The sequence below is a fragment of the Culex pipiens genome, chromosome 2, assembly GCF_016801865.2.
Source record: "Culex pipiens pallens isolate TS chromosome 2, TS_CPP_V2, whole genome shotgun sequence".
Taxonomy (NCBI): Eukaryota; Metazoa; Arthropoda; class Insecta; order Diptera; family Culicidae; genus Culex; species Culex pipiens.
In genome coordinates this window covers 215349064-215492543 of record NC_068938.1, presented here as the reverse complement: position 1 = coordinate 215492543, position 143480 = coordinate 215349064, and the positions used below count along the sequence as shown (strand labels likewise).

Below are 143480 nucleotides of genomic sequence, written 5' to 3'. Positions count from 1 at the left end.
AGACGAATGCTACAGGTTCACGAAAGGTGCAGAGTGTACACTTATCGCCAGCTATTAATCAAAACATTTTTTTATTATTAATGCCCCTGCAAACCGGCCCTCCATCACATCACGGCAGCAACCGATCACGACGATGTTGATGCCGAGATGATAGCAAAACAACCCACACGTAACTATGACAACGCGGGAAAAATGGCCTACTAGGTATGTTTACTAATCGAATGAAGCGAGACAGAGAGGGCGCCCCAGAATGAGGGTAATTCAGGCAAATTTCAGCCCACATTAGTACACATTTCTGACAGGGCAAAACTGTCAGCGAGTGAATTACTGTGATTTGCTAATGATTCTTGCGATGTTTGACAACCACAGCATTGACCACATTTGTCAGATGACTTTGACGGATGACAAGTTGAGTGCATTATGACTGTGCAACTTTCCATGAAGCGAAAATATTTTAAAAATTTAAAAATCAACCAAATACACTCAACCCCCGGTGGTTGGTCACTTTTTCGTTTGACACTTTTTTAGTTTGAACCCCGTTGGTTGGTCAAAGTCAAACTAAAAAGTGACGAACTGTCACTTTTTACACGGCACTCACGCACACTATCAAAACAAACGTTTGGTAGTGTGTGTGAACTCCGTGTGAAAGGGGTGTCAAACTAAAAAGTGACCCCGTTCGTTTGACAGCAGTTGGTGTCAAACCATCAGGGTTTCAGTGTACTCATTTAGAATAAAATCACCTGATCATACCCAATCCCATCTGCGCAATGGGCTTCCCGCATAGTCATGAACTATATAACTACTTTATGACAAATAGTTACTCAACTATTTATCAAATGGTCTCTACTATTCATTAAATTGTAACCCAACTATATATGTACGATATATCAAACCATCAATTCCATTCCCAAAATAGTTTTGGTCGATTTTACTATATGAGAAATTAGTTGTTAGGCAGAAAACTATATGAGGTTTTCATACATATGTAAATATTTTTATAAACTTGGATTTTACGTCAAATAGTCATTGCCCAAAAAATTGACTATTCCCTATATAGTTTCTGAAAAACTACTTTACCGACATTACTTTGCCGACACTTTAAAAAAGACCGCAAAAATGAACCCTACAATTGTTGTGATAACTACTTCGGATATAATCAAATTTGATTTTTAAGTTCTATCGATAGTTGGTGAATGTTTACCGCCATTATATGTGATGTTATTTACGTTGCTGCCGAACTGCTGCCGCCTTATCCGATTGATCTATATCTGTTGGTGGTTTTTCAGTGGTTTTGGTGACATGTTGTGTTAGAAGGGAGCAAGCTCGGGGGCAAGTATTTTTCGATAAGTCCAAGTAGTCCAAACAATTGACTAATTTTATAGTGAACAGTAATAGTCTACCATGTAGTACACATATTTTTGGTGTATGGTAAGAACAGCATGCCTACTTTTTCTGGAATAGTGAAAGTCAATTTCATGAGCCCTCGTAACATTTTTCTTCTTTTGGGGAGTTTTCTGATAATCTGAGGAGAAGTGGGGGTGTTGAAGGTTCTCTATCATCCAGAGGAATCGACTGTGATCAATTTACTTGATAAAAGTTGAAATTTTTGTACCAATCGTTTAACATATAGTTGGATTATATAACAAACTGTAATTGTACTCCATACTGTTGAAATATTGTTTGAACTATTTGGACTTATAGAAATTTTTAATTCAAAATAGTATGGTGTATAGTAATTTTACTTCATGTAAGTTGACAAATTATTTGGATTATACAAACTTATCGAAAAAAATGTGGCCGCCATCAATTGTGTTCTACTATAGCATTTATAGTAGGTTTTTAGTTCTTACAGGTTCTGACTATAAAAATCTAAAATCTGTGGAATTTTGCTATATTGTTCTCAATAAAGTTGATAAATTGTTTGAACTATTTGGACTTGTACATTTTTTCGTTGAGTCACGTTGCCCGAATAAAATTATATGATGATTTGTATTGTCAAAACCATGAAGTTACAATAGATATTATAATATTTATGGTAAGTTTATGGTTGATTTTTTTTAACTTCATTGGAATGACGATAAAGTTATCGTAGATTTCATGGTTACAGCAAATTTCATGGTTTTGTTATTGGAAATGTTATAAATTGAAACAATAAAACTACTGTACATTTCATGAATACAGCAAATATTATGGTTTTGTTATTGGAAATCTCATAACGCATTTTTTTCCAATTTTTTGTTACGGTAAGTTTCATTGTAATGTTATAGTTGCATAGTGTGAACTAAAATATTAAAATATAAAAATATAAAAATATAAAAAAATAAAAATATAAAAATATAAAAATATAAAAATATAAAAATATAAAAATATAAAAAGATAAAAAGATAAAAATATAAAAATATAAAAATATAAAAATATAAAAATATAAAATATAAAAATATAAAAATATTAAAATATAAAATATTAAAATATTAAAATATTAAAATATTAAAATATTAAAATATTAAAAAATTAAAATATTAAAATAAACATTTAAACATTTAAACATTTAAACATTTAAACATTTAAACATTTAAACATTTAAACATTTAAACATTTAAACATTTAAACATTTTAAACATTTAAACATTTAAACATTTAAACATTTAAACATTTAAACATTGAAACATTTAAACATTTAAACATTTAAACATTTAAACATTTAAACATTTAAACATTTAAACATTTAAACATTTAAACATTTAAACATTTAAACATTTAAACATGTAAACATGTAAACATTTAAACATTTAAACATTTAAACATTTAAACATTTAAACATTTAAACATTTAAACATTTAAACATTTAAACATTTAAACATTTAAACATTTAAACATTTAAACATTTAAACATTTAAACATATAAACATTTAAACATTTAAACATTTAAACATTTGAACGTATTAACATTTAAATATTTTATCATTTGAACATTAAATAGTTAACATTTTGAAATTTCAATATTTGATTTAAATAAAAAAAATAAAAAGGAATAAATAAATAAACGAAGGAACCCAACATAAGGCTGATACGCAGATGGGAAGGAACGCAAAACTCCATACAAAAAAACGCCCAAGAAACGGTCAAGGAAAGGGTCACGAAAAGATTTTTCTTAAGCGGTACGCAGCTGAAAAGTAACAGAAACGGAAAGATTGCGTTTGACGTTTCTTCGCGCGGTGCTTGTTTGTAATATGTTTTGATGAAAAAATCAAAGAATTGTAATTATTCTTTTTGAATGCGACTGATAATTACAAACGTTTTAATAATTTTGTATTGGAGATAATAATATTTAAAATTCCCGCCGAATCTCAAAAAGCAGAATATTGAAACTAAAAGGACAGATTTAGTTTTTCGGTCGAAATGGAGTAAAAAAAGAAGTTGTCTTTATAGATGTCGACCATCGTGTCACCAACAATTTATTGCTAGTACCAACCAGCTACCTCTGGATTATGAGTCCCCTGCACTGTCCGATTTATCCACACTCGCGGGACCAAAATGAAGTAAATCAGAGTGAAATTAAACTTGACAATAATCATACAAATATCTAGGGGAACAGCATCTAATTCCCGCGTGCCTATAATGTTGGCAGGTCAGAACTTTGATATTTATTTAAGGCAAATTAAAAGTGATTTCAACTGAAATCGAGTGTTAAATAGCTCAATAAGAAGTGAGCAAGCAAGTTTCTCTCCAAAGTTTCGCAAAATTAGTTGTTTTAATAGTGAAAATCAGCAAATTGGATGGAGTTAGGAGCAAGTGCTTAACCTGCCAAACATACGAGAATTTCCCCTATGTTCTTACTGAAAATACAATAATAATCTGAAATTTTGAAATCCAACCAAACAACAAATTCAAAAATGTGAAAAAAACAAACATTTCAGAAATTTCAAATAAATTTTTTTTTGAATAATAAAGAAAATTTCAACAAAAATCTGAAATTTGGAAAATCAAAATTACAAATATGCAGAATTGAATAATAATTTTAATTTTTAACGTTTTTATAAATTCCATAGATCAAAAATGTTAAAATTCGAAACGAATGTACAAGTCGAAATTCCAAAAGTTTTAAAAATCGGAAATATAGAAATTCGTAAATACAAATTTACGAAAACCTCGAAATTATAACAATCAAAAACTCTATTTCTTCCAAAATTAAAAAATCTTGAATTAAATTTTAAGAATAAAGAAATTTAAAAAATTTAAGAATTTAAGAATTTAAGAATTTAAGAATTTAAGAATTTAAGAATTTAAGAATTTAAGAATTTAAGAATTTAAGAATTTAAGAATTTAAGAATTTAAGAATTTAAGAATTTAAGAATTTAAGAATTTAAGAATTTAAGAATTTAAGAATTTAAGAATTTAAGAATTTAAGAATTTAAGAATTTAAGAATTTAAGAATTTAAGAATTTAAGAATTTAAGAATTTAAGAATTTAAGAATTTAAGAATTTAAGAATTTAAGAATTTAAGAATTTAAGAATTTAAGAATTTAAGAATTTAAGAATTTAAGAATTTAAGAATTTAAGAATTTAAGAATTTAAGAATTTAAGAATTTAAGAATTTAAGAATTTAAGAATTTAAGAATTTAAGAATTTAAGAATTTAAGAATTTAAGAATTTAAGAATTTAAGAATTTAAGAATTTAAGAATTTAAGAATTTAAGAATTTAAGAATTTAAGAATTTAAGAATTTAAGAATTTAAGAATTTAAGAATTTAAGAATTTAAGAATTTAAGAATTTAAGAATTTAAGAATTTAAGAATTTAAGAATTTAAGAATTTAAGAATTTAAGAATTTAAGAATTTAAGAATTTAAGAATTTAAGAATTTAAGAATTTAAGAATTTAGAATTTAAGAATTTAAGAATTTAAGAATTTAAGAATTTAAGAATTTAAGAATTTAAGAATTTAAGAATTTAAGAATTTAAGAATTTAAGAATTTAAGAATTTAAGAATTTAAGAATTTAAGAATTTAAGAATTTAAGAATTTAAGAATTTAAGAATTTAAGAATTTAAGAATTTAAGAATTTAAGAATTTAAGAATTTAAGAATTTAAGAATTTAAGAATTTAAGAATTTAAGAATTTAAGAATTTAAGAATTTAAGAATTTAAGAATTTAAGAATTTAAGAATTTAAGAATTTAAGAATTTAAGAATTTAAGAATTTAAGAATTTAAGAATTTAAGAATTTAAGAATTTAAGAATTTAAGAATTTAAGAATTTAAGAATTTAAGAATTTAAGAATTTAAGAATTTAAGAATTTAAGAATTTAAGAATTTAAGAATTTAAGAATTTAAGAATTTAAGAATTTAAGAATTTAAGAATTTAAGAATTTAAGAATTTAAGAATTTAAGAATTTAAGAATTTAAGAATTTAAGAATTTAAGAATTTAAGAATTTAAGAATTTAAGAATTTAAGAATTTAAGAATTTAAGAATTTAAGAATTTAAGAATTTAAGAATTTAAGAATTTAAGAATTTAAGAATTTAAGAATTTAAGAATTTAAGAATTTAAGAATTTAAGAATTTAAGAATTTAAGAATTTAAGAATTTAAGAATTTAAGAATTTAAGAATTTAAGAATTTAAGAATTTAAGAATTTAAGAATTTAAGAATTTAAGAATTTAAGAATTTAAGAATTTAAGAATTTAAGAATTTAAGAATTTAAGAATTTAAGAATTTAAGAATTTAAGAATTTAAGATTTAAGAATTTAAGAATTTAAGAATTTAAGAATTTAAGAATTTAAGAATTTAAGAATTTAAGAATTTAAGAATTTAAGAATTTAAGAATTTAAGAATTTAAGAATTTAAGAATTTAAGAATTTAAGAATTTAAGAATTTAAGAATTTAAGAATTTAAGAATTTAAGAATTTAAGAATTTAAGAATTTAAGAATTTAAGAATTTAAGAATTTAAGAATTTAAGAATTTAAGAATTTAAGAATTTAAGAATTTAAGAATTTAAGAATTTAAGAATTTAAGAATTTAAGAATTTAAGAATTTAAGAATTTAAGAATTTAAGAATTTAAGAATTTAAGAATTTAAGAATTTAAGAATTTAAGAATTTAAGAATTTAAGAATTTAAGAATTTAAGAATTTAAGAATTTAAGAATTTAAGAATTTAAGAATTTAAGAATTTAAGAATTTAAGAATTTAAGAATTTAAGAATTTAAGAATTTAAGAATTTAAGAATTTAAGAATTTAAGAATTTAAGAATTTAAGAATTTAAGAATTTAAGAATTTAAGAATTTAAGAATTTAAGAATTTAAGAATTTAAGAATTTAAGAATTTAAGAATTTAAGAATTTAAGAATTTAAGAATTTAAGAATTTAAGAATTTAAGAATTTAAGAATTTAAGAATTTAAGAATTTAAGAATTTAAGAATTTAAGAATTTAAGAATTTAAGAATTTAAGAATTTAAGAATTTAAGAATTTAAGAATTTAAGAATTTAAGAATTTAAGAATTTAAGAATTTAAGAATTTAAGAATTTAAGAATTTAAGAATTTAAGAATTTAAGAATTTAAGAATTTAAGAATTTAAGAATTTAAGAATTTAAGAATTTAAGAATTTAAGAATTTAAGAATTTAAGAATTTAAGAATTTAAGAATTTAAGAATTTAAGAATTTAAGAATTTAAGAATTTAAGAATTTAAGAATTTAAGAATTTAAGAATTTAAGAATTTAAGAATTTAAGAATTTAAGAATTTAAGAATTTAAGAATTTAAGAATTTAAGAATTTAAGAATTTAAGAATTTAAGAATTTAAGAATTTAAGAATTTAAGAATTTAAGAATTTAAGAATTTAAGAATTTAAGAATTTAAGAATTTAAGAATTTAAGAATTTAAGAATTTAAGAATTTAAGAATTTAAGAATTTAAGAATTTAAGAATTTAAGAATTTAAGAATTTAAGAATTTAAGAATTTAAGAATTTAAGAATTTAAGAATTTAAGAATTTAAGAATTTAAGAATTTAAGAATTTAAGAATTTAAGAATTTAAGAATTTAAGAATTTAAGAATTTAAGAATTTAAGAATTTAAGAATTTAAGAATTTAAGAATTTAAGAATTTAAGAATTTAAGAATTTAAGAATTTAAGAATTTAAGAATTTAAGAATTTAAGAATTTAAGAATTTAAGAATTTAAGAATTTAAGAATTTAAGAATTTAAGAATTTAAGAATTTAAGAATTTAAGAATTTAAGAATTTAAGAATTTAAGAATTTAAGAATTTAAGAATTTAAGAATTTAAGAATTTAAGAATTTAAGAATTTAAGAATTTAAGAATTTAAGAATTTAAGAATTTAAGAATTTAAGAATTTAAGAATTTAAGAATTTAAGAATTTAAGAATTTAAGAATTTAAGAATTTAAGAATTTAAGAATTTAAGAATTTAAGAATTTAAGAATTTAAGAATTTAAGAATTTAAGAATTTAAGAATTTAAGAATTTAAGAATTTAAGAATTTAAGAATTTAAGAATTTAAGAATTTAAGAATTTAAGAATTTAAGAATTTAAGAATTTAAGAATTTAAGAATTTAAGAATTTAAGAATTTAAGAATTTAAGAATTTAAGAATTTAAGAATTTAAGAATTTAAGAATTTAAGAATTTAAGAATTTAAGAATTTAAGAATTTAAGAATTTAAGAATTTAAGAATTTAAGAATTTAAGAATTTAAGAATTTAAGAATTTAAGAATTTAAGAATTTAAGAATTTAAGAATTTAAGAATTTAAGAATTTAAGAATTTAAGAATTTAAGAATTTAAGAATTTAAGAATTTAAGAATTTAAGAATTTAAGAATTTAAGAATTTAAGAATTTAAGAATTTAAGAATTTAAGAATTTAAGAATTTAAGAATTTAAGAATTTAAGAATTTAAGAATTTAAGAATTTAAGAATTTAAGAATTTAAGAATTTAAGAATTTAAGAATTTAAGAATTTAAGAATTTAAGAATTTAAGAATTTAAGAATTTAAGAATTTAAGAATTTAAGAATTTAAGAATTTAAGAATTTAAGAATTTAAGAATTTAAGAATTTAAGAATTTAAGAATTTAAGAATTTAAGAATTTAAGAATTTAAGAATTTAAGAATTTAAGAATTTAAGAATTTAAGAATTTAAGAATTTAAGAATTTAAGAATTTAAGAATTTAAGAATTTAAGAATTTAAGAATTTAAGAATTTAAGAATTTAAGAATTTAAGAATTTAAGAATTTAAGAATTTAAGAATTTAAGAATTTAAGAATTTAAGAATTTAAGAATTTAAGAATTTAAGAATTTAAGAATTTAAGAATTTAAGAATTTAAGAATTTAAGAATTTAAGAATTTAAGAATTTAAGAATTTAAGAATTTAAGAATTTAAGAATTTAAGAATTTAAGAATTTAAGAATTTAAGAATTTAAGAATTTAAGAATTTAAGAATTTAAGAATTTAAGAATTTAAGAATTTAAGAATTTAAGAATTTTAGAATTTAAGAATTTAAGAATTTAAGAATTTAAGAATTTAAGAATTTAAGAATTTAAGAATTTAAGAATTTAAGAATTTAAGAATTTAAGAATTTAAGAATTTAAGAATTTAAGAATTTAAGAATTTAAGAATTTAAGAATTTAAGAATTTAAGAATTTAAGAATTTAAGAATTTAAGAATTTAAGAATTTAAGAATTTAAGAATTTAAGAATTTAAGAATTTAAGAATTTAAGAATTTAAGAATTTAAGAATTTAAGAATTTAAGAATTTAAGAATTTAAGAATTTAAGAATTTAAGAATTTAAGAATTTAAGAATTTAAGAATTTAAGAATTTAAGAATTTAAGAATTTAAGAATTTAAGAATTTAAGAATTTAAGAATTTAAGAATTTAAGAATTTAAGAATTTAAGAATTTAAGAATTTAAGAATTTAAGAATTTAAGAATTTAAGAATTTAAGAATTTAAGAATTTAAGAATTTAAGAATTTAAGAATTTAAGAATTTAAGAATTTAAGAATTTAAGAATTTAAGAATTTAAGAATTTAAGAATTTAAGAATTTAAGAATTTAAGAATTTAAGAATTTAAGAATTTAAGAATTTAAGAATTTAAGAATTTAAGAATTTAAGAATTTAAGAATTTAAGAATTTAAGAATTTAAGAATTTAAGAATTTAAGAATTTAAGAATTTAAGAATTTAAGAATTTAAGAATTTAAGAATTTAAGAATTTAAGAATTTAAGAATTTAAGAATTTAAGAATTTAAGAATTTAAGAATTTAAGAATTTAAGAATTTAAGAATTTAAGAATTTAAGAATTTAAGAATTTAAGAATTTAAGAATTTAAGAATTTAAGAATTTAAGAATTTAAGAATTTAAGAATTTAAGAATTTAAGAATTTAAGAATTTAAGAATTTAAGAATTTAAGAATTTAAGAATTTAAGAATTTAAGAATTTAAGAATTTAAGAATTTAAGAATTTAAGAATTTAAGAATTTAAGAATTTAAGAATTTAAGAATTTAAGAATTTAAGAATTTAAGAATTTAAGAATTTAAGAATTTAAGAATTTAAGAATTTAAGAATTTAAGAATTTAAGAATTTAAGAATTTAAGAATTTAAGAATTTAAGAATTTAAGAATTTAAGAATTTAAGAATTTAAGAATTTAAGAATTTAAGAATTTAAGAATTTAAGAATTTAAGAATTTAAGAATTTAAGAATTTAAGAATTTAAGAATTTAAGAATTTAAGAATTTAAGAATTTAAGAATTTAAGAATTTAAGAATTTAAGGATTTAAAAATTTAAGAATTTAAGAATTTAAGGATTTAAAAATTGATTTCTTAACTTCCTAAACTCCTAATTTCCTAGTTTCCTAATTTCCTAACTTCCTAATTTCTTGATTTCCTAATTTCCTAACTTCTTAATTTCCTAACTTCTTAATTTCCTAACTTCCTAACTTCTTAATTTCCTAATTTCCTAGTTTCCTGATATCCTAATTTCCCAATTTCCTAACTTCCTAACTTCCACACTTCCTAATATTCTAATTTCTTAACTTCCTAATTTCCAAATTTCCTAACTTCCTAACTTCCTAACTTCCTAATTTCCTAATTTCCTAACTTCCTAATTTCCTAACATATTATTTTCCTAATTTCACGATTTTCTAATTTCTGAATTTCCTATTTTCCTTATTTCATAATTTCCTAATTTCCTAGCTTCCTATTTTCCTAACATATTAATTTCATAATTTCTTAACTTCCTAAACTCCTAATTTTCTAGTTTCCTAATTTCCTAATTTCCTAACTTCCTAATTTCCTAACTTCCTAACTTCCTATTTTCCTAACTTCCCAATTTCCTAGTTACCTAATATCCTAATTTAATTTCCTAACTTCCTAACTTCCTAATTTCCTAGCTTCCTAATTTTAAAAATATCCTTATTTCCTAATTTCCAAATTTCCTAATTTCGTGATTTCCTAACTTCCTAATTTCCTGATTTCCTCATTTCCTAATTTCCTAACTTCCTAACATCCTAATTTCCTTACATATTAATTTTCTTATTTCTTAATTTTCTTGTTTCATAATTTCCTAATTTTCTTATTCTCTGTATTTTACTTATTTGCTAATATCATAATTTCCAAATTTCCTAATTCCCTTGTTTCCTAATTTCCTAATTTTTTAATTTCCTTATTTCATAATTACATATTTTTTTTCATTTCAGTTTTTCTTGTTTTAGAATTTAAGAATTTCTAAATTTGCTTTTATTTATTGATTTCTTAATTTTGTTTATAATTGTTGTTAACAGTTTTTGAATAAACATTTTTAATCTATTTAATTTTAAGTTTTGAATATTTTTAATCTTTTTATTTTTTCCTCGAAAGAACCTCAAGCGCGCACACCGTCAATCGCGCTCATACCGAACTGTCAACTTTTCTTGGGGGGGTCACGAAAAGAACACGCAACATTTCTTGACCGCGTTCCTTCCGATCAGCATACCGTACTATAACACTGAACCTGTGCAGCCGACGCTATTGCAACGGACGCACCATTACACTGAATCTGTGCAACGCTCATGAAACAAACGCACCATGGTTGAGCTGTCAGTTTTTTTCCACTCGCGCGTGTTTGATCGTGTCCGTGTCGGTGTTGGCGGTGTTGGCTGTATCCTCGTGATTTGGCAACTTTTGGCGTTAGTCAAGGTGTCTAACGAGCAGCCGAAGGCAATTGGACAGATTCGCTGAGGGCGGAATCGGGTCCGCTCCGCAAGGCGAAAAGTTTTAAGCATCTTTGTGTGAGTATTGGGAGGATTGTGAAATTTGGCGGAAGGGCGGAATCCTTCCCCGCAGCAGCAGCACACGTTTAACTTGGCCTTCAGGGGCAGCTGACGTTGAAAAACCTGCAATGTTTTTCTATTTCCAGAGTGAAGCTGTTTGTTTGCGGAAAAATCTAACTTGAAGGAGGAATACGACTGGAACTCGTCTAGTTCGCGCGAGGACGGCCAACATGGAAAGCTGGCGCCGATCTCGGCCGGATGACGAACCAAGTACGACCGACTGGCGCAGTGGTTCCGGAACTGGCGGTGGGGCAACGAACTGTCGACGAGTCTGTCCGGGTCTAGCTTGCGGGACAAGTGGTCCAGGTCAACGAGTTGGCGCGAAGAGGAGAGTGTCATAGGCGATGGGCATGGAGGGCGGCCACTGCATTCGTCGTCAGCGGGCGGTGGCTACAATCCTCGGATGTCGGCTCTGAGTGGCGGAGATCTCAACACGAGTGAAGGACCGGAAGGTGGCCTACGGCGTCACTGGGACGCCGATGATCAACTGCCGGAGTGGGCCACGGAGAACCCGTCGGATTACGGAGGTAGCTTCGACGCGAGTGGACCATTCCATGACTCGGACAACGGCATTGACGGGCGGCTGGAGGACGATGGCGGGATGGAGAATCACGTGGATCATCGCTATCACCATCAACGCAAGGAAGGTGTGTTCGGTGGCAGTTCACGAAGAAGCGCCCCATCGTCCAAGGAAGGTAGTGCCGCGAAGGAAGACTTGCCCAACCATGCTGCGTTGTCGGCGAAAGCCTCGGAAGAGGTGGACCCCGGCAGCAGAAAGAAGTCTGAACCGGTACGGAACGCTACGGCGGATGAAAAGCCTCCAAAATCCAGCGAATCGGAATCCCGGCGTCCGAGATGGCGTTCCCGGCGTCCCGCAACTGCTGCAACTATTCCCGGTCGCCGACAGGATCCCGTGGTTTCTTCAAAAACATCTTGAGCTGAAAAGTGGGACGAGTTGGCAAGGTTGCGAACCCGTTCCCGGTGTTGAATGACCAGATCCAATGAGTGACCGATCCGGAAGAGCGACGAGGAGTGCTTTTGTAAAAACGTGAGTATTGGGAGGGTGGTTATTTTTTTGCTTGGAAACTTTTACATCGCAGCAACACTCAATTTTCATTGTGGATCATTGCGATATAAATCTGATTAGATTTTTACTCGATGTTGTTTTTAGGCGTATTTCCACCGTGGATTATGGGGAGCTGCTCGTTAGCGCTCAAGGTCAACCTTCGAAAGCAGCAGCAGATCCGGCACCAGCTGTGCTGAAATTAGGAAATGAGGAAATAAGGAAAATAGGAAATCAGCAAATTAAGAATTTTAGAATTTTAGAATTTTGGAATTTTAGAATTTTAGAATTTTAGAATTTCAGAATTTTAGAATTTTAAAAATTTACAATTTTAGAATTTTAGAATTTTAGACTTTCTGAATTTTAGAATTTTAGAATATAGGAATTTAAGAATTCAGGAATTAGGGAATTTAGGAATTTTTGAATTCAGGAATTTAGGAATATAGAAATTTAGGAATTTCAGATTTTATGAATTTAGGAATTGAGGAATTTATGAAATTTTGGAATTTAGGATTTTGGAATTTAGGAATTTAGAAATTTGGGATTTTGGGAATTGAGTCATTTAGGAATTTGGGAAATTAGGAATTTAGGAATTTGGAAATTTAGAAGTTTTGAAGTTTTGAAGTTTTGAAGTTTAGAAGTTTTGAAGTTTAGAAGTTAAGAAGTTAAGAAGTTAAGAAGTTTAAAAGTTTAGAAGTTTAGAAGTTTAGAAATTCAGAAGTTTAGAAGTTTAGAAATTTAGAATTCGGGAATTGAAGAATTTTTGAATTCAGGAATTTATGAAATAAGGAATTTTAGAATTTAGGATTTCAGGAATTTAGGGATTTAGGAATTTAGAAATTTGGGAATTTAGGAATTTAGGAATTTGTGAATTTGGGAAGTGGGAGTGGGGTCTCGTGGCGCAGGGGTAGCGGCTTCGGCTGCCGATCCCGATGATGCTATGAGACGCGGGTTCGATTCCCGCCTTATCCACTGAGCTTCTATCGGATGGTGAAGTAAAACGTCGGTCCCGGTTTCTCCTGTCTCGTCAGAGGCGCTGGAGCAGAAATCCCACGTTAGAGGAAGGCCATGCCCCGGGGGGCGTAGTGCCAATAGTTTGGTTTTTTTTTTAGAATTTGGGAATTTAGGAATTTGGGAATCTAGGAATTTAAGAAATTAGGAATTTAGAAATTTAGAAACTTAGAAATTCAGAAATTTAAAAATTTAGAAATTTAGAAATTTGGAAAATTAGGAATTTAGGAATTTAGAAATTTAGAAATTTAGAAATTTAGAAATTTAGAAATTTAGAAATTTAGAAATTTAGAAATTTAGAAATTTAGAAATTTAGAAATTTAGAAGTTTTGAAGTTTTGAAGTTTTGAAGTTTTGAAGTTTTGAAGTTTTGAAGTTTTGAAGTTTAGAAGTTAAGAAGTTAAGAAGTTTAAAAGTTTAAAAGTTTAGAAGTTTAGAAATTCAGAAGTTTAGAAGTTTAGAAATTTAGAAATTATGAAATTTTGAAATTTTGAAATTATGAAATTTTAAAATTTTAGAATTTTGAAATTATGAAATTATGAAATTATGAAATTTAGAATTAAGAATTTGGGAATTAAGGAATTAAGAAGTTTTGAAATTTAAAAATTGAAGAATTAAAGAATTTCAAAATTTAAGAATTTCAGAATTTAAGAAAGCTAATTTGATAGAAATTTAACCGAATCCTTAACATGCCAAACATATGTAAATTTTCCCTATGTCTAATTTAGTGTTTTTCTCTTCTACAGGGGCTTATTTCACTAAGGATTGTGCTTCTCGATTACGCGAATGTCTATCCCAATTACGAAGCAGTTGATCCGGCACCGGCGACGGATATTCCGAATAATTTCAAACAGTGCGGATTGAAGCGGAATAACAAAAGAAAACGACATAGAAAGAAAGTGAAGTGAAGTGAAGTGAAATAAAAATTCAAAAAACGATAAAAATACACTAAAACTTACTGTTTTACCATTAATTTCAATGTATAAATATATGTTTTACAGTACAATTTAGTGGAGAGAAAAAAAATAAATAACATAAAAATACAATAAAACTTACTGTAGTTATTATTCATTTCATTGTCCGATTATAGTTTTTACAATATCATTTAGTAAGGAAAAATCCATGAAGAACTGTGAATTTACTGTGCAAACCATAGTAATGGTTACTGTATTTATTATAGATGCATGATGTTTTCTATGGTTAGGGTCAATTTTTTGACGGAAAAGGCATCAATGAAAATACGGTAAAATGTATAGTTTTTGGTTTTTTTTTGTATGGAGAAAAGTCGAAATTTTTATGGTGACTGTGCCTAACAATACCCCTTTTTTATAGTAAATTCCCGAAATAGGATATATTCTATGGTGAAAAAACATAAAGGCTACTGTAGAATCATGGTAAAAATAACCATAGAATTTATCGTGTGATAACCATAAAATCTACTGTAGGTTTATAGTAAATCTTTATGCGGGTGTCTAAACAATCCGAACTGTTTAGTGTAAGGTTATTGTACCCCAAATAGTTCAAAAATAGTTAGAATCATTAGATTTACTTCAATAAAAACGTCATCATTTGACGATCAGTTTCGTTATGGTTTTGTATAGTGCCGTAACTATATGATAATGGTTAAGTATGTGGTAACTACATCTCTTTTAGTAGTAATATAGTTTGGACTATTCCCCCGATGGTTTTTGATTATGCGGGTTAACTTCAAAGAGGGCCGCGCCGCTACCACATCAGTTGCACAATTTGCACCAACCTAAAACAATTGTACGCAAGGTTGTAAACGTCCAAAAACCCAATCTAGCAATGCTTTGTTAGCTTTCAAAAAGCAAAAAATCGGAAGAATCGAATATTCCAAGTGTTACTTTACGAGGACATGCTAAACGATCGTCCTCCCTCAAACAGAGAAAGGGAGAAACCTTTTTCCTGGAACCTAATCCTGGCCTTTCAATTTCCTGTCTTATGCACCAGCACCAAGCACCAGGATTAGCTACGCTCTCCTCGTCGTCCACAGCGAGCGAGATCCTTCCAGGTCGAGCGTGACCTTTTGCTTCTTTGTCCTTTGGCCTCTTTAAATTCTACCTGCCCCGGGAGGGGATCCACAATTCCTGGAAGGACACCAATTTCCAGGTTGAAAACGTACGCGCAGAAAAGAAATTGGGCTCTTCTGGTGAATTTTGAAATTTTCTGTGTTGTGTGGAAGAACGAATCATAACAAAAAAATGGAAAACGAATTGTAGGTCGAAAAAGAAACGAAACAACTCATTCTCTTGCCCTCACTGTGATGTTATTTTTGTTTATTGGGTCATTTTACGTGGAAATTGATAGTTTCGGTCTAATTTGATCAGCGTAAGGATTCTCTGAAGGGAGAGCGCTTCCCGATCTTTATCGTGTCAGTGTGTCATGAGTGGTGAAGGTGATTGATTACATTGCTTATTATGTTCATTGTAGTGTTGTTCAACCAAATTCGGTTAGAAAACATCTTCTGTTTAAAAAATCTAAGTATAGTTTTTGAATTTTTCAATATTATGACTACTAAGTGATTGAGAATGTATCGCAATGGATTTTTTTTTAGATTTTTTAGGAGGAAAGCTTGCATTTCTGCGTGTTATGAACTTTGAAAAAATTAAAGAATAATTTAAATTAACTAAAAACATACAAAAATGTTAGTACACAGAAAAAAAAAATGATGGTAATATTCATCAGGAAATGGTGACAGATTTTGTGGCAAAATAAATGATTAATTTTACCCCAGAAAATGATGAATTTTCATCAGTTTTTGATGAATATTCATCAGATTCACATTTTTACCCATTTTTTATGTAATATTACTCAAAAAAAGGTAATATTCAACCTACCAAATTTTCAACATTCCAAAACTCAACTTTTTTTTTCTGTGTAGAAGACAAACCTTTAAAAAAATTAAAACCTCAATCCTAGGCTTATCAAGGAACTGTTTCTAATCCCTTTTTTTATTTTCAAGCAACATTTCGGAATTTAAAATCAACTTTGGCCCCATGCATGTAAAAAAATGTCAAAGAAGAAACCAGCAGTCCGATCAACAAAGTAAAAAAAAGGAGGAAATTTTCGCTATTCAAAAATATGTTTTGTAAGGGTTCTTTTCTGTCATGATCATGATATAAATAAAATGCGTTTATCTTAAAATTGTGTTCTATATTATATTATTAAATGGTATTCTTTATGCACTATATTAATCTCTAGCGCAAAATTTGCCTTTTTGTCCGATAAAAGAGTTAAAAATTTTAAATTAAAAAATGTTTTTTTTTTTAATTCAAGGCCTTTGCAAATATTTTTTGAAGTTTATGTCCCTCGACTCTGGCCAAAGTCAAGGGGGCAAAAAATAAAATAAAATTGTATAAAGATTGAAATAACGAGCCATGGTTTCAGTCTGTGGCGTCCAATTTTCCCGGGTTTTGAATTTCCCGAAAAACGGGAAAAATATTTTTAGAATCCCGGGAATTCCCGGGAAGTTTATTAAAACAGTCATAAAATCCATGTTTTCATAATATTTGTTATGTTTTCCAAGCTTAAAATCATAGAATTAGCTCAATTATATTAATTGGTGAAAATCTACACTTAAATAGCTTAAAAAAAATGGATTTTTGTTGCTCTTTGTTGTCCTTTGGATTTTAAATGAACTACATTTTTTTAATCCAATGTGATTCAAATTTAATACATAAGTCGTGTCTAAAAAACAAGAAGTGACAACAAATAAAATGATACAAGTCAATTTGAAATTTTAAATACTTTTTGAATTTCATGTTCTATATAAAACATATTTTACTAATTATTTATAAGTTACATGAAATTTTAGAACAATAAATTTGGAAATCGGTGAACTAATTGTTTTGTTCTGTTACTGTTTTAACCGAAGTCATTCAAAACATTTTGCAAAAAATTGGCTTACATTTGTCCTGATTTGGCCCAGATTCCGGCGATTGATGAAAAATAATTTATAGAATTAAATATAATTCCCAGGCTTTTAAAATATATAAAATTAAATTGAAAATATTTAAAGCGCTAGGCATTTTGCGAATCTGTAAACTAAAATTTTAACAATTTTCCCTTAGAAAGCTAAATATTGTCGCTTGTGTGCAGTCTTGTCTCACGTCTACCGTAAAAAAAATAAGACGTGTCACCAGATAGCACACAAGCGACGATATGCCGAATAAAAATCTAGCGTTTTTTTAAATGTCCTATCGAGAAATTAAAAGTGAGAGTGTATGCGTGCAACATGGAGTTAAACTTTTCGAAGTGCCATGGGAACCTTCACAGCAACTGCACAGAAAGTTTAACTCCATGTTGCACACACTCTCACTTTTAATTTCTCGATAAGCTATTGTGTTTCATATGTTTATAGGACCTATTCAGAAAAAAAATCTGGAAATTTGAATGCATTAAAATTCTTAACGATTACTATGCATTCAACTTGTCATCTACTTTCTAAAACCAAATCTGAAATTCCAGACCAAAATGTGTTTTTTTTTTTACATTTCGGGAATTCCCGGGACAAATCGTAAAAATTCCCGGAATGGACGCACTAGTTTCAACATTTCAATGACAAAACACCTTTGTCATGCTTAAAATGCTTAAAACACCTGCTCAGTTGTTTTGCCATCGTTAGTTTCCAAAATATCTAAGTTTGACGAAAATATTTTGTTCTGCGAAAAAAAAAGTTTTTGCGGTGCTGTACATCGAAAAATCATAAAAATCCAAAATATTTTTTCGCAAGCCCAAAACATGCTATATTTGATTATCAATGCAGAAAAAATCATATTAGACAGTTTTCAGTTGATAAGACTTCTATTTTCATAAAAAAATATTAAGTTTTTTGAAGAAATTTTTTTGCGGCCTCCTGATTTTTTGGAACAATTTTGAAAAGGAGGGGAGGGCGACATAAACTATGAAAAATATTTGCAACGGCTTAGTACAAAATCAAAAAAAAAACGAGATTTTATTCAGTGGAACATTTTTTTCTGATTTTTTTTCTACAACGATCGGCAACGACATCAAAGCGTACACTTCTGTATTTGTCTAATCTAATCTAATCTAATCTAACACAAACGCAGCCAGTCCGATGAAAGCATGCTGGAAAGTCTTGTGATTAGATTACGCCCCAAGCACTTTTCTTGTCATTATTAATAATTGCAGTACATCCGAGAACACCCGAAAATGTATTGCAAAAATTAAAGCGGCCAGCCCTACTACGTTGTGTTTACCGCAGAGAGGATTCTGAGAACGGATCACATTTCACAGAATCTACAGGGGAGGAAGGATGCGTGGACATACCGTACCAAACGCTCCAGTTTACAGTTTCATATGTGTTTTGTATAATGTGTTAAGTGTAAAATATAGTGTGGTTATATAATCAATTAAATATAATAATGCAATATAATGATCATTTAATAAAATCCCTTCACCTATATATAATAACCATGCACCCAAGCACACAAACAGCGACACAAAAGAAATGAAAATGAGCATGCAAAAACAAGACAGCGCGTCCCCGTGGTCAGCGCACTAATCCAAAGCGTACACTTCTGTATTTGTATACAGATATTCGAATATTTACACTCCCATTTTGTATGACCAGTTCGCAAAATTTTATAGAGCCTAATTTAATTAAAATCAAAATATAAAAATAATAGTCAAACAAACCAAATAAATTTTTTACAATGCTCAATTTAAAAAAAAAACTATTAATTGCATCAAAATTTATACAAATTATATTTATATAATAGTAATGTGCTATCTTATGCTAACTAGATAGAAAAACCAACAAGCTTAGTACAAGAGAGCACAGTGGCATTGATATGTTGTTGTCAAATAAAAGTTTAATAATATTATTTAGCTAACAAAAATGATCAAGTTTTAATAAAAACTTGTTTGTTTTCATCCCCTATCTCTGATATTTTGAGAATTAAAATAACGGTAGAAAGAAACTTAAAAAAATATTTAATGTGATATTTTTAAATTGTATTGTATTTGAAATTACCACCCATCATGATGAGGCAGTACGAAACATTTTCTGAACACATGTTATTGCCAATAGATGCAACTATTGCCGCCGTTGCCGCCACCGTTGTTGTCTGTTCTGTTTGCATGCATGCCAATCACTGTGTGCCGTGTTTGGCAAACAAAAACACACACGCACACACAACTTGCAGGTTACGATTTTAATCTATTGTATAATCGTATATATTTTTCCACAAACTCATTGAAGGAAAATAGAAGCTATCAGGAAAAACAACTCCGCGCACACACACACTCTCTCACACACACAGAAAACATTGATCGTGTAATCAACAGCCCCAGTAACTTAGTCGAATGTGGCTTAAGCCCATCGCCGCAAGTCTGGCTCAGTTTGACTTATTGAGAAAAGTGCAGTTGCATTTTTTCTTTCGCGCGCATGTTGCTTGCATGTGGTGCATCGAAGGCGGCGGTGACTTCAACGACTCCGTGTGGCTCTGCTCCACTGTGTGTAAAGCTAAACCAGCTCAGCTCAACGTGGTTGTTTTTGCTGTTGCTTCTCTTTCCTACTTCTGCTTCTTCTTCTTCGTATTTTCATCATATCATTATATGCGAATAAACCGTGGCGGGCTTTGCACACTGCACACTGTGTGTGGATTGATCGAACTGGGTTTGATGCAGCACAGTGGGCTTAGTCACTGGAAAAATAGTCAAAAATTATGTTCATGCAAATGTTTTCTGAATTTTTGACAGAATTCAAAGTTGAAATGTTTTTTCAATTAAACAATTTCTAAATTCAAGAGATTCAAAAAGTTTCAGGAAATCATAATTTTTCCACTATGCCCCCTGAGTTGTATACCCGTAAACAACTCCGTTCAGTGGGGTATTATACCTTCCACCCGAGCCCGCAATTACCTTTTTCTGTGTGAAATTGAAAGGGAAAAACGAGCTGCTGTTGGCTGGCTCTTTTCCTGATCCATCATCAACCAACAAACCAACATAGTTGAGGGGCTTAGGAGAGACACTGCACTTCTTCCTAGTTTCTGCATCACCAGCCAAGCCAGCGCAGCAGAGTGGAGTAGAGCAGGGAAGTAACACGGTTACTCACTCCACAAGCAGCAGCCTCGCAAGATCTGCATGCTTTTCCTACACCCCCTGCCCCCTGTCTTCTTCCTAACATTCGATACTCTAGTGAAAATGAAAGTGAAGCAGCTCAGCTGACTCTTGAGCCCAAGCGAGGAAAAGCGAGACGCATCGAGGAAAAACACGACGAACTTGAGGAGCAGAGCTTTGACGAAAACAAGATCCGACTGTGTTTGGTGGACGCTACTTGAAGGCTTTGGATTGGTTGGTGGTTTTCCTTGGGAGGGTTGTTGGTTTGCAAAATGATGACGACGACGAGTACACGATCGTACTCGCCGTACCACGTGATTCATGTCATCGTGATCATAACTGTAATTTTATGTTCTATTACGACATGCAATGATGGCGGGGACACGCAAGGATTAGGTTAATCATTTATTTTTAACACTTCCCGTTTTAAATTTTATCACAATTTATGTTGATTTTGTTGAATTTTTGTTTCAAAAACTAAAATTATTTTATGACAGTCACTTTATAGAGAGCTGACCTTGAAAAAAAAAACACTGTGCTGATGAAGTAACATGAAAATAAAATTAAGTTGAAGAAATTAGAGCAATTCTCGAAATTGTTTTTTTTCGAGACTATTTTTTTTATTTTGTTTTATTTGAATGAAACTTTGTCCATGCATTCCCTATGCCGAAAGAAGCAATTTTGTATCTAATTTTCATCGTCAGTTTTCGATAAAATTGTACACAGAAAAAAAATTATGGTAATAGATGGTGACAGATTTTGTGTAAAAAAAAAGATTAATTTTACCCCAGAAAATGATAAATTTTCATCAGTTTTTGACATTTCTTATGTAATATTACTCAAAAAAGAGGTAATACTCAACCTACCAAATTTTCAACATTCCAAAATTCAACTTTTTTTTTCTGTGTAGCATATCGACACGATTCCCTTAAACAAGTAACACTGATGACTTGTTTTACCACAATTAAAAAAAGAACTTTTTTTTGGTTTCAAGTACCGTAAACCGGGGTGACTTTGATTGGCTTTCGATTTGTTTTTAGAATATTTTCCAACAGGTAAGGTTTTTCTCAAGATTATTATTTTTAAAACATGTACTCTGCCCCTGATCGCATAAATGTCCCATATGCATTTTCATCGATTTTGAGTTATTGATGCAGTTTGGTTCGAAATTGTGTGCTCTTTCAAAAGAGCCTATAACATCCAGTACTTTGTTCTAGAAATCAGGAGGAAGTCAAGTTTTTTCTCGAAAACTTAACACGTAGCCTTATGTGTGGGACAAACTTCAAATGCGTTTTTCTCAGCTTGCTGTTTTTGCATATGGGACATTTATGCGAACATGGGCAGTCTGGGGTAGGCCACACAAAGTCCATGCACTATTTCGGAAAAAACGTTTTTTCAATAATGTTTAGAAAAATAGTTACGTTAAAAATTCTTAGTTTTAAATCCGGGGTGAGTCATAGTTTTTCTTGTTAAAATCATATTTAAAATGTTCAAACTTTATTTTTACGTTAAATGTACCATCACTAAAGTAGCTGATATAGTTTAAAAAAAAATAATGTTTATATTTAGTTAATTAAGTGTATAAGCTTTTTAGCAAAATACATATAAATTTCAGGTAAAATTGTTAAAAAGTCGGAATTTTGCCTGAAATTTGTTAAAACTAGTTTTGTTTGTAAAATTATCGATTTATATTGCATTTTATACAGAATTCAAAGCACGAATCACAAGTTTTCACATTTTACATGAAATTTGTTCAACTGAAATTGCCTTTTAATTTGGAGATTTTTTTTTAAACTGTGTTTCAAAAACACATATTATTTATTATTTACAAACATTTTTAACCTTCTCCTAGTGGAAAATTGTCCAAAGAATCCGAAAATGCATTCCGTTTTCCGATTAAAAATCATGTTCATTGAGCAAATCATGACACTTTTAAAACAGTAAAATAATGACTTTCATCAACATTTTCTTAACTATAGTTAACTAACTTTTTAAACTTGTCAAAATTTTATGAAAAATTCTTCTTGAGGTACTTTGAACACTTCTCTACCACGGTCAGTATGTTTCTAAACCATTCCTTACGTATTTTAATTGTACTCTTCATTTTGCGGAAAAATCGCAAACCTATCAAAGTCACCCCAGCTATCAAAGTCACCCCATTTTACGGTATATATTTTTGAAATTTTGCATTTACAAAACATTATAATAGTTTTTTCTCATAATGAGTCTCGATTTCATAAGAGCGGTCTCAAATTGAAAATGAGATTTCTAATCTAATCTAATCTAATCAGACCCTAGCGCAGCCAATCTTTCGAAGGGATCCTGGAGAATGCCTTAGGTTAGATGACGCCTAGCACTCTTCTTGTCATTTATTAACATTTGTAGTGCGCCATTGCATTAGAATGCATTGAAACATCACAAGCGTTAAACCGGCCAGGCCTACTGCGTAAAGCCGTATCGCAGAGATGACTCGTAATTGGGTTGAGTTTGAGCACGGAGTGTTCGAACAACAACACAATTCTGAATCGACAGGGGAGGAAGAAGCGTGGGGACACACCACCATACGCTCCGAGATTTGGTTGTATTCGTTGGGAGCACCATGCTAAGAAGGTTTGGTACTCCGGGACCCTCTGGGATGGGACATTGTATTTCCACGAATGCCTTGGACACAACCTATTCTTGACTGCCCTAATATTTCTGTGAAAATATCTTGATAATATCTTGAAAACAATCTATTCTAGATTGTCGTCATAATTTTGTGAGTTTTTTTATTCTTTCAAACATGATCAGTTCATTAAAAAAAGTGTGAAATATTTTGGAACCTTATATTAATTAAAAAAAAATCTGCCAATTCTTGTCATAATATTTTTGTAAATTTTTCCATTTTTTTTCACCCAAAAAAAAGTTCGAATTCTAAAATATTTTCAAGTTTTTTTTTATTTTATATAAAAAAAAACTATTCTTGACTGTCGAAATGCTTTAATGAATTTTTCCATTCTTTCGAATATGAGTTCTTTTTAAAAATACGTCTTTTTAAAGTCACTAAAATATTCCAACCATTTTTTTTATAAAAACTTCCAAATATTAACTTATAATAAAATAATGATTGGAATTTTAAGTGACTTTTCTAATCTTTCAAGTATAAACAGTTACGAGAAATGAAAAAGTCTTGCTTCTTAGTTGCACGTTTTCTATCTTTTTTAAAGCTATCCTTCATGGTCACATTAGATTCTTATAAAAATCTGACTTCAAAAATATATCTGTATTTATAAATTATTTCGATCGCATTTATTTATATTTCAACAGAAAAATAAGATTCTAAAAATTTGGGCCAAAAAACCAAGTTTTAAGCCAAACAGAAGCAATTTTATTTTGTATTTTTAACAGTCATATGGAATTGCTATATTTTTTAATTTCATAGTTCTGAATCTGTTAAACCCAAAACCATTGAAAAAATTGCAAAACGACATAAAGCTTAACAAATCTCTCTCATCATGACTTTCATCATACATTAGCAAGCTAAGACTGACTTTACAGAATGATTCTGCAATTCCAATTAGTTTTGTGAAAATGATAAGTGGACCGCAATAGTCTAGACTCAAACCACCACAAACAAATTCCTGTTAATGTTATTAATCATGATGACTTTGATGAAATTTAGTTGACTTGATTTTAGCTTAGTCAACAACAGAGAATTTAAAATATTGTTGTTTGTTCCCAAAAACAACAATTATATATTTTAAATAAATATCACCACAAAAAGATTGTTGGCCAACAGATCATCGTCTTAAAAAAACTTAAATAAAAAGGCTGGTAGCTTAACCCGCATTAGTTACGGGGCAGCAGCAGCGTTCATTGTACTTTTTTTTTCTTCTGACCACATGTGCACGGCGGCGATGGATAATTGCAATTTGTTTGCTGGCTGCTGGAAATTTCACAACAAACCGCGTAACTCTGTCAATCACGGACGACGACGCGAATCTGCCATGGATCCAGCAGCTGCCTCAACTTGAGAGACTTCTTAGGCTGTTTGGACGCTGTGTGGTTGTCCACACTGACTGCGGTGCAAGTACCTATGCAACGCGCGTAACGAATTTGCTGGCAACACTGGTTGGCAGTTTTGTGTGACTAAATCTCCAAAAATTAAGTAATAATTACGTAAAAATTAGATTTTGGAACATCTCTATCGAATCAAACAAGTCATGTTTTATGAAGGGTCAGTACCCCATTAAAAAACTTATTGGAGCCTCAATAACAAATAACATGCTTAAGCTGTGATTCATCCCCCGCAATTACTTTTCATTTCGTTCTCCGGTGTAATTGTGGTGCCTTTACTTAACATTACGGAGAGGGCACCTTCGGCATCAACCACCACGACGAATGACGATGGGTAATTTTTTCACTTCTCTCCAAATACAAAAAATAAGCAACACGCTGGACCATTTCGTTCTCCGCAAGTTTCTTTTGCGCTTAATCATCACCATGAAATTGACTTATTGCAAAGAACCCAACCGACGACGAGAGACGAGAGCCAAAGGTGACTCCCCGCATCAGTGGCCATCAATCTCTTGAGCGTATTTTATTCGTCAGTCAGATCAGAACGAAATCTTGAATAAAGACTCTCTTCTACTGCTTGGTAACGGTTAACTGAAGTGTGCCCGGGCCTGACTGGAAAACCTGACTTCTAGAACCCTCCCCACACCATTAGCGATATCAATAAAAATGCATCATCGAGGTCTTTTTCACTCTCGACTTTAGTTCGGAAACGTTAACCAAATGAAAGGGACCTCTTTGAGACCCATTCATAATAAAATAATAAAAATAAAAAAAAAGACAAAAAAGACAAAAAGACAAAAAAGACAAAAAAGACAAAAAAGACAAAAAAGACAAAAAAGACAAAAAAGACAAAAAAGACAAAAAAGAAAAAAGACAAAAAAAACAAAAAAGACAAAAAAGACAAAAAAGACAAAAAAGACAAAAAAGACAAAAAAGACAAAAAAGACAAAAAAGACAAAAAGACAAAAAAGACAAAAAAGACAAAAAAGACAAAAAGACAAAAAGACAAAAAAGACAAAAAAGACAAAAAAGACAAAAAAGAAAAAAGACAAAAAAAACAAAAAAGACAAAAAAGACAAAAAAGACAAAAAAGACAAAAAAGACAAAAAAGACAAAAAAGACAAAAAAGACAAAAAAGACAAAAAAGACAAAAAAGACAAAAAAGACAAAAAAAGACAAAAAAGACAAAAAAGACAAAAAAGACAAAAAAGACAAAAAAGACAAAAAAGACAAAAAAGACAAAAAAGACAAAAAAGACAAAAAAGACAAAAAAGACAAAAAAGACAAAAAAGACAAAAAAGACAAAAAGACAAAAAAGACAAAAAAGACAAAAAAGACAAAAAAGACAAAAAAGACAAAAAAGAAAAAAAAAGACAAAAAAGACTAAAAAGACAAAAAAGACAAAAAAGACAAAAAAGACAAAAAAGACAAAAAAGACAAAAAAGACAAAAAAGACAAAAAAGACAAAAAAGACAAAAAAGACAAAAAAGACAAAAAAGACAAAAAAGACAAAAAAGACAAAAAAGACAAAAAAGACAAAAAAGACAAAAAAGACAAAAAAGACAAAAAAAGACAAAAAAGTCTTAAAAAGACAAAAAAGACAAAAAAGACTTAAAATACTTAAAATACTTAAAATACTTAAAATACTAAAAAGACTTAAAATACTTAAAAGACTTAAAAGACTTAAAAGACTTAAAAGACTAAAAAGACTTAAAAGACAAAAAAGACAAAAAAAGACAAAAAAGACAAAAAAGACAAAAAAGACAAAAAAGACAAAAAAGACAAAAAAGACAAAAAAGACAAAAAAGACAAAAAAGACAGAAAAGACAAAAAAGACAAAAAAGTCTTAAAAAGACAAAAAAGACTTAAAATACTTAAAATACTTAAAATACTAAAAAGACGAAAAAGACTTAAAAGACTTAAAAGACTTAAAAGACTTAAAAGACTTAAAAGACTTAAAAGACTTAAAAGACTAAAATGACTAAAAAGACTAAAAAGACTAACAAGACTAAAAAGACAAAAATACATTGTTTAACGATAACGATAATTTATCGTTATCGCTATTGATAATTCTATCGGACGATAACTCATTTTTAAAAAAATTCTTAAATTGGCTTAATCCATGAATATCATGTTAAATTTTCAATGAATTTGCTTAGAATATATTTTTTGATAATGTAGTAAGTTTCAAAGCATAAATACAAAAAAAATCACAAAATACCGTATTTTTTTAAAGTACTCAAATTTTCAAAAAATTGCAATATAGGTATCATACGAAGCGCAATTTTACCTGCATTTTCACTGTTGTATAGTTTCTGAATGAAATACTAAAATTTTCACAAAATACCGTATTTTCTCGAAAATACTCAAATTTCTTTAATTCGCAATCTGAGTATCAAACGATTTGGAATTTGCATGCATTTTCACTGTTTTAGAGTTTTTTGAATGAAATACTAAAATTTTCACAAAATACCGTATTTTCTCGAAAATACTCAAATTTCTATAATTCGCAATATGGGTATCAAACGATTCGAAATTTTGCATGCATTTTCACTGTTTTAGAGTTTTTTGAATGAAATACTAAAATTTTCACAAAATACCGTATTTTCTCGAAAATACTCAAATTTTTATAATTCGCAATATGGGTGTCAAACGATTCGAAATTTTGCATGCATTCGCTGTTTTAGAGTTTAGAGTATTTATACTTTGAAACTTACAATATTATCATAAAAAAGTATTGTTTAATAGGAAGCTTGAAAGTTCAACAAAATTTGGTTGGATTTAGTCAATTTTACAAATATATTACATATAAGTTAATGCCGTTATCGCCGATAGAATTATCGGAATAACGATAACGATAGATTGTCGTTATCGTTATCGAACCTCGATAATTTTATCGTTAACAACCTTGAAAAATACAACAAAAAAAACTAAAAATAAAAATTAAATGCGAAAAATATAGGGTCGCTCAGAGTTCAATTCAACACACCTAGCACACTCCCGACATCCCAGCCCAAGCCGAGTTATTCCAGTAGTGCAAAGTGCCAGTAGAATTCCGTTGGAAGTTGTAGGTTGTGCCTGGGCTGGCCAGGTTGATCAGCCACGTATAGGGCTCTCTCGTGATCTGTATCATGGAATCGTAAAAAGCACGCGCCTAGATCACGACGATGCACAACACAACAGCAGTTGAAAACAACGAAAGGGAATTCCACAGCCGGCCAGCCCAGAGTCAGAACCGTTTTGCTGAAAGTGAAACAAAACAGCTTCATGTTGCGTCAATTGTGGACGATCGGACGAAAGGGAACATAAACCTGATGGGAAGGGGAGGGGGGAACACCTTGGGGGAGAACCGTTATTACGATCAGACGGGGGAGACCTTCGTTTGGACATTGGGCTGGCTGGGAGTAGAAGAAGCTGGAATAGAGGAATAGGAAGCACACAAAGCGGAGCAACGGGATCGGGAGTTTTCGTTTTCGATAGGGAATAGAATCCGTTAGTTTGGATGCGGTGGGCACGTGGTTGAAAATTTCGCTTTTCGTTGGTTTGTTTTGGTTTATTTTGTGCTTGAATGACCTGGGCGCGTGGGTACAGTTAAAGCATGTTTATTTTTTTCTTAATTTGAACTGCAATATTTGGAAACAATTAAGTTTCCTCTTTTATAGTCAATCCAGGAAACCTAACATTGACCCTATTGAAGTACATAAAAGTGTAATAATTGTAGGTTACCAGGGTGCCCACTCAAATCCCATTTTCAAATTCCCGACTTTTTCCGACTTTTTCCAGACTTTTCTAGAAAGCTCAAATAATAGGCAACTCTCTATAAGAAAAGCATTCAACTATTGTCAATTTTTGTAAACACAGAAACTGAACAACAAATAAAAAAATACTTTCAAAATGGAAATTCATATTTATGATTATGAGTAGAAACCAAAAAAAAAATAAGTCCTCGAAAAATAAAACGAAAGTTCAACAATACTTAAAACTTTCAAAATGAAATAGAATCATATCTTATATTTTTATTTAAGTTTTTCATTAATTTTACCTCTTGTTGATAAAAAAATTAGTAGAGATCATTTGATTCATAATAAAAAATGAAAATCTGTGTCAACTGCATCCAATATTTATTATGATTTTGAATGTCTTAAACAGCTTTTCCATACTCAAATATATTGAAATTGTGAAAAGATCCTCAAATTTAAAGTAAGTTACAAAAGCAGAATTGAGTGAATTTAATTTGAAAATTGTACAAAATATTACAAAATTATTCAAGAATTAACATTAATTTTCCGACTTTTTGACAAAAAATCAAAAATTCCCGACTTTTTCCCGATTTTTGGCGGATTTTGGCGAATTCCCGACTTTTCCCGATTTCCCGACTTTAGTGACCACCCTGTAGATGTAATTTCATTATAGAGCAATATTCAAAAATAAAGATTTTATTCATGCAATTCTCTGTCATGTAACGATCAAACAACTAAGTGCTATTATGACACCGTCACCAGGAAAATTGCATTGTTCTCAATTAAGCTAGCATAACTTCAACGGTAATCCTCTCCGGAATTTCGCAGACTTGCACCACTTTACAAACGCTCATTCATGTCTCCGCGGTCGACTTAAGCCCGCCGTCGTCGTCGCATTGTTCAAATGTAACGCATTTGATTTCAATTTTCTTCTTTTTTTGCATAACTCGCTCACAACGCAATGGGCGGCTTGGCTTGGCGCTCTCTGAAAACCCACTTCAGCCCAAAACCCGTGACGTTAATTACGAGCAGCAACTATGAAATACGATAATCGGAAGCCGCATAAATTTCGCAAGACCGGGGCAAGGAAATCTGCTTGCTGCTGCTTTTTTCTCGTTTTCAGCAACCAGTCAGCGTCAGTCGTCGTCATGACAAATGTCTGGCACGTCGACATAACACACTCACAACCGGCGCTCCCCACAAAACCACCCCCAACAATAATGCTCCATTGTAACAACAATATGCAGCAGCCACAACATGATTTTTTCTTTCTTTCTCGAAACCCCAAAACCAGTCTTGCTGCAACTCGGAGTTTGTGTCTCCCTTTCTTCATTATGTGCACTGCAAAATGTCAATTTTAGGGTATTTTTCAAAATTATTTGAATTTTAAACCCCTGAAGATTTCCTTGCTTGTCACCAAAACATTCGTGAATATTTTTTAAAACAATTTCTGGTCCAATAATTGACAAATCACCTTAATAAGGGGCAGCAGCAAAGAGAAAAAAAAACTTAACATTTGCAAATTTTTCCTCTCCCCAGAGTCGCCCAAGACTGATTTCCCCCTTGGATTGATGTTGAATAACACCCTCTCTAGAGAGACTGGAACAGAGCGCGCAGTGCAACTCTGTATAGTTGCAGTGAATGTGTTCGAGTAAAAATCGAAGCAGCAAAAACTTCCCATTAAGAAAAAAAAAGAGAGCGAATGTGCTCCAATCCCAAAAGTATGGTCCCAAAACGACTGCGGCGACGACTTTCGGATTACGACGACGACGTCGGGCTTAAAAGTCAAATTTTTGCTTCATTCATAACCCTAGAGATCCATCGTAGATCATCAGCTACATCACCGTCAACATCAACAGCATCCAGCAGCAGCTTGTGAATGTTGTTTGTGGTAATTCACCATCTCCTCTCGCTTCTAATACATCACTAATGTTGCAGACTATTAGGGTGAGTGGGCTAATTTTGGCTTGTTTTAGTCCAAGGATCTTTGAGATCCAAAATCACTTACTTCACCCTAGATCAAGGGGAAGCACAACAACCGCGGTGCTCATATCAAGCCGAAGAAATCTTAATGACTGAATGGCTCTGGCTTGTGGCGCTGCCTGGTGAGTAAATAGTAAAAATATACATGGTAAACTAGTTTTGCGGCATTTAATCCAAATGAAGCAAGCTGCTGGCTGCTGTTGCAACAAGGAACCACGGAAGATCACTCAAGCAAATGAGATTACTTCGGTGATACAGAGAGAGATAGCGATGTCGTAATGGAAAAATGCAACCGCATATTGATTAGCAAGGTCGGATTTGGCGATGAAGGGAAATTGGCAAAACATTACATTTATCTAAATTTCGAATAAACTGAAACGAAACTATTTGACTACGAGTTATTAGGATTCTATACACTAACAAGAATTAAAATACAGTCGTGATCGTTATTAAATATCGCACGCGATTATTTAGCTTAATTAAGTTAAAGACGCCATTTTCTTTGACATTCTGGATCTACAAAACTTGATTTCAAATTTTAATCCCAGATTCTTAAATTTCAAAATACTCAGAATCCTAGATTCCTAAATTCCTGAATTCCCGAACACCAGATTCCTAAATTTCTCTTATTCCCGAATTTCCGAATTCACAGGTTACAAATTTCCAAATTCCTAAAATCCCAAATTACCAAATTCCAAAAATCTTAGATCCTTACATTCTTACATTCCCAAATTCCTAAAATCCCTTATTCCCAGATTCCAAAAACCCAAATTCCTAAATTCTCAAATGATCTATTCCCAAATTCCTCACTTCTCAAAATTTCTGATTACCAAATTCCCTGATTCTCAGATTCCAAAATTCCTGAAATCCACAAATTTTCAAATTCCCATATTCTCAAATTTTCTAAATTTTCGAAATCTCAGATTCCTAAATTCCAAAACTCCTAAATTACAAATTCCCAGATTCCAAGATTCCCGAATTCTAAGATTCCAAAAATCCCATGTTCTCAGGGCATAGCATAGCGTAGCATGACGGGTCTGTACCGTGATGTAGGGGGTGCCACAATGGTCAATTCAATATTCTTAGACAATTTTATTATTGCCCGGTACAAACAAAAAAATCTGATAACATAAATTGCCACACTGTGCTCCAAGGCTACGTCCATACAGTTCCGTTGGGATTTGGGAGGTTATTCTTAAAACCCCAAATTGCCGGATTCTCAAAATCTAGGGGTTGGACAGAGTCGATGGTTTTATTATTCGTTAATCTATTGACGGCGGTTTTGATATTTTTGTCAATAGATCGACGAATAGTTGAGCTAGCGTTCCCACCGTATATTATCAATCTCGGTTAAATTTGACATCTTATAAACATCATCACAACATCATTTTCAAAAAAGTTTGCGCAAAACGGAGTTTATCACGGTTCATATCCAGAATCGACGATTCCTTCGTATGACCCTTCTGCCTGAGCCGCCCGACTAGGAAAAACGGGGACGGGGACTTGGACCATCCGGAACGGTGTGGTGCCCAAGGACGTTCACGGCAATGTCCACGGAAGCCAAAACCCACTTTCTTGCTAGCTAGCTTTCAGATGATTTGTGTCCGTTTGTTCCTCTGAAGGAGGCCATCATTTGCCTTTGGAGCACAAGGTGTTTTTTCAGCATCTCAGGACTTTTGCTGTGGCTTCTGCGGAACCGTCTACAGCACGGCGGTTGCACAGAACAACACATTAAAAGGCTCACAATCTGTAGAAGGCCATCCCTCCTAAGTCAACAATCGAGAAGAATACCATCAAGAAGATCGTTGGAGAAAACAAAAACCCGGGGAGTTCATCCATCACGACTTCCTGCGTGACTACGGCGGACGAGTTGAGGCCCTTCATCGTGAGCGTTCTTGATAGGGTGTCCAGGGCCTGCTACAGGACGAAACGAAACCCTCCTCTCCCTTTTTCGGTGGTTTATCAATAAAAAGCGGAAACACAACTATATTTCCAACAAAAAACCGCAAATTAAAGAATTATACAAAAAAATTAAAACAAAGAGTTTGAGTTCTTCGTTGGCATGTATCCCGCGAACCGTTTGTAGGTCTGGTTGAAAAAGTGCAGCAACTGGGACGAAACGATTTAGCACCTCCGCGTTCCGCTTAGAACTTCCGCAACCACCGTACAAGTGCCGAAACAATGTAAATCGTGTTGTTGGTTCCCGGAATCTTCCGACCGCCGCCGCCGGATTGAATCTGGTAATGGCGATCGTACCGGATGCGCTTGAACGAGCAAAGCTCGCCGAGGTTGTTTAGAACCGGAAAAGAATCTGAGGGAGGAAGTCGATTGGATTTTTTGATGTTAAACCATCCAGCTTACTAACCTCCTCAATCGCTTCAGTTTAACCCTTCCTCGCTCCTGTCCCGCTTCTTGAACAACATTCGATCGGACCGGACCGAAATCTGCACGTCCAACTTCCACTGGCATCCGCTCACTCGAACCCGCTCAAACATGTCCATCAGCTCGACTCCGCATCCGCATCCGGCAGTTGGTTGATCTGGTTCACCGTAACGAGACTATGTCCTATGATTTCGAACCGATTTGGGGTGAAAGCAGGTCGTCACTTTCCATGTAGAACAGCGCCGAAACGGCGCCCAGGCCACTTTTTCATGGGTTCCGTTTGGTTTTCTGGAACGACGTCAGGACTGTAACCGAAACCGGTGAAATTTGTTTTGTTTTGATTTGAATATGACATTTCAACTCACCAAGGTTCCTAAAGGCATGGTGGGATTTCGTTAATATATTAACGAAATGTCGATATACTGACCAATTATTTTAATGCGTTAATAGTGTATTGACCGATCTGTCCGACCCCTAGCTCAAAATAAAAATTTCCTTAACACTCAAACGCTCGGGTAGTAATTTAACCTCCATTTTTTTTTTCTTTCTTAAAAATCTCATAACTTTTGATAGAATTGACCAATTTGGATGCTTCCGGTTGCAAAAGATCCAGATTTGTCTATATTTTCAACTGTCAGATAGGGGACAAATATGGTCCACTTTTACCGGAGATATTCCGGATTCCGTTGGGGTACCTCGGCCCTGCTATATGGGTCTTTGGTCAATATAACAAAATCTATATCACAGAAAAATGCCGGAAATGATGCAAAACTTCAAGATATCATTCTAATACATCATCCTGCAAAAATAATTGACATGGTCAAGACCTTTGGGCACCGGAACAGGTTCCAACCGGAAACGGTTCACTGAGCTGATGTCGATTGGTGCCCAACTGGAACCGGCTCCGGTGCCCCGTAGGTCTTGACCATGTCAATTTTTTTGCAGGAATGTATTAGAATGATATCTTGATGTTTTGCATCATTTCCGGCATTGTTCTGTGAAATAGGTTTTGTTATATTGACCAAAGACCCATATAGCAGGGCCGAGGTACCCAAACGGAATCCAGAATATCTCCGGTAAAAGGGGACCATATTTGTCCCCCATCTGACAGTTGAAAATATAGACAAATCTGGATCTTTTACAACCTGAAGCATCCAAATTGGCCAATTCTATCAAAAGTTATGAGATTTTTAAGAAAAAAAATAGGGGTTAAATGACTACCCGAGCATTTGAGTGTTAATTCCCAAATTCTTAAATTCCTAACTCACACATATACACTCAAAGATATGTATGTTGAAATGTTTTATGTATTTTTTGCTTAAGGGGTTACATACATGTAAATCGGCAAAAATGTCAGAGGTTGATTGAGCACACATTTGAACTTTTTTTTAAATCTGTTTTCAGGGCATTAAAATATACATTTTCATCTACTAACAAAACAAATTTGAAGCCATTTGGTTGTACCGTTGCCGAGATATAGCTATTTGAAGTTAGCAGTTTCAAAAAACGGGTGCCACGATATCTCAACACTGCTCTGACCAAATCAGCTCAAAATTTTGGTGAAGACTCGTCAAACTATTCCCGTGTGCATAACGAAGGCCGATTTTCAAAAAGTTTATTTTAAAATAGGTAAAAACACTTTAATGTTTTCATATTAAAAAATCGTCAGTATTTTATTTTTGTATTTTAAAAAAAGCAACATTTAAAAATAGGGCTTCGTCATGCACACAGGATATGTCTTGAGAGTCTACAACTCAAATTTCAGCCAATTTGGTCCATCCCATCTCGAGATATCGTGGCACCCGTAAATCAACTCGGTGTTTAGAGAAAAACGCTCTCAAAGTTTGACAGTCCGCTTTGCGCATGGCAAAATTTTGATCTTAAATCGTCTCTTACTCAGTTTAATCACGTAATATCTCAGCTTAATAAACATTTCATAGTATGGACATTATTTAAATTAAGATAAACATATTTTTTTCTGAAAGTTTTGGCTTAAAAATAATTTTTAGAATTTTTTTCTGGATAGTTTTCGATACTTTCCAAATGTTTGTTTGGTTAATTGACAAGGACGCTGCAAATATTTTTTAAAGTTTATGTCGATTCTTAAATTTTGTCTTGTATTTTTTTCTTTTAAAATGTTGAATCAAACCAGTGCCAAGTGCAAAAATCTTTTCACAGAGCAAAACTATCGTACAGTTTCCACCGAGTGACCCCTTCACATCATTAAAAACCTTAAAAGCTCATAATTACAGACTCGCACGAACCTCGTCGTGTTGATTCGAAAAGTGTTTTGATGATGTTTTTCCTCCATGTGGCGTCCCATTGATTGCCATAAAACTGTCCTCATGAAAGCGATAAAAACAAGCTGCTTATGTATAAAAAGCCATTAAAACTCGCTTAGGCTCGGTCGATAACAACAAAACAAAATTGGTCGCATTGAACTCGACACCAAAAAGTGACAAAACAAAAACAAGACTAAAAGTCCACTTTGCTTTCGAGCATCGGCTTAGCTAGGCAAAATAGTAGGTACAGCACAGTTCGAGGTTCGACCGGCCCTGCCTAGTTTTATGACCCTTTTTTCAAGTCGCTGGTTGATACACTTATTTTGTTTGTCCCGCTATAAGTCAAAAACATCGGCAATAATATAATTATTATCGGTTATAGACAACGGCCAAGAAGACAAGAAAAAAAAAACAATAAAAAACATAAACTGTCGATGTCAGACAGTTGACTTGTTGAATGTCAACCACTTTGAACTCGATATGAGTGTAAAACAAAACACAAGCTTCAGGTGGATGTATATAAATATGAAAACTATACAAAATTACAGTTATGTTAAAGCTGCAGCTGCAGCAGCAGTGGCAGCAGAAAAAAACCAATGGACATGATGACGATGGACGAGGTGACCGCGCGCAAGCCAAAAGTGGCGTGTCGAAATTGAGAAAGATTGAGAGGGTGGGATCGATGGGGTGGGGTGAACTTTGAAACTACAATTTGTAAGGATGAAAAACTTCCTTTTTTGACAAATTTACTATGCAAGACTAACATTTCAAAAGGGCCAAACATTCAATATTACGCCCTTTTGAAATGAAAGATCGGAAAATTTAACGATTGTTTCATTTTTTAACAATGAAAATCGGACCATTAGTTGCTGAGACATCGGCATAAGAAAATGGAGGGTTGTTTGGGTTGAACCTAGAAGACTATAATTTCCCTTTTTATTTGACACTGAATTATTGCTATCGATCGCACTATTGCGACTTGTCAAACTGGCTTAGGAAATTTTAATTTTCTCAAAAAATGATCAAAACGAGCCGATGTTGCTCATCTGTCAATCGCAATTTTAAACTGCGAATGTCCAGTTTGGTGGAAACTGCAACTGGAAATGTAAATAAACAACTGCTGGTTGCCTAGTTTTTCGAATTCTTGTTGTCAAAAGTGCGAGAGAAAAGTGCGGGCCAAATCCAAGTTACAGTGCAAGGATCAATAACTCGGCGGCAAAATGTTTGACCATACTTCTCCATGGCTCAAAAGTTGCGGGTTTTGGTCCCCTAAAACATTGATCAGAAAATTTCTTCACAAGTTACAGTTGTATGGGTGAATCAATGACACAAAATGGCTTCTTTGGTCATAGGGAAGGCTCCCACAAAGTTTGAGCCAAATCAAAAAAAATACAAATATGAGAATTGCTCTTTAATTTGATTTAATAGAAAATGTCATGTTGATAATGAAATACCTAAAAATATGATGATGATTATTTGGTTCACAAATTTTGTTGCCAAATAAAGTGTTACAATTGCTTTCTGAATCTTTAACACAATATTTACTAGGTTTTTTTTAATGTTTACACGTTCAATGAAATCCGTCTCCGTTAAAAATCTTATTTATTAGCGTGAAAATTCACCCGAGCATGGGTAAATAACAAGGGAAATGCAAAATAATACCATTCAATGGTATCAATACCAAGTTTTGGTTTTCGAGAGCCCTTGAAAAAATGTCTAAAGTGTAAATTAATACCAATCATTGATATTATACCAAAATGTCGAATTTTGACATACTGTTTCTTACTTACATACTTAAAAACGCAAATCTACTCCAAATTAAAGCCAACTATTTTATTTTGGTCTCAAAAAGTCATTTAATGATCTTTATAAATTAGGGAATACCATACATTGGTATTATAAAGATATTTTAAATAAAAATATTATAAAATAATGGTGATTCAATAAAAAATCTATTTGAAATGATGTTTAACATTCTTAAAAGTATGCCGATACATTTGAAAATGATTAGAAAAACAATAGGTTAAACGTGAAAAATTTAAAATTTTAGAATGGATTTTACTTAACATTGTTTGCGTTTTTCGTCAAAATCGATAAACTCAAAAAAATAATGTCAATCTTTGAAAATTTGATAAAATAACTCTTTCAATACCAAAATGTTGGTATGCATTCCTATTCAGCTGGAATCATGCATCCTCGAATATCCCACGAAAAATGCCACGCTGCCTGGGCTATAGCCTTTCTCGTTCTGGTTTAGTTTGTTTCTCTTTCTTTGAATTTCCTGATATTTTTGCCTGCAGCTAAAACATGTTGATGCAGCAGCAGCTCGTTTTCAACAAGCGTTGATAGCTCAGTTGGTAAACGGGTAGCTAAAATGGTGTCTGCACCTTACCTGTCATGAGTTCGATTCCAGTATTCCTCTAGTTTTCTTTACCTGATATTTTTTGGCTCTCCAAAGCAAGACTTCGTTTTCCTGCCTGTTCGAAGGATTTAAATATAGCATCAAAATTCTACCCATTTCTCATTGAATTGTAATCCTATAGAGAATTTTCATTGTTTTTTGTCCAATGAGATTTTTATTTACCCGTAAAGTTGTTTTTTGTCTGGTATTCATTTGCCCTTGGAATGGCACGTTTTGGTATTGCTTTAGTCTTCCCCATACAGTTTTTTGGTATGATTTCATGTTATTATACCATCTATTACTGGGCAACCAAGGGCACATTTTGGTATTTGTTATTATGCCAAGTAATACCAAAATATGGTATTCCCGTGTTATTTAACCCTGCTCGGGTAAGCCTACTAATGTCAGGGTGGTCACCAAATTTCGATTTAAAAATTCCTGTTTTTTTCGGTTTTAATTTTTTTTGCCTGCATATTTTTGTTACAGGTATTTTAATATTTTCAATTCGCAGGTTAGCTTTCTCAACACTAGCTGTTAACGAATCCGTTTTCCATCGGTTTTCAATCAAAACCCCTAAATTCCATAAAGCCTACAATAAATTGAAGCTCAATCAAATTTTGTTTTGGCCATGTTCATATTAAATAATTGAACTTCAAAGTTAAAATTTGGGTGGGGGCCTTCCATAAATCACGTGGACAGAGAAGTTTAAAAAAAAATACAATGTTTACAGCATTATTTCAAATACTTTTCAATATTTGTGCCCCTTCTTTAAGAAGAAAAGTTCGTAAAAAAATAAGAAGGGCAAATCTCCAAAAAACAATTTTTTTAATTTTAAAATTTGCTAAACTTTTGTGAGCGCCTTTCCTTTGACCAAAAAACCATTTATCATCACAGTTTTGGCAGCTGACTAAATTAAAAATAAAAAGAAATGATTTTTAGAAGAAATCTGGAAAAAATATGAAAAAGACTACAATCAATGTTTTCATGTTGAATGCACCCAAAAATGGTTGTTTTTTTTGTATAAAAAGGGTGCAAAATTTGCCAGTTGAATTTATGATTAAGGATATCCAATTCTAGAAATACAGTTTTTCGAAAATATCTGCATTATTTCAACAAATCAAATTTTACATAAAATACTTTTGACTAGCTTTAGATAAGAACAATTTACTGATGTTTTCTGATTTTTTTGAAATTGAAATCATAATCTAGTTTTTGATAAAAATTGATGGTCAAGACCAAAATACAATTTTATTCTAAATTATAATCTTACGAAAATCATTTTAAAACTGCGTGTTGTATGGGGCCATCCATAAACCACGTGGACACCTTAGGAGGGGGGGGGGGGGAGGGGGAGTAAAATGGCGTCATCGAACTGGAATTGGGTCCTAAAATGAAGCTTAGATTGCTGATGTTATTGTTTACAGCGATAAAGCTTATTTTTCTGAGTACAATGACCCTTTGTACGACCAAAAAGAGTTTAAAATGGATTTTTAAATCAATTTTGAAAAATTAACTCGCGGTCCTTCTTGACAGAAAAGCTCCTACTTGACAGCTCATTCCAAGGGGACCATAGTTAATCCATCGAAAAAATGTTGTCTTGTCAATTTTTTTTTTGATCAGAAATGGTTTTTAATTGTGATTTTTACCGTTGTACATAGAAATTGACATAGGGCTTTTGTACCCAATTTAGCCAGAAAAATTAAAATTTAAATAACAAGCCAGAATTTCAACATTTCAATGAAAAAAGAAATGGAAAATGCCATCTAGTAGTACATTCGGTTTGCAATGACAAGTTAAAAACAAGTTTTAGAGAAAAAAAAATTCTGAAAAAAAACTCCGCTTAAACTCTTAATATATTTTAAAATTAACTCAAACATGTTAAAAATGACTATAAATGCAGGGGAATTCATTTAACATAGTTTTTAGCTGATTACACTTAATATTTCATAAAAAATTTGAGGTATTTCGCAAAAAAAAATATTTCGCCTCTCTATTTTTCTTATGGTTTTTGAGACAAAAACTTTAAACAATATTCTTAATATTTGCAAATCAGATTTTAAGACAATTCCCACTTAACTTTTTTTTTGTTTTTTTGATAATAGAGGACAAAATGTTAATGGAAAAAAAATGTAATTTTCACATAAATGTACTGGAATCTATAATAAACATTTTAAATCAACTCCATTTAAAAATAAAAAAAATCAAATTAAATAAAGCTTTTTTGTAATTGTTCCTTTGCACTTCTTGTAACAACCTCATTACGACTTTACCCCACACCACCCCCAACGCAGTTAGCAGTCAAATGAGCTTCGAAAAAAAAAACTTAAAAACAAGTTGCAGCGCCGAAAGTCGATGATAAATCATGGTCACCGATCGCCCGCCGCCGACTCCACGTGGTGCATTCAAATGTATGATAGCGGTAACACACGGGAGCGGGGAGTGTGTTGCCTTGTCCAGCGGGGGACCCCAAAACTAAAGCGAGAGAGAGAGAGGAACAACCGAAACAAGAACTGGCCAACCTGCAGCAGTAGGTTATAGCGGGCCGTAGATATGGTCATAACTGGAAAGGAGACGAAGAAGAAGAAGAAGTGCAAGCCGTCTGGCCCCGGCCAAATGAGTTACGTAACAGACCTGTCCGATCGCTGTCCAATGTTGGTCATCTGATGTAGATGAGAGTGTGTGCGTGTGTGTGAGTTGGTCCGACCAACGGTATAATCCCTCTCGAGTTTTGGGCCCCCAGGTCTCGGATTCATCCCACCAAGGCGAGCTTTAAACGGGCACGAAATATTGACAACGTTCCACCCTCCCTATTGCGGAACACGACGACGCGATCGTTTAGCAGATAAGATCCATCTTCCGCAAATTCGATAACAGCTGTGCAACGCGCAACCAAAAATTAAGTAATTATACACGGTCAATCACGGCAAAAGGGTCGTGACAACCGAGGGAACCGCCCAGCCGTCACGACGACGACGACCTGACGTTGTGCGGGTAGGACGAAAGTGACGTTGGCCAATATCTCAACTGCAGCGATCGCAAGCGATCGACGACTAGTTGTTGCTTACTTAGCAATTATTTTACGATTTGTTTGCGCGGAAAGCACCTTCCTCTCACCCTGTTGTTGGGAAGATGCTGTAACAAGGTGACTCATCGATAGGTACTTAAGTTTTAAAGGTTCTGATAAATACAAATTAACTGAAACGTGCGCTTATTTTTATTTGTGGTTGTGCATTTTTTTTCCAATTCTCAAAAATGATCACTCTTGTGCCTGATATTCAAAACTCCGTTAGTCTAATATTCGCATTGCCCGACCTGGTCGCCTGACCTGTCTTTTCGTCGTTTGTCACGATCGAGTTGAACTGGATGAAGATGATCAGGTAGGTGATCAACGCTGCAAAGAACTAAACCATAAAAAGTCAATTAATTCTGATTCAGTAATCAGTAAAGAACAAGTGACCTACCGAGGACAGCATGTTGTAGTTGATGTTGAAGAATCCGAGCGCGGAGAACTTGACGCTCGAGATCAGGTTGGGGAACCAAACCGACGACTGGACGCTTTGGCCGTAACGCATCGACAGCTTGGACAGGTAGGAGAGCAGCTTCTTGGACTCGTTGCCGACCTGTTCGCAGATGTACGGGATGGAAAGGATCGCGACCAGGTTACCGACGATGATCACCAGCGATAGTACGAACGAGTACACCGAGAAGCCTTGGCCGGGGATGCCGATAAAGACGTGGAGATAGCAGTAGTACACCTGGATCGTGGTGACGCAGAACAGAGCGAGGTAGCCAAACAGGAAGAGAAGTCCGTTGTAGGATTCAAGCCGGGTTGCCAGATCGATCGTACGGGACACGATCATCAGGATGCGGTTGTTGATGCTGGAATCCTCCACGCCGTTCATCATGACCACCGAGGTCAGCTTGAACTTGCTACGACCAACCTCGTCAAACAGCGGGAACTTCTGGTACTGCTCGATCAACATGTTCACATGTTGAATCCTGATCTTAACCCATCGGATCATCGTGAACGCGTTCATGAACGCCAACGAGTACAGCGCGAACGGGAGCAGATGAAAGAACCACAACCACAGGGGCGTCTCCTTGGACATGATCAACATGACGTAACCATCGAAACTAGCCGTAATAATCAAGAACAACAAATGCACCACGTAACACCGCATGAAGCTACTCTTGTGCTGCCAGTGAGGCAACTTCACGTTGAAGTAGCTCAACTCGTCATCAATCACGCAGAAATCGACCAACATCTCGTTCAACTCGTCACACTTAAACATCGGAACGACCAGCGTCGCCGTCAGCGCCACCACGTTCGTAATGAACTGGATGTGGTTCGCGATCCCCGTGATCATGGCCGTGTTGTACTGCAGAAAGAACGACCCGACGAGGGCGGCCCAGGTGACGACCAGGACGAACGCGACCAGCACCACCAGCCCGCGGCTCGTGACGAACTTGGACTGGCCCTTGACGGCCGTAACCTGCACCGTGCTGAGGCCAAACTGGCGGAAACACTTCAGGACCAGGACGAACAGGTCGCTGAAGTCCTCCGGCTGGGATGGGGGCGGACGGTTCACCAACTGGATCGTGCGCTTGCTGAACCACTTGTGCATTTTGGTGAACTCTGAACTGTAATTGGGGCTGATGGTGGGAAAGAAGTCCCTTTTATAGCTTGCCAGGTTGAGAAATTTGTTTTACGCAGTTGGTAGAACTTTGGAAAGAACTTTTTCTAGTTTCTTTCGGAAAGTTTTTCGTTTTAGTTTCGTCATGATAATGACCTTTTCTCTCCTTTTATTACTGACGTCAGTTTTTCTTCTTCTAAAATATCAGTAAAGCGTTTAGTTCAGTTTCGGTCAAGACTACCGACAACATTGGCGAAAATACCAACTCAATCAGAAATTTGCACATTGTGGCAAAATTTTTCACCGAACTTCCTGGAAATGGCCAGGCAGTTGACGCGTTGAAAAATTTAATACCTCTCCAAGTCGAGTCAGCCTATAGGTCGCAACTCGCTTAGGAGGTTATTCTAAACCTAAGTTCTATTGCCAAGCAGTAGCAGCGGCAGATGTATGATTTATGGGACGATTGTGTCCGACTGCTGTTTGCTGCTGCTCACTGTTGACTACTAGTGGTTCTTTGTCTCCAACTCGTTGCGTTGACAACGTGGACACACTTTGGCCGGTTGAGAACCCAGCTCCGGGTTCACGAGCGGGATTGAATATGCAAATTTTGTCCAAATGGCTGTGGCGGGGTGGGGGATTCATTCTCACATCAACAACAGCCCATCAACAAAGCAAGCGTTGAGAAAATATCAGAAAAAAAGACAGATGAAAGGGACGACAAGAACACACCAGACGTCCGTCGTCGAGGGGGACATTAGAACGGGTGTTTGGTTGATTGCCATACTTAAAAGGAGGGGGGCCATAAAATAAATTCTAACGAGGTTTACAGATTGTCACTTCGGCGGTGTGATCAGCTGGAGATTAGTCAAGTTGATTAGCTGCGTAATAATCATCTAAAATTAGCAACAAGCGTGTTATGTTCAAACTGATAAAGAAAAATCTGTATTTTCCAAAGCATTGCAATTTGAGATGTACATCAGAAAACATTTAAACTCATGTTATTCCAGCAAACAACAAACACAGCCAACCACCTTTAAAAAAAACAATCAACACACAAATCTCAAATAACCGACCGACCGATCGAAGCAAGCGAAAACCAGCAAGACAGGTTTTAGCTCTCAAACGTCAAACAAACACGCCTGGTTGGGAGAAACGACGTTAGAACGTTTTCACAATCGATCGATTCTGCTGAACCCGGACGTTCGACGTTGTCGTTCTTACAGTGTTGGTGGAGAACCTTACCCATCCTCTGAAGGAGGGGGTAGGAGGATTATCGAAACGAACGAGTGTTTGCCCCAAGAAACGAGATGTGGGGAGAGTAAACAGGAAGTTTGAAGAATAAAACCATTTGGCATGGTTTGCTTGTTTTTTCTCTGTTGACGTGTTAACCACGTGGGTCGTTAAAAATATGTGACAAAATGGGAGTTTTTCTACACTTCAAAACCCTTATAGGGCATTTTCAAATGTTACGGCTGATACTAACATTTTGAAAATATTTCTATTCGAGAGACCAAAAAATGTATAAATGTTCATTTTATAAAAATGATAAGTGGTTAAATGTTTTGAAATTTACTCATATTAATTTTTTTTTCCTGTTTGGTGTTTCTCTCAGAGGCAATCGTAAGACCAAATTATGAGGCTTTCATGTAAATTTAATTTATGGAAAATTTTTCAATTTCTTTGAAAACAACAATCTTATAGAAGGTCAAGCTTGGTCATGGCTTCAATAGGTTGAACAAAAGTCACTTTTTTACAAAATAAGGATATAATTTGAAAACGACGTTTTTAAATAGTCATGATTTGGGTACATTTTTTTCATAAAATCGCGATAACTCGTGATGGTTACAAGCAAACCTCATCTTATATTCATTTTGATGTAATTGTTTACTCTACAACTTTGTTAAATATTGTTAAACTGTGAATAACCCTGCAATGTGTTCCTAAATAAAAAATGACCCATCTGAGTTATTGCAGATTTGAAAAGAACATTAAATTTACCATAAAATGAAAGTGGGATATGTTTGTCACAAATTGTCAGTCAAATATAAATTTTTACCTTTACATTTTTCTAAAAGATATTTTTTGAAGCAATATTTGATATCGAAAACTAATTTACAATGTTTATGATAAAATGCATACTTTCCAAGTTAAAGGCATTTAAATCCCAATTTGTGGTACAAATTGGAATATTTTTTGATATATTTTTTAAATTGTGTCCATCTTTGTCCATTTCTGATTTTTTTTTTTGAGCATCTGAGAAAATTCATTATAGTTTTCGATTTTAAAATTTTAAAATCGGACAATAAGAATTGAGAAAATTTTCCGATTTTTAAAAAAATAAAATCAGAATTTTAAAATCTAGCCTAATGTTTGAAATATCCTTCAATATGGATATTTCAACATTTTCAAGTATAAGTTTAATTTTGAAATCATAAAAAAATTCAGACCGATCGGAAAAAATTACAAATTTTTCGTTTTTAATTTGAAAAATCGGCTTGAAAAAATGGTTGCTGAAATCTTTGAACACTTTGAAAAACAAGTATTTATCAGTTTTTATTAAATGCTGTATCTCAGCAACTACCGATTTGAGAATCTGATTTTGAAAGTCCAGAAACGAAAATTATAGAGAATATTCTTAGATATTCGAAAACAATATTTATTTTTTCAGAAATGTACAATTTACAATTTTGGACACTTTTTTTAAATTTTAAATTTAAAAATAATGCATTTTATAAAAAAAATAAAGTTTTTTTCAAATTCAAATTGAAAATTGCTTTTAAAAATATTTTTGCAATTCCGTCGTGAAACTACTTACTTTTCCTGTCATTCTTGAACGACGAAATAGCCTACTTTTCTGTACCAAAAATAACAGAATCGAATAGCAACACTTTTCAAAATAAATGCTGAAAAGTTCTACTTTTCAGCACTGAAATGGGTGCTGAAAAGTTGAACTTTTCAGCACTTGTTTCGAAAAGTAACACTTTTCAACATTTTTTTGATTTAAACGATTTATTGACATAATACATGAAAATTTGACTTAAAATTTCACTCAGTGGGTGTTTTTCGGAATTGCAAAAAATGTTGTATGGAACTCGTTGCAAAACTTGATTTTTTCAGCACTCGTCGTATTTATCCAACTCAGTGAACCTCGTTGGATAAATGTACGACTCGTGCTGAAAAAATCCTCTTTTTGCAACTTGTTGCATAAACTACTATTTTGGACATTTTTAAAAGCAGCTGCAAAAAGAAGATTTTTTTCAGCACGAGTCGTACTTGGTAAACCTCGTTGCATAAATACGACGAGTTTTGCAACGAGTTGCTTACAACATTTTTTGCAATTCTGAAAAACGCTTTTAATAGTAGTTTATGCAACAAGTTGCAAAAAGAAGATTTTTTCAGCACGAGTTGTACATTTATCCAACGAGGTTTACCGAGCAGCACGAGTTGTACATTTATCCAACGAGGTTTACCGAGTTGGATAAATACGACGAGTGCTGAAAAAATCAAGTTTTGCAACGAGTTGCTTACAACATTTTTTGCAATTCCGAAAAACGCTTTTTGAATGGAATTTTATGTCAAACATTCATGTGTTTAGTAAATTCATCGTTCAAAACAAAACAATATTGAAAAATGTTACTTTTCGATACTAGTGCTGAAAAGTTCAACTTTTCAGCACCCATTTCAGTGCTGAAAAGTAGAACTTTTCAGCACTGTTATTGAAAGGTATTAATTTTCCATTCTGTTATTTTTGGTAGGGAAAAGTAGGCCGTTTCGTTTCTCCAGAAGGGCAGGAAAAGTTGACAGTTTCACAGTGGAATTGCAAAATAGTAGTTTATGCAACAAGTTGCAAAAAGAGGATTTTTTCAGCACGAGTCGTACATTTATCCAACGAGGTTCACCGAGTTGGATAAATACGAAGAGTGCTGAAAAAATCAAGTTTTGCAACGAGTTCCATACAACATTTTTTGCAATTCCGAAAAACACCCATTGAGTGAAATTTTAAGTCAAATTTTCATGTATTTGTCAATAAATCGTTTAAATCAAAACAATGTTGAAAAGTGTTACTTTTCGAAACAAGTGCTGAAAAGTTCAACTTTTCAGCACCCATTTCAGTGCTGAAAAGTAGAACTTTTCAGCATTTATTTTGAAAAGTGTTGCTATTCGATTCTGTTATTTTTGGTACAGAAAAGTAGGCTATTTCGTCGTTCAAGAATGACAGGAAAAGTAAGTAGTTTCACGACGGAATTGCAAAAAGTTAGTTTTTGACACTTTTGAAAATCGTATATTTTTCAGAAAATCATAAGATAAGAGGGACAAAAAAAAATAAAATGTGGAAAATATAATTTAGTTCATTAGTTTAAAAAAATCTAAGCTTTGACGAAAAATATATTTCCTTGCCTTTTGTCCAAAATTATCATAAGTGCGAAATTTGTTATTAAAATTCCGGATGAGTTTTGATAGCCCATGTTGAAGGTATAACAAATGCAATACTTTTTGCTTGCCATTATTAAAAAAATATGCAGGAAACCTCAAAATATCTTTTTTTTAATTTTGGATAAATATATTATAGGCAGATTTGATTTTTCCATCAACCCGTTTGACAGACATTTGAACCATTATTTGCTGAACCGACTTCTGCGAAAAACTCATCATTTTTGCTTATTCAAGTACATTTTTCGTAACAGCTCCCTCGCTCCCAGACTCGACGAAATTTGATAAGAAGTGTTTATATTCCTGCGAGTTTTGGTCGACCCAAGCTGGTACACAGACCGTTTCAGATTGTATGGTGCTGACTCTTTTTACAATCAAAACGGACTTTGTATGCGGCGCGAGTTTCAACTTCACGAACGAAGAAGTGTAAACACTGCAATCAGCAGTTTTTTTTCTCTCTCTTTTTTTTTGATAGTGCGCTAATCAGCAAAAGTGAATGAGTTTCTGAATGACGACGTTGTTCTCTATTATTTCCAGAAATTGAAAGTTTGCGTTTTGTAGTTTTACTCTTGTTGTATTCGAAGCATTGTTTGCAATAATATATAGTAATAATAACAATTAGGTGATAGTTTTGTATAGACTTAGGTGGAGATTTCATGCAACATTTTGTTTTGTGTGCTTTAGGACGTGTGTAAGACAGAGATAGAGCGAGCGATTTTCGAGTGGTCGATACATAGTAACAGGTAGTTTAATCGCCCACTCAACACAGTGTTAGTTCTATCTATCGCGGGGTGGGATTAAAGCCCAATCTTCTTATCAATCTAACAACCAACCAATTTATGAGAGAGCACAATTACGATGACCACACTTACCTTACATTTCTCTAATCAACAGGAAGCTCTTTTGAAGAGGGCGAGGAGGGTTTAACCCATCGTCTAGTACGGAATCTACTTGGTCCCGTCCTTATCAACGGCGCTGCTGCCACTGTAATATCCGTTGATGTTGATCACGTCGATAAATTCGTGAATTTCCTTCTGGTAGCCGTAGTCGTACATTTTGTTCCCCAGATAGATCGTGTACTTGATCAGCTTCTCAAAGTCGTTTTCGTCCTGCAGGATCTGATCGTAGCGCGGGTGCACGTACGGGGCGTTCGCGAGGGCCTTGTCCGCCGGACGCCACGGCTTGGACTTGAGATGCTTGTAGAAGCGGAGCACGACCTGTGAGAAAGCAAAAAAAAATAGCTTTTACTTATTTCATACGAGCAAACTAACGTTCAGCGTGATTTTTTAAATATTATATTTATGATAATTCATACCGAAATCCAGTATGCGATTTTAAAGGTACATTCACACCCTTTTTGCTAGCAATTTTGTATCTATTTAAATTTGAAGGTCGAAACCCTGAACTTAAAATACAATTATCGTAGTTTATGAAAAGATAGGATGCGTAACATGATTTTTGAATGATCCCTGTAAACTTTAACAAAGTAGGCGGATACGTTCTAGCTCATGCGTGACATAATTTATACTGCTGATGTGATCTGGTTTATGACCATCCACAAACCACGTGGACAATTGTCCATACAAACCTCCTCTCCCCTCGTGGACAATTGTCCTTACAACTTTTTTTTGTATGGAGCGTGGACAATCGCTACACATTTTTCTAGGTAAAATTACACTTTTGTTTACCTAAAAGATGTGCCAAAATACAAAAATACAAATACACAAAAATACAAAAAAATAGCTCAAAAAAAATGATTTATACCCCATTATCTTATTCCCTGGCTGTTCCAGAACTTCTTACCCAAAAAACAAAACAATATAAAATTATAAAAAAGTGAATATCAACCATAAAAATATCCTATTCTTGACAATTTTGGATAAACCAGAAACTTCCATAAAAATAGAAACTTCCAAAATTTTTAATCAAACAGAAAATTTAAACAGCAGGCCTCAATAACAATAATTGAAAGCAGTATAATACATAAAATTTCAATGCTCGTTTTAAAATCTAGCAAACATCAAATTTAAAAAAAATATATAAAAATTTAAATAATAAGCCATAGTCTTAACATTTAACTGCAAAAAGTGTTTTAAAATGTATTTTACACTAGTTCAGTTGTTTTGCAATCATTAGTCTTAAAAAAAATGTAAGATTTGACGAAAACAAAAATTACAAAAATAAATAAATTTGCGATACTAAAGATCGAAAATTTTCAGAAATTCAAAAATTATTAAATCAATCAAAACATGCTTAAAAATGATTCTAAACGCAAGGGAATGCATTTAAAATTGATTTCAGCTGATTGCACTTAAATTTTCACTGAAATTTTGATGTTTTTGCCCCCTGATTTTACGAGGCAATTTTGAAGTTGGGGCGGGGGGAGGGGAGGGGTGGTAGCGACAAAAACTTTAAACCAGCCTAACTTGTTTTCAAAAAGAGAAAATTAATAGAAATAATCTTAAAACATTTTTAAAACAGCCGAAATAAAAAAAATCAATTAATTTATCAAATTAACAATTTAATTTTTTTTCATATTTATAAATTTCTAATTATTTTTAATTTAAAACGAAAAACTTTTGGATTTTGTTTGATAGTTATGTTTTTCTGATCAATGAAAATCAAGCAACATTCACTTTTTTACCCACTCTCATATAAATTTTTTTTTGATTGTCTTAAACAGTCGTTTCATTATCAAATAGTTTAAAATAGTGAAAGAAGCCTTTAAATGTAAAAATGTGCAAGACGAAATTAGTGCGTTTTTTTTTTATTTTCAGGATATTACAAAATGATTCAAGAGCTATAAAATATTTTTCTAACAAGTATACTAGAAATTCTCGACAATTTGATAAAAAAACGGATTTATTGTTTCATTGACTTCCGAACATTTCCCGACTTTTTACGATTTTCCGACATGAGGCGAGGATGATCGTGATGGACACTGTTTGAAAACAGAGCAATTTTGTGTGGAATCTTTTTTTGAATATCCCTGATTTTTTCATTATTTTTCCTATCATTTTTTTTTGATTTAATTTTCTTTATAGCTTAAGAAAATTGGCACCATTTGTCTACTAAAACCTATCAAAAAACGAAAAACAAACGAAGTTAGTAAAGTTTGACAAAACTACGATACAAATACAACTCAGCATATCCTCACCAGTTTTGTATAAATAAGCACAAAGAAATTTTCGGTGATGATTTCATCGATCAATCGATCGATGATGTTGGCTCCAATTAGCTTAAGATAAGTGTTAATTTTCTGTCGGTTCTAATTTGATCAACTTATGGTAGTAAGTATTGCACTGAAGGAAACGATATTCCAGGATCTAAGAAATATTCAAGATTTACACACCTTAGCGACTTTTAGAAAAATAGTACGGTCAAATTGGGTCAACCGTGTCAAATACTGCTAAAATTTAAAAACAAAAACGTTGGTAGAAACAAAAAGTCAAAAACAATATCTTTAACAGTCTGGACCCGAAGCCTGATTTTTCTGTTACATTTTTATTGGAATTCCATATAAACTGTAACGGGAACTGCAGGCACTGGGTCCTGACAGTTCATGAAGAATCAATTGTTATTCTAGATTGATTTGCTATTGGAAAAAAATCCAATTTGAATTTTAAAAGAAAACAAACGGAGAGGTGGGAATCAACCTTCATACAATCTGTAGTACGCATACTGGATTTCAGCATGATTTTTTTTTTAATTTCAATACGCACTTTATGGTGAACAGTAGTATGAGCAATTGGGAACACAAGCAAATTATCTCCACTCACCTTAAAAATCTCCTCCATATTGTTGTAAAACTCCACGCTGCGCTTGTTCAACAAGCACAGAAACAGTATCCGCTTGATGTAGTTCGTGTGCTTCCGGTACAAATCCTCCATCGACTCTGCGCTCTCTAAATCCTTCCGGAACGCGTCCCACGACGCCAGCAACGCACTGCTCGTGATGTAATTCTTGAGCGCGTTCACCAGGTGCGACAACTTGTGACAAATCAGCTGCACCCGGCTGTACTGGGGCGATCCGAGGATCCTCTTGCCGTACTGCTTGTGGCACTCCTTCAACAGCTGAAAGGACTTGCCCAGGACGAAGCTGACGCGGCGCACTTTGACCAGATATTTGAACACGTTCGTGTACTGCTCGATCGTTTCCGGGTTCAGGATTAGGTTTAGGGGCCATTCTACGCGATAGCTCAGGTTCAGCATGCTTACGACGTTCGGGTGGTAGAGGTCGAACCGTTCCGGGATTTGTTCCACGTTGAAGGAGAGGCGATCAGCGTTCTTGTCCGCGCCGGCGGCGCTGGAGCAGAGCGCCGAGTCGAGGATCGTGTGCAGGGTTTGGTAGTTTAGAAGTTCATCTGGAGATTGAACCTCTTCTAGTAGCATGAAGACATTGTCACAGACGTAACAGGAGAACTCGCCGTCCATCAACAGGAAGTAGTTCCTCAAGCTTTCAAAGTGTCCAAGAATGTCCAGATCGTTCAAGCACATCTTCATGATCTCACTGTTGACGATCTCCATGTGAGCCTTCAACGGAATAACCAACGAACTCTGCAGAAACCTCGTCACGGTCAGCACGTCAACGCTGCGCAACTCACCATCAAGCTCTCGAAGTTCCGAAATACTGCCACTCAACTCCACCCCTCCACCTCCTCCTGCCAACTCACACAGATTCAGATCCCGCTTCTTCATCGCCGCCAAAAACTCCCGATAGATTTCATCCTCCAGCTGATCCTCGTCCGATTCCAGCTCCAGCACCGAACAACTCTTCCTCACCCCCACCGACGGAAACTCAAAACCCTCCTTGGCATTCTTGCCGGCCGAATTCAACCCACTGTCCGGCGTCTCCTGCGCCAACAGTGCCGTATCCGGAACCCCAAACCGACTCTCGTTGAACTTGTCCTGGGCGGCCACCGTGTCCAACCGCAGCTTGCCGCCCTCGATCGGATTCGCGTTAATGTCCTGCGGGACGTCGTTGAGCGCAATTATCGGCAGCTGGATGTCCTCGCTCACCGTGTCACTGTCCACCGACATCGGAGTGTCCGCCGTGAAGTTCTGCGCCCCCGTCACGATGTTGTACTCGCACTCGAGAATTCGACGACGATTCCGGGCGCGGTCCGAGTCCAGGTTGAGGAACATTTCCGGCTTTTTGGAACCTGGAAAAAACATCAGTTCAAAATTTTTGAATGAATTACAACCTTTCTGTTTTTTTTTAATTTTTAATATAGGTATTTTTTCTTAATTTTATAGTAAAGCTTAATTTTTAAATTTTTATATTCTAAATCAAAATTATTTTTTTTATTTTTTATGAATTTTCAATTTTTTTTTTATTTTCTAAATTTTCCTAATTATCTTAATTTAATTTTCTTAATTTATTTTAGTTAACTATTTTTTCTATTTTTAATAATATTTTTCGATTTTTTTTGTCTAATTATTTTTATTTTTAAAATTCAGTTTTTTTTAATTTTTTTATTTCAAAAATTTCATAATTTTCTCAATTTTCTTAACTTTTTTAATTCTCTAAATTTTCTTAATTTTCTAAATTTTCTAAATTTTCTAAATTTTCTAAATTTTCTAAATTTTCTAAATTTTCTAAATTTTCTAAATTTTCTAAATTTTCTAAATTTTCTAAATTTTCTAAATTTTCTAAATTTTCTTAATTTTCTAAATTTTCTAAATTTTCTAAATTTTCTAAATTTTCTAAATTTTCTAAATTTTCTAAATTTTCTAAATTTTCTAAATTTTCTAAATTTTCTAAATTTTCAAAATTTTCAAAATTTTCAAAATTTTCAAAATTTTAATTTATTTTAGTAAACTATTTTTTCTATTTTTATTAATATTTTTCTATTTTTTTTAATTGTCTAATTATTTTTATTTTCAAAATTCAGTTTTTTTAATTTTTTTTATTTCAAAAATTTCATAATTTTCTCAATTTTCTTAACTTTTTTAATTCTCTAAATTTTCTTAATTTTCTAAATTTTCTAAATTTTCTAAATTTTCTAAATTTTCTAAATTTTTTAAATTTTCTAAATTTTCTAAATTTTCTAAATTTTCTAAATTTTCTAAATTTTCAAAATTTTCAAAATTTTCTAAATTTTCTAAATTTTCTAAATTTTCTAAATTTTCTAAATTTTCTAAATTTTCTAAATTTTCTAAATTTTCTAAATTTTCTAAATTTTCTAAATTTTCTAAATTTTCTAAATTTTCAAAATTTTCAAAATTTTCAAAATTTTCAAAATTTTCAAAATTTTCAAAATTTTCTAAATTTTCTAAATTTTCTAAATTTTCTAAATTTTCTAAATTTTCTAAATTTTCTAAATTTTCTAAATTTTCTAAATTTTCTAAATTTTCTAAATTTTCTAAATTTTCTAAATTTTCTAAATTTTCTAAATTTTCTAAATTTTCTAAATTTTCTAAATTTTCTAAATTTTCTAAATTTTCTAAATTTTCTAAATTTTCTAAATTTTCTAAATTTTCTAAATTTTCTAAATTTTCTAAATTTTCTAAATTTTCTAAATTTTCTAAATTTTCTAAATTTTCTAAATTTTCTAAATTTTCTAAATTTTCTAAATTTTCTAAATTTTCTAAATTTTCTAAATTTTCTAAATTTTCTAAATTTTCTAAGTTTTCTAAATTTCCTAATTTTTTTTAAATTTTCTAAATTTTCTTAATTTTCTTAATTTTCTTAATTTTCTTAATTTTCTTAATTTTCTTAATTTTCTTAATTTTCTTAATTTTCTTAATTTTCTTAATTTTCTTAATTTTCTTAATTTTCTTAATTTTCTTAATTTTCTTAATTTTCTTAATTTTCTTAATTTTCTTAATTTTCTTAATTTTCTTAATTTTCTTAATTTTCTTAATTTTCTTAATTTTCTTAATTTTCTTAATTTTCTTAATTTTCTTAATTTTCTTAATTTTCTTAATTTTCTTAATTTTCTTAATTTTCTTAATTTTCTTAATTTTCTTAATTTTCTTAATTTTCTTAATTTTCTTAATTTTCTTAATTTTCTTAATTTTCTTAATTTTTTAAATTTTCTTAATTTTCTTAATTTTCTTAATTTTCTTAATTTTCTTAATTTTCTTAATTTTCTTAATTTTCTTAATTTTCTTAATTTTCTTAAATTTCTTAATTTTCTTAATTTTCTTAATTTTCTTAATTTTCTTAATTTTCTTAATTTTCTTAATTTTCTTAATTTTCTTAATTTTCTTAATTTTCTTAATTTTCTTAATTTTCTTAATTTTCTTAATTTTCTTAATTTTCTTAATTTTCTTAATTTTCTTAATTTTCTTAATTTTCTTAATTTTCTTAATTTTCTTAATTTTCTTAATTTTCTTAATTTTCTTAATTTTCTTAATTTTATAACTTTCTAAAATTTAACTTTTTCCAGATTAATTTTTTTTAACGTCTAGAAACATATTTTTTCAGCATTTTGTAATTTTTGAATATTTTAAGTGTTCAACATTATCTATAATTTCGGAATTTTCAAGATTTCTCGATTTATTTTAAAAAGATTTTAAACTTTTAAAGTTTTCTACATCTTCTAAATCTTTTTTATTTTCATGTTTTTTTTAATTTTTTTTAAACAATAAATTTTCTTTGTTTAATTTCCAAATATTCTTTTACTTTTTATTTTTTTCACATTTTTTTTTAATTTTTTCCATCATTGATTTTTTTAATTTTAACAACTTTCTAATTCCTAGTTTTTGTATATTCTGCAAGTTTTCTTTATTTTTTAACTTACAAAATCCTTAATTTTGTGAATTATTAAAATTCGGTAAAATTTTTAATTTCTAAAATCTAACTGTTACGAGCTTAATTTTTTAATTAAGTTCATTTTTTTAATTTTTGAGATTTAGTAAATTTATAAATTTGTTTATTTTCAATTTTTCAAAATTCTTGTTTTTGTTTGTTGAATTAAAAATTTAACTTACAATCATTAAAATTTTTATGTTAAAATTTTGTAAATTTTGGTAGTTTTGTAAATTTTATAAATTGTGTAAATTTTGTAAGTTTTGTAAATTTTGTAAGGTTTATAAATTTTGCATGTTTTGTAATTTGTTTAATTTTGATACCTTAAAAAATATGATTTTGATAATTTTATTAATTTTTGTAATTTCGATAATTTTGATAATTTTAATAATTTTTGTAATTTCGATAATTTTGATATTTTTGATAATTTTGATAATTTAGTAAAATTTGATAAATTTGATAATTTTGATTTTTATTTTATAAATATTGTTGATTATCTTGATTTTTTTTTTATGTTTGCACTAATTGAAATGCTAACGACAATTTTTTTCAATTTTTTTGGTTTTATAATTTTCTGTATTATTTTTTTCTAATTCCTGTTTTTTATTTTCTAAATTTTTAATTTAAATTTGAAAACTTTTAGATGATTTGTAATTTTAAATGTTTATTTTAAAGTTACAAAATAAAGTCTTACCTTTTTTACCATGATCATGATCATCCACGATCACGTTGTACTCCTGGCTCATTATCTTCATCCGGTTCCGCTCCAAGTCGGTCAGCTCCTTCGGCTCTCCATCCAGCCCCGCAGTCAGCTCTTCCTCCTCCTTCCCCCTGCTCGTATAATCACTGATCAAGATCCGCTGCCGGTTCCGGAGTCTTTCGTCATCCGCCGACGCCGTCGTCTGATTACTGTTCACATCCACAACCTTCGCCGCCACCACCTTCGTGTCCTGCCCGATCCCGTCAATGTTGCACTCGTGCGACATGGCCTTCAACTTGTTCCGCTGGGCCTCCGTAAGCTGGCGAATTCCGGCCGAAGCCGTTTCCATGATCGCTTCCACGTTGGCATTCGCGTGATCTTCCTCGCCGTAGTAATCCCCTGTGTTCGATCCAAGCATGCGTTGCTTGTTTCGCTCAATGTCAGTTACGACTTCTGCTTGGTTTGAGTTTGCAACGTCGGTTGGAGTCTCGACGATTGTCTTTTCCGCTTCGTCGTCGCTGGAAGCTGCCAGCGCGTCCTGCTTTTGGGGACTCTTTTCGGCGTCCTCGTAGATTGACGCCCCCTCATCTTCCGTGGCACTTCCAACGCACGACTCAAAGTCGTTCTCGCTGCTGTCGCCGCCATCACCCCTCAGCTGAACCTTCAACCGGTCCACCTCGGCTTCCGCTTTCACCTTCCTCTCGTCCATCATCCGGTTCAGCTCCCGATAACTTTCAACCGTCTTTTCCCGCTCCAAATTCTCCGCCATCATCCGCCGGTTCTCAAAGACCAACCCCTCATGCCGATACTTCTCCTCCAACTCCAGTTCCGCCCTCTTCGCCGCCTGCTTGCCCTCCCGGATCTCAATCAACTGATCGCGCAATTCCTCCGCCTGACGTTCCCTCTTGCGGCGCAGTTCAGCGGCCTCCACGTCCTGATCCTGGCGCCACTGGTCCATGCTGCGGCGAAAGTTTTCCTCCACCAGCCGGAAGAACTCCTGCCGTTCGCGTTCCTTCTGCTCGTACAGGGCCCGCACCGATACGGACGCGCCGCAAATGTCCCGTGCCCGGGCCACGTACTGCAGCCAGCGGAGCTTGAGCGCGTTGATCGAGCGGTACGACAGGCACACTTCCAGTTTGGGGAATTTCAGCGTGAAGATGGGGTGCTGGAAGGAGAGACGAAAACATTATTTTTGTTATATGAAAATTGTTAGTTTAGAATGTCCCTGGGCTTTGTCATAATGAGTGTCATAGGTTTGATGCTTGTTTGGCAAAGAGTATGATTTGATTCGATGTGGAATTAAAATCGAAGTGTTCAGTATATTGCTGAAGCTTCCATTTTTACACATGGACACCACTTCATGCTGCGAGAACCCACTTTGGCGCAGTCTCAGGGCTTAATCGATGGCCGGTAAGCTGTCATCGAGACAAGGAGGTTCTCCGATAGTGGAAATATCACATTAGTACAATGAACATATGTGATTTTTCCCTATCTTAATGTGGGTGTCAGGTTAGGATGCGGGTTTTTTAAAAAATAGTTTTTGTAGAATTTAGGATTTTAACTATAAATATCAACTTTTTATACTTTGCCTTTAGTTATTTAGGGACAAAATTAGTAACAGTGAATTTAGTAATTCTATCAGAATCGGTGATTTTCATTCAAGTAGCATAAAAACCATTCTGATTTGTCAAAATTTCCATAGAGTCTCGATCAATCAATAGTGAAAAGATATCGGACTAAATTCGTTGATCTGTTGAACTAACGGTTGTCGGATTATGATTGTATCGACCATTGTTGCGAATCGAGGATCTACTGGAATTCTGACGATCAAATGGTCGTCTCTTTTTCAATTCGCGACTTGTAAAATATGAACTGTTATTAATTTTTTTTTGTTTTTTTTCAAAAGAAGCTAGACAGGTTTTAAAAGAAACGTTTTTTTTGCTATTAATTAAAATGTCGGGGATATGAGATAAGAGTAGCTTTCGGATAGGTTGTTTTAAATCTTGTATTCAATTCAAGTTAGGTAGTTATCCGCAAATGAATATTTGGACTTATATGAATAATTGAACATTTTGGACTTATAAATAACACACAACTGTGCATTTATTCTAGAGTCAGATCCATACAGCGTCAGTGTTTATTTGGTCGAAGTGTAGGGGCAGGGGGGGCAGAATGGCCCGCCTAAGTAAAATGCGCCAAAAACCATAGAAAAACATGAAAACTTATGAATTCAGTGTAGACTAAACTAAACTAAACTTTTGATTTTTCCAAATGCTTTTTTAAATTTTTCTACATCATCTTAATCGCTCTAAATTTTATTAAATGTTCAAATCATGTTTTTTTTAAGAAATTTAATTTGAAATAATCCTTAAATTTCGAAACATGCAAAAATGTCTAATTTATTTATCTTAATTTACTGAAATTTTTAATAAGCGGGCGGGAAAGAAAAGGATATAAGCTGAAAAAAATTATTAAATAAAATCAAAAATAAAGAAATCAAACAAATAAAAAATATTTGAAAAAAAATATATATTTCAAGAAAAAAAAATTAAACTAATTCAGAAAATTACAATAAAATTTTATTTTTTTTAAATTTTGTAAATTTTGAATGTTTAAAATAAAGAAAAATAAAAAATAGGCAAAAAAAAACTAATTGAAATAAAAACATTGGAATATTGGAAGTTTAAAAACGAAGAAACTTTGTATTTTTCTCCGTTTTTTTTTTATTTTCAATTTTTAACATTTTTCACTTTTCTACATTATGTTAATCTTTCTATTTTTTTTAATGTTCTAATGATGTTTTTTTAAAAAGAAATTTAAAATTTTATTTGAAAAAAATATCTTAAAATTTCGAAACATGTTAAAAATCAAATTTAGATTATCTTTGTGTACTAAAATTATAAATAGGTGGGCTGAAAAAAAAAGTTTAAAAACGCAAAACAATTTTTAAATAATAGCATAACATTTTGAATACTAACATAACATATAACAAATAAGGAAAAAACAAATAACAAGATTTTTAAAAATATTTAAAAATAATTATACATTTCAAAACAATGTAAAAATTCAAACAAATTTAGAAATTGAAATAAAATTAAAACAATGATTAAGTTTTGTAAATTTTTAATATTTAAAATTGAGAAAAATAAACAAGAAAATATAAATTAATAATTAAAAAAATAAGTTCTTAAGAATTATGAAATTCTTAAGAACTTATTTTTTTATTCTAAACTTTTAAACAATGTTTAAACTTTTCTACATAACCTTAATCTCTGTAATTTTTTAAAATGATTAAATGTTGTTTTTTAAAAAGAAATTCAAATTTGTATTTTTTTTTTATTCTTAGGATTTAAGAAAATAAAATAAAGCTCAATTTTTTTATCAAAAATTTAAAAACTTTAAAAAAATTTATTAGAAAACATTTTTTTTGCTTTTTTTAATTTTTGTTAAAATTTTCAAAACTTAAAAAATACAGTTTTTTTCATAACATTCAAAAAAAATTAGGCATAAGACACTTGCCAAACTTGCAAAAAAAAACAAAATAATCTTTTTGATGTTTATATTATTTTTAATTTTCATAAACATTCTCAATTTCCAAAAACTATTTAATATTTTCTACATTTTCTACAACTTTCTTAATATTCAAATGTCGTTCTTTTTGTTGAGGTGTGGGTCTCGTGGCGCAGGGGTAGCGGCTTCGGCTGCCGATCCCGATGATGCTATGAGACGCGGGTTCGATTCCCGCCTTATCCACTGAGCTTCTATCGGATGGTGAAGTAAAACGTCGGTCCCGGTTTCTCCTGTCTCGTCAGAGGCGCTGGAGCAGAAATCCCACGTTAGAGGAAGGCCATGCCCCGGGGGGCGTAGTGCCAATAGTTTCGTTTTTTTTCTTTTTGTTGAAGTTCGAAATTTTATTTTTTTGTTTTTTTTATTTGCACTTTTCACTACTCACTACTAACATTTTCTGAAATATTCCAAATCAAGGTACGTTCTTTTATAATGTAACACAATGGGTTAGTTTCGTTTTTCAAAATTTTCACAAAATCTTCTGAAATAGAAAAAAATAAGCGCAATGAATATTTTCAATCTTGTCTGGCTTTTCCAAAGATTTTTCAGAATTAGAAAGCTAGTACACTCCAAATAAAGCAAGTCTACAAAAGTCCCGGAAACGAGAATTTTGAAAAAAAAAATTTACTTGGAATACCGTAAATTCCCGAAACAGGAAGTTTGACACTCTAATTCTAAATAATGCCAAATCATCCAAAAAACTTTAAATTTCAATTTCACTTCAGTTTTTACTCACCGTCGGTCGGAACGCCTTCAGCAGCATCGTGTACTTCCCACACAGCAGAATGTCCTCCTCGTACCCCTTCAAAAACCCGGGAACCGCCTGTCTCCGAATCAGGAACGCCTTGTCGAAAAAGTGCTTTGTCTTGGGCCGATAATGGTTCACAAAGTAGATGAACAACTCCCCGCTGGGATCGTGCAGCTGTCCGGCAAAGAGCCACTGCTGGAAGAGCAGGAAGTACGCGTGGCAGCAGTGCTTCAGGATGTGCAGCAGGAAGGTTGAGACGTCCGTGTCGGTGATGTGGATGAGCTCCTTGTAGAGGTGATCCAGGAAGACGGAGCCGATCGGGAAGTCGTAGTCGGTTTCGTCTGAAAATTTTGACATTTTTTGAGTTGGGGGTTTGAAGTGAGTATTTTGGAATTTCTTACGTCTCGGATGAATTCCGCAGAATTTGGCCAGCGCCAGGATCTGCTTCTTGAGTGGTTCCACCTTGCGCTGCAGCTGCAGCAGCGAGCGTCCGGAGTAGCTGTGGACCACAATCCGGAAGCAGCTGAGGATGCGTTCGACGCAGTCGCAAAACGCCTTGAACACGAAGCCCTCCAAGATCATGGCGTGATTGTACGGGTTCTTCTTGGTCATCTTCTGGAGCCGCTTGAAGCAGGTTCCCAGCTCGAGGCACTGGTCCACGAGGGCGCCCATCGTCCGGGGGGACACTCCGTCGACGGTGAAGTTGGCATTCATGAGAAAGCGATTCGAGTCGTCGTAGTGGAAGCACCGGGAACTGATTCCTGTCAGAAGTAGCTTGACGTCCTCGAGGAAGTCGTCGTTCCGGACCAGTCGAATGTCGAGCAGGTCGACGCGAGATCGGCGGGAAGATTTCAGCGTTTCCAGCTGAAGCGTTGAGTTGCATTCCGACGCGAACGGACACTGCACCGGGACGAACCGGTTTCCGAGATTCTCCCAATTAAAATTGAAGATCTGGTCGCGTGGTTTGGCCAAGGCCACTTCCTGCTGTCCGGAGTTGTCCCCGGGAATGATCTCGAAACTGGTCAGCAGCTGCTCGTCCTCATCCACGGCGCCGCCCTTCATCATATTGTACCGGAACGGACCCTGATAGCTGACCAGCTCGGCCATCGGATCACTAAAGTAGGTGCTCTCCACCACCGGAAGCGTCTTGTTGACCTTTCTCGGACCATCCGTAATAGCCAACATGCTGGAAAGGCTCTCCGAAAAGACATTCGCCGATGACTTCGGACAGTACGGATTCCCAGCCTGCATTTTCCCATACTGGTTCAACTTCCTAGCATCCGGCTGAAAATCCTCCGGCCGGAACACCGGATACGGTCCCAACTGCGCCGACGGCATCAAATCCCCCACCAGAAACTCCCCCTCCTTCAAATCGCTCCCGTCCGGAATCGAATTCCTCAACAGCAGCAAAAACTGCAAAACTTCCCTCTCCTTCCCCTCCAAACCCCCACCCCGCTCCAACCCCACCTCATCCAACAACCTCCGGAACCGGTCACACCGTCTCCGCTGAAACTGGTACCGCGCCTTCATCTCCATCTCAAACAGCTGGCAGTGCAGCATCTCCAGCGGTTCCTCCTCAATCAACCGTGCCGCCACTCCGCCATCCGCCCTCCCCGGAGCGAACCACTTCCCCAGCAGTATCCCAAATGCCACCGATTTGGCCCGCTTCGCGGCACGATCCGGAACATCGCGGCCAATTGCGTGCACCAACGCACCCACCAGCTCGTAAACACTCGCCTGCTCCGAGGACATTCCGACGCAACGAACGTCGCGGGGCTATCGATTTTTCACCCGCACTGAAAGTTGTCACAAAAATGTTGTTGTTTTTATTTACATTTTTCACTCGGCGCACTGAAAACACACGACGTTCAAGTTCGAGGTCTGATTGTATTGTGGGTGGGAAAAGCAGGCGATGGAATCTGCGCGCAGAGCAACGGAAAACTCGCGAGAAGTGTTTGAAAAGTGCTCAATGTGTTGTTTGAGTGGAATTGAAGCGCGGATTCGATCGTTTACAAAGTGACGCTTCAAAACAAAGCTGCCGCGGATGACAGTGATGACAGTCGGAGGAGTCTGCATAAAATAGAAGAAAATCTGCAAAGAAAAGCAACGGAAAATAATTAGAACAACATTTTGAAAGGGCGTATTCGAGGTAAATACGATAGACTATACGAGCTAAAAGTTAGTACGGAACAGTTAAGGCACGAAAAACTCCATAATAAAAAACCACACACGATAAAACGCTCAAGAAACTTCTAAGAATGGGTAAATAAAATAAATTAAATTAAAATTGGGTCCTTAAATGAAGCTAGAATTTTTGATATTATTGTTCACAACGATAAAGGTTATTTTAGCTATAGTCTCAACAGTTGAATGAATAAAGTGTTTTAATATACATTTTAGTCTAGTTTAATTGTTGCAATGCAAAGTTTTCAAAAATGTAAAATTTGGCGGGTAGCATAGCATAGCATAGCATTGGTGTCTACCCGTAGCTGCTACTTCGTTATTGACCAGGACCCCCAAACATTGCTCCGTGGACCACAGATGAAAAGTAGGAACCAATCATCACCCCTTCGCAATTTTCAAAGGTCCCTATCATGCTGATCAATACCGACGCCGGCCACGACCAGAGGTAAGACACGGGGAAGAGGATGGGAATGTTAGTCCGATACTTGAGTGATGGGACCGCCAAATCGACTGCGTCTCCGACAAAGTATCACATGAGTTTTGAGGGGTTAGTAAGATGGGTATGAGGTCAGGATTCACTGTGGTAGGTGATGCGACCATAAGCAATTTGTTTATCGGTTGAAATTTTAAAAATCTTAGGCAGCCGGCTGCGGAAAGATAGCTATCTAGGGATTTAAATATAGTATTAATTCAACCGCGATTCACTGTGGTAGGTGATGCGACCATAAGCAATTTGTTTATCGGTTGAAATTTTAAAAATCTTAGGCAGCCGGCTGCGGAAAGATAGCTATCTAGGGATTTAAATATAGTATTAATTCGACCGCGATTCTCCAGAAATTCTCCGTCGGCGTGCCTTCCGATCAACGGTGATGTAGGAAGGGCTTCATTTATTGAAATGATTTTCTATCATAAGCCTTAAAAAATATTCGACGGCGTGCCTTCCAATCATCAATGATATAGAAAGGGCTTAATCCAGCAATACGACTTGCTAGTCTCAAAAAAATAGGTACGTTTTTATAGAAAACTATAAATAGAGAACAACACAAAAAAAACTCATCGGCCAACGAACGCGAGTGAAAAAAAAACAATGAAAAAAAAGAAGGTAAAAAAACAGAACTGCGCGTCCCGAAAAGCACCACACTACTGATGCCATTATTTAATTATAATAGCCAATCACCCCATGCACTCGAACAGCGACACAAAAGAGACGGAAAATAACACGAATAAAAACAGGACTGCGCGTCCACACAGGCACCGCACTACTCAAATGTAAAATTTGGCGGGTGCAAAAAAATTTGAAAAAAAAAATCAAAAATTATTTTAAAAAAAAACGAAAAAATGCTTAAAATGATTTCAGCTGATTGCACTTGAATTTCCCATTTAAATTTGAAAGTTATTGAAAACATTAAATTTTTAAAAATCCTGAAAATTTTAATTTTTAAGAGAAATTAAAATTTTGAAAAAACACTAAAAATCTTTGCATTCTTAACATAGAATTTTAGCTAAAAATTCTAAAAATTCTAAAATTTCACAAATTCTAAAAATTCTAAAAATCTGTATTTGTAAATTCAAAAATATTGAAAATTAAAAAAAAAAAAATTTTTCCAAAATTCTAAAAAAAAATTAATAAAATTTAAATTCTTTAAATCAAAAATTCCTAAAATTCTCTAAATTTTTAAAATTATGAAAATAAAATTTTAAAAAGTCTTAATCTTTAAAAAAATTAAAAAAACATCGAAAAAATATCAGTTTCATAAAATTCATAAAATTCATAAAATTCATAAAATTCATAAAATTCATAAAATTCATAAAATTCATAAAATTCATAAAATTCATAAAATTCATAAAATTCATAAAATTCATAAAATTCATAAAATTCATAAAATTCATAAAATTCATAAAATTCATAAAATTCATAAAATTCATAAAATTCATAAAATTCATAAAATTCATAAAATTCATAAAATTCATAAAATTCATAAAATTCTTAAAATTCATAAAATTCATAAAATTCATAAAATTCATAAAATTAATAAAATTCATAAAATTAATAAAATTAATAAAATAATAAAATTCATAAAATTCATAAAATTCATAAAATTCATAAAATTCATAAAATTCATAAAATTCATAAAATTCATAAAATTCATAAAATTCATAAAATTCATAAAATTCATAAAATTCATAAAATTCATAAAATTCATAAAATTCATAAAATTCATAAAATTCATAAAATTCATAAAATTCATAAAATTTATTCATAAAATTCATAAATTCATAAATTCATAAAATTCATAAAATTCATAAAATTGATAAAATTTATAAAATTGATAAAATTGATAAAATTGATAAAATTGATAAAAAAAATTTTTTTGTTGTTTATTTAACTGGCCTTTGCAAGCATAGATTGGCCAAGCGTTACTAATATCGCAATTCAAAAAATAATAATAATACAATTTCATTTATTGACTGGCGTAGTCCTCCGTCAAACGGCTGGCTTCCCCAGTCTTCTTTTCGGCGTTGTTTGTGGAAGAATTTGTTGATCTCGTTGTCCAGGGTCATTGCATTGTTCGTTCTCGAAATTCGGTGTCGGTGCGGTGTTGGTGTCGTCATCCAAGCAGCTTCTTTTTTCCACTGATTGGTTGACTTCTTCACCAGATAATTGCCGTTTTGCTTTGCCTTTCTTCCCAACAGTAGTAAATCCGTCATTGCCATTGTTCTCAGTGAGTAGAGCAACGACTTGGGATTCAACAACTGTTGGTTGGACTGGAGGCGAAACAATCGGCGCAGGGGGAGTAGATTTTTTCGGTTTTTGTTGTTGCTTTGCTGCTGCTGAGCAGCTCTTCGACACGTGGCGTTTTTCGCCACAGCGGCGACACGTGACAACTTGATGTGTGTGCGTTGCTAATGTGCTAAGTTCGCACACATTGATGTAGGATGGCACGGGCTTGGACAGCTTCATCTTCAGCACACGCACACCATTCGGCACGCCGGCGAAAAAGTTCCGCCAAACCTCGTCCCTGATTGTGAGTACATCACCGTACTCACGCATGGCTTCAGTAATTTGGGCGTTTGGTAGGTCTAGCGGTAGATCGTGGATCCGAACGTCGACGGTGTTGTCGTCGACGTAGACCGGAATCTTGATGGTCGGGTTGGCTTTAAAGGCGTACTTGCAGTGGTTGTCTGCTGCTATCTTGGTGGCGGCGGCTGGGTCCGCCATCTCGATGAGCACGCAATGGCGGATGTTGTGCAGCTGGATGCTTTTCAGGTCCGAGGCAGCAATTCCTAGACCTTTCTCGACAAACCGCTGCACGACGTCCAGTTTGGGGCGTTCCGGGAGGACGCTGAAGTCGACGACTAGAAGGTTTTTGCGGGCAGCACTCATTTTGCAGAGTCTGCCACAACGCGAGTATAGTTTAGCGTACAAAAGCACAGCAGAGAAACACGTCTGGTGTACACAAGAAGTAATTGTCAACTGAAATTGAAAAAATTAATAAAATTGATAAAATTGATAAAATTGATAAAATTCATAAAATTCATAAAATTCATAAAATTCATAAAATTCATAAAATTGATAAAATTCATAAAATTGATAAAATTCATAAAATTAATAAAATTTCATAAAATTCAAAAAATTCAAAAAAAATATAAAATTTATTAAAATCATAAAATTCATAAAATTTATAAAATTCATAAAATTGATAAAATTGATAAAATTGATAAAATTGATAAAATTGATAAAATTCATAAAATTCATAAAATTCATAAAATTGATAAAATTGATAAAATTGATAAAATTGATAAAATTCATAAAATTCATAAAATTCATAAAATTCATAAAATTCATACATATCATAAAATTCATAAAATTCATAAAATTCATAAAATTCATAAAATTCATAAAATTCATAAAATTCAATAAATTGATAAAATTGATAAAATTGATAAAATTGATAAAATTCATAAAATTCATAAAATTCATAAAATTTATGCAATTCATAACATTGATAAAACTGATAAAATTGATAAAATTGATAAAAATGATAAAATTGATAAAATTTATTTATAAAATTGATAAAATTCATAAAATTCAAAAAAATCATAAAATTCATAAAATTCATCAAATTAATAAAATTGATAATATTGATAAAATTGATAAAATTGATAACATTGATAACATTGATAAAATTGATAAAATTGATAAAATTGATAAAACTGATAAAATTGATAAAAAAATACAAAAATACAAAATAAAATAGATTTACAGATTTTTTGCCTAGATCCAAAATTTGTACCCATTCGTTCTTCCCCTCGTTCGACAACACTGCCAGACCATATGATTTGCATCACACCAAAACAAACAACCCCCCGTCGCTGCCCCACCTTGCAAATGTCACCGGGCCGGGCGCTCCCACCTCACTGCTCGTTCCAAACTACGTCCCTGCCGTGCCATCTGTCAGTGGTGAGAAAATTTGGAAAATTGCAAAACGCGAACTGGTGCGTGGAAAAAGTGAAATTTAGCCCGGAAAAGTGCACCGATTCCGGACCAAAGCGGGTGCAAACGGTGCCCGGAGTGGCCGCGCACCTCGGCAGCGTATTTTCCAGCCGGGGCGCGATGGATTCGGGACGGAAAGTGGTTTTTTCCAGTTTGTAAATTGCGGCCATTGCGTGAAACAGGGCGAGGGAAAAGAAGAAGAGTTTCTCTTTTTCTGCGGGGGGTTGTGGGAAGAAGAAGAACCGGGGTGGTGGGGTGGGTTTTTTTGGGAGGAGGAAGAAGACGACAACAACAAAAACAAATATCGTGGTTTGTTTTGAACGGAGCAGGCGGCGTCGACGACGAGGAGGTGGTTTTAGTCTTTGTTTTGATTTCGAGTCGTCGCGACGATGAGCTTCGGAACGAGCGGAAGTGGGGCGGATTTGCACTTTAGGGCGCTGCCTTTCTTGGATAAGAAATGGATCAAGGCGGATGTGAGTGCGGCGCTGCGGAGTCCGGAGGATTTGGCCAACCTGTGGAATCACCTGGTGCAGGATGAGGAAGTGGTCACGGCCCGGTTGCAGACTTCGGTCAACGCGGCCGGGGATGTGGCGTACGCCAGGCCGGACGGGAAGTACTACTGCGGGGTGCAATCGCTGAGTTGTTCCTGCTGTAAGGGCGTGTGCAGCGCGAGTGCAAGCTGTTCCTGTTCGGCGTGCCAGATTCTGGAAGCGGAGGAAGGACCGGCCAAGAAGACGCCGCCCGGCGGCCAGTTGCAAACCAGTCAGAACCAGAACCAGTGCGAGACGCCGGGCGGTTGTTCGGGGACGATTCTGGACTCGTGGCTGTGGAGTCCCATTCCAAGTAGGTTCTCTTGAGCAAATATTGAAAGATTCTTCTCTAACAAAGAAAATTCTTTAATTTTTAGCAATCGACGAGAAGCGAATCTGCAGCCGGAAGTTGATTGCGGAGCAGCGAGAAATCTGCCTCCAAGCGGCCGCAAACTGTCTGTCGGCCACCCGCACCAAACAACTTCTCTACGTCTACCGGAGATATTTCGTGGCTCTGCAACGGTGCAAACCGGACGAGAAGGCAATCGCGACCGCGGGGGATGAGAAGGCCGCCTCGGAGCAGATGGTAGCCAGTGAGATGGCGGTGGATCCGGCCAAGTTGAGTGTGAGTAAAAGTTCTTTGTTATGGTTTTTGGGTTGGGCTTGGATTTGGAATGAAGAGCGCACGACGCGAAGGTCAACGGCCGTCGCGCTTGTTGAAGAATGCAAACACACGTGGATTTGGCGTTGGTGGCGTGTCGCGAATGGTTTCTATAACATGGTGTCGAATTTATTTGACTTTAAAAACTACCCTACAATATTCAATTTCTTATCGAAAAAATCGTTCTTGACGAAGTATTCAATCAATTTAATAATTGTCAATCAATTTAATAATTGTGTGCTCTTTAGATGTTCATTATAATGCTGTTTTTGTAATTGATGGGATATAGTATGATTATTTCGTAAATCTTCAAGAAATTCCGCGAAAACCGGCAATAGACTTCATCTGTATCAGGGTGGCAACTCAAGTCGGAAAATTGAGAAAGATGCGAAAAAAATCGTGAAGTCCGCAAAAAAATCTGGAATTTGTGATAATGTATCAAAAAGTCGGGAAAGTCGGGAATCCTAAGCGCACTTGTAATATTTTGTACAATTTTCAATTCAATTTTATTCAATTCGTTTTATGCAAATGATATAAAAATTAGGGTTCATTTAACTATTTTAATCTGTTTTTGAATAAAAGGCTGTTATTTTTCGGTTAAGCTAAAAGAACTTAAAATAATATCGCCTGCTTGATTAAAAAAAACTAATTCTTGGTACTTTGCGTTTACATCTGGGTCATTCCTTCCCAAGCGACCACGCGTCCAACATCGACCTTCGCCAAATCTGCTCATATTTGGCATGGGGGTTGTTTTTGCCCCAAAAACAAAGAATCCAAAGTTTGGTGACATTTGGTCCCCCCCCGCGCCCGTGGTACCCCCCTCTTTTTCTGAGATTTTTGAAAAACCTCATTTTCAAAATGCATTTTGCTAAGAGAAAAGTTTACAAAAAGTGAACTTTTGGGTATGCATATTTGAAGATTTTTTGACGTAGAATCAAATTGCGTACTCAAAATTTACGTACAGTGTTGCCAGATATGAAAATTTTGCGCTTTAAGTTTTAAAAGGCATTTTTAACCTTTTGGACGAGCACTTACGGGAAAACTGACAATTGCATTCGATTGCTGAGAGTTTTTTACATTAAATGCAATCAAAACCTCAGGGTAAAATGAATATTTCTTGAGATATCACATTTTTAAGTTGGAAAGCTCTGTATTGCACAGCAAATGTTTTACTTAACCATCAATTTTCAACAGTACATTGCGTGAGAGCATAGTAGGCCTTGAAATTTGAATATTCTTTTTTTGATTTTTTTTAACGGAAGCAAGTGAATGTCCCAAAATTGAATTTATGTATGTATGTATTGTATGTATGTATGTATTTGTGTATGTATGTATTGTATGTATGCATTTGAACCCCCGTCTTGGCAGGACTTGGCGTGGTTCACGGATATAAGAAAATGACAAAATGTTTAATTTCGAGCGCTTCAACAGGAATTTTCTAGTTTTATGGCCCCAGAAGCTAGCCTGAAAATATGAGCATATTTGGTTAGGGTTGGTGGGTCCAATTATTACCTGAAGGATTTTTGGAGTTTTTTCTGGCAAAATTTAAAAACATGCTCAAAAAATTAACCTATATATTTTCGGGATCAATTCCTAGCGCTTTGCGATGTTCTACAAAGTTGTTCCCCGGATCAAAATCTTTGAGAATTTTGACAATAAGAAAATTTGATAGCGTTTTGGGAAACTTTGTCGAAGAAGATGTTAAAAGTGAAAATTCCCCATAGTAAATTAATTAAAGTTCCATTCTAACTTCAGGTCAAAACTGGACCCACTAAACATTAACCAAATGGGCTCATATTATCAGGCTAGCTTCTGGGGCCATAAAACTAGAAAATTCCTGTTGAAGCGCTCGAAATTAAACATTTTGTCATTTTCTTATATCCGTGAACCACGCCAAGTCCTGCCAAGACGGGGGTTCAAATGCATACATACAATACATACATACACAAATACATACATACATACAATACATACATACATAAATTCAATTTTGGGACATTCACTTGCTTCCGTTAAGAAATTGAAAAAAAGAATATTCAAATTTCAAGGCCTACTATGCTCTCACGCAATGTACTGTTGAAAATTGATGGTTAAGTAAAAAATTTGGGGGGGGGGGGGGGGGGGGGGGCTTGTCGATAAAGCAGAAGTACCTCGCGCTCGGCTAGCCAGCGTAGAAATGGGTCACCGAAGCTCGGCAGAGCTAACACCTTCCAAATGCCTATGCGAGTTATTTGCATGTATAAGAATGTAGATCTAAAAATACATGGAAACAACTGAATTTGTAAGAAGCGGCCGCGTGGTCCCGTTTGGTTGGTTGCACACACACACACAAGTCAAACCAATCCTGGATGTCTATGGCACATTTTGAAGTGCTTCAAAAAACCTTTGAAATGCATCTTAGTGAGTTGGAATTGATGAAGTTTTACGGAAATGCGAGCAATTTTAAGGTTTTTTTATGTTTTTTGGACCTCAAACTTCAAAGCCCGTTTTACCCCACTTCCCTTTGTCGTAGAGGGCTCATATTTGGCATTCATCTCATGTATGGACAAACAAACGCTGAAAGTTTCATCCAAATCGGAGCACCTCGATACGACCTGTTACACATTGGTGAAAACTCGCACTTAAAATTTTGAAATGGATTTTTTTCTTTCGAATTTTCAATGGAAATGGAATTGAATCTAAAACACAGCTTTATATTTATTTTGCTGCGTTGTACTAGTTTTGGAAATTAGCTAGGTTATTAAAAGCAAAATAAAATGTTGTGTAATTCATCTGTAATTCTCGTTGAAGAATATAAAAAGAAATGTTCACATTCGATTTCAACCAATTGAATTCATTTTTTTTTTTGTAAAAAGGCAACATTTTGAATCACAAATGGATACCATTAACTTAAAAAAACAAAATGCATTTTTATGTTTGATATTTTTTGATGTTTAAAAAAAGATTGATTAAAATTAAATCCTTATTTGTAGTTTTAGCAAAATCAAGAATATTAAAAAATAAAAATTTATACAATATTTTTGTTCGACTGGAGATGTCAGGAAAAAGCCATGGATTTTTTATTGGGATTTGATTCGACACCATGTAGAATGAAAACGGCAAGCGATGTGATAAAACGATTGACCTCTCTTTTCTCTCTCTCCCACAGAAAAACTCCAGCTTCGACCGCGACCCTCGCGCCTCCGCCACCACCACCACAACCCCTCTGAAGGACTGCGACAAGGCCACGTTCGGGTTGGCCCGCGTCGGAACCCGTGCCGCGCTCAATTTTTCCTTCGCGTTCCTGCGCCGTGCCTGGCGCTCCGGCGAAGATGTGGAACTGTGCTCGGAGCTGCTTTCGGAAGCGCTGGAAGCGCTGCAAACCCTGCCGGAAGCGTCCCTCTTCGACACGTCCCAGATGTCGTCGCTGTGGATCGAGGTGGTGGAGAAGTCGATTAAATTCCTGCGACAAGTGGTGCTGGGGGACGTAATGGGGGGGAGGTGTTTGGTGCCGAAGGCGGATCGTCACATTGCGTTGAATTTGCTGCTGGAGTTGGGCGCGCAGAAGGGCACGCTCGGCGGCTCACTGGAGGGCATTTCGTTGCTGTTGACGCTGCACGAGAAGGACCAGGAAGAGCAGGATGATAACAGGAGTCCGCCGTTTGGGAGTTCGGGGGCGCCGTTGGTGCCGCTGTTGAAGCGGTACGAGCAGATTGATAGCTTCGCGGCGTCGGCGACGGATTCGTTTCATTTTGGACCGACGGAGTCGTTTTTGCGGTTTTTGACGCTGCCCGAGTCGGAGACGGCGACGGTGGATTTGAAGCAGGCGGCGGTCATCATCATTAGTCATTTGGATCGGCTGGCGAAGCCGCACCTGCCGGCGGGGAACTACTCGGCGAAGGTGAACGCCAAGACGAACTCGGCGCAGAAGATCTTTACGCTGGGGTGGAGTTCGTGCTCGCCGGAAATGTACGGATTTACGTCGGAGGCGAGCAACGCGTCCGCGCAGCTGTTGGCGGGGTCCGTTCCGAGGTATTCAACGGCAACGATCGAACTTCCTCCAAGTCTGCAAGTGCGTCAGGTGGCCTGCACCGAGAACAGCATCTACATCGTAACGACGAGCGGTCAGCTCTACTCGATTCACTCGAGCTGCGCGGAAACCGTCGCTCCAAAGTTGGTCGAGGGATTGGAGGGAGTGAGCGTGATCCAGATTGCGGCGCACTGCGAGGGACGGCACGCGATGGCGTTGAGTTCCGCGGGGGAAGTGTACTCGTGGGGTGCTGGGGAAGGAGGTCGGCTTGGGCATGGCGATACCGCGTCGAAGGAAGTGCCCACGAAGATTGTGTTGGAGAAGCAAGTTACGGCGATCTACGCCGGGGCGAGTTACAGTGCGGCGGTTAGTAGTGTTGGGGAGTTGTTTACGTGGGGTCGTGGAACTTACGGGAGGCTGGGTCATGGCAACTCGGACGACAAGTTCGTCCCGACGCAGGTGCAAGCGCTGAAGGCGTACAAAGTTGTGGACGTGGCTCTTGGCAGTGGCGATGCCCACTCGATGGCCGTTACGGATGGTGGACTGTTGTTTGCTTGGGGAGATGGTGATTTTGGAAAGTTGGGAAATGGATCGTGCAATGGATCTCCGCTCCCGGTGCAAATTGAAGGAGTTTCGAGTGTCGCTAGGATTTACTCCGGATCGCAGTTTAGTGTGGCGCTTAGTTACGACGGAACGTTGTACAGCTGGGGAAAGGGTCACGGAGGACGGTTGGGACACGGCAATTCGGAACATTCGAACGTCCCCAAGTTGGTGCACGCGCTCGAGGGGAAGAAGATCGTCGACGTGGCCGTTGGATCGGCGCACTGTTTGGCGTTGACCAGCTCTGGCGAGCTGTACGGTTGGGGAAGAAACGACTACCAGCAAATCTGCCCGTCCGGGGTCTCGAGAGACCCGATCATCACAACTCCACTACTAACAACCCCGCCAACGCTTCGAATCTCCGGAATGACCTGCGGAGCGGCCCAAAGTATCGTCTGGTGCGCGTCGTCAACGCTCGGCGTTGCGTCCAAAATCCCGTTCGTCGTAGATCTCAGCGAGCACACGTTCCGCCAGCTGGACCAACTGCTCTGCATGGTCTGCCCGGGAACCGGCCCCGGAGACATTCGACACCCGCCCAGTCAAGAAGCCGAGTGCATCGCCGTAGCTTCGCTGAATCTCCTGCGTCTGCAGCTTCACGCCATGATCGTCAACAATGTCCCAGCGAGGGCCGTCGGCCTCGTCGAAGGTTCCCGCCTCCTAGCAAGTCTCAAATCCCGCATCCTAACCCTAGCCGGAGGTCCGGTAGTCCTTAAAACCATGCAGGAAGCCGCCCAGTGGACACTCCAAGTCGGGTGGTCCATCCTCCTGCCAACCGCGTCGGAACGTGCCCAAACACTAACCTCGTTACTCCCGGTTGGCCACGACGCGGCCGCAAACGCCACTAGTAGCAACTCCAGCTCGGGTCACCGTTTCATGACCGACCTGCTCGTCGGTTCCCTAATGGCCGAAGGCGGACTCCAAACCGCCCTGAACCAGGCCATCAACGCTCAACGCTCGCAAGACTGCGGTTCCGGTTCCGGATCGACCCATCTGTCCCTGCTGCATCTGCTCAAGCAGCTACTTCGCAACAATTCCAGCCTGACTCAGGCCCGCCTCGGCCAGCTCATGCTCGGCCCGTATCTCAAGACTGAGGAAGCATTCAGCTCTCCGGAACCACCCTCGCCTAGTCTCGATCTCCTGCACAAGTTCCAGCGGCTCCTCCTCTCCTACATCTACCAGTCCAAAACCGATCTCGATCTCAGCGGAGCCGAAGCCCTGCTCGACACCTACATCCAACAGGTCGTCACGGCCTGCGTCACAACCCTCAACAAAGCCCACGAAACCATCCTCCAGGGCAAAGAAGGCGTCGCCGAAATACTCGAGTCCGACATCTCCGACGCCCTCCTCTACGAACTCCTCATCGGTCTGGTGCTCATCCAAAAGGAAAAATCCCTCTTCCTCTCCTCCTTCGACTGGAACAAACACTTCATCCCCCTTCTCCACTCCCTGGACAACTTCAACCGCCTCACCCACGAAGGCGAAGTGCACGACTCGGACGACATGGGCTGGCCCGGCATCATCTGCCGCGGCACCGCCAAATCACCCCCCGTCCAAGAGGAAACCCTCCTCATCCGTCGCTCCGACATCGAGAACCACTGCGCCGACGGCGGCAACTGGGTCATCATCAACGGCAACGTGTACGACGTCGCCGACTACCAGCCCGAATCCCCAGCCACCCAGGAAATCCTCCAACCAACCCGCGACATCTCCCTCGAAATCAGCAACCCCCAACACCGCACCGCGTTCGAGTTCATCACCTCGTTCCTCCGCGTCGGCCGCTTCGCCATCAACGAAATCTGCGACAAAGACAACGCTCCGCGCCAGCTGACCACCCTCACCCACTTCCACTCGGAGTGCATGCTCGCGTACCTGCTCGGCCTGCGCTCCAACATCCTCCAGTCCGCATCCCCCCTCCAACCAGCGGAGCTCCAGTGCAAGAACCTCCTCAACTCAACCATCCTCAGCGGAGGACTGCAAGTCCTCCAACCGAGCAACCCGTTCGACGAGGAAAAGGGCGAAGCCCGCAGCAGCGGATCAACCGCCGGAAGCACCCCAACGGACGCATCCAGCCAGATCCCAATCGCGGACGTCCCGCAGATGGCCAACTGGCCATCGGTGCTAATCTCCCACCGCGTTGAGAGCATGCTCGCCCAACTGGGTGAGGGTAAGCTGACCGATCCGTTGGTGGCGTCGTGGATTGCGATCTGTGAGCGGTTCTGCAAGGAGAATCACCTCATTTGGCACCAGGAGTTTCCGCCGGAGCATCCGGTGATGGAGCTGGAGCGGTTGCTGATGGCGGTGCTGATTAGGCATCAGAATTTGGGACCGTTGGCGCTGGCGGTTGTGGATCGGGGTGAGTTTGGTTTTTTTAAGTTTACCGGAGATAGTCTTCTAAAATTATGGGGCCAGCGCGATTTTTCATTTTCGTAAAAATACATCAGAAATTTATGTAGATCATCAATATATTAAAATAAATTAAATCATATTCATGTTATGCGGTGTTTCTTGCCTAAACAAGCTTAACTATTCAATCCTATTTGAAATTTTATAAAATAAACATTTAAAAATGACGAAAGATAGCCAATATTCTTAATTAAGAAATTCAAAAGATAAAAAAATATTTAAAATATAAGATCAAAATAATGTTTCTTCTCACTTTTCCTATTTTTTTAAATTTAATTCAACTCTTTGATATTTTTTCAAAAATTAATTTTTTTTTTCCAGAATTTTGTGTTTTTTTTATTTTGGGTTTGTTTTTTCGATTTTTAAGTTGTTAAGCATTTTTAATAATTTTTTTCACTTTTCAATGTTTCCAATATTTAGACTTTTGGAATTATTTGAATATTTTTTTAATAATTTTTGTTTTTTTTTATTTTAATTTTTTTAATTCTTTGTTTTTTTTAATGTTTTTAATTTGTTTTAATTATATTGAATTTGTAATGATTTTAATTTTATTTTTTAAGAAGTTTAAGTTTATTTTTCTTTTTGTTTAACGATTTAACCTTTTTAAACTTATTATTTTTTTTCAGATATTTAATTTTTGTTTTTATTTACTTCTAAAAGATTTCCGAATTTTTGTAATTTTGATTTTTTTATGTTTTAAAATTTTTATATTTTTTTAAAATGCTGAAATGAATTTTTCAAATGTTTTATTTTTTTTTATTTTTAAATACTATTTGGATTTTTCAGATTCTTTTAATTATTTAGAAAAAATGTGTTTAAAATTGTCGGATTTTTGAAAAAAAATGTTAGCCTTAATTTTTTTTAATTTTTGTTTTACTTTTCTTATGATTTAATTTTTATCAATTTTTTTAATTCTTGCTTTTTTTTAACTTTTTTATGTTTATTTTTTTAAGATTTTGAATTTTTTTGAACTTGGGGTTAGTTTTTATTTTTTACGATTTCTTTATATTTTTTAAATTGTTTTTATTTTATTTGAAATTCTCAAGATTTTTGAACGTTGCAAATTTTGTTTTTTTATTTAAAAAGATTTTTGAATTTTTGTAACTCAGGGTATTTTTCATGTTTTAATCTTTTTATGTTTTTTTTAAATGCTGAAATGATTTTTTCAACGTTTTATTTTTTTAATTTTGAGAATTATCTTGATTTTTCAAATTTTATTTATTCTTAATATTTTTTTAATGTTTAAAATTTTCGGATTTGAAAATAAATTAATTTAATTTTTTTAATTCTACTTTTTTATGATTTAATTTTTTGAACTTTTCAATATTTCTATTTCCTCAGCTTAATTTTTTTTAATTTTCAGATATTTTTAGATTTTTCGATGATTTTTTCATAATTTGTGATGTTTTTTTAATGTCTGCTTTACCATTATTTTATTTTAACTATTAACTTTTTTTTAAAGATTTTTCTTAATTTTTTTCTGATTTTTGAAAATATTTTAAGGCCAATGCATTTTATTTACAAAGTTTTTGTTCTTCGGCTCCAGCCGTGAAATTTTGACGAAATTTCATGATTTTTTTGTCTTTAATTTTTTTGAGCCGATTTTAAAGCAGGGGGGGGGGGTTCCCTTTCTTAAATTTTTATGCTTTGAATATTTAGTATTGTTTAATTTAATTTATATTATTAATATTTGTTTTCTTTTGTCAATTTTAGAATTTTTTTTACTAATTTAGAAATTATTTTCAAAAAAAAAAATTATGAAAATTGCAATGATATTTTTCTTATAACTTTTAAATTTTCATTTTTAAGTTTTTTTTTTCAATAGGTGGTGAACAAGTAATCTACTTAATTGAATATTATCAACTATTAATTTTTTAAAGTCTTTTTAATTATTTAAATTCCATTTTTAAATTTGTTGTTTTTTTATTAATTTTTTTAACATTTTTAATTTTTTTATTTTTGAATATTTATATTTGTTTGGTATTATTTTTTTTATTTTTTTGTTGTTTGTTTTTATCTTATAGATATTAAGATTTCTTTTATTTTTTTATTTCTTTGATTAAAATTATCTAATATTTTTTGAATAAAAATATTGAGGTTTTGCAACGCGACTGTGTTTTACATGTAGCTGTGCTGCTAATGAACCCATAGTACTACTTTTTGAAGTTAACATTTTTTATATTTTTTGCTTTCTTGAATTGCTTAAAATTCTTAGGATTTTTTTAATTTTTGTTGAGTGTTTTTAAATATCAATAGAACGTTAAAAAATATTTTTGTCTTTTATCAAATTTTGGATTTCGGACCCCAGAGTCGATTTATTGTAATTGAGGATTACGTAATTCTGCATTACTTTATTGCATTTTTGTAACTCTGAATTACAAAAAATAGAGGTTTAGATTTGAATTTTAACAAAAATAGACAATTCCAAAATTATAAAACTCGAAAATGATTAAATTATGTTTTGAATCTCTGAAGTTTTCAATTTCTCCTTTTTTGATTTTTTTAAAGTTTTGTTTGGCTAGCCATTCTGTGCATTGTCTCCAAATTTGGTTGAAGTTGGTTGCCGGATTCCCGAGTTACAATCAAAAATAGAGACAGTAGTTGGGCGACAAAACTTTCTCTGCCAAAATTCTTTTTGACCAGTTGTCGCACTTGCAGGGCGTGATCGCAACTACTTTCTTATGTATAATAACACTATTGTATGGGGTTTTATGACAAGATAACGAATAATTGAAATAAAATAATTTGAATTTCCTCTTCTCTTCCCGCCCAGAACTCTCCGGCAACTGCTCGAAACCGCCGCCGCCGATCGTCACCATCATCAAGCAGGTCCACCAGACCAAGTGGAGCATCGTGAAGATGCGCCAACAGCTGAACCGCAGCTACAAGGAGGTGTGCGCCCCGATGATCGACAAGTGCCGCTTCCTGCTGTACGAAATCCGTCCGGCGATCAGTCTGGAGCAGCACGGCCTTGGGAATCTACACATTCTGCACAAGCTGCCGAGGTTTAAAGCGCTGGTGCGGCGCATCATTACGGAGATGCGGGCGGCCAAGAAGCAGCTGCTGACGTGCGCCAAACCAGAGGATATACTGAACGTGACGATTCAGAGCCAGTTTACGTCGTCGGTGACGAAGATCCAGTCGCAGGAGAATCTCAGCTGTAAGAATCAGTCGACGGAGAATCTAGTCAACGAGAGTCTGATCAAGGTGGCGAGTTTGGAGAGTTTGAACGCCGGGGGGAGGGATCGATCGGCGTCGCCGGTGATTTTGGCCGCGGTTCAGAAGGTCAACACGGCGTCGGATGAGAATCTGCTGAATGTGGGATGTGTGAATGAGGTTGGGGTTGGTGGTGGGGATGGCGATGGAGGTGGGGACAAGAAGATTCCGATTACGAGCGATGAGATCAAGACGCCGACGAACGAGCTGATTGACTACAACAACTCCAAGATGAAGAATCCGGACGGTGGGGATGAGTTTATCAATAATGTGATTGCGAGCTTGAGTGAAAAGTGCTTGATCGAGTCGTATCCGGCGGAGTTCAAAAACGGCGTCAGTCAGCAGATTGTGGACTTTATTCTGTACGACCTGTGCGACGTTGAAACGTTGAGAAGGGCGTTGTACTGCCAGATTCAGCGCTACCAGATTCGCAAGCAAGGTCTTGAAATGCTCTACGAACTCCTAAAGATCCCAGGACTCTTTGACGCCGCCCAGTACAACCTCTTCAACGGCTATCTCGGACTCCACGCGTCCAAATCCGACACCACCCAAAACTCCGAGCACATTCTCGAGAATCTCAACATGATCACGGCGTTCCAAAAGGCGGACATTCTGATCGCCCAATCGAAGATCATCGAGTGGACCGTCGCCGAGCTGCAAAAGTACGTCAACCAGGAGAAGATCAACGGTCGCCACCGGAACCACGGCGAAAAGGACAACTCCAACCTGGGCACGTACGTGTTTCTGAAAAAGCTTCCACGGGCGAGATTCCTACTCAGCATTTTTGGAATTCTCTCGCGAACGTACGAAGCCAACGAGTTGAGTCTGCTGATCAACTCGGGAATTCTGGGCACGATCATGGGCTTGCTGCGGCAAACCGGGGCGGATCTTCCAAACACCAAAAACAACACGGACATTTCCGTGATTTACGAGGACGTGGTGACGAATGTAGGTTGAGAATTGTTTATCAGAGCGAAATCTAAGCAGTTATGTTTTTAATTTGTAGCTCAAATCATCGAAGGAAGGACTGCCCGGGCCAGAGTTGGCCAAGTTGATGAAGATCGGGACGAGGATCGCGCGCGGAGCGGATTGGAAGTGGGGCGAACAGGACGGACCAGGAGGAGAGGGACGAATCATCAGTGAGATTGGAGAAGACGGGTAAGTTGCGGAAGATGTTGACGAGTTGCTGGAAATCCTCGAATATTGTCTCAAATGAATGTGTGCGTGAAGGTATGTGTGTGAAGGTCGAAATACATAGCGTCGAATGGACAAAAGGTCGAAAATAGCGTTATATTATGACTAAATTCAACATTTGTCAGATGAAACTACAACAGCATTTTTTTACAGAATTAAAAATAAAAAAAACATGATTTTCGAAATTTAGAGTTAATTGAGGTGATTATCCTCCTTGTCGAAACTTGTCAACGGGACAAGTCGTAATTTGTCGATAGTAGATTGAGATCATTCGATCGTAACTTCTCGATCTACCATCGACAAATTATGACTGACGATCGAGAAAATCTTAATATTTATTCGATGTTTGTTTTTTTTGAGAGATCGCAAAATCCATTGATAAAAAAATATTTGAATAAAAATAAAAATTAAAAAAATCAGCAAATTCTCAAAATTTAAAAAAAAATTAAGGAAACATTAAAAATAAACTGAAAATTCCAGATTTTTTTTTTAAAATTACAAAATATATTTGAGAAAATTAAAGTTTCAATTTCAGTTTTAGTTATTTTATAAATAATATTTTTAAAGTGCTTTAAAATTTGAAAACATTTTAATAAGTTCATTAATTTTAAAAAATTTAACATTTAAAAAAATTTGAGCATTTAAAATTTTTTAAACATTTTCTAAATTTCAAACATTCTAAAAAGTGTAAACATTTTAAAAATTTCAAACATTTTAGAAGCTAAACATTTTAAAAAATTAAAGCATTTTAAATTTTGTAGTTTAAAAAAAAAAATTTAAATGCTTTAAACTTTTCAAACACTTCAAAAATTTCATTCGCTTTAAGAAATTGAAACACTATAAAAATGTAAGCATTTTTAATTTTTTAAACATTTTAAAAATTTCAAACATTTAAAAATTTTAACATATCAGAAAATTAAAACATTTCAAATTTTTCAAACATTTTTAAAACTTTTAACATTTTAAAAATGTCAAACATTTCAAAAAAAATTAAATATTTTAAAAAATCAAACGTTTAATTTCAAACAATTTAAAAAATTTAAACATTTTAAAAATTTCAAAATTACTTTTCAAAAAAATCAAACATTTCAAAAATTTAAACATTTTAAAAATATCAAACATTTTAAAAATATCAAACATTTCAAAAATTTCAAACATTTTAAAAAATTCAAACTTTTGAAAAATTTTAAACATTTTAAGAAAATAAACAATTTCAAAATTTTAAAAACTTCAAACATTATCAAAAAATTTCAAACATTTAAAAAAACCTAACATTTTTAAAAATTCAAACATTAAAAAAATAATCATTTTAAAAATTTCAAACATTTTAATAATTTCAAACATTTTAATAATTATAAACATTTTAATAATTTCAAACATTTTAATAATTTCAAACATTTAAAAAATTCAAACAGGTATTTAAAAAAAACAAGCATTTTAAAAATTTCAAACATTTTAATAATTTCAAACATTTAAAAAAATCAAATAGGTATTTAAAAAAAATCTAGCATTTTAAAAATTTCGAACATTTTAAAAAAATTAAACCTTTTAAACATATCAAACATTTTGAAAAAATCAATCATTTTTAAAAATTCAAAACATTTTAAGAAGTTTAACATTTTAAAAATTTTAACATTTCAAAAATTTAATAATTTTCAAGTGTTTGAAATTTTTCAAATGTTTAAAATTTTTAAAATGTTTAATTTTTTCAAAAATGTTCAATTTTTGTTTTGTTTTTTTTTAAATGTTCGAAATTTTTAACATGTTCGAAGTTTATCAAATGTTTTAAATGTTTGAAATTTTTTAAATGCTTGAATTTTTTAAATGTTTAATTTTTTTTAAACGTTTCAAAAACGTTTCGTTGAACCGTTTAAAAACATCGAAACATTTAAAAAATTCAAGCATTTAAAAAATTCAAACATTTCAAAAATTTAAAACATTTGAAAAACTTTGAACATGTTAAAAATTTCGAACATTTTAAAAAAAACAAACACTTAAAAAAATTAAACATTAAAAAAAAATTAAACATTTAATTTTTTTTAACATTTTAAAAATTTCAAGCATTTGAAAGCTTCCAACATTTTTTAAATTTCAAACATTTACAAAAATTCTAACATTTTTAAACTTAAAAACATTTAATTTTTTTTAAACATTTCAAAAATTTAAAACATTTTAAAAACTTCAAACATTTTAACACTTTCAAAATTTTAAAATTTCAAGCTCTTTAAATTTTTTAAAAATTTCTAAAATATATTTTTTTTTCAAATTCTTACTTTTGATCTTTTGTCCACTTCCGACTTTTTGACTTTGGACCTTTTGTCCTTTTGACCTCTTTCGACGTTTTGTCACACTTAGTCTGAAAATTTGTAAATTATCAGTGCAAGTGATTACACTAACCGAACTTTACTTCAAGCTCTGCACGTACGATCCTTCCGAGAACGTCCCCTTCAAGATGGTTCTTAAAGGCTATAACCACGCTCCCATCTCCCATCTTTTTCCAGCTGGGTCCGCGTCGAATGGGACAACGGCTCCACCAACTCGTACCGCATGGGCAAGGAGGGCCAGTACGACCTGCGACTCGCGGACAGTGCCCTCAAGGCACTCTCGCCGGACAAGGACAGCGAAAAGGAAGACTTTATCGACCAACATCTGTACAACGAGTCCCATCCGACGAAGCTGCTGCGCAATGTCTGCATCAAAACTCTGCAGATGTTGTTCGCCTCGGTAGGGATGCACGCCGAGAAGATGCAGCAAAACTCGCTGCGAAGCGTGGCTTCGATGTTCCGGGCGATTCTGACTAACCGGATAACGTATTACAACTTTGCGCTGGAGCAGTGGACCACGCTAGGGTTTTTGAGAGCGATTTCCTCGTCGAAAGCGCTGTCGATGCATTTGACGTCGCCGGTTTGGATCGAGCTGGCGTTTGAGATATTGAACTCGCCGATCACGTGCAAGAAGGATGTCTACAAGAAGTTGCACTGTTTGCGGTTGCTGCAGTCTACGCTGGTCAATTGGACCGGCGAGGAGTCGCATCGGGTCGATGACATTATTGTGAAGTTGTTTGACGTACTGGGGAAGATTAGTTTGTACTGTCCGAACGACCTGTCGCTGTTGAACAACGCGGTTGATATTAAGAGCAGGGTGTTGTACAGTGCGTCGCACACGGGGACGATCGCGGAGGAGATCATCGTGCTGATCCGGAAGTTGCACACGTTGCCGCTGTGGAACGAGAACATAAATTCGTTTATCGCGCAGAAGCTGTGCCTGGTGGCGGATGTGTTTCTGGTGAGCGAGCTGGAGATTAACTTTGAAGGTGAAAAGGCCTCCATCATGGGCGCCCTCTGCACGATCGGCGGCTGTGACTCGCGGCCCCGCCTCGGGCTGAACCTAACCCTAGACGGTGTCCGCGGAACGATCTCCCGCATGACCAAGAAGGGCAAGGTGGTCATGAACGTGCACGCGCAAGCGGAAACGAAAAAGATTCCGATCTTCAAGGTGTCGGAGTGCGCGGACGTGGGTGCGTTCAGCCTGTCCAAGCTGACGATCAACGAGATGCTGCTGAACTCGTGGGCGGTGCTTTTCTACGGGATTGGCCAGACGCCGATGAACGTGGCGAACAGTATCAACATGGGACTGCTGCAGACGCAGCAGATCAACTTTAGTGCGCTGAAGGCTACGAAGGTGCTGTTCCGACATCAGAGCTTGTTGAGGAAGATTTTGAGGCAGCGATCGCCGGGCATTACGCGGAGTTCGTCGAAGGATAGCTTGTCGGATCGGGACGGGAGTCCGGAGGAGGGAAAGCCTCGGAGTGAGTCGAACACCTCGGAAGAATCGCAAGCGTACACGGAGCTGTTGATTCAGACGATCTTGCTGCGGGCTACGCAACCGAGTCCATTGAAGGCCTGCTACTCGTTCCAGGAGATGGAACTGGCGGCGTTGAACATCTCGCAGATGTTGGCAAGTCACGTGCACAACGAGTTGAATGCACCCTCGAACAAGCGAGCGTTCCCGGTTAGTCAAGCGACCATGATCCACGGAGTTCCGATCTACAACAACGAGTCGGCGCTGGAAGACGCGCAGACGCCTTCGGGTGCGGAAGCGGCCATCAGTGGTGCTTCCACGGGTCGTGGGACGGCTAGACGGAGTCCACCGAGTGCGTTGGTGGCGCAGATCATGGAGATGGGATTCACGAGGAAGTCGGTGGAGACGGCGATCAAGAGTCTGACGCTGCATACGAACATTAAGCCGACAGCGGAGCAGGTCGTGCAGTGGATTCTGGAACATCCGGACGTAACGGCGAACCTGGGTGGAAAGGGCGATGATAACGATGCCCATAGCGATACGGAGAGCGTTAGTTCCGACACGATGGACGGCGGGTCGTCGCTGCACGATTCGCAGCAGGTCGTGTACAAGTCGCGGGATGACTTCAAGTCAGCGGACCAGTACGCGATCTACGTGCGTGGGTTGATCTGTCCGGGGATGTTGGTACGATGCTGTCAGGACTTTGAAGAGATTCGGAAGGGTGACATTGGGACGGTGCTGAAGGTTGAGCCGGAGGGTTTGCACGATCTGAACGTGAGGGTTGACTGGCAGATGCGCGATCGACCGTACTGGATGTGCTTCGTGCACTTAGAGCTGCTTGAGGCGCCACCGTCGGAGAATAGCGCCACGATCGGGGTAGGATCGCAGATACGGATAAGAAATACGCAACACTTCCGCTATCGATTGAACACAATCCCACGGGGAAGTATCGGGACGGTAACTTCAGTCAACGGTACGGAGGTGACCGCGGAGTTCCCCCAGCAAACCGTTTGGAACGGTCACCTAAACGAGCTGGAGTTGATCTCGAACCCGTTGAGCTTTGGAGGTTCCGGACAGGGTGTCTTCGATATCATCGACGACTGGTCACGCTGCATACGATCGCTGACCGTTTCTTCGAACGAATCTTCCGCCAAGTACCTACTCGATCGCAGTACCAACTACTGGCAGAGTTCCTCAACGCAGGGCAAACACTGGATCCGGCTGGAAATCCACGATCAAGTCTTCATCCAAACCCTGTCGATCAACGTCGATCCGGACGACTACTCGCACATGCCGTCGCTGGTCGTGATCCGCGGTGGAGACTCTGTCGCGACCCTCAAGGAACTCCACTGGGTCTCAATCAACCCAACGGACGTCGTAGTCCAACTCCTAAACGACTGCAAGCAGTACTACGCGTGGATCGAGATCCTCGTCAAGCAGTGCCGCAACAACGGCATCCAGTGCAAGATCCACGGACTCAACATCATCGGCAAGCGTAAGCAAACCGACCTGGAGATGATGCTTCAGAACGCGTCCTTCCTTGCGACGGAGAACGACTCGGCGGCGGAGCCGAGCTACTCGACTTCGTCGAACTACGCCGACGAGCAGTCCTCGAACGAGATCAGCTCCAAGGTGCTGGTTTGGGGTCTGAACGACAAGGAGCAGCTTGGTGGACTCAAAGGTTCCAAGGTGAAGCTGCCAACGTACTCTTCGGTGCTGAGTCAACTCAAGCCGATTCACATCTCGGGTGGGTCGAAGTCACTGTTCATCGTATCGCAGGACGGCAAGTTGTACGCCTGCGGCGAAGGAACTAACGGACGGCTCGGACTCGGTCACAACAACAACGTACCGACTCCGCGTCAGGTTCCGATCTTGAACCAGTACGTGGTGAAGAAGGTGGCGGTTCACTCTGGCGGGAAGCACGCGATGGCGTTGACCCTGGACGGGAAGGTCTTCTCGTGGGGCGAAGGAGAAGACGGGAAACTCGGACATGGCAATCGAGTTACGCTGGAGAAGCCCAAGTTGCTCGAGAGTTTGAGAACGAAACGAATCCGGGATATTGCGTGCGGATCAAGTCATAGTGCCGCGATCACCAGTTCCGGGGAGTTGTACACCTGGGGATTGGGAGAGTACGGCCGGTTGGGTCACGGAGATAACTGCACCCAGCTGAAGCCCAAGTTGGTGACGGCGCTGCAAGGTCATCGCGTGGTTCAGGTCGCCTGTGGTAGTCGTGACGCTCAGACGCTCTGTTTGACCGAGGAAGGTCTGGTGTTTTCCTGGGGTGACGGAGACTTTGGCAAGCTTGGACGGGGAGGATCGGAAGGGTGTTCGGTGCCGCATCAGGTCGAGCGGTTGAACGGAGTTGGAGTTGTGCAGATCGAGTGTGGAGCGCAGTTTAGTCTGGCGTTGACCAAGATCGGTGAGGTGTGGACTTGGGGCAAGGGCGATTACTACCGGCTGGGTCATGGAACGGATCAACACGTGAGAAAGCCGACACCTATCCAAGGACTCCGTGGCAAGAAGGTTATTCACGTTGCGGTTGGAGCGCTGCACTGCTTGGCGGTTACGGACAGTGGTCAGGTATTCGCCTGGGGCGACAACGATCATGGTCAGCAAGGTTCCGGCAATACCGTAGTCAACAAGAAGCCGAACCTCGTGCTTGGATTGGACGGAGTCTTTGTCAACCGCGTAGCTTGCGGTAGTTCACACTCCGTTGCCTGGAGTCTACCGCAGAACCCCTCGGAAAAAGACAAAAAAGAACCCGTTCCATTCGCCGTGAGCAAAGATCCCCTCGGAAGTCACAGCCTCGGAATCTACGCGCTAGACAGCGAGCCAACGACTTCCCAACCCCAACTCGGCGCAACCAGCGCCAAACAGCAGCGCCCGTCCCTGTCCGAGAGTGTCCTCTCGCTGGAAACCTACGGAGCCCGCCAAGCCGCCCTGTCTCACATCCTGAACTCGATGAGCATCCTGCACGCGCGATCATGTATCATCGCGTCCCTCACCTGTCACTCCCAGCTGACCGTGCAGGACAAGGCCGGCTTCAACGAAACGCGGCCGATCACCCCGGTCTCCGACAATGATCACGACGAGCCGAAAGCCGACGCAGAGGTTGTTCAGCAACAGCAGAACGAGGTGATCGCGCACGGTGGTGGTGAAGGACCCGCGGACGTATCCGGACTGATCCAAACCAACGACATCGCTGACTGTGACATTCCGATCGTGTCCGGCATGAACAACACGCTTAGTGCGTACCGCAGCTTGACCGGCTCGCTTTCGCTGTCGGCGTCGATCTCCAGCTGTAACGCGACGCAACGCCACTCGAAGATGTCCGCCAGTGCGATGTCCGTGATGGCTGCGACCATGACGCATCATGATGAGGTAGGTTGGTTTAGGGTAGAAGTTACAACGTAGAATTGATCCCGGAAATTCTTTCAGATGATGCACGATCACCCGGTCAACAGTGGGTTGGACGACTTCACCGCACTGCTCGGGGAGTCCGAAGCGAAGCACTTGATCGAGCTGCTCAAGCTGAGCGTTTCGGGGCGGACTGGTCCGGCGAATACGGCGGAGACGATTGCCAACACGTTGATTGCGCTGGCGAAGGGCAGCACGACGATCTCGAACATGCTGATCGAGACGTGCATCACGGAGCTGGAGGATCTGTGCACCTCGCGGCACTCGCTGGGCAAGCCGAAGCCGGTCGTGCAGGAGACGAGCCATCCGTACATTGACGATATTACGCTAGTTGGTAAGTCTGGTTTGGAACGTGAGTAAGTCTGGTTGAGTGTTGATCGCCTTTCTCCTCCAGGTCACGTCAAGATCCCCGGCGCGGAAGCGCTTCGCATCGAGTTTGACAGCCAGTGCTCGACGGAACGTCGCAACGATCCGTTGATCATAATTGACGGCGCAGGTCGGGTGGTGGCCACTCGATCGGGTCGCGAATGGGCCCAATGGGCACCGGAGATCAGGATCGCGGGCGACGAGATGCGTTGGAAGTTTACCAGCGACAACTCCGTTAATGGGTGGGGCTGGCGCTTCTTCGTGCACGCGATCATGCCAGAGTCGTATCTGCAGGAGTTGGGATCGGACCGGACCGTGCTGTCGCAGCCATCGATCGCGATGGTAATGGCGCTGCTGGATTCCACCCTGGCGCCGACTAGTGGAACTACATTGACTCGGTTGACGGCTGCACTGTCGCAGTGTGCCCAGCTAAGTTCGCTCACCGTAAGCCAAAGAATCTGGTCGCTGAAGAAGATGCATCAATATCTGACGACCAAAGACGCGCCCAAGATGCCGGAGACGGCCATGACGGAGATCTTGAGTCCGTTGATCCCAATAATCCTTCGACAGTACGAGTACGAAGAACCGCAGGTTCGCAGCGGTCTTCATCTGATGCATTCCGAGTACTTCAAGACGTTGGTGGCACTCGCTAGCGACATGCAACTGGACTCGATGCTACCCAATGGGGATGCTCACAAGTGGGCTTGGTTCCGACGGTACTGCTCGGCTGTGCGAGTTGCACAGTCGTTGATTCGACGGGTAGCGCTACCGGCGACGTTCACTCTCGAGGTTCGCAAGAAGCTGATCGAGATCGCATCGCCAGCGACGAATCCGGCCCTGCCGCCGAGTGCCAACAGCTTGACCAGCAGTAACTGTTCGCTGATTCAACACACCTCGAGTGGTTCGAATCTGAGTCAGTTTGAACTAGGTGTTGTGACGGAGATCGAATCGATCGACACCTCCAAGTACGTGCACGAGGATCATAGCTTCTTCACGCCGCAGTACGATTCGCAGCTGTTGCAGTGGTTCAACCGAAGGCCTGAGGATTGGGCCTTTTCGTGGGGTGGTGCTAGCACGATCTTCGGCTGGGGTCACAACCACCGAGGTCAGTTGGGTGGGCTAGATGGGAGCAGGATCAAGATGCCGACTCCGTGTGAGGCGTTGAGTTTGTTGCGGCCGATACAGATCGCTGGAGGAGAGCAGACATTGTACGCGGTGACGCCCGATGGGAAGTTGTATGCGACTGGATACGGAGCCGGTGGAAGGTTAGGGATCGGAGGAACGGACTCCGTGTCAACGCCAACGCTGGTGGAGTCGCTGCAGCACGTGATCATCAAGAAGGTCGCGGTGAACTCGGGCGGAAAGCACTGTTTGGCGCTGTCGTCGGACGGAGAGGTTTTTTCCTGGGGTGAAGGAGAAGATGGGAAATTGGGTCATGGAAATCGGGATAGCTACGATCGGCCGAAGTTGATCGAGGCACTATCCGGGATCGGAGTGGTGGACATTGCATGTGGAAGTGCACACTCGGCTTGCATAACGTCGCAAGGACATGTGTTGACCTGGGGCAAGGGACGGTACGGACGGTTGGGACACGGAGATTCCGAAGATCAGCTGCAGCCAAAGTTGGTGGAAGCGTTGTTGGGTTATCGAGCGATCGATATTGCTTGCGGATCGGGAGATGCACAGACGCTGTGTATTACGGACGACGATAATGTGTGGAGTTGGGGTGACGGCGATTATGGCAAGCTTGGCCGAGGAGGTTCCGATGGGTGCAAGATCCCCATGAAGATCGAGAGCTTAGCTGGGTTGGGAGTGATCAAGGTGGAGTGTGGATCGCAGTTTTCTGTAGCGTTGACGAGATCGGGAAGTGTGTACACCTGGGGCAAAGGAGACTACCATCGGTTGGGTCATGGTAACACCGATCACGTACGCAGGCCGAAGAAGGTCGCCGCATTGCAGGGCAAGAAGATCATCTCGATCGCAACGGGATCGCTGCACTGCGTGGCTTGCAGTGACTCTGGTGAGGTGTTCACCTGGGGTGACAACGACGAAGGTCAGCTTGGGGACGGTACGGTTACGGCGATTCAACGACCTCGACTGGTTCAATCCCTCCAAGGAAAGCACATCGTGAAGGTCATCTGCGGATCCGCCCATACTCTAGCACTGTCGACATATCAGCTTAGCGAAGCCGTCCGACCTCCGCCCAGTCCTCCGCTGGAGTACGACCTTGTGCGGGACATTGCTCCAGAGGTTCTTCACGCCCGTCTCGTGCTACTCCATCACTTTTCCGAACTGATCTGCCCGGGACTAGCGATGCTACCAATTTCTGGTGAACTTTCGCTCGGTGCCCTGAAGGACATCCTGGTGTACTCGATCAAAGAGGCCGGCTTCCGGAAGGTCATCCAAACGACCATGGTGCGGGACAAACCGCACGGACCAGTTATCGAGCTGAATCGGATCCAGGTGAAGCGATCGCGGATGCGCTCCGGCAATGGACTTGCAGGCGTTGACGGCATGAAGAGTGTGTTTGGTCAAATGGTCCAGAAGCTACCGTTGCTAACGCAGGAAGCCCTGTCGATGCCCCACCGGGTGTGGAAGGTAAAGTTCGTTGGCGAAAGCGTAGACGACTGCGGAGGTGGATTCAGCGAGTCGATCGCCGAGATGTGTGACGAACTGCAGAACGGCAGCATTCCGCTGTTGATTCAAACGCCTAACGGACGTGGTGAAGCCGGTGCCAACCGGGATTGCTTCCTGTTGGATCCGACGCTCAGCTCGGTGCTGCACATGAACATGTTCCGCTTTTTGGGCGTCCTGATGGGCATCGCCGTGCGGACGGGATCACCGTTGAGCTTGAAGTGAGTGATGATCAAGTTTCAAGTATGAACATAACCTAAAATATTCATTTTTGTATTACAGCTTGGCCGAACCAGTCTGGCGGCAGCTGTGTGGAGAAACCCTTCGGCCGTCCGACCTCACGGAGGTAGACCGGGACTATATCACTGGTCTGCTGTACATCCGCGACATCGAGGACGACCCGAAGGTGTTTGCGTCCATGGAGCTGCCTTTCTCGACGCCGTCGGCCAAGGGCCACGAGGTGCCACTGTCTACAAGGTAGGTTCCCCGAGATGTGTACATTTCGATCCTCTCAAAAACCGACGTTCTCCCGAATCGCAGATTTACCAAAATCACCCCGGAGAACCGCAACGAGTACGTCAAGTTAGCCCTCAACTACCGCATTCACGAGTTTGACGAGCAGCTCAAAGCTGTTCGCGACGGCATGTCCAAGGTCATCCCGGTGCCGCTTCTCTCGCTCTTCTCCGCCGCCGAACTGCAGGCCATGGTCTGCGGATCCCCGGACATCCCGCTCTGCCTCCTCAAAACCGTCGCCACCTACAAGGGCGTCGAATCGACCGCTCCGCTCGTCCAGTGGTTCTGGGAGGTGATGGAAGAGTTCACCAACCAGGAGCGATCGCTCTTTTTGCGCTTCGTGTGGGGTCGAACGCGACTTCCCCGCACGATCGCCGACTTCCGCGGGCGGGACTTTGTGCTGCAGGTGCTGGACAAGTACAACCCGCCGGATCACTTCCTGCCCGAGAGCTACACGTGCTTCTTCCTGCTGAAGATGCCGCGGTATTCGTGCAAGGTGAGTTGAAGGATGGAACTTGTTGAAGATCTGGTGGGAACTTGTCTTTTTTTGTTGTTGTCAGGCTGTGCTGCAGGAGAAGCTCAAGTACGCGATCTACTTCTGCAAGAGTATCGACACGGACGAGTACGCCCGCGTAGCGATGGGAGATCCGACGGAAGCGACCGGAAGTGAGGACAACAGCGATATTGAATCGGTAAGTTGAAAATCAAGAAAATTTGGAAGTTTAAAAAATTTAGAAAATTTGGAAATGCAAAAAAAATAGAAAATTTAGAAAATTTAGAAAATTTTGAAAATTTTGAAAATTTTGAAAATTTTGAAAATTTAGAAAAATTAGAAAATTTAGAAAATTTAGAAAGTTTAGAAAGTTTAGAAAGTTTAGAAAGTTTAAAAAGTTTAGAAAGTTTAGAAAATTTAAAAAATTTAGAAAATTTAGAAAATTTAGAAAATTTAGAAAATTTAATTTTTTTTGAAAATTTAAAAAATTTAGAAATTTTTTTTTTTTTTAAATTTAGAAAATTTAGAAAATTTAGAAAATTTAGAAAATTTAGAAAATTTAAAAAATTTAGAAAATTTAGAAAATTTAGAAAATTTAGAAAATTTAGAAAATTTAGAAAATTTAGAAAATTTAGAAAATTTAGAAAATTTAGAAAATTTAGAAAATTTAGAAAATTTAGAAATTTTAGAAAATTTAGAAAATTTAGAAAATTTAGAAAATTTAGAAAATTTAGAAAATTTAGAAAATTTAGAAAATTTAGAAAATTTAGAAAATTTAGAAAATTTAGAAAATTCAGAAAATTTAAAAAATTTAGAAAATTTTAAAAATTTAGAAAATTTTAAAAATTTTGAAAATTAAGAAAATTTTGAAAATTTTGAAAATTAAGAAAATTTAGAAAATTTAGAAAATTTAGAAAATTAAGAAAATTTAGAAAATTTAGAAAATTTAGAAAATTTAGAAAATTTAGAAAATTTAGAAAATTTAGAAAATTTAGAAAATTTAGAAAATTTAGAAAATTTAGAAAATTTAGAAAATTTAGAAAATTTAGAAAATTTAGAAAATTTAGAAAATTTAGAAAATTTAGAAAATTTAGAAAATTTAGAAAATTTAGAAAATTTAGAAAATTTAGAAAATTTAGAAAATTTAGAAAATTTAGAAAATTTAGAAAATTTAGAAAATTTAGAAAATTTAGAAAATTTAGAAAATTTAGAAAATTTAGAAAATTTAGAAAATTTAGAAAACTTAGAAAATTTAGAAAATTTAGAAAATTTAAAAAATTAAGAAAATTAAGAAAATTTAGAAAATTTAGAAAATTTAGAAAATTTAGAAAATTTAGAAAATTTAGAAAATTTAGAAAATTTAGAAAATTTAGAAAATTTAGAAAATTTAGAAAATTTAGAAAATTTAGAAAATTTAGAAAATTTAGAAAATTTAGAAAATTTAGAAAGTTTAGAAAATTTAGAAAATTTAGAAAATTTAGAAAATTTAGAAAATTTAGAAAATTTAGAAAATTTAGAAAATTTAGAAAATTCAGAAAATTTAAAAAATTTAGAAAATTTTAAAAATTTAGAAAATTTTAAAAATTTTGAAAATTAAGAAAATTTTGAAAATTTTGAAAATTTTGAAAATTAAGAAAATTTAGAAAATTTAGAAAATTTAGAAAATTTAGAAAATTTAGAAAATTTAGAAAATTTAGAAAATTTAAAAAATTTAAAAAATTTAGAAAATTTAGAAAATTTAGAAAATTTAGAAAATTTAGAAAATTTAGAAAATTTAGAAAATTTAGAAAATTTAGAAAATTTAGAAAATTTAGAAAATTTAGAAAATTTAGAAAATTTAGAAAATTTAGAAAATTTAGAAAATTTAGAAAATTTAGAAAATTTAGAAAATTTAGAAAATTTAGAAAATTTAGAAAATTTAGAAAATTTAGAAAATTTAGAAAATTTAGAAAATTTAGAAAATTTAGAAAATTTAGAAAATTTAAAAAATTTAGAAAATTTAGAAAATTTAAAAAATTTAGAAAATTTAGAAAATTTAGAAAATTTAGAAAATTTAGAAAATTTAGAAAATTTAGAAAATTTAGAAAATTTAGAAAATTTAGAAAATTTAGAAAATTTAGAAAATTTAGAAAATTTAGAAAATTTAGAAAATTTAGAAAATTTAGAAAACTTAGAAAATTTAGAAAATTTAGAAAATTTAGAAAATTTAGAAAATTTAGAAAATTTAGAAAATTAAGAAAATTAAGAAAATTAAGAAAATTAAGAAAATTAAGAAAATTAATAAAATTAAGAAAATTAAGAAAATTAAGAAAATTAAGAAAATTAAGAAAATTAAGAAAATTAAGAAAATTAAGAAAATTAAGAAAATTAAGAAAATTAAGAAAATTAAGAAAATTAAGAAAATTAAGAAAATAAAAAAATTAAGAAAATTTGAAAATTAAGAATATTAAGAAAATTAAGAAAATTAAGAAAATTACGAAAATTAAGAAAATTAAGAAAATTAAGAAAATTAAGAAAATTAAGAAAATTAAGAAAATTAAGAAAATTAAGAAAATTAAGAAAATTAAGAAAATTAAGAAAATTAAGAAAATTAAGAAAATTAAGAAAATTGAGAAAATTAAGAAAATTAAGAAAATTAAGAAAATTAAGAAAATTAAGAAATTTAAGAAAATTAAGAATTTTAAGAAAATTAAGAAAATTCAAAAAATTGGAAAAATTAGGAAAATAAAAAAAAATTATAAAATTAAAAAAAATTAAGAAAATTAAAAAAATTAAGAAAATTAAGAAAATTAAGAAATTTAAGAAAATTGAGAAGATTGTGAAAATTAAGAAAACTAAGAAAATTAAGAAATAAAAAAATTAAGAAAATTGAAAAAGTTAAGAAAATAAAGAAAATTTACAAAAAAAAAAAAATTTAGAATTTTTTTAAGAATTTAAAAATTTTTGCGAATAAAAAAAAAATAATATTTTTTAAACTCTAAAAATAATAGGAACTGAGAAATATGTAATTTTAATCCTTTTTCCAGATTGCTTAAGGTGACTAGTGAAATCGTGCCTCAGCCTGAGCCTGTTAACGACTGATTCCACACACACGATAACAAAACCATTTTACAATTCCACGACGAATTTCTGCTAAACGTGTTTTTTGCTACCAGGGAAGAGTAAACCAAGCAGCTAGTTTGCATGCATCTACACTGACTGAATCCGCGAGTCAATCCTATTACTTAACGTTGAAAAACAAAATGAGGTGAATTTGCTAAAAAAAGGACGACAACAAAACAAACACACTTTGCATTTACAACAACTACACTGAACCAAAAAGGCGCGACCGTCATTGCTGGTCGAGCTTAACTTATAAATATACAAATAATCACTCACGTTTGAAAGAAAAAAAAATCTAAAAAAGCGAAAAGAAGAAAAAACATCCACTCACCTAGCTTCGTGTTTAGAAAAGCTAGAACAACTTTATGAATTTTCCGTCAATTTTGAATTTATGTTTGCTTTGATTTCAAACTTTAAAAAGCACACAGAATTTGGCTTAAAGCAAAGACGCTATCGAGGAAAAAAGAGCAAATAAAAAAAAGATGAAAACCAAAAGTTAATGAAAAGAAAACTCAATCCAGAATGATGTAACAATTATTATCAAAGATTACATAGAAATATTTTATTATAGTGTTATACACAAAAAAAACAGAGAAAATCAAACCAACCAGCTAAATTACAAGAAGAAAGTAAAAAAAGTTAATAAAGTGGGTTATTTTTCTAAACTATAGTTGAGACACGACTGAAATGACACTCTTGTAGAATTAAATTAAGGCCGATGCAAATATTTAAAAAAGTTTTTGTCCCTCGGCCCTGGCCGAGGTCAAGGGGGGGGCAAAAAAATAAAAAAATATAAAAATTTAAATAACAAGCCATAGTATTCACATTTAAATGAAAAAAGTGTTTTAAAATGCATTTTACACTAGTTCAGTTGTTTTGCAATTATTAGTTTTCAAAAAATCTAAGATCTGACAAAAACAAAAATTGTATCGAAAAAAAAAGATTTTGCATCGAAAATTTTCAAAAAATCTTAAGATTTTTTAATAAACCCAAACATGCTAAAAATGATTTTAAACGCAGAAGAATGTATTTTAATTTGATTTCTGCTGGTTGCACTTGAATTTTCATTGAAATTTTGAAGTTTATTGTAAAAAAATTTTTTTTTTGCCCCCTGATTTTTCGGGCCAATTTTGAAGGGGGGGGTGACAAAAACTTTAAAAAATATTTGTACCAGCCTAAAGAGAAAAAGTATGCTTGGTTAGCTAGTTGAAAACCGTTGGTTGCTTGCCGGTAGCACACTTTAAACATTTGGTGAGAAGTTTTTGGTTGTTTGAGTGATTAAATGGCGATAATTTCATGTAATTTGAATACAAATGGGCTAAATTGATGAAATTTTTAAAATTCATTTCCGCATTTGAAATACTTTCAGAAGTACCCCAAAAGTAACGCTTTCAAAGAACTGTGGTGAATTTAAAATGACAGTGGTGAGTTTCGAATCATTCGAATTGTCTGTGTTAAGAACTGTCAAAACAATCATGGTGAATATGAGCCGTGGTGAATTCAAGTTTTCGTGGTGATTTTGCGATGTTTTTTTTTGGCAGCTCGCCTACTTTGATTGAAATTTAATTTTCGCCAGCTTTATTAACGATAACGATAAAACAATCGCAAACGATCTTGGAAATAGCAGCACGCCTTTTTTTGCGTTTGGAAATCTTAGACTGTAGTTTAGATTGAACACTAACACCGAAGCCTCTTACAGAAAAGAGAGATCAAAATCGCGTCCTTTTCATTCTCAGCCATCATTGTTAGAAGCGCGGCTAAATTAGAGCATAACCTTAAACAAACATTGTAGAGCTTTACAAAAGGCCACCAAAAAGAAGACAAAAAATAACACACACATTCTATCCCTTAGTGAACGAGTTGGGAAATAAAATTAAACAACAACCCTTAGCGACCGTACTGATTAATGTTATTGGATGAAAAAAAAACATCAAACCAAACTCACAACATGGTGAAAGTAGAATTGCTTGCTGAAGAACTAAAATAAAAGAGAAAAAAAAACATTAAATAAGCAGAAAATATCCACACTAATACTGCCGAACTAAACAAAAAAAAAAAAAAAAACGAGCAGCAAAACGCAGTCTCACACAGTCAAACTCACGCTAGTTTTATGTATATTTATAAAATAAATAAAAACAAAAATCGCCTAATTTATTTTCCCTCTCGCTTAAGAAATCTCGCCGCGCGAAATCGTTTCGTCGCATCGCCGCATATCACGACTTTGGTTTTTAATTTTAAGTAGCAGCTATTAGAAAAAGTTCTAGAAAAAAAAAATCTAGATTGATCGCGTTTCGCGCGCGAACAGTATTGTTCCTTTCTTTTCGGTTTTCTTACAACACAGTACTACCTACTATTACTACTAAAAACTACAAATAAATAAGCACGCAGCAAAGTTAGAACAAACACACACACACTGTTAGTGAGGAAGAGAGATTTAGATTCTAGATAAATGCCAGTTGAGTTTGTGAAGAGTGTCGAAAGACTAACGTTTAAAAATGCAAAAAGAAAAACGAAGAAAACTGATGAAATTGTCCAGGAGAATAACGACTGATTAACTTCCGGTCTAAGGTGGAAATGATGAAAAAAACGGGAGAGAAATTTGAGAATGTTTTGAGAGGCGGTTCGAACAGCTTTCGTTTTAGTATTTGTCTCCAATAGTTTGCTTGCGTGTGAGTCTGGTGTATATTCAGGATATGTTTTATTTTACATTCTGTGATTCTTTTTTTATGTTGTATTTTTTACTATTATTAAAACTTCCTGCGAAATGAACCCAACACGAATAACGGATTAAACAATCATATATATGTGTCTTCAGAGAAAAAATAAAATAGGGTGTTACATTTTTTATTTCCGAAACCCTCCTTTGATTTAAAAAATAAAGCTTTAAAAAATCCGAAAAATTAAAAAGACAAAAAAAAATAATCATCGCTTTAACCCTCTACAACCTAACCCCGTCTCTAGACAAGCTTCGATTTGAAAAATCGCCAAAAATCCATTTTTCAACCAATTTCTGATCATTGGAAAGAATAACTCTTAAAATTTCAGAAAATTTTAGGGTTGGAAGTTTGACTTGTTTTTTTGTGACTTTGACAATGTTTTTAAAAACTTTGACTGTGTTTTTTTTACTAAAATTTCCTATAATTGAAGTAAAAATAAGTATGCAGTAATTTTTTAGTGTCCCAGATTATGCCTCTACGCATTTTCTACATTTTAAATGATAATTGCATCTTTCTATAGCGGAAAATGTGAAAAAAACAATCAAAAAATTTAAAAAGGAAAAACATGAAAAAACTAGAAAGGTAAAAGGAAATGATAGAAGGTGGTAGAATAGGCCAAATACTATCAAAAACAAACATAAATAAATAAGGTAAATGCAAATTAAAATTCTAAAAATGAAATAACAAAACCATAAAACAAGAGAAGAAAAGTTTTTCGTAGAACAAAAGTTGCTCTAAATGACCTTCTGAACACGGGAAAAATAAAAAAAATTAGAAAGAAAAATTGGCTGTAGAGGGTTAAGGTATCGTTAATTCTAAGATATTTTTTTATTTTGAGACAATGAGTTCAAAAACTTCATTCTCTATTTTTATTATCAAATTGGTATAATTTCAGCCTGTTAAAAAATATCCAAGATCTGATATTTACTACCTACACAATTTTACTAAAATAAACTACACATTCCTTTATTAATGTTTTTTTGTTGGATTCTCAAAATAAATATTTTTTTAAATTTTTCTTTTTTAAGTGTTATAGAACAAAGAATTAGAATCGGTGAAAGTGAGTTTTTCGAAGTGTCACCTAATTAGCATGTAGTTTTCTACTGACGACACTGTTGTTTCTATTTTCTATAAAAATAACTTCAAAAACAATATTTTTTCAAATGTCTTATTTCCGGAACCAGATTTTGCACCATATCAAAATATTAGAAAATTCATAATACGTGTTTTGAGAATTCAACTTTTAGTTAAATATAAATAATCGATTTTTTTCTGTGTACATATTTTTTCCGAAAAGTCCTAATCATAACCTACAACTTTGCCGAAGACACCAAATCGATCAGAAAATTCTTTTTCAAAATACACTTACAAACACAAACTGCAAACTAAAAAAGTGTCACTTTTTTGTTTGACACTTTTTTAGTGAAGAACTGTCACTTTTTACACGGCGCTCACGCACACTACCAAAACTAACGTTTGGTAGTGTGTGTGAACTCAGTATAAAAGGGGTGTCAAACTAAAAAGTGACTCCGTTCGTTTGACAACAGTTGGTGTCAAACCATCGGGGTTTGATTGTACATAATTTCATACATTTACATACCTATTTTGTATGACCAACCCCCAACATTGTATTGAGACTTGTATGGAAAAAATAACGATGCAAAATAACTTCTTTGGACATAGGGAGAGGACGAACAAGGCCGAAGTTTTATAAAAAAAAAATACAAAGTCTTGCAATTCGACTTTTCGGAAAAAACAACTAATCAATGAAAAGAAAAAGTTTTCGAAATGTTTTACCAAATTGTAAAGTTTTTTTCGTTTGTTAACTATATTCTAGAATAAGAATCCCAATTTGAATTCAAATGCGAACTCCTGTTATGTCCAATCATGCTCATATTTTGGATAAATTCAATATTCAATGAATTCAAAAGATGTTTATCGGATTTTCGATATTTTCAAAAAAAAAATATCGATATTTTTCGTAAAATCAGATCAGATCAGATATTCGAAGGTTTTGGACCGATAATATTTGTTGCGAAATTTACATTTTTTTACTTCAAAACAAAAATAAAAAAATGCTTAATCTTAATCAATGTTGCACTTTGTTTTCAAATGAGTAATTTGAATATACATGATTTCATTGCCACTAATCCTGTCAAACCAGGAAATTCCGTTCAACACGGATAAAAACTGTTTGCTGTGTTTAATCTCGTATGAGATGACTCAAGGTTAGATTCAGATGCCAATTTGTAAACACAAGATCGCGAAATTTCAAAATTTTTGCAAGTCGATTTTTTCTACTGTTTAATTTGAACACAACTGTGTCCAAAGCAAAAATTTGGATATATAGACATAAGGGGTTTGCTTATAAACATCTCGAGTTATTGCGATTTTACGAAAAAAACCCGATTTAATATCACCAGAGGTGAAATAGAGCCTTTCTTACAAAATGATGAAACTCCGAGAAATATATTGATGCAATTATTTTTTCAAAAACATAATGATACCATCCAGTGATAATTTTACCTAAAGCTTCGAATCTTTAAAGGCTAAACCTCAAATGCCATTTTTTTTTAAATTTCAGAAGTACATTATTTGTCGCAAGACATTTAAATTTAATAAAGAAAAACATATTGGATTAACATTATTAAAAAAAATAAAGGGTACTCAGTCTATAATGTTAGTCTATGATTAACTTAAAAAAATAGGTATCGATATTGCACTTTGTCGATCAATTATGAGAAGCCAGAAAGAACACTTTCACGCGCAGCGTAAAACGCGCAAGCGTAAAAGCGCTGGCGTTGAAGCTTCGACTTGACGACTTGTCGAGCTTTCAAGCGAGAACGAGCCGGGACTTCGAATATGATGTTCAGTATATGATTTTGTATAAATCCAAAAATTTAATAGGAAAAAATAGGGTAAAAATAAGACGAAAAACACTAAAATCGCTATATCTCTGGAAATACATTTTGGAAAAGCTTCAAATTTTGGGCCCAAACAGTTTATGGCGCATGTTTTCGAATGGCTTTTTGTTTGAAACTGAATTCTTTAAATTTGATAGTGTTATCTGTAAAATAGTCCAAAAAATACCTCCAAAAATGGCTTTGACCACATTTACTGGTCGAAAATTGTGAATCGAAAAATAAAATGTTCGTCTCCGACCCCACGGCTACAGATCTGGCTTTTGAAAATTGTGGGTTTTACGAGCGGTTTTCCAGTGATGGAAGACACAATTTTTTAAGAGCGGATACAGACATCGGCCATGTATTTCAGAAAAAGAGCTCTCAAAAATCAGACTTTGAGTTCCGGGTTTCGGGCCAAAATTCAATCGAAAGAGCGCATCTAAACCTTCAATTGAGTAATAGGATTTTTTCCTGGGACGAATCCTCGCCGTGCACGAATTTTTTTAGATACCTGAAAAAAGCGTTTTTCCAAAAGCAAACCTTAAACCTTTCTTTTGTAAGAAAGGCAAAAAGTTTTGAAAAAGTTGGCCGTCGTCGATCATGGCCGTTCATGGTCACCCGCAACAGACACGGACGACGAAACAAAGAAAAACGCAAAAAGTTACTTTTTCAAAACTTTTTTTCGTAGAATCGCGATAACTCGTGATGTTTACAAGCAAACCCTTTATGTCTATATATCAAAATTTTTGTAATTGTCTGCTCTACAACTTTGTAGAACATTGTTACACTCTAAAAAATAACCCTGCAAAGTTAGAAAAAACACGAAATTTTAAAATGAAAAATTTTGTTCTAAATGAAAAAAATACCCTTCTGGGTCAATGTAGATTCGAAAAGTACATTAAATTTCCCTTAAAATGACATGTTCCAAATTTTTTAAAAGTCAAGTAACGGAAAATGGGAGAATTTTTAAAACTTTTTTAGTGTTTTTTTCGATGAAAAATACGTTTTTTCGGAATTCTGAGTACGCCATCAAATCGGGCGTCTAATTTTACATAAAAGTCCCTTTGACACAAAATTTCTATCTCATCACCGTTTCAGGCTGCAAATTATTGAAAAACACCTCTTTTTTCGCATGTTCAAAAATGTAAGGGGTCGTACCGCCCCTCCGTCACGAGATATCAAAAAATGGACCTCGGATTCGTGATCAGGGACAAAAGTTACCCCTTAGGACAAAGTTTCACGCAAATCGAAGAGGGGTCGGGGCAACTTTTCCCGATTTCGTGTGAGTTGGTAGAGAATTACCCTTGTGTTTTTCCGGCCTAAATCAGACAAAAAGGTTTGTGAATGAAAATATTGTATCGGTAAAAATTTGTTTAAAAAACGGTTTATTAAATTTTGTAAGTGTTTGACTGGCTAGAACTTTTAGGTGGCTAGATCTTGAAATTATATTTGATATAACAAATTCAAGACATTTTTTTAATGTTTTAATGTCAAAAGATATTCTAAATTTAAGATTTTTTAGAACGATTTTTGATTGACATACACGATGAGGATCAAGATTATCCAAAGTTCACGTTAAAAATAAAATATCTTTCTACAGTCAAAACGCATTCACAAACTTAAAAAACTATTTTTAAAGTGAGAACTTTCTATACCAATTTGAAAATCATACAGGTTTTTATGATTTATTCACCTATTAATAGTAAAGCTCGTAAAAATTCCGTACAAAAAAAATTCATACTTTTTTTTAATCATTTTTTATCGATTGATAATTGTTATTTAATCTCAGACGCCATTTGAGTTTGCTTGGGTCATTATTTTTAATTATGCCTAATTTTGCCAAACTAAAAAAATTAGATTTTTGAAAAAAGTGTCTTTTACGGGTTGGATCGCATTTAAAATTGAGAGGTTGACGCGCCAGCTCCTGTTGCGTCCAATCAATATTTGAGATTTGGGTTCAGCACAGAGTCACCATTGAGTAACAAAGACCAAAAGTCAACTAGAGAAAGCAAACTTTCTCTAATCTTTTAAATACAATATTTGACTCGACTGTCCGAAATTTCGCTATTGTGCCATTGTATTTCCTGAAACCAGGCCCTGGGTCAAAGTACTTATAAACCGATTGCTACCGAATTACACAGGTTGAAACCGGTGTAGTCACTGTATTCTGCAGTCTAACGAAAGACATAAAAACTCATATCATTGCGAAAATCGCTTATTTTAAATTTGAGCGGTGAGCAGTGCACGTTGAAACTAAAATTTTAAATCGTAAAGTCAGCATTCTCTAAATTTTAATTATTAGACATCATGAGTGCCAAAGATTCGCACGGTTCAAGCTACCATCAAGAGCGCTCGTCAGGAGCAGTGAATTTAGGTAAGTTTATAGTGAATGATTTTAATTGCACTAGAATTTTTCATGTAAAATCAGTTCAAATTACTACAGAAGAATCTCAACCGGATGTGGAACTGATTGAATTTGAGCTGCGGATTCCGTGTGCTGCCATGGCCAGAGAGATCATGCTGAAGACGATTCGTTTGCTCGAAGAAACCACTGAAAACTCGACTAGTGCGGCAGAACGTGAACAAGCACTGGAATGCATTCGACTTATTAGAAGGGACAATGGTAAATTATGATAAATGAGCAATTCTACCCGAATGTCTGGTGCCTTCTCTATGTCCAAAAAAGCCATTTTGTGTTATTGGTAATACAAGTCTCCATAGAGCAATTCTCTACGAAATCGGTATTTTTTCTTCAATTTTAATTTTTGTATTTTTTAATCCGACTGAAACTTTTATGGTGCCTTCGGTATGCCCAAAGAAGCCATTTTGCATCATTAGTTTGTCCATATAATTTTCCATACAAATTTGGCAGCTGTCCATACAAAAAAGATGTATGAAAATTCAAAAATCTGTATCTTTTGAAGGAATTTTTTGATCGATTTGGTATCTTCGGCAAAGTTGTAGGTATGGATACGGACTACACTGGAAAAAAATGATACACGGTAAAAAAAAATTGGTGATTTTTTTATTTAACTTTTTATCACTTAAACTTGATTTGCAAAAAAACACTATTTTTAATTTTTTTTTATTTTGATATGTTTTAGAGGAATGCCAACTGTTCAGAAATTTCCAGGTTGTGCAAAAAATCATTGACCGAGTTATGATTTTTTAATCAATACTGATTTTTTCAAAAAATCGAAATTTTGGTCGCAAAAATTTTTCAACTTTATTTTTTGATGTAAAATTAAATTTGCAATCAAAAAGTACTTTAGTGAAATTTTGATAAAGTGCACCGTTTTCAAGTTATAGCCATTTTTATGTAACTTTTTTCAAAATAGTCGCAGTTTTTCATTTTTTTAAATTAGTGCACATGTTTGCCCACTTTTGAAAAAAATATTTTTGAAAAGCTGAGAAAATTCTCTATATTTTGCTTCTTCGGACTTTGTTGATACGACCTTTAGTTGCTGAGATATTGCAATGCAAAGGTTTAAAAACAGGAAAATTGTTGTTTTCTAAGTCTCACCCAAACAGCCCACCATTTTTCAATGTCGATATCTCAGCAACTAATGGTCCGATTTCGAAAACAATATTTCAAAATTTTCAAATCAAGACTAACATTTCAAAAGGGTCAAACATTCAATATTACGCCCTTTTAAAATGTTAGTCTTGATTTGAAAATTTTGTTTTCGAAAAGATCGGAAAATTTCACAAATGTTTCATGTATTAACATTGAAAATCGGACCATTAGTTGCTGAGATATCGACATTAAAAATGGTGGGCTGTTTGGGTGAGACATAGAAAACATCAATTTTCCTGTTTTTAAACCTTTGCATTGCAATATCTCAGCAACTAAAGGTCGTATCAACAAAGTCCGAAGAAGCAAAATATAGAGAATTTTCTCAGCTTTTCAAAAATATTTTTTTCAAAAGTGGGCAAACATGTGCACTAATTTAAAAAAATGAAAAACTGCGACTATTTTCAAAAAAGTCACTTAAATATGGATTTAACTTGAAAACGGTGCACTTTATCAAAATTTCACTAGAGTACTTTTTGATTGCAAATTTGATTTTACATCGAAAAATGAAGTTGAAAAATTTTTGCGACCAATATTTCGATTTTTTGAAAAAAATCAGTATTGATTAAAAAATTCATAACTCGGTCAAAGATTTTTTGCACAACCTGGAAATTTCTGAAAAGTTGGCATTTAATGTCCCCTAAAACATATCAAAAAATAAAAAAAAATAAAAATAGTGTTTTTTTGCAAATCAAGTTTTAGTGATAAAAAGTTAAATAAAAAATCACCAATTTTTTTTACCGTGTATCATTTTTTTCCAGTGTAGTCCGTATCCATACCTACAACTTTGCCGAAGACACCAAATCGATCAAAAAATTCCTTCAAAAGATACAGATTTTTGAATTTTCATACATCATTTTTGTATGGACAGCTGCCAAATTTGTATGGAAAATTATATGGACAAACTAATGATGCAAAATGGCTTCTTTGGGCATACCGAAGGCACCAAAAAAGTTTCAGTCGGATTAAAAAATACAAAAAAAAAATCGAATGACCGAAATCCTAGAGAACTGCTCATAAGGAAGGCTCCCACAAAGTTTGAGTCAATTACTGCCTACCAATGAAAAAACGGCTAATATCCACTTTTGGCAAAAACGAGATATTAGCACCAGGTGGTAGTTCCAACGTATCTTCTGCAACTTGAATTTTACTAAAATAGTGTTTTGATTTAGCTGCCGATTAAAAAAACCAAACGGCTAATATGCCACTTTTATGGGAAATAGCCTTGACGGAGATTTGGTGACAAACACTAAAACGCGTTTTTCTCGGAATACTTGATTTGGCTTAATAGCCGAATTTTCAATTATAGGCAGATTAAAACAATACAAAAAATAAAAATGCACGAAATCGGCAGATTTTGTAGAAAATTGCTCAAATTGGAAAATTTTGTAGATGATCATAATTTTTTTTATATATTTAAGCTTCCCTTATGCTCCCCCAGCTGTAGATTAAACCTAGATATTGTTGTTCCAGACTTGTAAAATAAAAATGTTAAGTAGCAGGATGAAAAATAAAACAAGTCTATAAGCTTAAGCACTTTAATTTGTTTTTCCATAAAAGTTCAACTGTTTTGGCGCTTTACTTCTACACGCACAGGAAACAAATGCTGCAAAAATTGTCAGCCTTGATTTGCTGCCTAACATGATACCTTTTCTGTCAAAATATGCGTTAAACCGTTTTTCCCTTGTGTCAATTGGCAGCGATCTGCTGCAGTCTTCACCAATACTCCGTTACGCTGGCGCAAATACGAATAATGGGTCAAAGAGAAGAGCATGTTCGTGCTCAGTCTCTCTTGTATCATCAAGCGCTCTTTAGCACAACGGTTTCGTGTTGGATTAAGAATTAAAAAGCTGCTAGTTTGATTCTCGTTCTGTAAAAGTTCAAAACAGAACAGTTGTTTTAAATTTTCTAACGCAATTCTTATTTGGTGCTTTGTTAGTTATATGAATGACCAAAACAGAACAGTACTTCACGCGGGATCACGCGTTTCCGTCGTCGCAAACCCTACCTTCGTTTCGCCGTTGCCCGGACAACCGACACCTCAAACATTCCCAAAACGTTAGGCTACCTTTACAGCTGACAGCCAGCGCCAGTACCAGTGCCTACTGAGACTTCAAACCGTGTGGATTTTAAAACAAATCGCGCTGCCCAACAGTTGCAAGTATTGCAAAATTCGCCCCCCCAGACCGAGAATGTAAAAGTTTTGCGGCGGCCATGCAAAATTCAACGCGCCTCGAGTTATGCAACACATGCTCGCAAATCTTTTCCGGGGAAATCTTTTGAAAGTTTCGCTGCTGCGGAGTAGTTAGGTGATTTTTGTTTGATATTTCGAAGAAAGTATATAATTGTCGGAAGAGTGTATGATTAATGTTATGTTGGCTGTAAATATATGCTCGTACGCGGTGCGAAAGGAAATAACAGTCGCTGGCTGCCATTGGGAACCGCCGAAGGACACGTGTAAGTGTGCAACGTTGTGCAAGGCCAACTAGACCAGAGAACAATGTGTATGATCAATAAGGTGACCAAACTTCACAGTTGTCGTCGTCGCCGCGTGGTGAGGTGGCAATCCGTCAGCGGTCAGCGTTCGGCCGGAAGTGTGTGAATCGCGCGTGGCCTTGACACGATTCGGAAGGTATACTTGCGGAGTTGTACGGGGGCAATCGCCTGGAGGCACGCAACCATGGGTCTCTTTGACAAGCTGTCCAGTATGCTGAAGATCAAAAAAGAGCAGATCAACATACTGGTGGTGGGGTTGAACAATAGTGGCAAGTCGACGATTGTGAACCGGTTCAAGAACCCGGACGAGCGCAGTAACGTCATCGTGCCGACGGTCGGATTCAGCATCGAGCGGTTTCAGAGTGAGTAATGTGCATGCTTTTTTTTGTTTTGTTTGATGCAATCTAGAAGGCCTTGATGGAGGGGTTTTTATTTCGTGTAACGTATGGTTGGGAATGCTCAAGGTTTATCGATTTTGCCACACTTTTTTTTGGAGGTTAGTTTTGTCAAAAGGGTTTGCAAGACTTGGTCACACGCGAACCTTCCAGAAGTCGCTCAAAAATGGGTAGACAAGGTTGCAGTTTCATGTGAACGATTATCGTGACTTCCTTTTTGTTTTTATTTTGTTTTTGGCTTCAATTTATGTTGTAGCGTGACTTTGTTTGATTTTTATTTCGCAAATGTCACGTCACATAAATGGCGGGTTTTTTCGTGACTTTGTGGCGCGATGTGATCGATGTTTCAATATGAAAGCACGATGGATGTCGTTTGATGAACGGTATTAGGAGATTGATAGAAGTTTTTTTTAAGTTGTTTAAGACACTTTTAAAATGAAATAATATGAGGAATTCCCTACAATTTCGAAAAATTTTCGCGATTTTTAAACTGCCGCTCGAAGCTAGTCCGTCCCATATGTAATTTCGTCAATTTTGAGGTAATGATGCAGTTTGGTTCAAAATCATGTAAACTATCAGAAAATCTATAAAATGTAGTACTTTGTTCTAGAAAGCCGGAGAAAATCCACTTTTTCGTGAAATTCTAACACGTAGTCTTATGGGCGGGACAACTTTGACACGCGTTTTTCTCGGCTTGCTGTTTTTACATATGGGACGGACACGATTAGAGCGGCAGTAAATCTCTGTCTTGAGAAGGGATTTTCTGATCAATTTGGTGCCTTTAGCAAAGTTGTAGGTTATGATTAGGACTTGTCAGAAAAAAGTACACGGAAAAAAACATTTTTTTATTTAACTTATGATGATTATAAGTTGAATTCCCAAAATATGTATTTTTTTATTTGTTTTAGGGGACTAAAAAAGACATCTTTTGAGAAATAGTGCGTGATGGTGCAAAATCTGGTTTAGGAGATATGATTTTTTGAAAAATAGTGTTTTTTTTTGGAAAATATTGATATTCTTTACAAAAATTAAGAAAAAATATTTTTGAAAGCAAAATCGAATTTGCAATCGAACTACTTTTTTTAAAATAAAATGTAACGTTTTCAAGTTATAGCTTCTTTTAAGTATACATTTTCGATTTTTTAAGTTTTTAATGAGTTTAAAAATAATACATGGAAGAAAAGGACTTCCGGAAAAATATTTTTAAAAATCGGCTTTCCTTCAATTTTTTTTTCTTGAACTTTGAAAATCGGGCAATTAGTGTCTGAGATACACGGAAAAAAATCAATTCTCGAAATCGTGAATTAAATTCACGAATGCGAGAACCACGAAGGAATATATGCACGTTTATGGTGCAAATGCACCATACTCATGAATAAATTCCTTCGTGGTTCTCACATTCGTGAACTTAATTCACGATTACGAGAATTGATTTTTTTCTGTGTATAGCCGCGCAAAGAATTCGAATCGTTGAAACTGAGTTTCTTTAAGTTTTACATAATTGGCCTGTAATTTTCAACTGACGATACCTCGGAAACTATTGGTTCGATTTTCAATGTTAAAAATTGAAACTTTTGCGAAAATCTTTTAATGAAAACAATTTCAAAATTAAAAAATAATCTTGCTTAACTTTTGAAAATCTCTTAAAAATTACAATTTTTCTTTTATAAATATTTTAGACAAAATTATAAAATATAAGAAATACTTTTATTGAAAGGATCAGAAAATTTCACAAAAGTTTGTATTTCTAACGTTGAAAATATTTAAAAATAATTCATTGAAATTGTTATAGTCAGGACTCTCCTGCAGATTCTTTGAAATGTGATCCGTTCACAAAATCGTCTTTGCGGTAAAATAGACTAAATATCATGCCATTTTTTTTATTTTTAACAAAAAGTATCACCGATTGCTACATGAGTTTATAAATTATTACAGTTATGCTACTGTCACAAGCTTGCAAAATATTAATAAAGTTATGAAAATATATTTTTCCAACAGTTTTATGTCCCTTTCAGTTACCAAAATTCAAAACCTGTAAAAAAATATTAAAAACCTTGAATTTATTTAAGAATGCAAAAACAAATGTTATCCCAGTTAACAGGGTCGAACACAAATCGCAAAAAATCGAATATTTGTGGTTTTTTGATAAAAAGTCGGAATCTGAAGCTCACCCGTTTAAAAAATATTTACAAACTCTTGAATAATTTTATAATCTTATGTAAAATTTTCAAACTTGAAATGACAAAAATACTCTTTTCGATTTTGTCATACTGCTTGAATATTTGAAAAAAAAAACGATTCCAAGTTGAATTTAAGTCTATGATAAAATATTTTTTGTCTTCAAATTAAAATTCATTTCATGGAAAAAAAATTAAACTGCTTCTTTTTGGAATATGAAAAAAATGAATTAAAAAATATAGCAAAAAGTAGGTGGTAAGGCATAAAGACCTATTAAACTGGATTTTGCATTAAAAAAAAAAAATCAAAACAGCAACACACTTACAACATGATAAATCAACATATATTATTGAAATAAAATATCAAAATGCACAAATTATGTCAAGTTTATACTTTTGCTAAATCTGTTAATTGGGTCCTACAATTATGCCTTAATTTGAGAAATTGTTGTTCACAATGATAAAGCTTATTTTTTTGCACACAATAACCTTTTGTAAGACAGCAAAGGATTTAAAATGGATTTTTTATTCAGTTTTTTTAAAATCAACTTCGTGACCCATCTTGACAGAATAGATCCTATTTGACCTTAGTTGATCCATCGAAAAAATGTTGTCCTGGGATTTTTTTTTGCATTAAAACAAAAAAAAATGATCAGAAATGGTTTTTAATCGTTTTTTCCGTAAGGCATAAAAATTTACACCCTATTGTTAGATTTTTTTTTGTTCAAGAAATTTTGTTCGATAATTAGTACTGCCTATTATTTGAGGTTCAGGCAAAAGGAAAAGTCGGGAATTTGAAATTGGAATTCGAATGGCCAACCTGTTAAATTAATAATGTATAATAAATAACTTACAATTTATTTTATTTTTTTCCATATAAAATTAAAATTTTCGCCAATAATTTCTCAATCGCTCAGATTTTTTGAATTGAAAACTTTAAATAAAATTTGTACCAGCCTTAAAAAATCTAAATTGAAAAAATGTTGCGATCTATGATAATTTTTTTTCGCAAATTGAATGTTTCTATAAAATTTTCATTTAATGTCCAAGCTATATGAAAAAGCAAAAATATTAAAGATCAAGTTAGATAAGTGTTACCCAGTCAGCTCAAGGTTTTTTTTCAAACCAACGATGACTTGGAAACTTTTGATACTATTTTCAATCAATGTCAAAAAACAAAGTTGCGTCAACTGGATGAATCGGGACTACAGTTTGAATTCTAGACAAAAGACAAAAAATTCTAGACCACTTTAATGAACTTGGTCAACTTGTTATGAACAAAATGCAATGCCAGTAGCAAAATATTGTGAAGATTTGCCCTTGGCCAGATAACTTGTTGATCCCGAGGGCTTTCGTGATGCATACAATAAGCTTGCATAAACAATCCAACTGAGTCATTATCACTATTGAGAAGAGGAAGAGACACAAAAAATGCAAACAATCCATTTTGTAGTTGATAAAGCTTCTGCATGCCCTACATTCTTGTTTTTGAGTATACTGAGTTCAAAATAAGCAACAATGAATAACCTGTTCGCCTACAATTATCGCTCCGACTTCCTTCCTTGTCTGAAAGACAGACGACCTTCTCACGGGGCACGACATGTCCAGACGGGCGAAAACACCTCAATATAAGGTATCACCGGCGCAACACCAGCCCTTCCGCGGTCTTATTAAAAATTGATAGTCGTGAGACAGTTCAGCATTTAGCTTGACGCAAAGCATCTACAGACAAACAGACGTAAATCGCTTTAAAATTATATAGAGCAACCATTTAACGGTTATTTTGATTGTTCAGAAACTCACCACGGCAATTTAGAACTAACCACAGCTCACGACTCGATGGTTCTAGTGTGAAGTGATTGATGAATATTCAGTAAACGTGTGATTTGACGTCTACTTATCTGTGGCAAATCAAAACAAAATTGTTGTTTTCCATTGATCACGTGGGAGTGTCATCGTCTCTGATAAATAAATCTGTTTGCTACGATGCCAAATGGAATGTGTAATAAGAATGCAATTTGTTACGGTGTTAAATGTTTTTAAATTCGAACAATACATCTCCCCCCTTGACAAACCCTTTACTCGTAATCGGTGGTCGTGCGGACGTACACGTGGCCCGACGGCATCGAGACGCGTTCGATTCCGTTGGGGAACAGCCGGTCGGCGTCCGACTCGGAAACACTGGGCAAAATCATCACCTTGGTTCCAGGCTGGAAAGATTTCGAAAATTAAGTCCCATATTTTCGAACGAATTTCTGTTAGTAACTTACGGTCCAATTGGCGGGTGTGGCAATCACCTTGAGCCGGTCCGTCAGCTGGAGCGAATCGATGACACGCAGAATCTCACTGGTTTAGTGTCGGTAGTTGGATCAAGTGTCAAGTGGGCCGGCCGAGCAGAGACAAATAGAGTAATGAAAAAAATACAGTATGTTAATTGAGTCTGGTCAGGTTCAAGTGGATGATTTGTTTTCTTTCCGGGGGCTCGAGCAAACTACAGTCGACTCTCTGGTTGTCAATATCCAAGGGACCGTCGAGGAAGAGAATCATCAGTTTACAGAACGATGCAAAATGAAGACTCGATTGAAAATATTTTTTTCTTAATACCCAGCTATGGGAGAGAATCATGGCAACGTCCATCAAACAAAAACAAACTAATGTCAAACACCTTTCAAAGCTTCGTTTCGCCAAGAAAAATGTCTATGCAAGCCATGAAAAACTAAAATTATTGACAACCGGAAGAGATTTTTAAAGCAAACAGAATCCAAGGGACCGTCGAGGAAGAGATCCTTCAAGCAAGGGAAAATATCGAGGAATGAAGATTATTGAAGTATGCAGATTGAAGGGACTGAAGAATTCATCGAAAGATGGAGAATTATTGATATCGAGAAGATCGACAGCCAGAGAGTCGACTGTAAATTTACATAAAGTGGAAGAATGGTGGTGTGTTGTTTACTTACTCGACATTCCTGCCCGTAGAAGTGGGATAGTGCATCGTCAGACGGACGCGGTGATCGGGGCTGGAATTAGAATTAGAATTGAATTGTGTTAGTTTTGGCCTTAAGTTGATTGTTGGATTAGAAATGTTGGAAACATTTTTTTATGTAGCGGAAACTAAATGACGATTTTCTTAGAACTTTCAATGACAAAGCTTCATTAAATACTTCATGAAGTCTTTCCGAAAATCTTTGTGTATCTGATCAGACCAAGTAGAAGCATTTACCAACTCAGTCAAACTTTTAATATTGAAAGACATTTTCTTAATATATTTCAGCACTTTTCTCGTTGAAATCTTGGCCAGCACAGCCTGGGGGTAAATATTGTAGCCACCAAATTGGATTAGATGAATGCATAGTTATTTAGCTGCATGAAATTTGGAAGCATCATACAAAACTGCTTATCTAAAATAATGCAGAATTAGCGTGTGATGCATGGGGTTAGATTATTTTGAAAATATTTCAACTGCCTACTACCTTTATAGGTATTAAAAAATGAAAAATATCATCAAAGCATTTTCAGCATATTTTCAACTGTTTTACAATCCAAATGCTAATGAAATGCAATTGTGAAACATGTTGTTATTAATTTAAAAAATGTGTACCTGCGGTAGATGAAAATTGTATGGTTTAAATTTACATCTTTTTGATGTAGGTATCGTAATCAGGGGTAACATTGGGTCTAGAGAGTCTTCAAAATCTTCAAAATCTTCAAAATCTTCAAAATCTTTAAAATCTTCAAAATCTTCAAAATCTTCAAAATCTTCAAAATCTTTAAAATCTTCAAAATCTTCAAAATCTTCAAAATCTTCAAAATCTTCAAAATCTTCAAAATCTTCAAAATCTTCAAAATCTTCAAAATCTTCAAAATCTTCAAAATCTTCAAAATCTTCAAAATCTTCAAAATCTTCAAAATCTTCAAAATCTTCAAAATATTCAAAATCTTCAAAATCTTCAAAACCTTCAAAATCTTCAAAATCTTCAAAATCTTAAAAATCTTCAAAATCTTCAAAATCTTCAAAATCTTCAAAATCTTCAAAATCTTCAAAATCTTCAAAATCTTCAAAATCTTCAAAATTTTCAAAATCTTCAAAATTTTCAAAATTTTCAAAATTTTCAAAATCTTCAAAATCTTTAAAATCTTCAAAATCTTCAAAATCTTCAAAATCTTTAAAATCTTCAAAATCTTCAAAATCTTCAAAATCTTCAAAATCTTCAAAATCTTCAAAATCTTCAAAATCTTCAAAATCTTCAAAATCTTCAAAATCTTCAAAATCTTCAAAATCTTCAAAATCTTCAAAATCTTCAAAATCTTCAAAATCTTCAAAATCTTCAAAATCTTCAAAATCTTCAAAATCTTCAAAATCTTCAAAATCTTCAAAATCTTCAAAATCTTCAAAATCTTCAAAATCTTCAAAATCTTCAAAATCTTCAAAATCTTCAAAATCTTCAAAATATTCAAAATCTTCAAAATCTTCAAAATCTTCATAATCTTCAAAATCTTCATAATCTTCAAAATCTTCAAAATTTTTAAAATCTTCAAAGCTTTAAAAACTTCAAAATCTTCAAAATCTTCAAATCTTCAAAATCTTCAAAATCTTCAAAATCTTCATAATCTTCAAAATCTTCAAAATCTTCAAAATCTTCAAAATCTTCAAAATCTTCAAAATCTTCAAAATCTTCAAAATCTTCAAAATCTTCAAAATCTTCAAAATCTTCAAAATCTTCAAAATCTTCAAAATCTTCAAAATCTTCAAAATCTTCATTAACTTAAAAAACATTTTTTTTCAAAAAAATGTATGCATTTTTGTATGACCCAATCTCATCCCTCAAACGAAATGTGTGTTGATCGCCTATGTAAAAAAATAGTTAAAGTCCAGGTTCGATTATCCAAAGGCTTTGACAAATTTGGGGAGCGTTCTTTTATTACGTAACGCAGTTGAGGGGAGGGAGGGGGGGTTCGAAGGCCGTGTTATGCTCCATAAAAAAAACATAAATTTTTTATGGAAATTTTGTTACGAGGGGGGGGGTCCAAAAATCAGTTTTTTGCGTTACGTAATAAAAGAAGGCTCCCTTGGATAGTCAAATCTTTGGATAATCTAAAACATAAATTTTTTTTTCTCTTTGTCCTATTTTTTATGTAAAGCTCAAGTATGACCCATTAACTACGCTGAGTGATTTAGAATCTAAGATGGCGGTGATTAAATACTTAAAAATAATTTTGTAATTCAATACGGAATAAAATGTTCAAATTTCACTAAGATTGGGACGCAGAACTCGAATACGAAACAATTTCTGATTCGATTACGAAATTTTGGATAATCGAGTCTGGGCTGTATTAAACAGAAGAGGGTAAAATTTCATATTTTTCTGGTAATGATTTACTGACGCTCAGATGTAATATTATCATGATTTTTTTACTGCGTTGTACGACCAACAAAGATGAAGTTGATTATAGGATCTTCTTTCAGCCTTTAAAAAAATCATTGCATACACAAATGTTGGTTTAGGAGAGTTGACTCCATTTTTGCTTAAAAGATTTTTTTTTCAGATGAGAAAGAGGTTAAATTAAAAAAAAATCATCAAACTGAAGAAATTTGTATTTTTAAAGTCTTTTTAGATAGCAAATTTTATTCTGAATCTGAAAATGGACTAGAAAAATGATTTTCCAGAAAGTTGCAAAAAGAAGATTTTTTCAGCATGAGTCGTGCAAATACGACGATTGCTGACAAAATCATGTTTTGCAATTCTGGAAAACACCATTTGAATTTGATTTTTCAGTGATACGTTTGTTTTCCCGCTTGAATCAAGGCTTGAATGTTATTTGCCGTCAAGATAAGTGTCAAACTGCAAAACAGTATCTAAAATTATACTTATACTTACTTTTCCTGTCATTCTTGAACGCCAAAATAGCCTACTTTTCTGTACCAAAAATAACAGAATCGAATAGCAACACTTTTCAAAATAAATGCATTAAGATTCAAATTATAATAGCTTTCACTCTTACCTGATAATGAACAGTGCCCGCACGGTTTGAGCCAGCTCCGGATCGTCCTTATCGTTGTCGTCCAGCATGCCAAAACGAACGGCCAGCTCTCGGCTCGGATCGGCAATGATCGGATACGGGAAGTTGCCGATGATGTCCGGACAGTACGATTTGATGTCCTATCACAAGCAAACAACATTTTGTTGATTAATCCATCGTTATCACCACATCACAAAACAAATAATTAACTGATTGACAGTTTACACACTCACATTGACCCAATCCACGTGACACTTGAGGTCATCGACCGAGTGCGCCAGAATCTTCACATTTCGCTTCTCAAAGTGCTCCCGGTGGACCGCAATCCGGCCCAGCTCGGTCGTGCAAACGGGGGTGAAATCGGCCGGATGGGAAAACAGCACACACCATCTGGTGAAAATCACAAAAAAACTGATTGAATTTCACTTTTAACAATAAATTCTAAAGAAATCACTAACGAATCTCCCAGCCACTCGTAGAAGTCGATCGGGCCCTTGGTACTGTCGGCCTTGAAGTTGGGAATGGTTGATCCGATACGCATCTTGAATTGCACCACAAAACTTGTTGAACAAAAAGCTTGAGAGTTGTTCACTGTACGAACTCCTAGAACTGACTGAACTGGTCGGGGACGAACGCAGAGGACAATATATATATGCTTTGCGCTATCAATCTCGAATAGTAGGCCTGGTTGGTCTCTGACCATCAAGCTCAGCTGTTTTCGGCTTCCTAGATTATTTATTAGACATTGCACTTGTATGGGTGTAACCGTTTGCAGTCAATCACATCATTGTTGGTATCAATAAAATTATTGAATAATATATGTGATGTAATTTCAGTAATATGTTTAGATGTTTTTGAAAAAGATGAAAAACTGTTGGTCACTTAAGGGTTTACATTGTACTTGTTGCAATTTTCTTCTCTGATATTATTTTCGAGAGTGTACCAGTGGAGAAGCTGTGCGCTCGGTGAGTTGAGCCGGTTCTAGTCCGAACGTAAACACTTTTCGAGGGCGTAAAACAGGAAACTTGAGCTTAACTGGTGGCGCGGTTGATGCGCAGCGTGAGTGGTGTGTACGTAAGAATATACGAATGATGAAACACACCTCCTTGGCGGTTGAAATTGGGAGTGATTGTTGTGAGTTTGACTATTTTATCAAATTTTTGTATCTTGTATACATTTTTGAACACTGATAATTCGTTTTAAAAGCCGGTTCAGAAGAACCCCACTCCTAGACAAGATTCAATTTGAATATTCTCCATTTTTCATAATTTATTAGTTTGGTTAATCCATAATTTTCGAAATATCTTCATTTTCCCTACACCCAAAACTGGCAGCGCTAGTCCGAGAGAATGATGGTCTCGAGTCGAGAGAATAGTGGTACCATTCACGGACGCAGAGAACACAGCTCGAGATGGGCGATAGAACTATTCTCTCGAGGTTCATTTGCAAAAAAAGTTCATCCGTCAAACAAAAAACCAAAAGTGTCGACAACGGGAATCGAACCAGAGACCTTTGACAAACCAATCCAATGACTTAGCTGCCTCGGCCACCACAGCTTGGTGACCAAGGAGTAGTCAGAAGTCGATGTATGACACTTGTTGGAGATTTATTGATTCAACTAACGAATGAACTCATTTGTTATGATGGTGTGAGTTGGTACCATTATTCTATCGATTTTGGCACTGAGCCCTCAATAAATTTTGAGAGAACGATTATCTCGATTCTGAATTTTGGGTGTAGGAAAATTGAAAATTAAGGTATTTTTAAAATCTATCCAAAAGGCCAAACTCTGCCAAAATTTTATTAAATTAAATATGCATAGTAAAATGTAGCTATTTCAGGAATAAAAACCAGTAAAATTTATATTTTTGCGAACCTAAATTTAAAAAAAATTAAAATAATAAATGAATTAAAAAAATCAAAAACGAATTTGTTTTCAAACTTATGCTCTACAGTTTCGACACTTAAACATTTTCTTTTAAAAAATTGGTTATAAAACAGCAACCTTTAAATTATAAGAAAATAGCTCAGAATTTTTTTCAACATTTTTCTAGTTTCAAATCAAATAAGCAATTCTCTACTTTTCTCTATTATTTCTTAGAACAATTATTATTTTTTATTTCGATGAAACTCTGTCCATACAAGTCTCCATACAAATTTAGTATTAGAAAATTCATATCTTAATCTTTTTTTTATCTGTTTGGTGTCGAAGTTGTATGTTAAGATTAAGTTTTCAGAATATTGAGTACAAGGAAAACAAATTTAGCGAATTTTTGATTTTACCTTTTATCACAAAAGTGTATGTGTCGTTGATTGAAAATAGAATGCTTTTTGTGTAAAACTAAGAGATAGTTATTTTTCCCTTATTTTAATAAACTGCTTCTTTTGGTATAGGAAATGCACTTAAAAAGTTCCATAAAAAAATAAAATGAGAAGTCGAGAACGTTGAGGATTGCTCATTTAATTCAAAATGAGAAAGACCTTCAAACTTTTTTTTACTGAAAAGTTTAAAAAAATTAGATTTTTTTCGAAAAAAGTTACCAAATTTGGTTTAACTCGAAAATGGTTCATTTATTAAAATTTCTAATAAGGCCGATGCAAATATATAAAAAAGTTTTTGTCCCTCGGCCCTGGCCGAGGTCAAGGGGGGGGGCAAAAAAATAAAAAAAATATAAAAATTTAAATAACAAGCCATAGTCTTCACATTTAAATGAAAAAAGTGTTTTAAAATGCATTTTACACTAGTTCAGTTGTTTTGCAATCATTAGTTTTCAAAAAATCTAAGATCTGACAAAAACAAAAATTATATCGAAAAAAAAAGATTTTGCATCGAAAATTTTCAAAAAATTTTAAGATTTTTTTATAAACCCAAACATGCTAAAAATGATTTTAAACGCAGGAGAATGTTTTTTAATTTGATTTCAGCTGGTTGCACTTGAATTTTCATTGAAATTTTTAAGTTTAGTGTAAAAATATTTTTTTTGCCCCCTGATTTTTCAGGCCAATTTTGAAGGGGGGGGGGTGACAAAAACTTTTAAAAATATTTGTACCAGCCTAAGTACATTTTGATTGCAAATTCGATTTTAAAACAGACAAAGATTTTTGAACTTTTTTTTTTAACTTTCGAAAAAAAATCTTCATTTTCCAAAAAAAATCATAACTTGGCGAAATAAAAACGTCATGCACTATGACTTAAAAGTTGGCATTTTTATCTACCAAATCGTTTAAAAAAAAATTAGAAGATCAATTAAAACAGGCAAAAAATGAAAAATTGAAAGTAAAATCATGAAAAAACTATAGAGGCAAACGATAATGACAGGAGCAGGGCTTGCGAAATTTCGACTTTGTTGGTGATAGCTGACAGAACGCTCCAATCGTCTTCACCACGACAACCTGATTTTTACATTCTACTTTCGTTTGTTTCACACACAAAGGAATGAGTGTTACGCAAAGTCACTCACACAATCATTGACTTCCCTCCAGGAGAAAAATCGCTTGGAGAGCGTTCGTTTGACATTCTACCGAGATTCCGATCATCTCTCCAATGATAGCAATCATATGATTTCTGTCACCACGCAGCATACACTAGGAAGAGAGAGACAAAAACGAGAGAAAGAGCACGTTCCCGAGCAGGGGTAAATAACACGGGAATACCAAATTTTGGTATTACTTGGGCAAATAACAGGGACCAAAATGTGCCCTTGGTTGCCCAGTAATAGATGGTAAAATACCATGAAATCATACCAAAGTCTAGTATGTGGAAGGGCACAACAATACCAAACCATGTTATTCCAAGAATAAAATAATACCTCAAAATAAAACCATTTCAATACCAAATTGAGGTCTTCTGGATTTTTGAACATTGCTTGAATACCAAAACTTGGTATTGCCATGGTTTAATTTTTAGGTATTACCGCGCCCTTGGAAAATCAGATTTTGGTATTCCTGTGGTCTTCCAAATACATAATTTTGGTATGATTTCATGGTATTTTATAATCTATTACTGGGCAACCAAGAGCACATTTTGGTCCCTGTTATTTGCCCAAGTAATACCTAAATTTGGTATTTTCATACCATTTTTAGTGCAACAGTTGCAGTTAGTGAAAAAACTGAAAAGAAATGATCCATATGCAACAGCCAAATCTACTCAACTGATGATTCCATGTTGTTCTTAGTGATATTCTTCACCACATCGAATGCATTTGTCATTGATGAACGGCCTGTGCTTGAAGTTCTTGAAGATTCTAAAAAATAACAAGATTGAAAAATAAGTGTTATTAAAATGAAACTGGATTGAAATTCACCAAAATTCTATAATCTGTCGATTAACTCGTTTTTCAAAGGTTATATTCAAATGGTTATCTCAACTTAGAGAAATTTCAACGTTTTAAAAAAAATCTTAGTGGGTATATATAGAAAAATGAAAATCAGCTTTAACATTTTTCGGTTTCAAGTCATTTTAGCGCAAAATTAATTATCTCATCAAAATTTATAAAAAAAAATCCCATAGTTTCAGAGGAATTTGATAAAACACTTTAATACCAAAATAATACCAAAATGTGCCATCCTGACTTAGAAAATTTTCCACAATTTCAAGTCATTTCTTTAGGGGGTATATCAAAAATGTTTAAAATCAAGTTTGAAATTTCCGGTTTTCAATGAAAGCATTCGCTTTGAGACATCATTTTAGCGCAAAATTAATTATTTTGTCAAAATTGGTCAAAATTTTCCCATAGTTTCAGAGGAATTTGATAAAACACTTTAATACCAAAATAATACCAAAATGTGCCATCCTGACTTAGAAAATTTTCCACAATTTCAAGTCATTTCTTTAGGGGGTATATCAAAAATGTTTAAAATCAAGTTTGAAATTTCCGGTTTTCAATGAAAGCATTCGCTTTGAGACATCATTTTAGCGCAAAATTAATTATTTTGTCAAAATTGGTCAAAATTTTCCCATAGTTTCAGAGGAATTTGATAAAACACTGTAATACCAAAAGAATACCAATATGTGGTGTTCGACCATTGACAAATTCTGCAATTTTGCAATATCAAAACAATACCTTTAATTGGTATGATAGCACATTTTGCTCTTGCATAATCCTTAAGACAAATTTTAAAGGGTCCAGAAATACCAAAATTTGGTATTGATACCAGAGAAAAGTATTATTACGCATTTCCATTGTTATTTACCCATGCTCGGGTTGTCTCGTTCGGGCGGCTGCTTGAGTGGTGCTCATTTTTCGTTCGTTTCGTCATCGTGTTTACATTAATCGACCGTCGCCAAGCAATGACGGTCATGATAGGCGTTGTGTGTCAGCGATCAAATATCGTTTTGGGAAATGATCGCTGACAGAAAGTTCTATCGAATATCGAGCAGATCCCTTTTCAAGCATTGGACAGGAGGTGGTAGGATAAGGCAAATACTATCAGAAACAAACTTAAACTTATCCAGATAAATGCAAATTAAAATGATTAAATTTAGCAAATCAAGACTGGCGTTTGAATAGGTCATATTTGTCTTCCGATTTGATTCCAGAATTAAGAGGAAGGTTTTCTTTTACTTTAAAAAAATTACGCATCGAAAAATTGGCAATAAAAGGAATTTTTTTCACTACTGTTCATTTTCTATTATTTTCCATCTTCAGAAGATTACTTTGAGCAACTTTTGTTCTACGGAAAACTGGACTTCTCATTTTTTATGGTTTTATAAAGTTGAACCAGGAAAAATGCTATTTCTGAAAACATTGGCAAGTTCACATATAACAAGGAATGTCATCAAACCTATGTTTTTTTTTATTTGGGGCTTCTTTTTTTCAATTCTTTTTTAAAATTTATATTTGGTAAAAAAAATGTTTTCTTTGCGATTCTTTAAATCGAAGTCTGTCAAGAGGCGGTTGGGTCTTAGAGGGGTTATCCCGAGCATGGGTTTATAACAAGGGAAATGCGTAATATGTAATACCTTTCTCTGGTATCAATACCAAATTTTGGTGTTCCTGAACCCTTTAAAATTTGTCTTAAGGATTATGCAAGAGCAAAATTTGGTATCATACCAATTTTAAGGTACACCCAAAGTTAAAGAACGAGGGGATAGTCCACACGAAAAGAAACGTGAGGAAAGTGCTATTTTGCGAGAGTAAAGTCCTCTCGCGTGTTCATTCGTTCATTGGAACAGTTCATCCTATTGAGTGGCTTACCATGGTGGCCCATACGGCAAAGGCACGGTTCAATAAGCCGAAGGTCTTGGGTTCGAGTCTCGGTACCGGTACTTTTTTTTTTTTTGATAGATGAACTTTTTTTGAAGATGAACCCATGAGTAAAGTACTCTCGGTAATTTCGGGATTTATCCTCTCCGTCCGCACACAGTACCATTTTACTACCGAATCGTGCTCTTTATCCTCTCGTATGCCGATGCTCAGTTCTGGGTGTATTGTTTTGATATTACAAAATTGCAAAATTTGTGAATGGTCGGACACCACATTTTGGTATTCTTTTGGTATTACAGTATTTTATCAAATTTATCTGAAACTATGGGAAAATTTGGACCAATTTTGACAAAATAATTAATTTTGCGCTAAAATGATGTCTCAAATTTTCTAAGTCAGGATACCACATTTTGGTATTATTTTGGTATTAAAGTGTTTTATCACATTCCTCTGAAACTTTGGGAAAATTTTGAACAAATTTGACAAGGTCATTAACTTTGCGCTAAATGACTCGAAAACAAAAAAAAATGATGTTGATTTTTTAAATTTGTGATGTGCCCATTAAGAAAATTTGTAAAATCGTTGAAATTTCTCTAAATATGATTCAAATAAATAGTTTTAATAGAACGTGTTTTGTATAGATCTAGAAATTATAGTCTATTACTTAAATTGAATGCGGTTCTAATAAATTTCAAAATATTTTCTACTCACCTTTCAGATCAGGGAGTCTTCTTCACGGCGTTCGACATGTCCGGTGCCACGCGATACCGCAGTCTCTGGGAGCATCACTTCAAGTCCTGCCAGGGCATCGTGTTTGTCATCGATTCCAGCGACCGAATGAGGCTAGGTGACTTTACGTTTGATGCTTTTTTTAAAATTCGCAATTTAATTTAAATGTTCCCTTTCAGTGGTCGTCAAAGACGAGCTGGAGCTGCTGCTGCAGCACCAGGACATTGCGAACCGCCGGGTACCGATACTGTTTTTTGCCAACAAGATGGACTGTGCGGACGCGTTGAGCAGCGTGAAGATCGCCGCCGGGTTGGGCCTGGAGAAGATCAAGGACAAGCCGTGGCACATCAGCTCGAGCAACGCGCTGACCGGGGAGGGCCTGCAGGACGGCGTGCAGTGGATGGTGCACCAGATTCGGGAGTGCGTGGCCAGCTCGAAGGAGAAGAGTACGTAAAAGACTGCGAAAGGGAGGGAGGGGTTTAGGATGGAATGGTTTGTAATTCGATGAGAATGGTGTAAAAAAACATATCAGTGAGCTCGATTTAGGAATTTAGGAATTGAAAATCTAGTCAAGAATAATAAATGTTTCGATGGGCTTTGCAAAACTCGTACTTTTTTCTAATTCGATGATGACTTCTAAAAATGAGAGCTGTTTTGCTATGGAATGCAGAAGAGAAGCTTTTATGAAATAACAAAGCAGGCTGGGTGAAAACGGACTGAAGTATAAGTTTGATAGGGAGCCGTAAAAGCTTTTCGTTATAGCAAAGCTCGCTCTTTCCAAGCTTTGCTCCATTCATGCCTACTATGACAAAGTTTTTTATTCTATGAACAGTGGTATGAAAAACCAGGGATGTAATTTAAATTTTCTTAAAAATAATTTTTGAATTCTTGTCTTTGTTTTTTTTTGTGTTCTTTTTCTCCTGTTTCTCTTGCTTCTCTTGCTTTTCTTACTTCTATTGCTTCTTTTGCTTCTCTTGCTTCTCTTCTCTTTTTTGTTTTTGTTTTTGTTTTTGTTTTTGTTTTTGTTTTTGTTTTTGTTTTTGTTTTTGTTTTTGTTTTTGTTTTTGTTTTTGTTTTTGTTTTTGTTTTTGTTTTTGTTTTTGTTTTTGTTTTTGTTTTTGTTTTTGTTTTTGTTTTTGTTTTTGTTTTTGTTTTTGTTTTTGTTTTTGTTTTTGTTTTTGTTTTTGTTTTTGTTTTTGTTTTTGTTTTTTGTTTTTGTTTTTGTTTTTGTTTTTGTTTTTGTTTTTGTTTTTGTTTTTGTTTTTGTTTTTGTTTTTGTTTTTGTTTTTGTTTTTGTTTTTGTTTTTGTTTTTGTTTTTTGTTTTTGTTTTTGTTTTTGTTTTTGTTTTTGTTTTTGTTTTTGTTTTTGTTTTTGTTTTTGTTTTTGTTTTTGTTTTTGTTTTTGTTTTTGTTTTTGTTTTTGTTTTTGTTTTTGTTTTTGTTTTTGTTTTTGTTTTTTGTTTTTGTTTTTGTTTTTGTTTTTGTTTTTGTTTTTGTTTTTGTTTTTGTTTTTGTTTTTGTTTTTGTTTTTGTTTTTGTTTTTGTTTTTGTTTTTTGTTTTTGTTTTTGTTTTTGTTTTTGTTTTTGTTTTTGTTTTTGTTTTTGTTTTTGTTTTTGTTTTTGTTTTTGTTTTTGTTTTTGTTTTTGTTTTTGTTTTTGTTTTTGTTTTTGTTTTTGTTTTTGTTTTTGTTTTTGTTTTTGTTTTTGTTTTTGTTTTTGTTTTTGTTTTTGTTTTTGTTTTTGTTTTTGTTTTTGTTTTTGTTTTTGTTTTTGTTTTTGTTTTTGTTTTTGTTTTTGTTTTTGTTTTTGTTTTTGTTTTTGTTTTTGTTTTTGTTTTTGTTTTTGTTTTTGTTTTTGTTTTTGTTTTTGTTTTTGTTTTTGTTTTTGTTTTTGTTTTTGTTTTTGTTTTTGTTTTTGTTTTTGTTTTTGTTTTTGTTTTTGTTTTTGTTTTTGTTTTTGTTTTTGTTTTTGTTTTTGTTTTTGTTTTTGTTTTTGTTTTTGTTTTTGTTTTTGTTTTTGTTTTTGTTTTTGTTTTTGTTTTTGTTTTTGTTTTTGTTTTTGTTTTTGTTTTTGTTTTTGTTTTTGTTTTTGTTTTTGTTTTTGGTTAAACAAATACGAATTTTTCATGAAGTATTTATTTAATGCAATAAGTCGCACCCGGTGTCTTGGTCTGTATCCAATCAAGATACGCCGTAATTCTTGTATTCACTGACGGAGTGGCTGCTGCACATGCTCCTCCATAGCTGACAATCCCGATTGTGTACATCCGTTGAACTCCTCGCAGATACAGCGGCCCACCGGAATCGAACTGACACGTGTCCTTGCCGGGCGTAAAGGTACAAATCTTCTTACTGTTGACGTACTGAACCGGACAATTTCCATTCGCGATCACGTCTAACGTGGTCTTCAGCAAGGTCGTACTCTGTGGACCTCCAAAACTTGTAGTTCCCCAACCCGCCACGTCAACCTGCAGCGTATTGAAGTCGTAGTACCAGTAGTTGAACGGAAGACAAACTGGTCCGACACCCCGAGTCCACTCCATGTCCACGGTGGTCTTAAGGACCGCTATGTCATTGTCTCTGGTAGATGCGACGTAATTCTCGTGCCAAACTATACTTTCGATGTCGTACAACCGAGAGTAGGGGGTATCAAGACCGTTCCGGTAGTTGTGATCGCCAACCAGGGCTTGGATACGATCCGGACTTGGAGTGTTGTCCACGCAGTGGGCCGCCGTCAGGATGTACCTGTAATTGACTGTTGGAGATCGATAGTTATGATTCTTCCATGTTTACCAAAGAGTACTTACTGATAACTCCCGAACAAAACACGTTCACGGTGATCTTGTCCAGCAACCCAACCAACGAAGTATACTCATTGACCCCCGCCGTACTACCTCCCACGATCTTCTGCGACACTGACCATCCGCAATCGCAGTCCTGTGGTTTGACCTGCACCTGACAGCTGAACGACCCCGCTGCACTTGAACTACTCGACGAGTACGCGATCATGATCTTGTTGAAGAGCGATCGTCGCGCAACGGTTCCACTTCCACAGAAGAACTCACTGCCAACGACGGACGGGAATCCCTCCTTGGAGATGTAGAGGAGTTCGGAAGAGCATGCCGAACTGCCCGCGGTGGTGTCCATCTTGATCGAGCAGGTTAGGTCGATCGTGTAGCCGGAGGGGGCGATCAGCGTGTAGCGGCAGGAACTCCCGGAAGGGTAGCGATTCGGGTAGAACGGGGAGATGAGCTGGACGTTGGCTGTGGAGGTCAGTTGGTATTGCTGGTCGCAGCCCTCGAAAAGGGCGAAAGTTAGGGGTAGCGAGGTGGTGACGAGCACCAATAGCGATCGTAACGAGATCATTTTGAGGACTGTGAGAAATATCGATTGCATTGGCATTGGAAATTCGTGACGACCTTTACTGCCCATGTTCGCATAAATGTCCCATATGCAAAAACAGCAAGCTGAGAAAAACGCATTTGAAGTTTGTCCCATACATAAGGCTACGTGTTAAGTTTTCGCGAAAAAACTGGATTTCCTCCTGATTTATAGAACAAAGTACTGGATGTTATAGGCTCTTTCGAAAGAGCACACAATTTTGAACCAAACTGAATCAATAACTCGAAATCGATGAAAATGCATATGGGACATTTATGCGATCAGGGGCAGTTTAGGAAGTACAACTGTTCAAACAAGTTGGTGAAGTTGATGATACAATGCTAGCTTTGTTAGTTGCAGTTTGGATATGATCAGTCGAGTTGAGAGCAGTTCAGCAACCAGATCAGTTTGCAAAATTCCAGTGATATCAACGTAACAAAGTTTGGAGAAGTGAAGACAGTTCCAACGAAGCAAGATAGCAGAACGAGGCAAACACCTTAATCTTGATATAATCAAGTACTTTGCATAGGATCTCAAATAAACAAGACCTGTAGACGTTGTTTGTTCCTTGTTTTATTCATTCATTGATAACAATAAGTCCACTCTGGGGTATTTTGAATAACCCAACTCATAAAGTCCGTAATTCTGGTGCTAACACTCGGATCATTAGTTGCACAAGCCCTACCGTAACTTACGATCCCCGTCAAGTAAACCAATCCATTGTAAAAGTCCGTATAGAACAACGGACCCCCAGAATCGCTCTGGCAGGTGTCCTTCCCATCGTTCCAGGTACACAACTGACTACTCGTGAAATAGCTATAACTCCCATTACACCTCCCCGGATCAACCACCGGAAGATCCACCTTCATCGGAACGTTCGACTTGGGATAGCCAAAGTCCGTCGATCCCCAGCCAACCGCCTCCAACTCAACGCCCACAAACGAAACCCCAAAGAACTTGAACGGCAAGCAGGCCGGTCCAACTCCGGCCGTAAACAGGATCTCCGTTTGGGTTCGCACGATCGCGATGTCGTTCTGCTTGGTGACGGTGCTGTACGACTCGTGGGACCGGATCGAGGCTAGGCGGTGGAGGGCGGCGTACGAGGTGTCCGTGCCGGAGGTGATGTCGTGGTCGCCGACCAGAAGGCCCAGGTTGGCGATGGAGCGGCCTAGGGGGCAGTGGGCGGCCGTGAGGGCGTGGTAGTTGGTAACTGGGGGATATTAAAATTGACGTTAATGATTTTAGACATGTGTAGGTAAATATGGTAAAATGATTGTATGCATTAATTTAAACATTTTGAAGATGTGGAATGATTTTGTTTACTGTTAAAAATCTGTATCTTGAGAAGAATTTTCCTGAACAATTGGGTCCTAAAATGAAGCTTAGATTGCTGATATTATTGTATACAGCGATAAAGCTTATTTTTCTGAGTACAATGACCCTTTGTACGACAACAAAGAGTTTAAAATGGATTTTTAAATCAATTTTGAAAAATAAACCTCGCGGTCCTTCTTGACAGAAAAGGTCCTACTTGACAGCTCTTTCCAAGGGGACCATAGTTGATCCATCGAAAAAATGTTGTCTTGTCAACTTTTTTTTGCATTAAAATAAAAAAAAAGTGATCAGAAATGGTTTTTAAGCGTGTTTTAATCGTTGTGCATCAAAATTTACATAGGGCTTTAGGACCCTATTAAACAATCATTAAACAAACATTTCTAGAGTTTTATTAGAAAATATTCTATAAAGATAAGAAATTCGGTAGCTTATAAGACCTTTAAAAAACATAAGACTAAAACTCTAGATTCCTTCTGTAAAGATATTGTGATAACCTCATTTGACGGTTTTGGCTCTTAAAAAATCTCTGTAATGTTTGTGTTTACTTTACAATAAAAATTTTCAGTAATTTTTTAGCATAAGCTTTTTTAAACCACATTTGAGCAATTCTTTACGAAATCGGTCTTTTTTTTTATTTTTTATTTTTGTATTTTTTTAATCCAGCTGAACCTTTTTTGATGCCTTTGTATGCCCAAAGAAGCCATTTTGCATCATTAGTTTGTCCATATAATTTTCCATACAAATTTGGCAGCTGTCCATACAAAAATGATGTATGAAAATTCAAAAATCTGTATCTTTTGAAGGATTTTTTTTATCGATTTGGTGTCTTCGGCAAAGTTGTAGGTTTGGATAAGGACTACACTGAAAAAAATGATGCACGGTAAATTTTTTTTGTGATTTTTAATTTAACTTTTTGTCACTAAAAGTTGATTTGCAAAAAAAAAACTATTTTTATTTTTATTTTATTTTTTTTATATGTTTTATGGGAAAATAGTTGAATTTACATCGAAAAATGAAGTTGAAATTTTTTTGCTACCAATATTTCGTTTTTTTGAAAAATTCAGAATTTTTTTTTCGGTGCTGGTGTGCTGGGATTCGTACCTGGATAGAACAAGAGAGCACACGGGCATCGATTTGTAAACAAATGTCTTTTTTCGAAATTTTAAAATTTTTAGCTAAACAAATGGCTTTATTGTGATACTGAAAAAATATTCGGTCGAATGCCAAAAACCTTTAAGGAATGTTGATAAAAATTTCAATTAATTATTTTATGAAAATTAAAAAAAAAAGATAAATACTAGAAATACCGAAATTCTTCTAAAAACCATGAATTCCTATATAATTTAAGTTCAAGCAAGGCTTAAAATTTAATTCTATGGTTAAAAAGCCCTTTCAAAATGTTCAAAAACTTTTGAATTGTGATACCGAAGATCTTAAAAGTTGTATCAAAAGAGTAATTCTCTAAAATTTCGATTTTTGATTTAACTTATTATCACTAAATTGGTTTTAAATAATTTTTGAATGTTTTGATACTTCTTAGTGGACTTAAAAAGGCATCTTTTGCGGTTTAGGATGAGCAAAATCTGGTATAGGATAAACTTTTTTTTTGTAAATAGTGTGATTTTTGGAAAAATTCTAAAATATTTTCAAATACAATTTAAAAAATATTTTTTTGCTGCAGAATCAAATTTGCAATCGACATGACATGACACATTTTTTTATTATTCAGTTTATTCAGTGAAAAATGAGTTTACTAATTAGCCCACATATTCCAACTCGCGACTATCTTCGAAACTATTGATTCTATTTTCAATGTTAAAAATTTAATTTTGTGAATTTTCTGCTTTTTTCTATGAAAATAATTTTGAAATTTTAAAAGCAACATAAACATTTTGAAAGGGCTTAAATTACTTGGCCCAAGACATTATTTTCCATAATTACAATTTTTTGAGAAATTCATGTACGAGAATCTAGCGCAAAAGATGCATTTTTTAGTCACTCAAGACAAATTAAAAATTAAAAGATGTAATAATAATTACAGAGCGATTTTTAAATTATTTCCTAGATTTACTTTCTTCTGTCGCTACTTAGGCAATCCAAGAAAGAAGGCAATCCAAGCAATCGGGGATGCAACTTTTCTTCTTTACAATCTGAACACAATTCTGCAAGTGTCAGAAAATCTATAATGTTGTTGTTGTTGATTTTATTAGGGGAACTTTAACCCTATGGGTCATTCGCTCCCGTATAAAATCTATAATATATAATATATTTTTGATTGGGAAAAAGCTTAGCAACCTATGAGTCATGGGTTTCCTACACCCAAAGGAAAAATATATCTCAAAATCTGCAACAGTGGATTTGCTGCAGAAAATGTCATATTTTATAACATTTTTTGCAGCAAGCCCGTAGATCATTTTTGCCCACGTGTAAACATTTCAGCGATCTGCAGTTCTCACCAACACATATAACGCTGGCCCGTCCCCGAGCAACACTCCAAAGAGAAGCATATGTTGGTGCTATTTCACTCACTTTTCGTCAAGCGTCCATGGCGCGGTGGTAGCGTGTCGGATTAATAACCATGATGTTGGTGGTTCAATCCTCGTTCTATTAAGGTTTTTTTGTGAAATACAACCAAAAAGCCGTCGGTAATGTCGATAATTGTCGGTAACGGGCAAAAATGTCATACTCCTATATCGCAAAAAATGCATGAGGACAGTTTTCATGCAGATTCTGATATACTTTCATGCCGCCATGCATCACAATCATGCGACTGCCAGTTGGGTGTATGCAGATAGGACCTTTTGAAAATTTAATCGAGAGTTGATGTCAATCAAGTTAAGATGCAGTTCTAACGAATAATCTCTCAAGTTCATGCGTAAATAAAAACTTACTGATTGTGGCTCCACAGAAGATTCCTCCTCCCGTCGAATCAACCAGTGCTGCCAGCATGGGAAACTCGTTCACCAGTGTTTCCGTCCCACCAACAATTCTTTTCTACGCCCAAAATCAAACAAAAAAAAGCTCAAAAATATAAACTTTCATCAACCAGCAGCCATCGTTCCCAATTAAACTCACCTTTCGCCGCATCCCACAGGCGCAGTCCAGCTTGGTGGCCGTACAGTAGAACCGACCACCACCCGCACTGCTGGCGGGAACGTCCAACGCGACTACCATCGAACTGCCCGTCGATTCCGTCGTCAGCGTTCCGGTGCCGCAGTAAGCGCGGGCATCGCCCAGGTTCGCCTGGCCACCGGCCGAAATCAGCAGTTTGTCGTATGAACACGAGGCGCTCTGGAAAAGGAGTTGGAGCGAAGAACGGATTTTGGTTGGTTTTTTTGGTGGAAATAAATTTAGATTTTGTGAGCGATAGAGAAGCGGGAAACAAAATGACGATTTTGGTCAATCCGGGTCATGCCTCTGGTGGGATTTGTACAGTGGTGGAGTACGCTTAGATATTTGGACAAAATGCTTGAAAAAAATATTGAGTTAAGAGTCAAGAGTCAAGAGTCAAGAGTAAAGAGTCAAGAGTCAAGAGTCAAGAGTCAAGAGTCAAGAGTCAAGAGTCAAGAGTCAAGAGTCAAGAGTCAAAGTTAAGAATTAAAAGTTAAGAGTTAAGAGATAAGAGTTTAGAGTTCAAAATTTTTAGTAATGAACCTGTCCCAGTGTGCTCGGATGCCGCCTCGTCGCGTATCCGATTTCACTCACAGGAAACCAAAACTGTCCTCGGAGAGATCAAAAAGATTGCAACCGGGCACGAGCCATAGAAACACAAAAAAAAATAACTCCAAAACTCACCTGTGGAATGGCCACGTCCGGACAGGACAACGCAATCCTCGAGCCCGGCGTGGTGGCCAGCGTCCAGCGGCAGCGGATGTTGACCGGATAGGGGCCGCCGTAATTGGGCGAATAGATGGCATAAGACCGGCCCGAGGCCACGTCCTGGTAAAAGTCACAACCGGCCGAGTATTGCTGTTGCTGCGCCGATGAGGGAATGGCGCCGAGTAGCAACAACATCAGCATCAACATCAAATGGCAGGACGACGCCGTTTCCGGCCGGGACAGGCCGCCTGTAGGGAGGACAAATTGATGAGAAAGAAGTTGTGCTTGAGGAGTGGCAGCATCAGGGGACACAAACAGCAAACAAAACGTTTCATTAGGGGAGCTAATTCGATGAGGGGATATGGTCAAAAAAAAAACATGGATTTCACAAAAAAAAAAAAAAAAAAACAAACATGTATGAACATGCGAAGAAACTTCACGAAGAATTGTTAGAACCAGAGAATTTTAAAATAATTAAATTAAAACATTTTCCCTTTTTCTGCTCTACCCCACAGTTAAGTCCAAAATTGCCAAACAACTTCCCAGAAATCATCATCAAATGAACCTGCTACATCGTGGTCGCCGCTTATCGCGAGCAGCAGTTTAATTAAGAAACGAAATCAATTACCTCTACTCCTCCGGCCATTCTGAATATAGCCAGAACAAAGTCCCGACATCGTTCTCACTTCCGCGCTCCCGAATTTTCCCTTCCCCACTTTTGTCAGCTATCAAATCTTCCACCTTTTTCCCAATTAACACCACCCCCACGGAAAAATGCATAAATCTGAACCGTCCTCGAAATTACACTCTCACTAAGCACAGCATTATACTAAAAAACTGTCTCGTCGGTATGTTAACGAATTTTTGAGACGATTTTTTTTTTAACTTTTGTTCAGATGAGTTGAAAATGAGAACTCTGAGCGTCACGAAATTTGTGAAACGTTTAAAGCTGCCGAGATGCTGCTGGAGGGAAATATTTTTGCGACTAATAAGATAAACGCAAATTGCTTTCAAGTTTATGGCATCGTTCTAGGACGAGAGATCCGCGCGGGGTGGTTTGAGTTAAGATAAGGATGATTTTTTGGAAGGTGGTGGCTAGGGGTGGTCAGTTTTGAATTATCATTTTTGTTTTGTTTGAGAATGTTATTAACTGTTTCTGAAACTTAAAATTTCTCATATTCTTTTTTTTCTTGAAATATAGAGAATTTTCTCAGCTTTTCAAAAAAAAAAATTTTCAAAGGTGGGCAAACATGGGCACTAATTTAAAAAAAAAAATAACTGCTACTTTTTTGAAAAAAAAAAAAAAAAAATACCTGGCTATAACTTGAAAACGGTGCACTTTATCAAAATTTCACTAAAGTACTTTTTGATTTCAATTTTTTGAAAATATCTGTAATATAATACCTTTCAAAAAACACTATGTTTTGGGTCGCATCATCATCTTCTATGATGAATCCTGACCAAACACCATATCCTACTAACAAGTTTTCAGGTTCCTGGCGCTCGTGGGGTGTAAGCACAGAGTAAATCAGCTGCCCTAGTAGCAACCTGCGCTAACTAACATTCCCGTCCCTTAAAATCGAGATCTACAAACTGACATGGCGGGCGCCGTTGGTGGCCAATGACTGTTACCTATTCGCAACTGATCTTGTTTTGGCAATCATGGTGTTTTATCTTTTCAGCGCATTCATACATGCTGTTGATAAGAGAAACACCACAGAATCGTCGAAGCCTATGATCAGTAGTGCTGAAAGGATATTACGGTTCTGTTCAGCAACGGAGGGGCAACCATGGGTGGTCTCTCATGCTCATGCTCATGCTCATGCTCAATTTTTTGAAAATATCTGTAATGATTCAAAAAATCATAACTCGGTCAAAGATTTTTTGCCCATTCTGGAAATTTCTGAAAAGTTGGCATTTGATGTCCTCTAAAACATATCAGAAAATAAAAAAAAATAAAAATAGTGTTTTTTTGCAAATCAAGTTTAAGTGACAAAAAGTGAAATAAAAAATCACCAATTTTTTTTACCGTGTATCATTTTTTTCAGTGTAGTCCTTATCCATACCTACAACTTTGCCCAAGACACCAAATCGATCAAAAAATTCCTTCAAAAGATACAGATTTTTGAATTTTCACATATCATTTTTGTATGGACAGCCTTAAACTTTTTATGGAAAATTATATGGACAAACTAATAATGCAAAATGGCTTCTTTGGGCATACCGAAGGCACCAAAAAAGTTTCAGCCGGATTGAAAAATACAAAAAAATCGAATGACCGAAATCTCAGAGAATTGCTCAAATACAAAAAATATATAATAATCTTAAAATTAAAAAAATGCAATAAAAAATCATTGTTTTCAATTGTAGCCAAGTTTAAAATCTCTACAACTTTGAAAAAAAAAAATCAAAATAGCATCATTTCAAAAAAAAATTAGCTTTTTATTTTCTTTATTTTCTTTAGTTTGTTTTTTTATTTGAAAATTTATTAAAATGTTAAAAACATTTTTTGTGAATTGTTACAAATTTAAAAAATATCACAAAATTAAAAATCATAAAAAAAAATTTTAAGCGAAACAAGTACATACGACTTGGGTTAGCTGAAATTATTTAAAAAAATGTAAATTATTGTAAATTTTAGAAACACAAAAAATCATTGTCTTCAATTGTAGTTTTAAATTTCTATAATTGTGAAGTTTTTTTTTTCAATTTAAAAAAATATTACAATGTAAAAAACTTTTTTTTGTGATTTTTTAAAAATTTTAAAAATCTCACAATATTCTTTTCAAAAAACTGATATTATTAATTTTAAGTCTAAAACATCTTCAAAACTTAAATATATATTGAAAATTTTGATTTTATTCTTAATTTTCAAAGTTTACAGAATTTTTAAAATTGAAAATAGCAATTTAACAATTTTAAAAGAAGATAAAAGTTTTGAAGTTATCTTCAAACTTTTTAATTTTTTAACATATTTAAAAAAAATCTAAATTCCAATTTTTTTTTTATAAATTGTTGAAAAGTTTGCAATTTTTATTTTTTTTTAAATCTCAACTCTTGAAACATTTTACCTTTTTTTTGTTTTTATGGTTTTTTCCAATTTTAAAATTATTTTAATTTTCTGATCCAAAAATGTACTAAAATCTTATTTTTTTAAATTGGTTTATTTAAGAAATGTTTTTAAAAGGTCTTCAACTCAAAAAAATATAAAAAATTTCAATAATTTAAAATACAATTAACAATTTCAGATTTTTTTTTTATATTTGGGATTTTGATTCATTTATATATTTTTCTCTTTATAATTTTTTTTTTAAATTTTTCAAGGGTTTTTTAAACTGTGAAGAATTTAAAAAAAATCAGAATATTTTTTTATTATTTCAAATTCCTAAATTTTGTAAAATTTGAAAATATGCTATTTTTTATAATTTTAATTTTTAAGTGTTTCAAAGGGTTTTTGAAGAAATGACCTAATAAAAACATTTTGTGAAATTGTGAAAAAAAATATTAAAAAATATCATAAATCATTAAAGTTTTAAAGAATTTTTATAATTTTAAAAAATATGGTTTTTATGCAAAAAAATCTTGAATCAAATCTTATTATTTTAAATTTTAGATTGTAATTTTTTTAGTAAATTTATTTGATTAATTTTCTTATTTTCTAACTATCTATCTAACTGTTCATTTTTAAATTTTGAAACCTCAATTTTTTATTTTTTATGATCTTGGACTATTTAATTTTTGAAAACAAGCTTGGAACACAAACCGAGTTTTTCTCGATGGTCAGTTGAAATTATTGGATCGTGATTTCTCAATCTACCGTCGACAATTTACTGTCAACAAATTATTCCTTACTATATAGACAATTACTATTGTAATAATTCTAACTATAAATTACGATAAGTTATAACGATTGAATGCAATAAACAGCACGATTACCTTTTTTCACCTTTTTCATGATTTCCTAATATAAGTTTTTAGTCTGAAATAAGGACATTACATAGAAGCAATAGAAAATTAACAGTTATAATTGTAATTTTTTTTTACTGTGTAGATTAAAGATGAAGATAAAGATGGGAAATATAACATTGAAGACAGATTTAAAATAAATTCTGTTTTCTGCTTGCAGTTTGAAATTTTTAGATTGAATGTTGTAGCATGAATTCAGAGGTTTGAAGATTGAAAGTTTACTTGAAAGTTTGTAGCTTGATGTTTGAAAATATTGATTGATGATATAGAAGATTAAAAAATAAAAGGTTGATGTTTGATTTTATTAAATTTAATTTGAACATCTTCAATGTCTCCTACCCTGTGGCCATTATTTGCCAACTCGCTAGAGTGAGAACATCCCTCCCGGGGAGAAGAAGAGGTTTTTCTCATCTTCCTCACTCGCACAGTCCTGATGAGAGTGAAAAGATAATATTTAATTGACGCGCCAGTTTCGGTGAAGGGTCCAGAAAACGAAGGATCCCCGGAAGTGGCTGAAAATGAATGGTGTCCGATGGAATGCGGGTTGGAAAATTGTTGCAGATTCTGTGATGTGGGTTTTCTTGACGCTTGGTTAGGTTTTTCCTTTTTTAATTTCATTTGGAATGAAAATGTTACGCTTTCCTCTAATTTGAAGGACAAATTTCGCAGTTTTTTCGGAGCTGAATTGAGGTTCAACGGAATCTGAGATAATTTTGTTTTCCTTCTGATTATTTCTGGTGGACGGTTGAGAGAAAACAAACTTAGCAACGGTTCAAGATAAGAGATTTCGTCAAAACATGCTTTTTTCATAATTTTAAAGCGATTTAATTTTGATTAAGCTAGTACAATCAAGTGTTTGTTCAACAAAACAAATGTGCTCCACATTGAAGTGTTTGCTACGTTGCACCAGTTGGAATGCAAATAAATTAATCGAACAAATAAATATAATAAATTGGCTTCCAGCGAACAATCCCAGGTAGTGCTCCTGCCATGGATTTAGGTCGAATAAAAAAAATGTCAGCAAACAAGTGATGATTATTATTTTTCCCTCCTGTCTCCACTGTTCAGAGTTTAATTGCCGCAATCATGTAACACAAGCAATTAATTTTTATAAATGTAATTTAACATTCAACAAAGGCAGCATTAAAAAGCTCACCTTTTTTTTCCTCCTGATGACTTTGGCGTGAGAGCTTTTATTTGGCCTGTCCTGATAGCCACGTGGTGCGCGCAGGTGTCAAATCGCTGTCCGCTCGTGAAAATTAATAGCCCCGAATAGCCGGAATGGCAAACGTTTGCAATTCGAACTCCGGCCACCCTCCTCTCACTTTTCCGCGTGGGTTTTGTGTTTTATGCCACGTGTTTTGTGTTGACCGCGCGGTTTTTTTTTGTTCTCGTTCGACCTGGTGGAGAAATGCTGAACCAGAACCATGTTTAATGACATTTAGCACCTCAACGCGTCCTTGATGGGTTCTGGTTTACTGGCATGATGGAGAGAGTGTGCGAGAGAGTGGGTGGGGGACGATGAGGTGTGATGAGCTTTGGGGCAGGTTTTTTTTTGCTGAATTTGAAAATTTTGCTTTAACAGCTGAAAGTAGAAAAAACGGAAAGGGACTGAATGAGGGAAACAATAAAATAATTTAAAAGTTTAAAATGTTACGAACTAGCATACCATATATATTTATTATAATTAGGTGATTTCGGAACAAATTAAGTGTTTTTCTCTAGTTTCTGCCAGAAACTTTCAAGTAGAACTCAAGGGCAAGTTAAATATAAAAATCCTGCCAAGGAACAAAAAACTCCGAAAAAAATTCTGTGTCATAATAAGATTTAGAAAAACAGAACAAATCTCTATTTAATTCTTTAAATCCATTTTCAATATACTTAAAATAATGACAAAACATTGGAAATGTTTTCAACATGTCCCATTCAATCAAATTTGATTCATATGTGGTCACTGAACAGAAAAAAAAACAGAAAATAGATACGATATTGAGTAATTTTCAACATTTTCGGAAATCGATTTAAATGAAATTTTGTTGATGCATTCTCAATGTTAAAAAGCCATGCATTATTCGTTTTTCCATTAACCACTTCCCGCCCAGAGCAAAACCGAGATTTTTTTTTTCATTTTTCTTCATTACTCGTAACTGGATGGACATGAAATTTTAATGGTGATAATTTAACATTCTATATAAACTCATGCAGGTTGAAAAAAAAACATGGTTACAGATAAATTTAATTTTGAAGACAACAATTTGTGGTGCTCTGGAGTAACCATGGGCGTGGGAGGGTTAAGGCTTCATACAATTTTGCGGGTTAGTCATACACAATTAGAATTTGAAGATTAAAAAATCTGTGTTTTCTAATTGATTTGTTGTCTTCGGTAAAGTTGTAGGTTATAATTGAGCAGTTCTCTAGGATTTCGGTCATTCGATTTTTTTTGTATTTTTTAATCCGACTGAAACTTTTTTGGTGGCTTCGGTATGCCCAAAGAAGCCATTTTGCATCATTAGTTTGTCCATATAATTTTCCATACAAATTTGGCAGCTGTCCATACAAAAATGATGTTTGAAAATTCAAAAATCTGTATCTTTTGAAGGAATTTTTTTCTTCGGCAAAGTTGTAGGTATGGATACAGACTACACTGGAAAAAAAATGATACACGTTAAAAAAATTTGGTGATTTTTTTATTTAACTTTTTATCACTAAAACTTGATTTGCAAAAAAACACTATTTTTAATTTTTTTTATTTTTTGATATGTTTTAGAGGACATAAAATGCCAACTTTTCAGAAATTTCCAGGTTGTGCAAAAAATCTTTGAGCGAGTTATGAATTTTTTAATCAATACTGATTTTTTCAAAAAATCGAAATATTGGTCGCAAAAATTTTTCAACTTCATTTTTCGATGTAAAATCAAATTTGCAATCGAAAAGTACTTTAGTAAAATTTTGATAAAGTGCACCGTTTTCAAGATAAATCCATATTTAGGTGACTTTTTTGAAAATAGTCGCAGTTTTTCATTTTTTAAAATTAGTGCACATGTTTGCACACTTTTGGAAAAAATATTTTTGAAAAGCTGAGAAAATTCTCTATATTTTGCTTCTTCGGACTTTGTTGATACGATCTTTAGTTGCTGAGATATTGCAATGCAAAGGTTTAAAAACATTAAAATTGATGTTTTCTAAGTCTTACCCAAACAGCCCACCATTTTTAAATGTCGATATGTCAGCAACTTATAGTCCGATTTTCAATGTTAATATATGAAACATTTGTGAAATTTTCCGATCTTTTCAAAAACAATATTTTCAAAATTTTTAAACCAAGACTAACATTTTAAAAGGGCGTAATATTGAATGTTTGGCCCTTTTGAAATGTTTGTTTTCGAAAAGATCGGAAAATTTCACAAATGTTTCATATTTTAACATTGAAAATCGGACGATTAGTTGCTGAGATATCGACATTTAAAAATGGTGGATTGTTTGGGTGAGACTTAGAAAACATCAATTTTAATGTTTTTAAACCTTTGCATTGCAATATCTCAGCAACTAAAGATCGTATCAACAAAGTCTGAAGAAGCAAAATATAGAGAATTTTTTCAGCTTTTCAAAAATATTTTTTCCAAAAGTGTGCAAACATGTGCACTAATTTAAAAAAAATGAAAAATTGCGACTATTTTCAAAAAAGTCACCTAAATATGGATTTAACTTGAAAACGGTGCACTTTATCAAAATTTTACTTGAGTACTTTTCGATTGCAAATTTGATTTTACATCGAAAAATGAAGTTGAAGAATTTTTGCGACCAATATTTCGATTTTTTGAAAAAATCAGTATTGATTCAAAAATTCATAACTCGCTCAAAGATTTTTTGCACAACCTGAAAATTTCTGAAAAGTTGGCATTTTATGTCCTCTAAAACATATCAGAAAATAAAAAAAATTAAAAATAGTGTTTTTTTGCAAATCAAGTTTTAGTGATAAAAAGTTAAATAAAAAAATCACCAAATTTTTTTAACGTGTATCATTTTTTTCCAGTGTAGTCCATATCCATACCTACAACTTTGTCGAAGACACCAAATCGATCAAAAAATTCCTTCAAAAGATACAGATTTTTGAATTTTCAAACATCATTTTTGTATGGACAGCTGCCAAATTTGTATGGAAAATTATATGGACAAACTAATGATGCAAAATGGTTTCTTTGGGCATACCGAAGGCACCAAAAAAGTTTCAGTCGGATTAAAAAATACAAAAATAAAATTGAAGAAAAAAGACCGATTTCGTAGAGAATTGCTCAATTGGGACTTTTCAGAAAACATTATGGGTGCACGGAAAAATAATAATAATGAAATAGTAATAATTCATATTGCTTAATTTACGAAAAAAAAATTGTCTTAGGGGACTTAATAAGTAATCTTTGTGATTTTTAGAAAAAGTATGATTAAAAAAATTGATAAAAAAAAAGATTTTTGAAAAAGATCGATTATTTTAAAAATATGATTATACGAAAAAATGTAAAATGTCATCAAATAAATTTCAAAATTCATTTTCAAATTTGCGATCAAGAATGACTCTACACATTTTTTTGATAATGTGTACCATTTTAATTTTACAGGCAATTTTTCCAGAATGTTCAGTTTTTTTTGCAATTTAAAAATACTGCATTGCAATAAAGCACTTCTGCAAGAAATATTTACAAAAAGCTTGTCTTTTTTAACTTTGTTGATCGCACTGCTTGTTGTTAAGCTAAAGCCTCTTAAAGCTTAAATTTTGTGAAATTGAGTTTTTCCCTGTGCCATCTAATCAGCCCTCATTTATCAAATTAGTTCAATTTTCATGGTTAAAACATGCAACTTTTGTAAAATTTACTGACTTTTCAATAAAACCTATTTTGAAATTATAGAATCAAGAATAACTTTTCGAAAGAGCTGAAACTGCTTTTTGTACATTTTCAAATAATGATTTTCTAAATTTTATTTTTTAATTTTTAAGCGTAGAAAATATGTTTTTATTGTGTCTATTACTTACCATTTCTGAAAACATTACCATTAATCCTTCAAAATAATGTATACTTTAAACAAATCTTAATATTTTATTTATGTGACATTTAGCAATCTTGAATTTTATAATTTAGGCCGATGCAAATATTTAAAAAAGTTTTTGTCCCTCGGCCCAGGCCGAGGTCAAGGGAGGGGGCAAAAAATAAAAAAAATAAAAAAATTAAATAACAAGCCATAGTCTTCACATTTAAATGAAAAAAGTGTTTTAAAATGCATTTTACACTAGTTCAGTTGTTTTGCAATCATTTGTTTTCAAAAAATCTAAGATCTGACAAAAACAAAAATTGTATCGAAAAAAAAGATTTTGCATCGAAAATTTTCAAAAAATCTTAAGATTTTTTAATAAACCCAAACATGCTAAAAATGATTTTAAACGCAGGAGAATGTATTTTAATTTGATTTCAGCTGGTTGCACTTGAATTTTCATTGAAATTTTGAAGTTTATCGTAAACATATTTTTTTTGCCCCCTGATTTTTCGGGCCAATTTTGAAGAGGGGGGGGGGGGGGGGGTGACAAAATCTTTTGAAAATATTTGTACCAGCCTTATTAAACTTTGAATATTTGTATCTCAGAAACAAGAAGATAAATTTTCAATGTTTTAATGGCAATTTTTTTTAGGATTTTTTAGTCATTTTGAAAAAGTTTGGCCAACATCGTTTAAAATATTTGAAAGTTGATGTTGATAAAAACAACAAAAAAAAATTAGCTGCTGATTTATTTTTACCTAACAATTTAAAGATATCAATTTTTTTCGATTATTCGAAGATTCTTTGGAGAACTCCGGATAATCGCAATTTGGAGAGTCGAAACAACATAAAAAATGATATAAATTTGTTTGGGTGAAACTCTATAACTCCTACATTTTGGCCGTTGCGAATATTTTTCAAAGTATATGTCGCCCCCCCCCCCCCCTTCAATGTTGGCCTGAATAATCAGGGGACAAAAAAATATTTTTTCTAAAAACTTCAAAATCAACTTTAATCAACTGAAAACCAGTTAAAATTAATTTTCCGCGTTTATATATTTATATTATATATTTATATGATTATTAAGCATGTTTGAACTCCATTGAAAACATTTTAAATTTTCAAGAAATACCAATGTACAGTTCCACAAAAAGATTTTTTTGCGAAAAAAAAAAATTCCGTCAATACCTCGATATTTTCAAAACTAATGATTGAAAAGCAACTGTACGCCTGTAAAAAGCGTTTTCAAAACACTTTTTTCATCCAAATGTAAAACCTAGGCTTGTAATTTCGATTTTTATATATTTTTTATTTTTTTGCCCCCCCCCCCTCGACTTTGGTCAGAGCCGAGGGACATAAACTTCAAAAAATATTTGCAACGGCCTTAGTAAAATAAAAATAATTAAAAAAATTAGTAAATTTTGTTTAAACAGTATCTGGTATAAACTCCAGATATGCACATACATGAAATTCAACGAAAATATTAAAAAATTCAAATCCAACCCATTTCACCCATTCCCCCGAACCTTACAGCTCACATTATTTAAGTATTCCAGTCGTCGGGTGGTGGTGGTGGTGGTGGGTGGTGTTTTGTGACCACCACCGCCCAACGCATTCTGTGTAGCACCCGCTTCTGGTCATTGGATTTAAAATGAAATTTGGAAATAAATTAAACATAAACCAAAGCGCTCTCGCTATTGCGTGTTCTAAATACAAAACACCCCCTGCGCGATGTAATTGAAAAACATCGCACAAAAAAAATGAGAGCAAAAAAAAAAAAGGGAAATTGAAATAAAACACCATTTGATGGCGCTTGGTAACGCGCCGGCTGGTTTTAAAACGGTCACTTTATTGCACTTTATCCGCTCGCTCCAAAACAACCCTTTTCCTAGGGTTCCAGCAGGGTGGGGGGTTGGGATTCAGGGAGTTGAGAGACGCAGTTTAAGGGAGTTGGGGAAAAGCAATTTTGAAATAATTTGATTCCAGGATGAATGGGGTTTGCCTCGTCTCGTTTCTGATAAAGTGGGTGGAGGTGAAATAGGGGTGGCATTGCGATTTGTGAGTGCTAAAACAAACACACGTGACTGGGCTGTTTGTGAATGCATTTTCCGTTCCAAAAGGCAGACGAGCTGGATTTCCGGGTGCTGGATTTGGAATTAGAATGGAGTTTTGGAATAGGGGGTGGGATGTGCTGCATAGCTCTGCAGCGAGTGCGATGGGAAAATGGAAGGGTTTTTGGTTGATGATCGGGAAACTGGCAGCGAATCGTGTGTTGCAGGTAAAATCTGACGCATTGGCAAAAGTGCATTGCACGGTAATTTGGAACTGTGTTTGTTTTCGGTTACCGCCTGGATATTTGTGCTCTTTCAGCCGCATTACTAGCAAAATTATGGTGAATTTATGTAAATTGACAGTGAAAACACTGTTATTATTGCGATTCAGAGTGGATCAATAGAATTTGAATTGGATAATAAGCCGTATATTTTTGTTGATGCAACTAAGATCATTTAGAACATGTAGAATACCTCTTAGTTTTTATTTTTTTCAAAGCAAGCCAAAATTTTGTTTTTTTTGTACATTTTTCTTTTTGTTTATCTTTTCTTATTTCATCTGACTTTTATATGAAAATTTGGTATTAGAAATGTGTATACAGGAATTCTTTACGAAAACAGGTTGAAAAAAAGTGTTTGGATCGATCTCAATTTGAGTATTTTTGGGTGCCAAAAGTTGCGTTTTTCGATAACAAAAAATTAGTACCCTTGTTTTCGTAATTTTCCTGTTTTTGCACGCGGCGTGTCGAAAACCCATGTTTTCAATTTAAAAAATTCTAATCTCGAAATTTTATGTTTTATTTTTTTTTTAAATTTGAATCAAACCTTGTGGTTGCCTTTCCTGCGACCAAAGAAGTCATTTTATGTCATTGGTTCAACCATACAGAAAAAACAAAATTCCCGAAATCTGGAATTGTGTTCATGAATTTGAGAACCCCGAAGGAATTTATTCATGAGTTTGGTGCATTTGCACTATAAACAGAAATATTTTCCTTCGAGGTTCTCAAATTCATTCACGTTTTCAAGGATTTATTATTTTCCGTGCATACAAGAGTCAGCTGTCCAATGCTACGTAAAAATGCACGTTTCTTTTGAAGGAACACTCTGATCGATTTAGTGTCTTCTGAAAAGTTTTAGGTATTAAAGATGACTGTTCAGAAAAAAACGGTTATCGTATTTTTTAGAAAACAATTATGTCCCAAAATTTGGTTTTTTTCAAGCTGATTTTTTCAAATGTTTCAAGAGACAAAAAGACGACATTTCGAGCCATAGAGTCATGTTTTTTTAAATTTGCTTTTGGAAAAAAATGTTTTTTTGGAAAAAAAAGAAATCTTTTCCAGTTTGGTTTGACTATCAAATATTCAATAAATTACATATTTTTCTGTGTTTTTCCTTTCAAAAATTAATTCTTTTCTGTCATATTGGGGTCATTCTCCGCCAACTCACACAGCAGTTGCCCTGCCCCTCTTCGATTTGCGTGAAATTTTGTCCTAAGGGGTAACTTTTGTCCCTGATCACGAATCCGAGGTCCGTTTTTTTGGTATCTCGTGACGGAGGGGCGGTACGACCCCTTTCATTTTTGAACATGCGAAAAAAGAGGTGTTTTTCAATAATTTGCAGCCTGAAACGGTGATGAGATGAAAATTTGGTGTCAAAGGGACTTTTATGTAAAATTAGACGCCCGATTTGATGGCATACTCAAAATTCCGAAAAAACGTATTTTTCATCGAAAAAAACACTAAAAAAGTTTTAAAAATTCTCCCATTTTCCGTTACTCGACTGTAACATAATTCGGAACATGTCATTTTATGGGAAACAAGCTCTTCCCGGCAAACTTCGTCCTGCCCTTTTTTGGTTTCCTGACGTTTCTTGCTTGTTTGCTAATTCAGCCTCCTGCGATCAAAATTTGATGTTACGTAACTTTTCCCATACAATTTGCCGATGCTCCGGAATCGGTTCTAGAGTGGCCAAAGTGTCAATTAGTTAGCGTAAGAACCTTCCTTGGGCTTATACGAACCCAACGCAACAAAGAGCACCTCGATCCGACGCTCCGTATTGAACTGATTCGCGTTCGAACAAAACCATCGAAATTTTTTATATATATATAGATTTAATGTACTTTTCGAATCTACATTGACCCAGAAGGGTCATTTTTTAATTTAGAACAAAATTTTTCATTTTAAAATTTCGTGTTTTTTCTAACTTTGCAGGGTTATTTTTTAGAGTGTAACAATGTTCTACAAAGTTGTAGAGCAGACAATTACAAAAAATGATATGTAAACATAAGGGGTTTGCTTGTAAACATCACGAGTTATCGCGATTTTACGAAAAAAAGTTTTGAAAAAGTTGGTCGTCATCGATCATGGCCGTTCATGGTCACCCGCGACAGACACGGACGACGAAACAAAGAGAAACGCAAAAAGTTACTTTTTCAAAACTTTTTTTTCGTAAAATCGCGATAACTCGTGATGTTTATAAGCAAACCCCTTGGGTCTATATATCAAAATTTTTGTAATTGTCTGCTCTACAACTTTGTAGAACATTATTACACTCTAAAAAATAACCCTGCAAATTAGAAAAAAACACGAAATTTTAAAATGAAAATTTTTGTTCTAAATGAAAAAATGACCATTCTGGGTCAATGTAGATTCGAAAAGTACATTAAATTTCCCATAAAATGACATGTTCCAAAATTTTTTACAGTCGAGTAACAGAAAATGGGAGAATTTTTAAAACTTTTTTAGTGTTTTTTTCGATGAATAATACGTTTTGACGTAGACTTACGTCTTTGTCGAAGGTACTGGGGTGTCATTCCAAAAAACCCGGGCCGAAGGCCCTGGATTACTGCGTCATCCGTCAAACGCTTATATCTTCCTTCCCTCTAATCGAATCGACACGATTTATGTGCCATTCGATTCGAAAATTATTCAGCAATTTGCTATAAAACTTTCATTGTTGGCAAAATAGTTTAACTATTGAAACAATTGAATGTTTTAAAATGTTTTCAAAATGCAGAGATTTTGCAAGCAAAATGAGCGCTTCCCACTCACGGACGGGAATGTCAAGTACCTATTTTGAGGGGAAAATCATCCGAGCAACGCGACCGAGTGTCGGTCGCGAAAAAGGAGGGGAAGTAGCGGGCCGAAATCATACATAAGAACGCGCGCCAGAGCCCATTCCATCATTCACGTCTCAGACGTCGGACCGGCAGCAGCAGCAGCAGCAGCAGCAGGAAAGCTCAGCCCAGAGCAGCAGCAGCAGGAGAGAGACCAGAGCAGCAGCAGCAGGAGAGAGGGACCAGAACTGGAAAAGAAGTGCGCATCGCCTTCTCGTCGTCACCGTCAGCCAGTTGCCTCTCGATGGCCGGACCGTTAGGATCTTTCGTGGTTGCTGTGGTTCGGAGGTGCTTCAATCCCCATCCCTCGTCCCACCCGGGACGAGGCATCAACAAGATGGGGCGCGCGCCTGCTGCCTTCCGCCGAAAAGCCTCTCGTGGGTCAAGCCTTGGTTGTTAAACAATCGGGACATCCAACTAGGGGAACTATACCCTTTCTCAGCCTATTTCTATTATCGGCGTATCAGCACTTTGATCATGAATTACAGCTTTCATAAAGTGTTTTTGACTGTTCCAAAGTTAAAAATAGCTCAAACAAAAGTGAGCAAGCAACTCTCCATTGTTGATACATCTGAAAATGTTGATTTAATAGCGAAAAACGGAAAAGTGATGAGAATTGGTCGCACGGCTTAGAGTGATTAAAATGGGCATATTTCCCCTAGCTCGTCGCATTCGCGGCGAGCGCTTCTGAAAGATTTACGTCTCATCAAATTCTAGTGTTGAAAGAGTTGCCCTCGTCCCACCCGGGACGAGGCAGCGAGCTAATTTGAATTTAAATTTCAGGAACAAATTTTGGTCTTCGGGG

At 34.8% G+C, this 143480-nt stretch overlaps 8 protein-coding genes and 1 long non-coding RNA gene across 12 annotated transcripts; 4 read left to right on the top strand and 5 right to left on the bottom strand.

Moving 5' to 3' along the window:
* Nucleotides 1–10773: 10773 nt before the first annotated feature.
* On the top strand, nt 10774–12484 carry LOC120418593 (GRB10-interacting GYF protein 2-like). The gene has a single exon (XM_039581039.2). The coding sequence runs from the start codon at nt 11699–11701 to the stop codon at nt 12230–12232; it is 534 nt and encodes a 177-aa protein (XP_039436973.1). The 5' UTR covers nt 10774–11698; the 3' UTR covers nt 12233–12484.
* Nucleotides 12485–40554: 28070 nt separating this feature from the next.
* On the bottom strand, nt 40555–42089 carry LOC120418592 (gustatory and pheromone receptor 32a-like). Its single transcript, XM_039581038.2, has 2 exons — nt 40778–42089; nt 40555–40717 (listed from the first exon to the last, which is right to left on the bottom strand). The coding sequence occupies exons 1-2, from the start codon at nt 41939–41941 to the stop codon at nt 40592–40594; spliced, it is 1290 nt and encodes a 429-aa protein (XP_039436972.1). The 5' UTR covers nt 41942–42089; the 3' UTR covers nt 40555–40591.
* Nucleotides 42090–45301: 3212 nt separating this feature from the next.
* LOC128092917 (uncharacterized) lies at nt 45302–46011 on the top strand. Its single transcript, XR_008212094.1, has 2 exons — nt 45302–45375; nt 45415–46011. It is a non-coding gene; the product is annotated as an uncharacterized LOC128092917 (long non-coding RNA).
* A 968-nt stretch (nt 46012–46979) lies between these two features.
* On the bottom strand, nt 46980–61051 carry LOC120418580 (gamma-tubulin complex component 6). Its single transcript, XM_039581028.2, has 5 exons — nt 59553–61051; nt 59140–59492; nt 54831–56001; nt 50161–51542; nt 46980–47598 (listed from the first exon to the last, which is right to left on the bottom strand). The coding sequence occupies exons 1-5, from the start codon at nt 60901–60903 to the stop codon at nt 47329–47331; spliced, it is 4527 nt and encodes a 1508-aa protein (XP_039436962.1). The 5' UTR covers nt 60904–61051; the 3' UTR covers nt 46980–47328.
* A 5022-nt stretch (nt 61052–66073) lies between these two features.
* LOC120418576 (probable E3 ubiquitin-protein ligase HERC2) lies at nt 66074–94805 on the top strand. 2 transcript variants are annotated; one of them, XM_039581021.2, is made up of 12 exons: nt 66074–66673; nt 66738–66985; nt 70170–73983; nt 76807–78197; nt 78256–78407; nt 80945–85625; nt 85683–85995; nt 86056–88882; nt 88944–89138; nt 89202–89670; nt 89735–89866; nt 92694–94805. In XM_039581021.2, exons 1-12 carry the CDS (start codon nt 66220–66222, stop codon nt 92700–92702), a joined length of 14685 nt encoding a protein of 4894 aa, XP_039436955.1. In that variant the 5' UTR covers nt 66074–66219; the 3' UTR covers nt 92703–94805. The 2 variants fall into 2 exon arrangements, with proteins under 2 accessions (XP_039436955.1, XP_039436956.1); XM_039581022.2 differs by lacking the exon at nt 92694–94805 and having other exon boundaries at nt 89735–89875.
* A 9241-nt stretch (nt 94806–104046) lies between these two features.
* Nucleotides 104047–120568, top strand: LOC120418579 (ADP-ribosylation factor-like protein 6). 3 transcript variants are annotated; one of them, XM_039581025.2, is made up of 5 exons: nt 104047–104420; nt 104499–104821; nt 110303–110341; nt 119974–120102; nt 120164–120568. In XM_039581025.2, exons 2-5 carry the CDS (start codon nt 104644–104646, stop codon nt 120436–120438), a joined length of 621 nt encoding a protein of 206 aa, XP_039436959.1. In that variant the 5' UTR covers nt 104047–104420; nt 104499–104643; the 3' UTR covers nt 120439–120568. The 3 variants fall into 3 exon arrangements, with proteins under 3 accessions (XP_039436959.1, XP_039436958.1, XP_039436961.1); XM_039581024.2 differs by having other exon boundaries at nt 104047–104821; XM_039581027.2 differs by lacking the exon at nt 110303–110341 and having other exon boundaries at nt 104050–104821; nt 120164–120561.
* LOC120418578 (peroxiredoxin-6-like) lies at nt 109009–113672 on the bottom strand. The gene is made up of 6 exons (XM_039581023.2): nt 113508–113672; nt 113283–113439; nt 113032–113189; nt 109989–110048; nt 109302–109377; nt 109009–109241 (listed from the first exon to the last, which is right to left on the bottom strand). Exons 1-6 carry the CDS (start codon nt 113588–113590, stop codon nt 109110–109112), a joined length of 666 nt encoding a protein of 221 aa, XP_039436957.1. The 5' UTR covers nt 113591–113672; the 3' UTR covers nt 109009–109109.
* Nucleotides 120569–122103: 1535 nt separating the features above from the next.
* On the bottom strand, nt 122104–123372 carry LOC120418583 (venom serine protease-like). The gene is made up of 2 exons (XM_039581030.2): nt 122791–123372; nt 122104–122738 (listed from the first exon to the last, which is right to left on the bottom strand). Exons 1-2 carry the CDS (start codon nt 123347–123349, stop codon nt 122119–122121), a joined length of 1179 nt encoding a protein of 392 aa, XP_039436964.1. The 5' UTR covers nt 123350–123372; the 3' UTR covers nt 122104–122118.
* A 545-nt stretch (nt 123373–123917) lies between these two features.
* LOC120418584 (venom serine protease-like) lies at nt 123918–129298 on the bottom strand. Its single transcript, XM_039581031.2, has 5 exons — nt 129147–129298; nt 128495–128766; nt 127775–127990; nt 127591–127693; nt 123918–124574 (listed from the first exon to the last, which is right to left on the bottom strand). The coding sequence occupies exons 1-5, from the start codon at nt 129193–129195 to the stop codon at nt 123946–123948; spliced, it is 1269 nt and encodes a 422-aa protein (XP_039436965.1). The 5' UTR covers nt 129196–129298; the 3' UTR covers nt 123918–123945.
* Between the last annotated feature and the right edge of the window lie 14182 nt (nt 129299–143480).

Coding starts and splice junctions, on each gene's coding strand:
- LOC120418593 (XM_039581039.2), top strand. CDS start 11,699: ATGTCGGCTCTGAGTGGCGGAGATCTCAACACGAGTGAAGGACCGGAA.
- LOC120418592 (XM_039581038.2), bottom strand. CDS start 41,941: ATGCACAAGTGGTTCAGCAAGCGCACGATCCAGTTGGTGAACCGTCCG. Junction 40,718..40,777: donor ACTACAACATGCTGTCCTCG/GTAGGTCACTTG, acceptor TTTATGGTTTAG/TTCTTTGCAGCGTTGATCAC.
- LOC120418580 (XM_039581028.2), bottom strand. CDS start 60,903: ATGTCCTCGGAGCAGGCGAGTGTTTACGAGCTGGTGGGTGCGTTGGTG. Junction 56,002..59,139: donor TGAAGGCGTTCCGACCGACG/GTGAGTAAAAAC, acceptor CTCTCCTTCCAG/CACCCCATCTTCACGCTGAA. Junction 47,599..50,160: donor ATATGGAGGAGATTTTTAAG/GTGAGTGGAGAT, acceptor GCTTTCTCACAG/GTCGTGCTCCGCTTCTACAA.
- LOC120418576 (XM_039581021.2), top strand. CDS start 66,220: ATGAGCTTCGGAACGAGCGGAAGTGGGGCGGATTTGCACTTTAGGGCG. Junction 78,408..80,944: donor AGTGAGATTGGAGAAGACGG/GTAAGTTGCGGA, acceptor ATCTTTTTCCAG/CTGGGTCCGCGTCGAATGGG. Junction 89,139..89,201: donor GAGGTGCCACTGTCTACAAG/GTAGGTTCCCCG, acceptor CCCGAATCGCAG/ATTTACCAAAATCACCCCGG.
- LOC120418579 (XM_039581025.2), top strand. CDS start 104,644: ATGGGTCTCTTTGACAAGCTGTCCAGTATGCTGAAGATCAAAAAAGAG. Junction 104,822..110,302: donor CAGCATCGAGCGGTTTCAGA/GTGAGTAATGTG, acceptor AATATATTTCAG/CACTTTTCTCGTTGAAATCT. Junction 120,103..120,163: donor CAGCGACCGAATGAGGCTAG/GTGACTTTACGT, acceptor GTTCCCTTTCAG/TGGTCGTCAAAGACGAGCTG.
- LOC120418578 (XM_039581023.2), bottom strand. CDS start 113,590: ATGCGTATCGGATCAACCATTCCCAACTTCAAGGCCGACAGTACCAAG. Junction 113,440..113,507: donor TACGAGTGGCTGGGAGATTC/GTTAGTGATTTC, acceptor GATTTTCACCAG/ATGGTGTGTGCTGTTTTCCC. Junction 109,378..109,988: donor TCTACGGGCAGGAATGTCGA/GTAAGTAAACAA, acceptor ACACTAAACCAG/TGAGATTCTGCGTGTCATCG.
- LOC120418583 (XM_039581030.2), bottom strand. CDS start 123,349: ATGATCTCGTTACGATCGCTATTGGTGCTCGTCACCACCTCGCTACCC. Junction 122,739..122,790: donor GTTTTGTTCGGGAGTTATCA/GTAAGTACTCTT, acceptor GATCTCCAACAG/TCAATTACAGGTACATCCTG.
- LOC120418584 (XM_039581031.2), bottom strand. CDS start 129,195: ATGTCGGGACTTTGTTCTGGCTATATTCAGAATGGCCGGAGGAGTAGA. Junction 127,694..127,774: donor CCTGTGGGATGCGGCGAAAG/GTGAGTTTAATT, acceptor TTTTGGGCGTAG/AAAAGAATTGTTGGTGGGAC. Junction 124,575..127,590: donor CTTCTGTGGAGCCACAATCA/GTAAGTTTTTAT, acceptor AATATCCCCCAG/TTACCAACTACCACGCCCTC.